Genomic DNA, 144,179 nt, shown 5'->3' with positions numbered 1-144,179 from the left:
TCCATTATGAATTTTATTTGTGATATGAAAAGTATTTGTGCACAAATATGCTTTATGATGTATAAACATTAGCTTTGAGCTAACTCTACTAGCATAGAAGAACCGCTAATAACATAAATCAAGTGGACGTCCAGTCTGTGGGCCAAACTGCTGGAGTTGCATTGTGGGTAATGCAGGCCACCGCTTCTGACGAGGAAGACAAACTGCGTGCAATGATTAGATCGTTCTTAGATTTTGACTTTTTAAGAAATGTTTTAACCTGTTAAAGCAGCAGCTCGGCCCTTCAATGGTTCTTCTCTGCTGGTCCAAACTGGTTTAGGACCAGTAGTCCACTCACGTCTGTTTGCTGCCTCGTTGATGTGAATGAAACCAGGAGGCGAGGAGGCCCCCAGCCAGAACCGAAAGGTCAGGGAGGGGTCGCCGCTGTCCTCAGCGCAGAGATGGGAAGCCATAACTCATGTGACAGGAAGTGGTCTCGTTGTGTACATGTGTGTGTACGTGTGTGTGTACACAACTACACAATCTATCTATAGACGTTTATGACTGATGAGCTGAAGTGGCTCTTTAAAACTCCCATGAATCCTCACTGCTGCAGAAACACACCTCCTCCACTACCACCTCCTCCACTACCACCTCCTTCATCGGTCCTCCTCCACCTCCTCCACTACCACCTCCTTCATCGGTCCTCCTCCACCTCCTCCACTACCACCTCCTTCATCGGTCCTCCTCCTTCACCTCCTCCACTACCACCTCCTTCATTGGTCCTCCTCCTCCACCTCCACCACTACCACCCCCTTCATCGGTCCTCCTCCTCCACTACCACCTCCTTCATCGGTGCTCCACCTCCTCCTCCTCCACTACCACCTCCTTCATTGGTCCTCCACCTCCACCACTACCACCCCCTTCATTGGTCCTCCACCTCCTCCACCACTACCACCCCCTTCATTGGTCCTCCACCTCCTCCACCAGTACCACCCCCTTCATTGGTCCTCCTCCACCACTACCACCTCCTTCATTGGTCCTCCTCCACCTCCTCCACTATCACCTCCTTTATCGGTCCTCCTCCACCTCCACCACTACCACCTCCTTCATCGGTCCTCCTCCACCTCCTCCACTATCACCTCCTTCATCGGTCCTCCTCCACCTCCTCCACTATCACCTCCTTTATCGGTCCTCCTCCACCTCCACCAGTACCACCCCCTTCATTGGTCCTCCTCCACCACTACCACCTCCTTCATTGGTCCTCCTCCACCACTACCACCTCCTTCATCGGTCCTCCTCCACCTCCTCCACTATCACCTCCTTTATCAGTCCTCTTCCACCTCCACCAGTACCACCCCCTTCATTGGTCCTCCACCTCCTCCACCACTACCACCCCCTTCATTGGTCCTCCACCTCCTCCTCCTCCACTATAGTGGGTGGTATACCACCTCCTTCATTGGTCCTCCTCCTCCACCTCCTCCTCCTCCTCCTCCACTACCACATCCTTCATCCGTCCTCCTCCTCCTCCTCCACCTTCTCCTTCATTAAGCCCCCCATTACTCCTCCATGACTATTCCTTTTTTACACCTCCTTCACTAAATGAATCCTCGATGTTTCTCCACTGTAGCCGCTGCAAAGTGAAATACACTCCTCTTCCTCCTCCTTCTCCCCATCTTTCTCCTTCACTCCTCCTTTACTCCACCATCTCAACACTGCAGACTTATGCACCATAATGAGATGAGCTCTTGCTCCTCCATCACCTCCTGCTGCAGACGTAGACCAAAGAGGAGGATTTATCTTCTCCGTCCCTTTTGTGGTTTCCTTGAATGATTCGTGAGGTTTGAAGCTTCAACACTTTTTTGATGACGAATAAAATAAGATAAAAGAAATCAACACAAACACAGAATCTGCATGTTACCACAGCGTGTGTGTGTGTGTGTGTGTGTGAGAGAGAGAGGGAGTGTGTGTGTGTGAGTGTGTGTGTGTGTGTGTGAGGGAGTGTGTGTGTGTGAGTGTGTGTGTGTGTGTGTGTGTGTGTGAGGGAGTGTGTGTCCCTGTGACCTTCCAGGGAGTAAACAGTGTTTCAGAGGGATGGACTCGGGCTGTTGCTTTCTCCTCCTGTGGCGTCGGCCGTCAAAGTGACAACCTGTTATTGGGGGAGGGGGGGGGGGGGGGTTGTGGGGGATGTGGGGGTCGGGAGGGGGGAGAGAGAGAGGGGAGAGGGGGGGGGGGGGGGCTCATCCTCCATCACACGCCAACGCTGTAAATAAAGAGCTGGTGGAGACGCAGCTTTTAGGGGAAGTCTTTATAGAATCAACAGTGTTTGGGGACAGTAAATACACACTAATGTGTCCCGCGTGGAGACACACGTTCCCAGCTGCTGGCTCCAAGGTCCCGGCCGACCAGCAGGACTCGCTCACTCCCCACACGCGCTGCACTGGTCCCAGTTGGTGGCTCCCAGTCCCACCTCACCAGCGGCACCAGGTTTTTGTACAGAAAACATGCAACAGCCGACTAAGATCAAGATCCAGCGTGGGTCCACACAGTCAGCCTGCTTCTTTAGCAGCTGCAGGAGGAAGGCTCCATCCTCCTCCTCCTCCTCCTCCTCCTCCTCCTCCATCCTCATCCTCCTCCTCCTCACAATGTTTGAGGGTCAAATGTCACATTTCATCATATTTCTTCATATTTCTGCCCTCTAGTGGACAGAATCCTGCTGACGTTGCTGCATGCCAGGTGTAGGACACACACACACACACACACACGCACACACACACACACACACACACACACACACACACACACACACACACACACACACACACACACTGGGTCCGGTTCCTGTCAGCTGCTCCTCAGCTCCTTGGGAGAAAGTGGCCCCCGAGGGCCCACGGAGCTGAAGGTCGCCTCCGTCCTGCAGCTTTCTGCTCGGTAACCATGACGACCACCGGTCAGGATGACCTTGCACCTCCAATACTCCACCCTACCCGCCCCTCGTCCTCTGCACACCTTCTCTACCCCTACTCCACCGCTACCTCCACTCCTTCTCCTCCACTACTACTCCTCTTCCTCCTCCTTGCGCTCCACTCCTCCCTCTCTACTCCTCCTCATCTCCTCCCGCCTCAAACACTTCCTCCACCACGCCTCAGCTACTCCTTCTCCTCCTGGCTGTGTACACCTCCTCCTCCTCCTCCGCGTGTCCTTTTGGACTCCAGCTGAGACGAGTTAGTTTGCCGGGTGAAGACGTTCTTTGATCAGATGAAGAAGCTTTTGGATTCTTGTCGTCTCCACCTTGTTCTTACAGAACTCCTCCATCCATCTCCTCTTCTCCTCCTCAACCACGTTCTACGTCACTTCCCCTCCACCTTTCTTCCCGTCCTGTCCACAATTCCTCCCCCACTCCACCTCCTTCTCCTCGTCTGCCCTCCCCGGAGAAGGTGGAAGCACCTCCCTCTGCCTTCTTTATTTACTCCACCCTGTTTGCCTCCTTTTCCTCCCGCTCCTCACATCCTCCATCTCGCCTCCTCCCGTTTGTTGATGTGTAAGAAGCGACACGGATCACTTCCTGTCAGACACTCAAGCATTCAATGGAGTCGTGTGTGCGTGTGTGTGTGTGTGTGCACGAGACAAACACACACGTGTCTTGATCCCGGCTTAACAGTGTAAATTACCGCGTTGACAAGTTGTTGTGCGCACACGTTAAAAAGAGGAGGAAACGAGACAAACCACAGCCCATTGACTGTCAATGGCAGCACGTCCACCAAGAGACACTGAGACACTTGGAGAGGGAGACACTGGGACATTCTTTTTTGATTACTGTGAATAAGGCTTTTATTCTATATGTCAATTCATTCACTAAATGAACATCACGTTGTGTTGAAGAAGACTTGAAACTAGAGACTGAGACCATAAAGTCATGTTTACAATGTTTACTGAGGGAATAAATCAAGAGAGAAGTAGAGTCATTTCCTCATAGACGTCTATGGGAGCAGAGGAGTCGCCCCCTGCTGGTCACTACAGAGAAGTAGAGTCATTTCCTCATAGACGTCTATGGGAGCAGAGGAGTCGCCCCCTGCTGGTCACTACAGAGAAGTAGAATCATTTCCTCATAGACGTCTATGGGAGCAGAGGAGTCGCCCCCTGCTGGTCACTACAGAGAAGTAGAGTCATTTCCTCATAGACGTCTATGGGAGCAGAGGAGTCGCCCCCTGCTGGTCACTACAGAGAAGTAGAGTCATTTCCTCATAGACGTCTATGGGAGCAGAGGAGTCGCCCCCTGCTGGTCACTGCACAGATTGCAGCTTTTAAGACGCGACACATCGGCTTCACGTTTCATAATAAACTATTGACAATCTTTGTTTCCGTGGAGGTTTAATAACTCACATCCCTACGGATGACGTATCGTCTAAAACACCAAAAATGTAAAGTGACAAAAAATAGCAACAGCATTTAAAGTTTGTGTTGAGCTCCGTCATGTGTGTGTGTGTGTGTGTGTGTGTGTGTGTGTGTGTTTGTCTCTGAGCATGAGCAGGCAGAATCTCCCACTAAGCTGCTTGTCAGAGCAGCGCTGGCCATCGTCTCCCCCAGGGGGGAAGGCAGTGAGGGGGGGAGGCTGTCAACTCCTCCGACTGACAGCACACACACACTTTAACTGGGGGGCCGGTTAAGGGCTGTGTGTTTGTTTGTCTTCCTTCTTCTCGGGGCCTCTGCAAATCTGATAATTACTGACCTGACAATGAATGACCCCCCCGGGCCCCCCCCCCCCCAAAAAATGACACCCAGACCACCTCCCCCACATCGGAGCGCCCCCCACAGGCTCAGCAGCCAAAGCAAAGATGCCTCCTTTACTTTTACATATTCAAGATGTCCACACACACACACACACACACACACACACACACACACACACACGCACATACACACTACCTCCGGATTCTTCAGATGTCTCACATCGCAGAGGAAGGAAAACGTCTGTGTGTGTCAGTGTGAGAGTCACTATGCAGGTGCTTTGCCCCTTGCGTGCCCTTGTCACACACACGCATGGGGGAGGTTGGGGGGTGAGAGGGGGGGGAGGTGGGGGTGAGGGGGAGGGGCTTGTGCAGGATAACGGGTGTCGACTGAGAACAAGCAGCTGTTGCAGCTTCTGGAGGAAATCAGCTCACCTGCTTTTGGCTCATTGGTGTTGTCGTTCCCACTGCGGAGGGTTTTGGCTTTTCAACAACTGCTGCGTCACGTGGAGCATTCAAGCGCAGTGGGAAATTCCAATGTCGCGGCCTTTTGCAGGCCTGGATGGATATAACACACGTGTTATTATGGTTGTTATAATTATTATTATTATTATGTGGGATTTTTTTTGTTCTATTTTCATGATCCTTTTGCACTGTGGTACTTCTGCTATTTGTCATTCATAAAGACATCAGTGCCTTTGGTTTTAAGTAGAAAGGTGTGTGGTTCAGACTCAGGCAGCCTTTACTGCCCCCCCCTCCTGGGGGCAGTAAAGGTGATTAAAAGCTTCTGTGTATTAACGATTGTGTATAAATGTTGTGTAGTTCTGTGCAGAAGATGGAAACAAACCAAACGGCTGGTGGCCTTTTCTTTCTGCGCTGACCCTTCAGAGTGTGAGACCCTCCGGACGCGCACGCTCACGCCCAGCAAAGCGCTTTCATTTGGAAAAATTGAAAACATGAGTGAAATGGATGTGTGTGGTTCTGGCGGCCCGCGGTCGGCCTCAGAGGAGGAACCGAAGGCCGCGACACGTCGACAAATTGACTCACTCACCTGCAGCTTTGAAACTCGACACCGTTGACGGTTCACCGGCGTTTTCTGGAGAGGGAAAGGAAAGAGGAGGCCTCATCGTCTCCTCCAACGACAGACAGGGAGACAGTGTGTGTGTGTCTGTGTGTGTCTGACACGTGCTGCTTTAGCTACAGGAGGGCTGCAAGTGGAAACTATACAAAAGTGAAGACGAGGCTATTCATCAAACATCTCACATCAAACAGAGAGAGAGAGACAGAGAGAGAGAGAGAGAGAGGTTTCTTCAAACAGCAAACAGGAGAAGGAGAGAAGATGGATTTTCTTGTTGAAATTAGTGCTAAACCAGCTTCTACATTAAAATGCTGCTTCAAAGTTAGAATAAGAACATTTCAATATAATGCACTTTTAAATCATCTATTTGAATGGTAATACATCTGCAGTTATTTGTGCGTCAGTATTGAACACAATATTCATCACATTATTACTTCATAGTAAATGTATGTAAAATAAACTGAATTGATTTTGATGGAACCAACAAATGAAAAGTCAGGAGGACATTTTTCTTTTCGGTGGTTATAAATCCTGTTGAAAGCAGATCTGACCTGAAGTCACTCTGACTCAGCAGCTTCTTCTGCTCGGTCACACTGGCCTCTGGTGGCCGAGCTCAGGAGCTGTGCGATGTTCGTCACTGCGCCTCCATGTGCACCTTTAGGATTGTTGGTACAACAAACTGGTACAACGTTTTGTGAGTTTTCAAACAGAAAATTCCACATAAAATAAAACTATCATAGATCGTGAATGATAGTGACGTTGGCGTCACCTGGTAGGTGTTAAGTGTGAGTCTGCAAAGGCTATAAATTGTGTAAATATGAATGCGACAGCACTTTGGGGCAAAAAATATGATTTACATATTTGTATTTATTTAATACGAATTGAACAGGCTATTATACAATGGTTTAAATATTGTTTTACGTTTGCTTTGGTGACAACATTTTATATTTTATGAATAGATTAATAAATATTGTCTTATTTTATGTGTTGTATCTTCAATCCGTGTTGTTATGACAGCGTGAACACACGTGTCCTCTTTGTTTACTTTTTTACTCTGCGTCACGTTGCAGTGCCTTGTGGGTAATTCCCTAATTCATTATCCAACGCGCACCCGCAGGTATTACGCGCTCACCCTCACGGGAGCGCGCCTCGGGCTGCGTGAGCGCGGACTGGGATTGGCCCTTGTGTCTCGTCCCCCATTGGCTGTCGCCGCCTCGCGCCCGCGCAGCGCGCCTTCCCATTGGCCGCCGGATCGACGCCTCTGTCGCCCGCCCGGAACCAGCGGTGGTGAAGGTGAACCCGGCCCGTCTCTCTCCGTCAGCCCGTCGCGTGAGCGCCTCCTTCCCCGCGCTGCTCTCGCTCCGTTGCCGGCCCGCCTCGCCCTCGTCCGCCATGTCCGTGTTCGGCGACGTCCCGCTGGCTCCTCCGGTCGCGGTCTTCAAGCTGAGTGCTGATTTCCGGGAGGACGGCCACCCGCAGAAGGTGAATCTGGGAGTTGGAGGTAAATGAGAGACGGAACCTAGCGGCTAATGCTACGGCTAAGTTAGCTCGCCGGAACGCGAGAAGACCCTGAGCCGTGCCGCACCGGGCTGTGCTGTTTTAAATGTAGCTACCTAGCTTCCCATTTAGCGCGACGATGCTATCGTGCTACCAAACATTAGCGACTCGTTCACATGACCTTCGCTGCTAGCTAGCAGGGTTAGCACTGCGCTGACGGCTGATGCTACACATGTGACACCGGGAGAGATGTAAGTTGCTTTTGAGAGAAGCAGAACCTCGTCTCGTGACTCTTTCGCGGTTTACCCCCAAAAAACGCTGAGCAAGTGCTTAACAATGTGAAATAAACAGCCGGTGGTTTAGCTGAGGTCGCTTCTTCCGCCGTCTGCGATGTGTCCTTGAACGCATCCTTTCCCACTTCATGTATTTAATAGCAACTGTGTTGTTGTTGTTGTCTGACAGATCTCCACGTTGTTTACCTGTTGATGATGTGCTCTGTGCACATTCCCGCAGAACACAATGCAAATAATACCAATAAAAAAAGCCAATCAGGGCTTATTGAATATATCAAAGTTGTGCATCTGTCTTCTCATTTGGTAAAAGTTTTGCTGTCCGACTTAAAGAGATTTATTAGTGATAATTTGTCACTGACGTACTTGAACACCTGCATCTTTTCTCTCTTGGACAACAGACCATACAAACAAGCCTTTTCGATGTCGAGTTATCAGTGGCAGTTTGTAGTTGTTCAGCATGATGTTCATCTAGTAAATTATGGTCAATTCAGTGTAAAACGGAGCATAAAGCAGGTGATGCTTTTTAGGGCGGGGCTTACTGTGATTGACAGGTCTGCCGTCTCCGTCACTCCTCAACGTTCCAAATACGAAGTCTGCTGCAATGAAGCGTATCTGTAACTTAAGGCCCGATTGTGATCGTATAAAAACACTCTCATATCTCCTGCTTTTATAAACCTTTTTAAACGTATTCAGGGTCTGAAAACACGTCTGTTTGGAGCCGATGAGCCGTGATTCACGAGGTGACATTTAAAGCGTAGCTGCTCTTTGAAATGTCAAATCCACTCAACAACAAGCTGCCCGTGTGACCTTTTCAGAGTGCTTCTTCAGCTCTGGTTAGAAGCCCGATATCTGATCCAGCTCTGCAGGGGGGGGCACGAGTTCTTCAGGGGTCAAATGTGTGCGACACACACGTAGAGAAGTTTATAGGGGCATCAGTCACTCATCTCATCAACACACAAGGGGAAAAAGAGCAGATATGACTTACCGACCCTGATTCTGATCACCTTTTCTTTGGCGCAGATATGAAGGACCATTTGTTCGATTAGTGCAGCTGGTCTACAATGATCCAGACTGTTTGGCCACCGTCACACAAATAATTTCACCTGCTCCGAAGTCAGTAAACCATAAAGATGTAAATGTGTCAGATTAGTTTGACGGCGGCGTCCCGTTGGGCCGGGGTGACCTTCAGGAGAAGTTCTTCTCCTCACAGCCGCTGAACTTCTCCGCTCCGTGTCGCTCCAGCTTACCGCACCGATGACTGCCAGCCGTGGGTGCTGCCGGTGGTGAAGAAGGTGGAGCGGCTCATCGTGGAGGACGCCGGCCTGAACCACGAGTACCTGCCCATCCTCGGCCTGCCCGAGTTCCGCTCCGCCTCCTCCAAGGTCGCCCTGGGAGACGGCAGCGCCGCCATCAAGGACGGCAGGGTGAGAGGCACACAGTAATAATATTAATAATAATAATAATAATATTCGTATTATTATTAATAGTGATATTAGTATCATTATTAATAATGATATTATTATTAATAATAGTGATATTATTATTAAGTTAAAAAAGCATCTCAAAGGTCCCTGCACCATTTTGGAAGTTTGCTTCTTTATCTTTTTGATCAGATAAAGTTAATAAATCTTTTCATCCGACGAGTATTTGTTCTTAATCTTATGTTGGGATTTATTTCTTCTATTTTAGCATTTTTTGATATTCTTTTTTTGTACTAATATATCTTATATTGTTTGTAAATGTTTTTTTCTGACGTCCTCGCGTATCGTATATTAAGATTAAATCATGGTTTGTGTTATTTGATGCATTTGGTATTCAGTTAGTTAAGTTAAGATGTTCCTGATGACTCGGCTTTCCGTTCCTGGTTTCTCTCTCCTCCCTCGTCCCGTCTCAGGTGGGGGGCGTCCAGGCCCTCGGTGGGACGGGCGCGCTGAGGATCGGGGCGGAGTTCCTGCGCCGTTGGTACAACGGCGTCAACAACACGGCCACGCCCGTCTACGTGTCAGCGCCCACCTGGGGTTAGTAGACGAGGGGTCGCCGTGGAAACGCAGCCCGGAGGTCTGACTCTGATCGTAATAATGTTCTTCTTCTTCTTCTTCTCAGAGAACCACAACAGCGTGTTCGCCGACGCCGGCTTCAAGGACATCCGTCCGTACCACTACTGGGATGCTGCTAAGAGGGGGCTGGACCTCGCCGGGCTGCTGGATGACCTGGAGGTGAGGAGGAGGAGGAGGAGGAGGAGGACGACGACGTCTCCTATGAGCCCGACAGTTCGTACGTGTTTTGTGTCGTGATTTCATGGACGTCATTTGACCCTTTTGTTAAAAACAGAAAGCTCCGGAACATTCCGTCTTCGTCCTCCACGCCTGCGCTCACAACCCCACCGGCACCGACCCCACCCGGGAGGAGTGGAAGCAGATCTCAGAGATTATGAAGGTGAGAGGAGGAGGAGGAGGAGGAGGAAGCGTATAGATTTATAAATCTCTGCTTCATTCTTATCGACCTCCTGAACCCCGAAACCAGCCGGCAGGTTTTACAGGATGTAGTTTTATTTATTTCTATAACCGATCGGCTGCCACTGCTGTGAAAAACCTCGGAGCTCCTCACAGCATCCGTGAAGTCATGTGACCCAAACTGAGATTTTAGCTTCATTCCTGCTTCGTATAAAACCTCTAGATCTTTATTCTGAGTTAAAGACGACCTAGAAAGCTGCACGCAGGATTTAAAGATGCTGTTTGTGTCTTTGTTCCATGCGAATGATTTAAAACCCGCAGGTTCCAAAGTTTGCGGAATGTAATTTTCCTTTAAATGAAATATAAGGAGATGTTCTGAATGTAGACGTTCTTCTTGCTCGTCTTTCCACATGTTTCGAGTTTTCTCTCCTTGTTGATGATGATTGATCGTGAAAAACGAGGCCAAAAGACACAAAAGCTGAAGGCGACCAGGAGCAGCTGGAGCTTCAGGGGGACGTCGTCTTTCTTCTCATTTCTTCATCTCCTTTCTGTCCTTTCTGCAGAGGAGGAGCTTGTTTGTGTTCTTTGACTCCGCCTACCAGGGTTTCGCCTCTGGCGACCTGGATAAAGATGCCTGGGCCATCCGCTACTTCGTGTCAGAGGGCTTCGAGCTCTTCATAGCTCAGTCCTTCTCCAAAAACTTTGGCCTTTACAGTGAGTGCACAGGAATGAATAATACAAACTATACACACGGAGGCGTTCATAAAACTGCTCTTACTTCCGCTTCCAGACGAGCGGGTCGGCAACCTGACGGTGGTCGCCCGGGACAGCGAGAACCTTTCCCGCACCCTGTCCCAGATGGAGAAGATCGTCAGGACCACTTGGTCCAACCCGCCGTCCCAGGGAGCGCGAATCGTCAGCAAGACGCTGAACTGCCCCGAGCTGTTTGCTGAATGGTACGTTCCAAATGCGCGGGGTCCCCCAGGCAGCCTCCGAGGGGCGCAAAGGGGAACTAAAAAGAATCACTTCATTGGTTTAAAAGGTCTTCTGAGGCGGGAGAAGTAGTCGAAATAACTCAGCAAATCATTCACGTAATTGAGCCTTTGAACGCATCAAACTCTTTGCTTAGAAAATTGAAGCTTTAAAATGTGGATATTTCCCGAATGTCACCACGCACGCGTCCCATAGGAAGAGTAACGTGAAGACCATGGCGGACCGCGTCCTGCTGATGAGGGACCAGCTGAAGGCCAAGCTGCAGGCTCTGGGGACCCCGGGGACCTGGGACCACATCACCCAGCAGATCGGCATGTTCAGCTTCACCGGGCTGAACCGTGAGTGTGACCACGCACACACACACACACACACACGCACAAGGAGTTGGCGTTGCCAGTTTGCCAGTGGCAACCATTAAAAAAATGTTTTTAAACAATTCTAGCTTACTTTTAAAAATTAGGCTTTTTTGCTATTTAGTCCCGCCCCTTTTCACTAAGCGTTCCTACATTATAAATATGTTTGAGTTAATAAATGTGGTCCTGTGTGCATGTGTAGATACGAACGTGCGCACAGGACGCCGCAGTGAGTCACTAATGAGCCGGATGATTAGATCATCATGACCTGTGTGCTCCGTGTCGCTGCAGCCAAACAGGTGGAGTACATGATAGCGGAGAAGCACGTGTACCTGATGGCGAGCGGCCGCATCAACATGTGCGGCTTGACCACCTCCAACATCGACTACATCGCCCAGTCCATCCACGACGCCGTCACCAAGGTGCAGTGAGGCCCGCCTCCGTCTACGCAAAGCCCCCCACCCCCCCCCCCCACCTCCACCGGCCTCCTGTGCGCCTGCAGGAAGTACCCTCACGTCTGTGCCCCCCCCCTCTCCACCCGACCTCCCGACTGGCTGCGTCAGCGGATTTCAGTCCAACCGATGAGGCGGTTTGTTTGTTCTGAAGGTGCGACGGTTTGAGGAAGACACAAACGCACAAATGTAAAAAGGTTTTATTTTGCGTCTGAATCATTTCAGGTCCCACAATGTCGTTCGTAGGACTACAAGGGGACTCGTCGTGCTACTGAGCAAGTTGCTATAACGGCTGCGTTGATGTGACTACATGTTGCCGTGGTTACAGGTGACAGCCAGAAACTAAACGGGTAAAAAAAAAAAAGAAGAAAATATTCGTCAGAATTCAATGGAATATGTGTTTATTTATTAATCAAATCGTAACGCCGGAGTGTAAATGAGGCCGTTGGGAGTCTGTCATGTGACCGCGTTAGAGGGTCTCGTGCCAGATGTTGCTTTCTTTGTCCGCCCTGTGCAGCCTCCCCCCCCCCGACCCCCCGCAGTGCCCTTATTGTGTCACAGGAAGCGTCCGTGCAGTCGGGTTGTCGGTCACATGACCACCCGCCCATCACATGTTTGTAAAGGCACACAGCAGGATTCATCCTGGAATAAATTATAACCACCAACCGTGTGTGTGTGTTTTCTGTCTTGTTTTATTTTTATCTTAAACTTTCACTTCTGTGAGTAAAAGCAGTGAACGAGTCTTGAGTTGTTTCCACCAGTCGGATGTAACAACATCTGAAACATTAAAGCTACAAACGAATCTCCAGCCGACCGAAGAAACCCTCCGATCTCCTCGGCAGCATCACCCGCCGCCACGTGTCCGACCCCCCGGAGGACGATGCTCACTGGCTGCAGTCGGCCGCTTCGATGCAGCAAAGTGACTCAGCAGGTTTGATGTGTACTCCACAAGACCCGCCTCCCCCCCCCCGACATCAACCAATGAGGAGGAGAGAATCCTCCCCCATCGCTGTTCAAACTGGCAGCAAAACACAAATTAAGTGGTTTATTGTACAAAATGTGACTTAATATTTCACTTTCAGAACTCTGTCTTTGCTCTCATCGTCTCCACCTGTCCTCCACCTCCTGCTCCTCCTCTTCATACTGCATCTCCTCCACCTCCTGCTCCTCCTCTTCATACTGCATCTCCTCTGTGCTGCAGAGCAACAAATCTGATTCTGCTCCCCAAGTCAGTCAGAACTCCGTCCCATCGACAGTTACTATTCGATAAAGCCTCATATTCATATTTCATAACAGCTTGAAAGTGATTAATAACTCTTAGCTTGTGTCTCCTGTAGGTCGATCTTGAGCTTATACATTATATTTATGGTCGTGTGTGTGTGTGTGTGTGTATAATTAGTTTTAGGACAACGTGATCAGTCGTGCGGGTGCGACAGCATCGACAGCAACGAGACACGTTGTTGGAATCCAGCCGTTTTATTTACACCTGTGCTCCTCAGTCGGAAGAAAAACAAAGACTCATTTCCTTTGAATCCACGAAAGTTGCAGCAGAAACCAGAGGAGTTAAATGTCGGTGGAGAAACGTTTCAAAGCTTCTCTGAAGCATGCTGGAGAAGCTTAATCTGCATTCAAAATGTCAACCCGATAAATTCACATTCAAATCATGCAGCCGGGAGGCAAAGGGAGCTTCTGCTCTTCAAATTGTACCAATTGTTTTTCGCCATTTTGTTTTCAGAAATCCCATTTTCTTCGTGTGGAAAATAAGTTGAACCGAAGTCTTGGAAGGTGCCGATCCTCATCAACATGGTGGGCGTATTCAGCCCGGACGTCCTGTGCTGCTGCGCAACACTTCTCCCCCAGAAGGAGAAGACGAGCTTCACGGATCATTGAAATGGACGAAAAAGAACTCGGCTGCTTATTTAAAGAGACTCATGAAGCCGAACGCAGATCAAAGGCTCAATGCAGGTTTCTGTGATGCTCTGAGTCCCTACCAGGTGTGTAATATATATATATATATACACAGGGTTAATTATCAGCTGTGACGATATCAAGCTTTTTTTTAAATCTAACATTTAAATACAAAAACTGATCCACTAATGTTTAAAATATTGACTTTGGTTCATGAGACGAGCAGAAAGAAAGCAGAGAACATCTGGACCCCATCTGGGTCGGTCCAAAGCGTCCTGGATGATCTTGGGTTAGTTTGTATGACGTTGGCGTGTTAATACACTTCAATCAGGATCCCTGTTACCTCAGCAGGTAACAACACGCACCTTTTCAAATTAAAAGCCTGAACTCGAAGCAGCAGGTCCACGTCTGCTCTGTGCACATCCGGAGCAAAATATGTACAAAAAAAACATCTTTGGTGTCTTCAGTCGTTTATCCATTCACTCCATTGGAGCAGTGATCACATGAAGAGGGTATAAAATCTATCGTCTGTACATAGAAATCATTCTGATTCAAACGAGCAGCAGCATGAGGAACCTGTGACCCGATGATGTCTTCAAATATATATTTATATCTAGAAAATAGCGTCTCGCGTCCGTGGGGTCCGTTCTACCTCCAGCAGTGGGGGGGGTTGAGGGGTTGAGGGGGCGTCAGATAAAACTCTGATATCTGAGGGTCTTTACTCAAAGAAGCAACGCTAGGTTTTCACCAGCGGCTCTTCTGAGATGTCCTCCGGCGTCTTCTCTCCCTCGCGGGACTTTTTCCTCTTCTTGTGGCCTGAGGAGGAAACGCAGCGAGGCACGATACTCATTACTATTCATTCGTCCGTGTCTATGAGTCATTTACGGTGTTATTTATTCAATGAAAAGGTCTTTTTTCTTCTGTTGCGCTCTGTGGGAAGCTATTTTTGGCGAAAGTAAAACTTGTCCTGGTGACTATGTGTAATAATAAACACTGTTGTGTTTACCTCGTATTCGTTTGCCTTCATGCTCCATAAGCTGATTTTAATAGCGAACTAAAGCAGGAAGGAAGGAAGGAACGACGTCCATAAACTAGAAGCTGTGGTTTGCATCAGGACACCTGATGAGAATACAAAGTGGCCCAAATCACTAATGTATGTTTGAGTGGGAGGCGACTCTGCAGAGGAAGCCAGTGACTGTGGGTGTTTGCATGTTAATCAAAGCAGAGCGGGGTGTGCGTGTGTGTGTGTGTCTGTGTGTGTGTGTGTGTGTGTGTGCGTGTGTGTGTGTGTGTGTGTGAGAGACTGACTGAGTTTGAGCAGGAGTTTCTTGCCCAGCGTTTCCTCCGATCCGCTCAGCGACAAGCTGCTGATGAAAAGAGACGAGTCGGTTTCTATGGGAACGGAGGCCGTGTCTGAGAGAGAGAGGGAGAGGGGGGGGCGAGAGAGACAAACAACTTTGGTCCTGTTTTTCTTTTCTTTTGACAAAGTCAAACTAAAGTCGACGGCCGCTCAGGAAAGTTGTTTTAATTCCACCGTTGTGGAACCATTTGTCAGGTTTGGATATTATCGCCCGTGTTGTCACGTCATTAGCGTCTGAGCGTAGCTGCTGGGGGGGGGGGAGGGGGGGGAAATACCGGTGTGGGCGTCGCTCGCCACTCGGTCCTCCCTGATGTACGGGACCTCGAGTTCCTCCATCCTGAGGAACACCGAGTCGCTGGGACTCTTCTGCCCATCAGACTTGCTGCCTGCAGCAGAAAAACACACTTATAGTCACACATCATGGCTTTTCCTGACATGTTTTATAAAGAGTCACTGTCTCAAAGCTGCATTCTGTGCGGTGACCAGCAGGGGGCGACTCCTCTGCTCCCATAGACGTCTATGAGGAAATTACTCTACTTCTCTGTAGTGACCAGCAGGGGGCGACTCCTCTGCTCCCATAGACGTCTATGAGGAAATGACTCTACTTCTCTGTAGTGACCAGCAGGGGGCGACTCCTCTGCTCCCATAGACGTCTATGAGGAAATGACTCTACTTCTCTGTAGTGACCAGCAGGGGGCGACTCCTCTGCTCCCATAGACGTCTATGAGGAAATGACTCTACTTCTCTGTAGTGACCAGCAGGGGGCGACTCCTCTGCTCCCATAGACGTCTATGAGGAAATGACTCTACTTCTCTCTGGATTTATTCCCTCAGTAAACGTTGTAAACATGAGTTCATGGTCTCAGTCCCGTCTTCAACACAGCGTGATGTTCTAACAGACACTACAAGAAGGACGAGGAACTCATTCTGATGTCATTTCCTGTCGGCGGAGGACACGTACGGACTATTCGGTTCCTCTCGTTCAGCAGCGAGGTGCTGTGCGGGACGCTGGACTGCTGGCCACGGGTCCGGGCCGAGCTGGGCCGGCCGCTCTCTCTGGGTGGGGGCATGAGGGTGGTGGTGGTGGTGGTGGTTTGGTCGGGGGACGTTGGCGCGGCGCCATGCTCTGCCCGCCGGGGATCGGGGGCGGGGGGGCCGCCGCCTGCCAGACAGGCGTCGGCGTCGGGCGTCTGAGGGGAGCTGTCCATGCGGGTGGCCGTCACTGCGTTCTGGTAGTGGCCCCGGGTGATCTGACCGGCAGGAGCAGAGGATTGTGGGTAGTACGAAGGGTGAAACAACAACGCAACAAAGGCAACGCAGCAAAACAAAAGTCAACAACATGACGCAGAAAAGGCGGCCGGCGTCGAACCCCCCCCGGGGTCACCTTGATGACCTGCAGGTGCGTGAGCTGTCTGACGGAGTAGTCCGGCAGGTAGACGCCGCCCCCTCCGTTCGGCTGGCCCGCGCTGCCCCCGCACAGCGCCGGCTCGGAGCGGTCCAGGCCGCTGCAGCGGGACGGCGACCTGTGGACTGCGGGCGGGAGGAGAAGACAGCTGAGACGTCCACGAAGCGTCTCCACGGGGACCAACGAGACGGCATCAGGTGACGCTTCAGGGGGGCGGGCTCAGCTGAGAGCCTCCATGAAGCGTGTGTTTCACTGTGTGTGTGTGTTACATTGTTTACTTGCAGAGCCTAAAGACAAGCACGTGTGTGTGTGTGTGTGTGTGCGTGTGTGTGTGTGTACCTGCTGGCATGATTGAAGGAACCCCATAATAAGAAAAGGCTCCGTTCTCAAACTTCAGCGCCTCCTTCCCGAACTCCACCTCCACCCGACCCTGGACCAGCAGAAAACACCGCGTGAGCTCAGCAGCCATTGGTCGCTTCCTAGTTGCAGTGTTTAAAGCGGGTACCTGCAGGACCAGGACGAAGTAGTCCACCGGCTTGTTGTGCTGGAACAGGAAGTGCTGCGGCGCTCGCTTGTTCTTCTCGTCGAACTCGAGCTCCTGAACCACGCTCGGGTGCTTGATGAGCCTCAACAAGATCTTCTCGGAGATGTGAGCTGGCTTGAAGGGCTCCACCTCTGATGGAGGGAGGAGAGGAGATGTTTCTCATGGCCCGACCTGCAGGGTCACCGCCGACCCGCAAACCGGAGCTCAGGGGAACAACCTCCGCAACCTTCTCACCCGTGGACAGGAAGCGGTGCGTCGCCAGGAGCAGCTGAGGGGAGACGTTCACGCTCATCTCGTTCTCCGACAGCTTGAAGATGGAGAAGTCCTGCTGCTTCCTCCCGTGGTGAGAGACGCGGCGCTTTGTGCGATTGTCGGCTGACGGGGGACACAAACGCACACAGAGAAGTGAAATCACAGGAATACGGCACGCGCACTTTTTTTTGCAGTGTGAGCGCGCGCGCGGGAACGCACTGTAGAGGTCGGTCTCGTCCAGGATCTCCGACTTGATGATCTCCTCGATGACGTCCTCCAGCGTGACGATGCCCATCACCTCGTAGAAGGGGTCGCCCTCGCCCTCGTTGTTCACGCGCTGCACGACGGCGAGGTGGGACTTCCCTGGAAGTCACAACCACACCACAACAGTTCTTCACGTGGAGTCGAGAGGTGTCACAAACTCTTTAAATCCTACAACAAAAAAGATGAAACCGTCTTCCAGCCCGTGCGGGATTCGAATGGCTCGAACGCGACTTCGATGGATCTTCTTTCGCTTTCGGCCATCGGAGGTTTTTTTAAAAGATGACCTGAACAGTGAAACCCCAGCAGCACGAGGGGGCTTCATGTTCTAGGCGACTTGCTGGACCAAATACCTGAAGATCTCTACTTTATTTGGAGAAAACGTGATGCTGCAGAGGCAAAAAAGAACTGTTTTCTATTTCTTCTCCAACCGTCTTCATTATTCTGAGACAACAACAATATACATGAGGATGAACAGAACGTCCAATGACAAAGTCCATATCTAGATGTTTGTTCCCTTTGTCAGTCAGAAATACTTTGAAGGTATTTCAGAATCGACGGTGACAAATCACCAGACACGTGTTTCCTCTGCAAAGCTGCTTGTTGTCGTTTTTTAGAGTCACGTGTCGGATCAGATTCCTCCACCGAGAGGAGCTCTGCAGTGGGCGGAGCTGAGTGGAGCTGAGTGGGCGGGTGTGGGTGTAGCGGCCAAAAACGCACACTGTGTTCTCTGCATGCATAAACACAATCCATCACATGACCCCCCTCCTCCTCCTCCTCCCCTCCCTCCCCCACGGGTCTGCAGTGCTGCTGCGCTTCACCTCCAGGAGGAGGAGGAGGAGGATGGAGAGAAATCTTCTGGGCGTTTCCCGCAGTGATTAATAAGCGCGCCTGTGGAGAAATGCACGTGCGCACAGTAAACACACAGCGGATGCTTGTTTTGGAGCTCCTCCTAAACTGATTGGCTCCGAATCAACTCCCTCACTGAGATTCCCTCTCCGCTTCTGCACCGCCTGCCAAACACCACACACACACACACACACACACACACACACACACACACACACACAGACCTGGCAGAGCTGCATTCAGCTAAATAGGTCAGCCTTACACGCAAACTGGTGTGAAGGAGGCAGAGCGGAGAGCGTTGGCAGCTAACGTGCTACATGCTACATCTGCAGATTGAGGAATCCTCGCACCTCGATTCCTTCACGCCAGTCACACGCTACACACAAAGCTTACTGTCCGCATGCGCAAGTCACGGATCAAAACCCTGACTCGCACAAAGCGGCGTTAAATAGTCTTCACTCACATGAGTTATCGCGTTATCGTGATTTTTATTGGCAATCGACCTCTATTTCAACTTTCCTCGCGCCGGCAGAATGAGAGCTGATTGGCTGCGATGTGGACGGTTAAAAAAGCGACGTGACTGGAGGGGACGGGTGGCAGGGAGACGTCTCTGTGAGGACAGGGAGACACCAGAGGAGCTGGACGCCATCAGCAGAAGACCTTGTGCAATGAAGACGATAATAAGCACTTATTAAACTTATTCCACCCGGGACGCTCACAGCATATCTACGTTAGTGACAGCTATGTTACAGATGTCTATGCTATTTATTTCTATGTTATCCTTAACTGGCAGTTCTATTTAACTTAACACTAGAAGCTGTGCAGCTGTGTGTGTGTGTGTGTGTGTGTGCGTGCGTGTGTGCGTCCCACCTGCAGCCTCCACTGCTGCAGGAGACCCATTGAAATGAATGAGGAAACGTTGCCTTCTGCCGCAGTGGCTGAAAGCAACGTTGCAAAGAGAGAGAGAGAGAGAGAGAGAGAGAGAGAGAGAGAGAGAGAGACAGAGAGACCCTCCCGTCTGTAGACTATCTGAGCCGGACCCCTCTGTGGCACAGTGACAGGATGCATTTTGTGTAGAATGTGACACTAACACACACACACACACACACACACACACACGTGTGGCCGTTAAGGTCAGAAGACCTTTAGAATTGCATTTCTGCGTTGAAATTGGTTCCTCAAAGAACATGACGAATAATCCAGATGTTCCCTCCACATTCTAATCACGAATGTCTCCCGCATACGGACGGGACCAGGTCAAGGTGTCCTCTCCGCGTTTACCTCCTTCCCTTCATGTCCTCACCCAGCAGAAAGAGCTGACTGTGCGTGGAGGCCGGGACAACCAGCGAGGCCCGTGATTGGTCGGCGAGCACCACGCCCACTTAGTACCGCCCATGAGGAGGATGCAGCTGATGAGCCTCTGCTGCAGCAAACTGGGCTCAGCTCACCAGATGTTGTTGTATGATAAAGGGGGGGTTAGAATATATAATGTAAATATACAAGGAGTGAAGGTGATGTGATGCTCCAGTGTCTCATAAACTCCTCCTTCATATTTCATATTGTGCCTTCGAACTTCACCTGAAGTTTCTCCATCCTGCCGTGAGCATGCGCCCAGACGGGAGGCGTGAGAGTGGAACCAGTAAAATCCCGTGGTGGTCTTTTCCTCCCCAGTGGACCGCGTGACCTCTGTGTACCTTCAATCTCACATCGCGCTTCGCTGATGTGAAAACAAACAGCGTTGAGATAGAAATCACTGAGATGTTGCATGTCAACAGTGTGCAGAGGACTGAGGATCTTATTTGATAGCTTGTTTTTAACTTCCTGTGGCTGTTTGAACCGTTGAGGTTACTAATATTCTTATTATTTTATTCATGTCACCAGTGAATATATAATATGCATTAGTTTGCCTGAACAACGTCTCATTTATAGTTTTGTATGAACTTCTGAGAATGCGCTTTATTTGACCTCATTGACGTCACACACTGAACCCAAGACGCGCGCGCGCGCGCACACACACGCACACACACACGCGCGCACACGCACCTTTCTTGAACTCCTCCAGCATGGCGTCCAGCTTGGTGTCGTTGAAGACGAAGTGCAGCGGGTGTTTGTAGAACTGGGTGATGGTCTTCAGCGGGCTGCAGTCGTCCGGGTCCACGAACGCGAGGTCCTTGACGAACAGGATGTCCACGATGTTGGACCGCTCGTTCTCAAACACCGGGATCCGGGTGTAGCCGCTCTGCATCATGTCCGACATGGTGTTGAAGTCCAGGACCACGTCCGAGGCCAGCATGAAGCAGTCGGCGAGCGGCGTCAGCACGTCCTCCACGGTCTTACTGCGCAGCTCCAGCGCTCCCTGGATGATGTTGAGCTCCTCTTTGACCAGGTCGTGGTACGGGTCGGAGACGCGCAGCATCTCCAGCAGCTTCTCCCGGGTGTAGAAGCTGGAGATCTCCTGGTTGAGGATGAGGTCCAGCAGCTTGCTGATGGGGTAGGAGACGGGGAAGGAGAGCACCATCAGCAGCCGCGTCACCCAGATGGTTTTGGAGGCGATGGCCAGGCCGTGGCGCGACGCCACCGAGTGCGGGAGGATCTCCCCGATGAAGAAGATGGCGAAGGCGCAGATGACCGTGGAGACCCAGGTCATGCCCAGGATCTGGCACATCCACACGGCGAGCGAGGCGTTGATGATCGCGGTCCCCAGCAGCAGCGTGCACAGGACGTAGTTGCCGTGCCGACGCACCGACTCGATTTTCCGCGCGTAGTTCTGCTCCTTGACGGTGCCGCTGTTCTGGAGGACCTGCAGCTCCACCGGGTCCAGCGCCAGCAGGCTCAGGTTCAGCCCGCTGAAGAGCGCGGACAGCCCGAGCAGCAGGACGGAGACCAGCACCTGCAGCCAGAGTTCCGGGGGAGCCGAGCGCTCCTCCACGGCCACCCAGAAGTCCCTCGTCCGGTAGTGTTCCCATTTGGATCCGTCAAACGCGCACATGGAGTAGTATTTGATCTTCTCCCCCCTGCGCAGGTCCTTGGCCAGCAGCTCCACCAGCACCGAGTTCTGACTGGACGCGGACTTGAAAGAACCCAGCACCTCGATGTCGGACGTCCTGGCGTTCTTGTCCATGCACATGTTCCGCTTCGGGTGAACTTGTCCCTCTCGCCCGGGGGTCGGCTCTTCGATGAAGGCGATCCAGGGCGCGGCGTTGTTGGCGCGAGTCGCCGCGGTGCGGTTGAGCCGCTGCGGGGAGGTGGAGTAATAAACCCGCAGGATGAAGCGGGTCCCCTCGGTGGCTTTCAGCACCCCGTCCGCCACGGACAGCTCCGCCCCGGTCTCCTCCGGGCGAAAGCCGAGCAGGCCGAGCGCCGGGGCGGGCAGCAGCGAGAGGGCGGACAGGGAGAGCAGCAGCAGGCGGGACGGAGAGAGCGGAGCTCCGGCGCGGGGCCGGGCGGCCGCATCCTCCGCAGCCATGATGCGGTGTGGGGGGGGGGCGGGGGGGCTCGTTCAGTCCAGAGCCGCGGGGTCACGTGGCGCTGCGTGGTTCCGGCCCATGTGGGGAGAGGGAGGGACCAGCGGGTCTCAGCTCCCTATCCGATGTTCTGAGGGAGGGGGGGGGGGGGGGGGGGGGGGCGCCGCCGCCGCCGCCGCGTCGTGACGTAACTTCCCAATAATAATCTGGAGTTTTCACTGACTTTCTTTATACTGTTAAATCAATGGTTTTATCAGATACGTCATGCATATGACGTAACGACGCGTTATCGGTTATTGGCGGTTTTATCTTCAGATTTAATCGAAAGTAGCGATTCAATAAAACAGATTGACGTCAGCGTTACTGAATTTAGCCCAGAAGCAACTTTATAGACATTTTAAATACTGATTACCTGCCTCCTCCACCTTCCTGTGTCCTGCTCCTCCTGCTTCACCCTGGCTGCATTCTGCCGTTTAAAAGACGCTGACTTTCGGTTCCGCGACGTCAACGTGCTTTTTAATATGAAATGTTTATCCTCTACTTTGTGCTACATCGTTATTTTAGAGGTTTACAAAGAAACGACACATTTGTTTTGGCCGATATTGTAAATCCTGTTGAAAACTGGTCTAAACGTGAACGTCTTTGAACCAATGTTCTTTTAAATGTCACACAGAAAAAACACAGAAAAAACAACACGCACAAGTTAGTTTACATTTCTTGATTCAAATCTGAATCTGTGGATAGATTTGGAACCTTTTTAGATTCTGTAACAAAACATGGCTCTGAGTCACTAGAATCTGGATTCCATCTCCCTCATCGGCACTTGATTCTTCTGCACATTATTTGTGTTCAAGGGAATCAATATTTTAACTGAAAGAAACCCGAAGGAGATCAGCAGGAAGTAGGTTTGCTCACAATGAACAACTTGAAAGATGTACAGCTCGTTCAAATTATACGACAGAAATCATTCAAATACTGAGAGTAGTACAGCAGGACCAGTGGAGGTATAACCTCCGTCAGGTATAACCTCCATCAGGTATAACCTCCGTCAGGTGTAACCTCCATCAGCTGTAACCTCCATCAGCTGTAACCTCCACCAGATGTAACCTCCATCAGATGTAATCTCCATCAGGTATAACCTCCATCAGGTATAACCTCCATCAGGTATAACCTCCATCAGGTATAACCTCCACCAGATGTAACCTCCATCAGATGTAATCTCCATCAGGTATAACCTCCATCAGGTATAACCTCCGTCAGGTGTAACCTCCATCAGCTGTAACCTCCACCAGATGTAACCTCCATCAGGTATAACCTCCGTCAGGTGTAACCTCCATCAGCTGTAACCTCCATCAGATGTAATCTCCATCAGGTATAACCTCCATCAGGTGTAACCTCCATCAGCTGTAACCTCCATCAGATGTAACTACCATCAGATGTAACCTCCACCAGATGTAACCTCCATCAGATGTAACCTCCATCAGATGTAATCTCCATCAGGTATAACCTCCATCAGGTGTAACCTCCATCAGCTGTAACCTCCATCAGATGTAACCTCCGTCAGGTGTAACCTCCATCAGCTATAACCTCCATCAGATGTAACTACCATCAGATGTAACCTCCACCAGATGTAACCTCCATCAGGTGTGACCTCCATCAGGTATAACCTCCGTCAGATGTAACCGCCATCAGATGTAACCTCCATCAGGTGTAACCTCCATCAGATGTAACCTCCATCAGGTGTGACCTCCACCAGGTATAACCTCCATCAGATGTAACCTCCATCAGATGTAACCACCATCAGATGTAACCTCCATCAGATGTAACCTCCATCAGGTGTAACCTCCATCAGATGTAACCTCCATCAGGTGTGACCTCCACCAGGTATAACCTCCATCAGATGTAACCTCCATCAGATGTAACCACCATCAGATGTAACCGCCATCAGATGTAACCGCCATCAGATGTAACCTCCATCAGGTGTGACCTCCACCAGGTATAACCTCCGTCAGATGTAACCTCCATCAGATGTAACCACCATCAGATGTAACCTCCATCAGGTGTAACCTCCATCCACAGAAACCTGTGAGGAGCAAAAGCACAAAGACTTTTTATCACTATTTATCACATGATGAAAGTATTAATAAAGTGACTAATAATAATAATGATGATAACAGCAGCAGGTGTGTTAGAAGCCTCATTTACAGACATCTGTGTGCTCCATCATCAGTTGTGTTCAAAGTAGCTACAGATTCATTTGCTTTACATTTTTAAGTGTTAAAAAGTTATGAAATAAATAATGAAAAATCCTGACATACTAGATAAAGAAAATACTGTTTACTTATTACATTATAAACAAGATTATATTAATATTATACAACTTATTGCAATTCTGGAGTAACATTTTCAGCTTATTACACAGTCATAATTTTCATACATTTATAATCATTTCTGCTTTTACATGCAGTAACTTACAATGTTTCGGGCCTCTTGTGCCCACGTTGCTTTACTAAGTGTGTTTCACAATAAAATGGCCAATAATATTTAATAAGCACAGCAACATTACGGCATGTTTACTTTGTCTCCAGTTGCATGCATTGTCCAAGCTAACATGCTAACTACCAAACTACCTGCGCTAAACAGATGAAGCCAGTTTTTATCCTTCACTGCTTCCTTCCTGCTGCATCTTCTCGTCCTCCATCTCTTTTAATTTCACGTCCAACCGCTCCTTCTCCGACTTCCTGTCCGGAGCTTTTATTCTGGGGCTTTGTTCTTTCAGGGGCAGGTCTCTGGGGGTCTGGTCCTCTAAAGCCTTGTTGCAGGTTCTGGTTCTCTGTCCTTCTCTTTAATGAGGTCCAGCTGGGTCAGTTTGTCCAGCTGGTCCTCCTTCCTCCGGTCTGGTTTCTGGTCCAGAGCATCGTACTCAGCTTCAGGCCTCATTGCGTTAAAGAGGCATTTTATACCTCAGGACCCTTAAAATATCACATTTTCCACTATTCCTGACGCCAAAACTGGTTCTTTGAAAAAAGAGCTAATTTTGTTTCTAAATTCAAAATAAAGCAACAACACTTTGGGACACAATAAAAAATGACTTTTCTTCTGATAAACTATGACTTGACTCATATTGGCTGAAGAACATTTGGCGGTGATATATTTATTATTCATGTTGGGAGACTTTTGAAGCCTTAAAACAAGTTGCAGATGCAGTTATCTTTATTTTTAAAAGCTATGGTTTGTTCACCGCGGATGCAGCTGATCGGTCGACCACGTGGTGGCAGCAGAGTGACGTAACACAGGTGGAGCATGTCGTGAATTAAAGTGACTCTTTACTCAATGCGAGAGGAACTGACTTCTTCATGATCTTCCTCCATGCGTTTTTCTCTGATAATTCTTAAATATTGATCACTTTGAATCTCTTAGTGTCTCTTTGGTGTTGCCGTGTGTCTCTTGGTGAGTTGTTGTGTGTCTCCTGGTGAGTTGTTGAGGTATTTCATGTATGTTGTCTTGTGTCCATGTACGAGTTCTTTCTTTCTGTTTTGGGGTTTCCTTGGAGTTGTTCTCCATCTCTTCTGTAGCTGTTGGACAACGTGTCTCTTTGTCTCCTCGTGCAGGTCTTTTTTTTAATCTCTTTTGTTGTTTTGTGTCTCTTTGTGTTCCTGTGTCGTCACTTAAGTCTCTTCCTCGTTGGTTCCGTGACACTGGCACCCTCCGGACACCTGGCCCTCGTGCGCAGGTAGCCGAGTGACCCCCCCCCCCGGGGTGCAGGGCGCGTGCTCGTGGGCGACGACCCTTCCTGCTGGTGGGCGGAGCTTGTGATCCTCTGCGGACGGTTTCAAAGTCCCTCGGAAATCCCAAAATTCAAGTCAATATTTACAAAGCGGTTTAGTGATTAACTGCCCTCTTGTGCTGCAGCTGCCCCGAGTCCCAGCAGGCACGCGCACACGGTCTCTCGGTCCGCTCCACGATGCTGTGCGTCCCCGTCCGGAGAGGTCTGGGTCCCCTGTGCAGAGCGGGTCCCCTGTCGGCATGGACGCGGCCCCAGAGCCGCTCAGCGGCCCGCGGGCCGGACCTCAGCGGCATCTACCCCCCCATCGCCACCCCCTTCACCCCCGGGGAGGACGTGGACTACCGCAAGCTGGAGGAGAACCTGCGCAAGTACGCCGAGATCCCGTTCCGAGGTCAGGACGCAGCGCTCGGGGGGGGTACATGATTTGTAGGACGGGGTTCTTGTGAGGAGACCCGTTTAGGGTTCAAAAGGGTCCTTGGGCGTCTTCGGTTAAACTTTGGGATGTTTGGGGTCACTTTGGGAACACGTGACCCGGTTACAGTTAACGGTTGTCACCAGGGACCAGAGTGAGAGGACAAAGTTCAGCATGAGGAAAAAACGCAAAACCACCTGCTGTCTGTCGCCCTCTGCTGGTTTTCTATTGCTATACATTATATATGTATATATATATTATATCAATAAAACATCAGATATAGTTTAGTGTTTTCTATTGTATGTTTTTCACATGTTTTATGTATAATTTTCTTATTTGTCTACATTTCTTGATTATACATTTATTGCCATAATTGATTATTTATTTTAATTTTTTTCTTACTATGTTCATGCACCTATACATTGAAGCACGTTAACGCCTCTTAAAAGTACAAATAGTCTGAATATCTGCTGCTGCCATGGTTACTGAACAGTGTATAACTATAGCAAATAACTTCATGTATCTCAGTGTTGTGTCATCTGCAGTAATCCAAATAATACTAGACGTTTTCCGTTTTAGTATATCGTTTTTAAAGTACCGCTGAAGTAGAAAACAGTCATTTCGATGAGTATCTGCAGTTTGGCGGAAGGATTTCACGAAACAAAATGCAAAGCCTGAAGCTCTGGAGGCCAAAGCCGATCAGGGCTCATCGATGAATGAACGGATGAATACATGAGTGCTCCTGCAGGCCTGGTGGTGCAGGGCTCCAACGGGGAGTACCCCTACCTCACCGAGGAGGAGCGGGTGGAGGTGGTGGAGACGGTGAGGCGGTCGCTGCCAACCGACAAACTGCTGATGGCCGGATCGGGCTGTGAATGTAGGTCTGTGTGTGTGTCTGTGTGTGTGTATGTGTGTGTGTACTCTCATCTAATGCAGTGCGTTAACTAGAATCAAAATCACCTTTTACTGTCACAGAACGTTGCACAAAACAAAGAATTTGCTCTGTTCTGATGTTCGTACACAGAAATAACAGCCAGGGACAAGGACTACATTTCTATATATATATTTGTGAGAAAAAATATATATATATATATATATATTTTCACAAATATATATATAATATATATATATATATAATATATATAATTTGTGAAAAAAAAATTATATATTTTGTTTTTTTTCACAAATATACATATATATATATATATATATTTTTTTCTTCATATATATACATCATATATATATTTGTGAAAAAAAATAAAATAAAATAAAATAATTTTTTGAATATATTATTCGTGATAGAATACCCTAACACAACTCCAGATGTAAACCGATGGATCGACGTTATGAAAGTTGTGTCTGTAAAGATGTCGACTGTAAAAAGCAGCTTTTAAAAAAACTAAACACATTCAAGTCCCCGCGATAAATGTAATTTCTTTTTAAAGTGGCTTCGAGCCGCCTGTCACGTCAATGTGACATTTCCGTTTTTTCACAGCTGACACGCTGTCGAAACAATCGCCAAGTTTGATCGGACTTCAAATGATCGTAATAAAGGCGAAGACGTTCTGTGCAGATTAAAGTTCTAACGCCGTTCCCTCCGATCAGCCACCAGAGCCACGCTGCGCCTCACGGAGAAGATGGCGGCGGCCGGCGCCGACGTGGCTCTGGTGGTGACGCCCTGCTTCTACAAGGGCAAGATGGACGGAGCCGCTCTGACCCAGCACTTCACCAAGGTGAGCGGGGGGGAGGGGTGGGGGTGGGGGGAGGGGGGGTTTAAAGCCCCGGTCTCCCGGGTCAGTCGGTCCGTATCGCGGTGTGACCCTGGCGCTCTGCTCTCCCGGCAGGTGGCGGACGGCAGCCCGGTGCCGGTGGTTCTGTACAGCGTGCCGGCCAACACGGGCCTGGAGCTGCCGCTGGACGCCGTGGTGCGTCTCGCCCAGCACCCCAACATCCTGGGGATCAAGGACAGCGGGGGGGACGTAAGCCACGTGATACGACTCAACCAGCATTTACCTCCAGTTGTCTGGTTCCCTGAACGCTGCAGGCTTCATCTGAGAGAAAGAAACCAATCAGCCGATCAATCAATGCGGAGTTGGTTGTGTGTGTGTGTGTGTGTGTGTGTGTGTGTGTGTGTGTGTGTGTGTGTGTGTGTGTGTGGTCGAGGGTCGCAGCAGAAGAAGAGGAGCCTGAAGTCGTTCCTCCCGCCGTGTGTGGGAAGCGTCTGCGAGAAGCCGCGCGGATGGATTCGCGGTTTGGGAGAGCGGCGGTGTTCGTCCGCTCGCCGGGAGAGCGAGCGGCGTGGGCGTAGTTCAAGCACACGGCGGCCCCGCTGCATTGTGGGCGTGAGGAGGACGCGCGCGGGAAAACAGGGGGTCAAGGGTCAATCTGAGGAACGCAGACGAAAGTTGCAGAAAGATTATTCGGCGGCGCGCAGGTTTCCCACGCGGAGCGTCTCTCTCTGGCACGACGCTCGATGGGAGAAACGCTCGGCTGGGATTTAATGTCCTGCTGTTTTGGACCAGAAGCATTAATTCTAAAACGCTGATTAATCCAAAGATTATTATTTTATCCCTTGTTGTTCTTTGCTCTTTAATAGTCTCAGGAAAAAAACTGTGAAATATCTCCAAAAGTCTGATGACGTCCTCAGATCATCGGTCCCTCCGTGCACGTTAGCTACGTAGCTACGTAGCTGCGATGCTACGCCAACAACCTACGGACCTCCGTGGTCACTATAACAACCAGCGTAAAGGCCCAAATCCCAGCAGGTGTTCAGAAGGCTCCATGGCCTTCAACATCTATGCCGACCTGTTACACAGGTTCCTCACGTGGGAGCAGGAGCCAAAGAGGAGTAGAATAGAAACATGTGTAGACAACAACATCTCATGCGTAAGATGATTAGAACGAGTAGTAAACCGAATCATTATGGAATAAATTACAAGGAAGAATAGTAAGCGCAGCAGTAGATGTAAGAGAATAACAAATGAAGGCATCAATCAGCCGCTGGTTCCTCGGTTCCTCGGTTCCTCTCAGCTCTGCTCCTGAAAACAAACGGAGAACAAGCAGGAAGTAGAGGCGGATCCTCGTGTCCCTCTGTCCCGCTGCTCGTTCATCCCTGAATAGACGGCTGAGACGCCTCAGGGGCGGAGACGAGGTTTGTCAGCTGGCGGGTCACGGGTTCGAATCCCGCTTGAGTCGTTCGTCATCTGCCAATCACGGGGTTTCAGAAGGCCACTCGGCTCATATCTGCAGCTTTTAATGTTCTCACCGCCACGTTGACAAATCACTCAAAGTTCCACCTCGTCTCCCGAGATCTGACTCCTCCCTCCCACGCCGAGGCACACGCACATCTTGTGTGTGGTTTTTTTTTTTGTGTTTTTTGGCGCGAGCCCGAGGTGTGAATGCGTCCGCCGCGCACAGCGAGCGGAATCAAACCGTCGGTTGCGACCCGGCAGAGCGACACACCCCCCCCTTCGAAGGAAATAATAACGGCGCCTTAATTGTTTAGCAGTGAGCAATTAGAGCCCCCGAGGAGCGAAATATGACACGAGCGGCGAGATAACGAAGCTAATCGACATAAAAAAAACTCACAGTGTTGATTAAGCTGCTTCAGGAATTAGAAGATATGGAACAATTAAAACTTTAAACTATTAAATGCTTTATTGCGAGCTCTTGTGTATATATGTGGTGTGTGTGGTGTTTGTATAAATACATATAAATGTGTTTTTATATGTATAATATATATATATATATATATATACATACATATATGTATATATTATATACAATGTATAATATATATATATATATATATTTTATATATATATATTCTATATAATATATATGTATATATAAAATATATATGAATCTTATATATAAAATATATATATATATATATATATATATATTTTATATATATATTCTATATAATATATATGTATATATTTTATATATATGAATCTTATATATAAAATATATATATATATATTATATATATATATTATATATATATAATATATATTTTATATTTTTCATATATATAATATATATATATTTTAAGCTGAAGCTTTCAGGAGACCAGCAGGAGCTCCTGTAACCCGATTGACTGACTGATCAATTACAGCCCTGCGTGTTTGAAATGACTGAAACGGGGAAGCTGATTGACACCCCGGGGGGGTAAAAATAGCCCCTCGGCGCTGCCGTTGGGGGGTGAAGTGGAGGCTGCGGGGGTTTTCCCTGCGGAGCGTCGAGTCTCGCGCTCCTTTTGAACACTTCGGCTGTGTTTGGATCGTGACGCTTCGGATCCGAAGCGACAAAAGAGACGTAAAAGAGACAAAACCGAATCGATTATTCATGAGCGTTCCCTCCTCGTCCACCTCCTCTTTTTGAAGATGGTTTCTCTCTCTTCTCACTTGGGACTTGTCTCTCATTATTCTCTTGTCTTTTCTTCTCCTGTTGGGGATTTTGAACGCCGTCCTCCCCCCGCGTCCTCCCCCCGTCCTCCCCCCTTGTTAAGAGTCGCCGCTCGGCTCGTTTTGAGCGGTTTGTGCATCCTGTGAGACGTTTGATTTGTCTTCGTCTCTGGTGACAGCGTCTCCAGGGACTAAAAAAAGCCGAAACATCTGCAGCAGTTATTAGTGACAGCGGGGAGGAGTGACGAGGATGAAACCTGGCTGATGTCTCCCCCCCGTCTCTCTCCGTGTCTTTGTGTCCTCGCTCCTCAGATCTCCCGGATCGGCCTGATCGTGCACAGAACCTCCTCGCAGGACTTCCAGGTGTTGGCGGGCTCAGCAGGGTTCCTCATGGCCGCCTACAGTGTCGGTAAGAAGCCCCGAGGCGGGAACATGTTCCTCACAGGGAGAGGTGGAGAAACTTTGTATCTCTTTCATATCAGTCCCCCGTTTAGAGGAGCAAAGAAAACGTCCACATGGTTCACGAATATCTGGTAATCCTCTCTGCATTGATTCCACCCGTTAGTGCTCGTTATTTTACCGCCAAAATCAATTAGCGACGGCGTGAAAATGACTTGACAGAATGAATTAATTAAGAAGAAGAATTAGTTAAGTACATGAAGTCACGTTAGGTCATCGGCCGTGGAAGCGGCAGCAGGTTTAGGACCATCACTCACTGCGTGAACATCATGCTTAATGAAGAAGACTTGAAACTAGAGACTCAGACCGTAAACAATGTTTGGTTTTAGATGCTGAGGATTTAAGAAGATCCCGTTTGTTATGTCACCATTGTGTGTATGTGTGTGTGTACATATATATATATATATAGATATATTATGGTATCCACGGGAGACACCCCCCCCCCCCCTTCACACTGCGGTTCCCTTTCATCCTTTCGGGGAAACGAGCAATTTTCCTTTTAAAGTTCCAAACAGAAAAACGCTCATCGTCCTCTCGGCAGAAGCTGATGGAGCGAAGCCTCCCTCCGTATGTCCGCCACGTAGCGTGTAGCGTGTAGCGTGCGCCCGGATCAGGCGGCGCGTCAGGGGAACGGCATCAGCGCGATGCTCAGGGACCTAATGAGTTGTGTTCTCCTCCACGGCGGCGTGTCGGGATTCGCGCTCGCCATCCATCGTGCTGGATTCGTGCAGGACTGTCACGTGATCAGCCGGAATGTGTAACTGGGCAGATTCCAGGCCGCTCTGACCTATTGACCTCCCCTTCCCGAGACATTTTGAATCCGGTTGTCTCTCAGTCCGTCCCTGTCTTCGCCCGAGCTGTCGGCGGCGCTTTGACACAAAACGTGGTTCTGACCGAAGACCCGCCCATCAGCGGCCGCCGGCTCGTCTGTCCACAACAACAACAACAACAACCACCACTCGAAGGCCGCAGACGGAGGCTGGCTCGCCGCCTCGCCGCCTCGCTCCTCCGCCGGGCGGCGAGGCGTCACAGCAGAAGGCCACGATGTCTCGCTGCCTGTCTGTGTCCATCTCTGTAAGTGAATAAAATAAACGGCATCACACGGAGAGAGAGAGAGAGAGAGAGAGCGGCCCGTCGGCTTCATGTCTCGCTTCATGTCTACATGCACACTTCTGAGTGACGGACGGCTTCATTTAGGAGGAAAGTCGGTCCAGGCCGTTTTCCTTTCCTCGTCTCGGGGCTCGACCTCCTCGGGCGGCTCGAGTGCTTCTTGTGCTTCGCCGTGATGCATGCTAATGGTGCGTGATTGGTGAATGGCGCTTTTTAATATTCTAAACGCACCAAGCGCTGAGCTGAGTGATTGCCCACAGCGCGCCGTCAAGTCGCCGCGGGTGAATCTGGACCGGTAGAAAAAACGGACTTTGCAACCCGGAAACCGTGTGAGATGAATTCAGTCATTGTGTTACAATAACTAGGGAGGAACGGGACGAAGAAGTCCACGTCGATGTATTGTTTCACACTGTGTCTCAACCAGCAGGGGGCGACTCCTCTGCTCCCATAGACGTCTATGAGGAAATGACTCTACTTCTCTGTAGTGACCAGCAGGGGGCGACTCCTCTGCTCCCATAGACGTCTATGAGGAAATGACTCTACTTCTCTGTAGTGACCAGCAGGGGGCGACTCCTCTGCTCCCATAGACGTCTATGAGGAAATGACTCTACTTCTCTGTAGTGACCAGCAGGGGGCGACTCCTCTGCTCCCATAGACGTCTATGAGGAAATGACTCTACTTCTCTGTAGTGACCAGCAGGGGGCGACTCCTCTGCTCCCATAGACGTCTATGAGGAAATGACTCTACTTCTCTGTAGTGACCAGCAGGGGGCGACTCCTCTGCTCCCATAGACGTCTATGAGGAAATGACTCTACTTCTCTGTAGTGACCAGCAGGGGGCGACTCCTCTGCTCCCATAGACGTCTATGAGGAAATGAATCTACTTCTCTGTAGTGACCAGCAGGGGGCGACTCCTCTGCTCCCATAGACGTCTATGAGGAAATGACTCTACTTCTCTGTAGTGACCAGCAGGGGGCGACTCCTCTGCTCCCATAGACGTCTATGAGGAAATGACTCTACTTCTCTGTAGTGACCAGCAGGGGGCGACTCCTCTGCTCCCATAGACGTCTATGAGGAAATGACTCTTCTTCTCTCTTGATTTATTCCCTCAGTAAACATTGTAAACACGACTTTATGGTCTCAGTCTCTAGTTTCACATCTTCTTCAATACAGCATGATGTTCATTCAGTGACTTATGGTCCAACAGACAGAGGGCGGGGTTTACTTTGATTGACAGGTCCAAGGCGTTTCTACGTAACTCCTCCGCATTTTAAACATGTTAACTTCTGTTCCTTAAAAAAAAATGGCGGTATTCCAAGATGGCGGCTGCAAAATTGGCTTCAAAATGAACCATCCTACAAACGCTACGAATGCTACAAACCAACAGGTGGCGTCACCATGACAACAGCCACAAAAAAAAAAAAAGTCATTGTTTTACGATTGAATTTCTGCACAACTGCTCACGTTCCAATGAGCCTCAGCTCCATTACAGCCGCCTGGGTCTGTTGTCATTAAAGACCCGTTCTATCAGAACCAGAGAACGGGTTCTCATTCTTTAACAGAACCTGGTCTTCTGTCGCCCCCCCCCAGGCGCGGTCGGCGGCGTGTGCGCGCTGGCCAACGTGCTGGGCCGCGAGCTGTGCGAGCTGGCGAGCCTTTGTGCGTCCGGCCGCTGGGAGGAAGCCAGACGCCTGCAGCAGCGCCTCATCGAGCCCAACGCCGCCGTGAGTAGTCGTCCCGGTCCGCCCGGCAACAAGGGCAGCTTCCCTAAAGCGAAGGTCAAAGAGCACGGCGGCTCTTTGACCTTCGTCAATAAAATGCCTGCGACAATATGAGGAATAATCCAAACTCCACATTTAAATGATTATAGAACATGCTGGTAAAAGTTGCGTGAACTCTGAGTTCACCTCCACAGAACATTATGAGGCAGCAAATGAGCCGAAGGCCGAACAAAATGAAATGAGTTCACAGAGCGAGATGTGTGTGTATATAAATATATATAATATATGTATACACAATTATACGCTTCAGGCCACAGATTTGTATGTCAAGGTTTTTTCTAAATGTGGTTGCTATACGGCATCAATCTACCTCGCAACTCCCCCCCCCCCCCCCCCCCCCATCATGAAGATCTGCTTCCTCCTGTGGAGCGACACGTGATCCGGATGCAGATATCGATCGCCAATAAACCAAACGTATTGATAAAGCTTTGAAAAACCAGGCATCAGTTATTTGATTCTTGGGGGTGTGTGGGGGAGGGCACTGATTGGAGCTCTCTGTTGCTAGGTGACCAGGAAGCTGGGGGTTCCCGCCCTCAAGCAGGCGATGGAGTGGTTCGGTTTCCACGGCGGCGCCTGCCGATCGCCCCTCCAGCCGCTCAGCGAGGCCGAGGCTCAGCAGCTGAGGCGGGACTTCTCCTCCGACGGCTGGCTGTGAGGGCGCCCAGCAGGGGTGGGGGGGGGGGGGGGGGGGGGGCGGGCCGCGGGGGGCTGTGTGTGTGTCCTCAGCTCTACAGACCCCCACTGTGAAGTGACACAGTGGGGGTCCACGGCGAAAAAAGAGTAAAAATACTCAAAATCAAATCAAGTAGCTTCATATATTTATAAATATATATATATATATATATATATATATATATATATATATACAAACAAAATGTAATCGAAGAGGAAGAAGATTTATTATGTCACATTTTTTTAAATGATGTCTTTATTGATTCACCATCACGTTGCCCCTCCAGCAGTAAATACAATACAAATATAAACATTCAGCATATTGAAGAAATTAAATTGAAGAAATCTTTGTCTGTTTCAACAATAAAATTCCAGTTTCATTTTAATTTAAATGTAAATCTTTTTGAAAATGTTTCCGCTGATTTGTCGGTCGTAAACTCAGACGCTTGTTTCCGATCAGCCGCGTGCTTCAGCGTGCGGCGCCCTTGAAGGTCACTTTTTGTGCAGGAACGAACTGTCGGCGCTCTCTCAGATGTGGAAAAAGTTAAAAGCCACAATTAGAGGTAATTAAAGCTGAGTGTAGCCGGTAGCCATGGCGATGACGGCCTCCGGATCCTTCTCTTTTTTCCCCTCTGCGGTTCACGTGCTTTTGTCTGAACACTCCACGGGGCTCCAGGGGCCGACTTCTCTTCCCAGAGACCTTCTGTGTCAAATCTGCATCAAAAGTTTTCAACTTTTCAGAAAATGATCAAATAGTATCAGCAGATAGCGTCTTGTCGCGTCTTTGATCACATCAGTGGGGGATTTGTTTCTGTGAAAAGCTCCACATTCATTTCTAAATGAATTCACAGCCAAAAACATTCAGAGACAAAAGTATTTTTCAAAGCCGACCCAAAACGTTAGCGATGGATCCGTGAGTCCAAAGGAAACCTTCACCTTAAAACATAAAAGAAATATAAATATAATTAAAGTTGATTAGTTCCAACTCGACCTTTTACAGGATGAAAGAACGTATTTCATTTCATGAGCTTTGGACATTTTTTGATGGGTGAGAGAAAGACATTCCTCTCCGAGTTCATCTGAATTCATCTATTTGGAAACGTTGTTGCGATGTGAAAAGCTTGTGTCGTCGCCGCGTCTCTCCAAGGATTTCTGACACCATGAGGGGAATTCTTCCCATTCACGCCTTTCTAAAGGCGGCGCGCCGCTTAAATCTTTTGACACCCCGACAGACAAAAAGCTCAAAGCTTGGCGTGATTGTTTTGGAATCGCTGTGGTGAAACTGCTGAACGGCGTCCATTCAGAGAGGCAAATAACCTTTGACCTTCCCTCAATCTTCCTCCTTGACGCCTCTTCTCTTTCTGCTCGCGGTGATTCGTTGAAACTTCTTCTTCGCTACTTTTTCAACTTTCATCAGCGACCACACGGGGGCGCTGCGCCGCGTCGCCGGGCCTCCCTTTGATCTCCATGGGGGGGGGGGGGGGCAAGGGGCGAGCGAGTGGCGAGTCAGCAGAAGCTGCGGTCATCATCCCTCCACACCTGACAGTGTGTCACCTCCCCCCCCCCTCCTCCCCCCATCACTCCCTCCCTCATCCCATCCTGCAGGCGCCGTGGTGACCTCCCTGTTTAGTGTAGCATGTGACGCCCCCCCCTCTTAGTCTCTCCTGTTCTGGCAGCCACCCAGATTAGACCCGAGCTTTAAACGACTCCCATACCCCCTCCCCCCTCCTCCCTCCTCACCTGTGGTGACTCACTCCGTCTCTCTCTAAATATACAGACGTCTAAATGTGCCCGTGGCGAGTGGAGCGCCTCGGGGGGGGGGGAGAAGCATTTATTCAGTCAAATGTGGACGACGCAAATCCTGGAAAAGCAAGTCATGTGATCAGAGGGAGGTGGTTTTGCATCCCGCCGGCTCGGGGACGTTAGAGGGACATTAGAGGGACATTAGAGGTATTCAGGCCAGAGAGGACGGGTTGGAAATAGAAAAGCCAGAGGGCGGATTGAGGAGCGATGATGTGGTGCATAAAAGGTGGAATTAAGAAAATCACAAAATAAAAGTGTTTCTGGGGAGTTCAACATGCCGACTTTAGAGGAGTAGAGGCTTCACTTCACCGCGGGGGGCCGGGGGGGGGGGGGTCGTCCAATCAGGGAGCTGCAGGGAGCAGCGGGTTCCTGATAAATGGCCACTCAAGCTGACATTCATGGACCTGAAATGAAGCTGAACTGAGATATTTCTGAGGAGCCGTAGTTGCAGTGGAGCACAAGCTGCTGTAAATGCTTTGATTCCATCATTCGTATAGTTCATGCTGCTGCTGTAACACGGTTCATACTAACAGGAAGTTAGTGAGCCAATGCTGCAAAAAGTTCCTGTTCAAACAAGAAGTGTTCTGGTCCTCCTCAGAAGCTCCACTTCATCCAGCAGAACGCACAGGTATCCCCCCCCCCCACCACCTGTAAAGTCTGGAGGCGGGACGAGAAGCAGAATGTAAACATCTAAAGGACGAATGACGGCCTGAGAGCTTTCATCCGGACCCTGGTTCCTCCTGCTGAGCCGCAGACAAAAGGGACCAAAGCAGAAAGAAGGTCTCCGCCGAGATGTCCTCCACCTTTCCTTAACATCACTGAGATGTCCTCCACCCCTCCTTTTCTTAACATCACTGAGATGTCCTCCTCTCCTCCTCTCCTTATCATCACTGAGATGTCCTCCTCTCCTTAACCTCACTGAGATGTCCTCCTCTCCTTAACATCACTGAGATGTCCTCCACCCCTCCTTTCCTTAACATCACTGAGATGTCCTCCTCTCCTCCTCTCCTTAACATCACTGAGATGTCCTCCTCTCCTTAACCTCACTGAGATGTCCTCCTCTCCTCTCCTTAACCTCACTGAGATGTCCTCCTCCTCTCCTTAACATCACTGAGATGTCCTCCTCTCTTCCTTTCCTTAACGTCTCCACTGAGATGTCCTCCACCCCTCCTTTCCTTAACATCACTGAGATGTCCTCCTCTCCTCCTCTCCTTAACATCACTGAGATGTCCTCCACCCCTCCTTTCCTTAACATCACTGAGATGTCCTCCTCTCCTCCTTTCCTTAACATCACTGAGATGTCCTCCACCCCTCCTTTCCTTAACATCACTGAGATGTCCTCCTCTCCTACTTTCCTTAATATCACTGAGATGTTCTCCTCTCTTCCTTTCCTTAACGTCTCCACTGAGATGTCCTCCACCCCTCCTTTCCTTAACATCACTGAGATGTCCTCCTCTCCTCCTCTCCTTAACATCACTGAGATGTCCTCCTCTCCTCCTTTCCTTAACATCACTGAGATGTCCTCCACCCCTCCTTTCCTTAACATCACTGAGATGTCCTCCTCTCCTCCTCTCCTTAACATCACTGAGATGTCCTCCTCTCCTCCTTTCCTTAACATCACTGAGATGTCCTCCACCCCTCCTTTCCTTAACATCACTGAGATGTCCTCCTCTCCTACTTTCCTTAATATCACTGAGATGTTCTCCTCTCTTCCTTTCCTTAACGTCTCCACTGAGATGTCCTCCACCCCTCCTTTCCTTAACATCACTGAGATGTCCTCCTCTCCTCCTCTCCTTAACATCACTGAGATGTCCTCCTCTCCTCCTTTCCTTAACATCACTGAGATGTCCTCCACCCCTCCTTTCCTCAACATCACTGAGATGTCCTCCTCTCCTCCTTTCCATAACATCACTGAGATGTCCTCCACCCCCCCCTCTCCTTCCCTGTGAGCACAGCAGATGGAGGAGACGGATGCTGAGCAGTGTGGACATTTCTTCCTTGTCAGGAGTCAACATGTTGAATATGTAGATTGTGTCTTCACATCCTTCCTCCCTTCGGGTCTGTGAGCTCGGGTGTGATTCCTTCTCCTCGGCGTTAACACTCCGTCCCTCTCGCCCTCCTTCAATCTGCTCGCAAGCTCTTTCTTTTCTTCCTCCTCTTCTTCTTCTTCTGCGCCTGCAGCGACGTGGCGGCACGTTGGAGTGTTTTAAAACGTAACCATGAATGCGTGTTGAATTCTGCATGTGCTTTCATTACTCGCCCGGAGGGAGAAATGGAACAAAGACTCGGCTGCATCGTCTCCAGAGCCGAAAGGGCCACGATTCTCAGGCTTTTTAATCCCGTTATTATTATCGCTCAAAATCGCTTATTCCCACAACTTCTCACCAGGTGAGAACGATCCGTCGCTCTCCAAGTTTCACACGTCGATAATGTGCACATTGTGATTGACGGGGAGATTATTTTAACCACCTCATTAAATAATCAGATTAAACTGCAGCGGAGACCGCGTTACACAAACATGTTATATCACAGAGATTTAATAAGAAGAGCAGAAGCTGCTGAAATTTGTATTTAGTATAAACCTCTCATGACCCTCCCCCAACACACTCACCCATGCATGCATTTTTACCACCACACACACACGCACACACATGCGCACACGCACACCAAGCTCCCAAATGTGCAGTTGTGAGCGCCGGGAATCCAAAGCAATTAAAAGCAGGCAGAATTTATGCTGGATGTGTGCTTCTTTTTTCATCTTTTCATATCTCCGTGTTTTATGTTGGGTTTTTTTTTCCCATGATGCTGCTGGTTTGGTACTCCGTGCACATGCATGTGCGGTGCCTCCCCCCTCCCCTCCCCCCTTATGAGTATGCTGCGTGCACTTCCTCTCCAAACATGGCCAAAGCTTTTGGGAGCTCGGCCGATGAGATAAGAGACAAAGCGCTCTCTGTTTGAGCGGCGCGCGAAGAGAAGAAACACCGGAGTTCCGTCCCGGTGGAATCAGACGGGAAGGAGCCCGGAGGGGGGGCACTGGGGGGGGGGGTCACTCCCATACGAGCCAGCAGCTCGTATGGGAGTGATGGGCGAGGAAGGAATTCCTGTTTCACCGAAGGAACAAAAGAAAAACACACAGCTGCTACTTCTTCCTCTGGTGCTGTAGGTGAAGACCATCTGCAGAGCATATTTAAATACTTCGCCATGGCAACAGGCTCCATGATTAGGGGCAAACAGGCAAAAAAAAAAAGCCTGCTGCAGCACTTGGGATTGAGATGATACAAATTAAGGCAACTGTGGACGGTTGCCAAGGAGATGCAATAGGCGGAGGGGTTAAAGTCCAACCTAAACACACCTTACAGCTATTTTAGTGACAGCGGATCAGATGGGGGAGGGGGCGGGGGAGGAGGGGGGGGGGGGGTCTGACAGCCGAGCTACACAAATAATCACCAGACTGCCGAGAAGTGTGATCAGAGTTCAGAATCCCTCTAAACGCGCGCGTGTGTGTGTGTGTGTGTTGCTCTCATTGCTGTGTGGCCTGAGTGTTTCGTGCGTTTCAGCAGCCTCACACACCTCCGCTAAACGCACAAAAGAAGCAGAACGAGCTGGTGGGTTTCATGCGTTTCTTTATTGTTCCTCTGTGGATTCTTTTAAAAGCTCAAATACCTTCTTTTTTTTTTTTTTTTTTTTTTGTAACATCATCATCAGAAATAACAAAAGGGACATCAATGGCTTTGTGACGACAACAGGCCTCCGGGTTTCAGTGTTCGGGCGCTTAAAGGTGCAGAAACGGGGCTGCGGACCCCCGTGACCCAACACGCGACGTGAGCGGTCCCACGTCATCTGCGTTTCCTCTAGGCCGACATCTCAGGAGACAAACAGCCAGAAAGTTCCAATGTTTGACTGTATCCTGTGATTGACAGGTCTACCACAGACGTATACGCCGTCCGTCTGTCACTCATCTGCATTCCAAACGTGGTCACTTCTGTTTACCCACAACCCTCCACTCAAAGCGAACACAAAAAGGCTGTTTGATTAAGGCTCCATGCTAAAATCCTACAGATCCCACAATGCAACTCAAACCATTCCCTGTGACCACAGTAGCGCGTGCCGTGAGGTTTAAAAAAAAAATGACATCACTATGACATCATCAGGATTATCATCCTCCACAGCTCCAAATTCCTATCGTTCTTTTATTCTTTGCAGCCATTTCAAAATAAAACTGCGACAACTAGATGATGTGGGACCCGAAACCTTTCAGTTTCTTCTCCGTCTGCTGTTGGGCAAAAATAAGTAATAATTCCTGAATTCATTTGATCATTTTATAAGCTTTAAAGTACACGTAGTGACATCCAGTGTGTTCATTTTCTGTTCAACTATTCGTCTTTTTGCGTGTTTTCCACCTAAAGAGAAGTCGCTTTAAAAAAAAGAATAAAAAAAACATAAGTGACATTTAAGAAAAGAGGTCAAAATATTTAAAGCACAGTAGAAGAAGCTTTTTGTTCAGGCACTTGTTTAACTCCCTCTCTCTTTGTTTTTTTTATTCCAATCTTGATTTGCACACAACAATTACTGAGACGTAGAATGCTCTTTCCTTATCGTCTCATCACAGTGGGATTATGGTTTTCCCCGTTGTGTGTGTGTGTGTGTGTTTGTGTTTAAGTCGTGCAAGAGGTGAACACGGTGGAACAAATGGGAATAATGACACTGATAACATCTGTCCTCACATGTGAGTAGAATAAGAAAAGCAATGTCATTTTACATTTAACGTGAGTTTGTAAAAGCACAGCGTTGCGGTGAACAAACAGTCATACAGACATAATAACACATTTAGAAAGGCATCAAAACCCTTCTGATTGTTGGGAATCACCCCTTCAGTTCTATTTTTAGATATTCATATTTTATTCTTTTCCAAATAGGTTTGGAACCTACAACCTACTCGTAACATATTTGTTTAAAGTTAACGTAAAACTTAAATGTTTCCGATGTTTCTATTTCATAGGCCCAAGAGGTGTTTAGCTTAGCTTAGCTTAGCACAAAGCCTGGAAAGACACTGCTAGCCAACCGTAGCTCTGGCTAATGTTATAAAAACCTTCTGCTTTCCCAGCTTTCTTTTTGTTTTTACCGTTTGCTTAAAGGAATATTCGCTCAGAGTAAGAGGGGAACGAGTGATGCGACTGAGGCCATCGCAGGAGCTTAGCTTAGCACGAAGGCCGGAAGCAGGTGGTTTCTCCTGGTCACAGGAGCCTATTTTCATACATTCTTCACAATATAAACCGCTGGTTTGTCATCTCTGTGATGTTTCCTCTCTAGCCACTAACATCCATCCATCCATTGTCAAACCGCTTATCCTGCACACAGGGTCGCGGGGGGGCTGGAGTCCATCCCAGCCAACTTCGGGCGATATACGGGGTACATCCTGGATTGGTCGCCAGCCAATCGCAGGGCAACACAGAGACACACAACCAATCACACTCACATTCACACAACTACGGGCAATTTAAAGTCCCCAATTAACCTGATCCCCGAGCATGTCTTTGGACTGTGGGAGGAAGCCGGAGAACCCGGAGAGAACCCACGCAGACACGGGGAGAACATGCAGACTCCACACAGAAAGGCCACTGGGCGGAATCGAACCCAGGACCTTCTTGCTGTGAGGCGACAGTGCTAACCACCACGCCACCGTGCCGCCCTTTAGCCACTAACAACCATCTGCAAATTGGGTGGTAAACATGATTTTGTTTTGAAGGCCTGCGCAAAACAGGCCTTCACAATAAAAGCCTATCATTAGTTTTGCTGCTCCCTGCAGTATTACGTTTTTTATCTTTTTTATTGGAGAAAAGACAGTAACTAAGTGCTGTTACTTCTGTGATCCTTTCGTTTTCTTTTTAAATTCTCCACAATAAAAGAGGAAACGTAGAGTGTAACAGAAGTCGTGTTTCCGCGTCTCTTCCTGCTCTGCTAACAGCCTTCAGTTCGTTTTTTGTGGGTTCAAAGGTGGCGTCGCGGAGGCGAGTGTAACCACGGCCTCCTTTGAGCGGACTTCTTATCTCAGCACTTCATTCGTTACGCCGTTGATCTCTGATTATACCCGACCTCTCCCATCAGGAAGTTTTATTTTCCCTCTTCTCCACCCGGCGTTTGCTAAAGTGTCTCAATGTTGAGCTTGAAAGTGGAGGAATTAAACCGACGGCATCAGTGAATTCTGCTCTAGAGCCTCAACCACAGCGTGAAACCACCAGGAGCGTCGCCCCCCCCGACGACGGCCCGGTTCCTTCTGCTACCTGTTCGGGTTGAGGCGGTGCAGTGTGACTTTTAAAGGGTTTTTCGGTGAGATGAACACGAGATTATAGAGACGAACAATCACGCACTGTGCGGCTCGTTGGACGCCCCCCCCCCCCCAACAATCAGCTGTTTCCCGCCGTCTCTGTTTCTTCTCCCAGAGCCAATTAAAAGGTGTGAGATGCCTCCGTCGGTTCCGTTCTCGGCGTAGCTGTCAAGGTTTTCAGCGGGGGAGACGTCGCCTCCCTCCTCCCCCTCCTCCCCCCCCAGGAACCACATCCTAAATATACCGCACTTTACAATAATCACATAACAGACAATTAACTAAATTTCCAATTCAACCCCCCCCACCACCAACCGACAGCACGACACACAGACACACACACAACTACACACACACACACGACTACACACACACACGGTGTACACACACAGTCCACACACACGGACCGCGTGCGTTTTAAAGTCGTTAGTTGGTGGTTTTAACGACACAAAGCTCTCAAAGCGGCGCCTTTAACGCTCGTTCTTCTGGTGTAAATCAGCTCCTGCTTCTCGGCGGCCGGAGATCAGAAGCAGCGCGTCAGGAAGTAGACGCGTCTTTGTGAATCGCATTTGCGGGACGGAGGAAATAATTCGCTTAATTGTATCATCACCTGCACCGAGTGTCTTTTAATCTTTGCAGTAAATGTAACTGTCGCGTCTCTGATATTCACTGAGAGATGATTTCTCTTAAAAACGCATGCTCCCCTTATGCATACAGCACATAATACCTGCATTAATCTTACTGTTGAGGCTGCAGGCTGTGCAAAACAGAAGGAGGGGCTCATAGCCGTCATATATTACGTATTATATCTAATGTACTTTGCATGATGGTATTAGGCCACTTCATTTAACCTGCCCAGGGACTGCATACGATAATTATCTATTATCTATTACTACTGACACACATTTACATTTAGGTAGAAAACTGAAATGTTGATTAATGTGCACTCTGGTGAATTAATAAAAAGAAGCCCTGCTTTCTGAGGCCTGTTTTGCATTTATAAAGTAAAGCTTGTTTTGAGGTTTTAAAACGATTATCAAGTTAAAAATAGACAAGTTTACTCCCAAACCGAAGGCTGTTGACCAGGTAGAGAACAAACCCTCCAGAGTGCGTCATGTGACGAGGATCGACCAATCACAGCCGGCCTGATAGCTGACTCGGGTCTACCTGGAGCTCTCCCATCGTCGACACCAATCTCTTTATAAATAACGGTAACATGGGGGTCCTTGGGGGGGGCTCTGTGTGTGGCGGGGTCCGCCTCACATGGCCAGGGCTCGGGCCTTGGCGGCGGCGGCCTGCGCTCTCTGCACGGCGCCCGCGCTGCTCTCCCTCCTCCTCAGCTGGTTGGTCTCGAACAGGCCCTCGTGGCCCCCGGCGCCGGGGCCCCCGTCCAGCGGCGTCAGGACTCCTGTGAGCGGGACGAGTCGGGTCAGACGCTTCATCAGAGCACGCGGCAAAGACATCAGAGGTCGCGGAGATCAGAACGTTCCCAGCATGCCGTTCGGCCGCCACAGGTGAATGTTGGTCTTTGAAATCTCAATTTATTTAATATTTGTAACTTTTATAACTCTAAGATATTTTTCAAGGGGAGTTCGGGTCTCGTATTGTTTGATTAATAAGTTTCTGGGAGCACGTTTTCAATCCGTCCTCTTCAGCTTCACTCACTTGAGAAATAAGAACATTAGTGGCTGCAATCAAGTGTGCACTAATGTGTTTTTGTCCTCTATACCTACAGAAAAAGAGGGCAGAGAGGGATTTTCTGAAGAGGCATTAATTATTCCTTCACATTTCAGAGAGGCTTTTGTTTCGCCGATGAATCCGTCTGGTTCTCTTTGCACGCCACCAAACGAAACTAAACTTTTTCCCAAATGCAAACACCAGCCAGTGAACTCCCTCCCCATCCTTTGTTAATTATCTTCCCTTTCTTTAAATAAATATACGGTAATAACTAAGCTCCTCGGAGCGTCTTTGTGTTTCAGCACCTTGATCTCGTACCTGACTTCTTCCTTCCTTTAACGGGTTCGTGTCACGTGGTCCTGAACGCGTGTTAATCATCAACAAAAAGCTCCATAAAAAGCATTTTAGGAACGAGGCTAAAGAACCCGTTCTGATTCAGGGACCTGCTGGAATCTCATTGTTTCATCTATGCTTTTTACAGTTGTCATGGTTACACAAATAAAGAGGTGGTAATTACCACGCGGTGAGCTCCTGGTCCAGACAATTAACACATTTCACTCTTTAATATGATCAAAAGGTATTTATAACAATAAGTATCAGAAAGAGAACTGTAACCAGACTGAGGTATAAAGTGACACAAACTTCACTTCTAATTTCATTAAAGAGGAACTCTAACGCACTGAGCAAAACTAACTAACTAACCATTCATTTAAAGGGCTCTTAAAGGCCTTTAAACAACCTGTTGATTACCTGCATGACACACGTTTGACTTATAAATACGGCTGTCAATAGATTAAAAAAACAACTAATTAATCGCACATTTTGAAATTCATTAATCTCAATTAATGGCGATTAATGAATGTTGTTGTTGTTACAATGTTGTTTATAATGAATGTTTTTTCATCTTAACAGTAATGAGTAATCACTTTAGAAAGTGTGTATTTTAGACACTGTTGTTTAATTGTTAATGCTATTTTAAAAACAAACAAACAACAAACACATGTGATCATCTTGGAGGCAGAATTCCACAACTAGCGACTCTTCCTGTTGTCCTCGTGCACTTTGCTCTCAACTGTCCATCGTTTAACGGCTGTGTTTGAAACGCCAACAATCTCCCCACATTCAGCAGGACGTTTTCAAAACCGATAGATATTCTATCTATTAAATGATGCATTCATGCACTTTAATTAAAATAAGTGACACCTTTACAAGCAGAAAAATCACTTTGTATGCTGCTCCAGATTAAAGTTTTATCTTAATTCTTAATAAATATCCTGATTAATTACTGGTTGTATTATGGAACATTAAGCTTAAGCAATCCAAAGCAACTAAAGTTCTCAGAAGTAAAGTACAAGTACAGCAGTAAGTACTTTCTTCAGGTCCTTTTAAAGCGTCTCACCGTATCCGTCCACACATCCGCTGCGGAACTCGCCTTCGAACCTCATCCCGTCGAAGCGAGTGAAGACGCCGGCGCCCTGAAATTTACCCTGAACGAATTCTCCTTCATACCTGGAGCACGAACACAAACGAACACACTTGTAAACACTTACAAGGAGAAGAAAAGAGGTTAAGTAGTGAAGCACTTCATTTAAGATCGTTTAAGAATGAAAGAAAAGAGCTGTTGTTTTTCGTGCCGCGTTGCTTCACTTCGTAATGTTCAGTTCAGCGGCTTTAACTCACTTTACCAACAAAGAACACGAACGGTTCTTCAACAAAAAGCTCTTTTTATCTCTGCACAGTCTCATCACAGAATACCGCGGTGACATCACAACATGACTTCATACCATGAGATCACATCACACCATGACATCACATTATTACTTCATAACATGACATCACACTCCTGCTGTGGAAGATAACATTACATCACAGCATGACATCACACATAACGTCATAACATAACATAACATAACATGGCATGACATCAAACAGAACAACCTTCCCGAAGCTTCTTTATTCGATTTTACTAAACCTGTTCACTACATTTTTCACTTGTAGACTCACGGAGATGAAACGAGACGCGAGTGGAACCAAACCAATGAAATGATTCAAACAAATGAATCCGAGTGGCACTCGGAGTGAAGCGCAGGAAAACCATCAGCGACATTCACCTTCACCTGAGTTTATCTTTTATTTCACCTCCCTCCCAGATAAGAATGGGACTTTTGAATCGGCGCCCCGAGCCACCGGCAGCTCAACAAGACCTTCTATGCCGCCTTCAAAAAAATCCTTCACCCGCCACTCGTAGTGAGAAGAAGCCGCGAACCTCTTAGAGCGCCTTTCAGGTCCAAGGACCGGAACCGTCTCTGAAGGCGGATCTTCACTCGGCTCCTTTTGTGTTCCAGAACGGGCGAGCGGAGAATGAAGCGAGGCCTCTCGCTGCTTCCATACACTGAAGAGCTGAACGCTATGTTTGGGGTCACGGGTCACATCTTTTTGATCAACTTTTTTTGAAAACCAAATGAAGCAAAGTAGCAGCTACAAGAGAGAACTTCTTCAGAAATAATCATCGCCTTCAAAAGGTTGAGATGATTGACCCATTTAAAGATGTTTCCTTGGGCTTTGGCCCAATATTGCTCTTTATTACAAGCTTTCAGATCTTTCAAAGCAATTCAGCATCCGAAGGTCAAAGGTCACATGAGCTGGCAGTGTGGGCACCGACCTGGAGCCGTCGGCGAAGACCAGCGCGCCGCAGCCGCTGAAGAGGCCGTTCTCAAACTGCCCCGTGTAGCACGTCCCGTCGCTGAAGGTCAGCTGACCCAGGCCGTGACGCAGCCCTGCGGACACACACGCATGTTTATCACGTCACGTGTGTGAGTGCATGTAAGATACAAGTCTGACCCGGAAGCATCTTTGATGCATGTCAACAGACATGACAACGATGACAAAAATCTGACGCTCATCATTGAAAGCAAATATTTAAAGTTACATAGTGGTTCAATTAAATAATAATAATATGCCCCAAATGCATTTGTGATTACAAAGAAGGACCCCCCCCCCCCCTTTCCACACGTCGCTGTGATGTGTTTTAGACTGTCAAACATTAACAGGTGTAGGTGAGGTTTGATTGTTATTGTGTAACCTTGTACATTTTAACTGTCTTTATATCTTTATGGTTACGCAAGCAGCAGCTCATATTCTTCCCCTGTGTGCTTTATTAAATCCACAACAAGCAGTTATGAAGTAGACACAAATGTGCACTTCTGCTCCATTCGGCCTTCTGTGGTTCCCTTTATCTCAGGAACCTGTGTTCCGTTTGCGCCGCGTCTCGGGTACGGCGCATATTTTGGTACATAAATGTTTCCTGATTCCTGATTCCTTTGAATTTTTCTTGAATTTTTCTTGAATTTTTCTTGAATATTTTTATGAATATTTTCGTGAATATTGTTTGATTATTTTTTGTGAATATTTTCGTGAATATTTTTTGATTATTTTATTGAATATTTTTTTAATACTTTTTTTTCTCACCAACCATCATCCCACTGGTTCCCTATGAAGATCACTCCTTTTGTTTTCCTGGCAATATTGTAGAACGCAAGATATGTGGCAAACGCAGGATTCCCTCCCCCTTATCACATATTATAATCTTTGTAATCAATCATTCCTTTGAATATTTCTTGAATATTTTCATGAATATTTTCGTGAATATTTTTTGATTATTTTTTGTGAATATTTCTTGTGAATATTTTTTGGTTATTTTTTTGAATATTTTTTCAATCCTTTTTTTTTCACCAAAGATCATCCAACTGGTTCCCTATGAAGATTACTCCTTTTGTTTTCCTGGCAATATTGTAGAACACAAGATATGTGGAAAACACAGGATTCCCTCCCCCTTATCACATATAATAATCTTTGTAATCAATCATTCCTTTGAATATTTCTTGAATATTTTCATGAATATTTTTGTGAATATTTTTTGATTATGTTTTGGTTATTTTTTTGAATATTTTTTCAATACTTTTTTTTTCACCAAAGATCATCCCACTGGTTCCCTATGAAGATCACTCCTTTTGTTTTCCTGGAAATATTGTAGAACGCAAGATATGTGGCAAACACAGGTTTCCCTCCCCCTTATCACATATAATAATCTTTGTAATCAATCATTCCTTTGAATATTTCTTGAATATTTTCATGAATATTTTCGTGAATATTTTTGTGAACATTTTCGTGAATATTTTTTGATTATTTTATTGAATATATTTTTTAAACTTTTTTTTCTCACCAACCATCATCCCACTGCTTCCCTATGAAGATCACTCCTTTGGTTTTCCTGGCAATATTGTAGAACGCAAGATATGTGGCAAACACAGGATTCCCTCCCCCTTATCACATATAATAATCTTTGTAATCAATCATTCCTTTGAATATTTCTTGAATGTTTTCATAAATATTTTCGTGAATATTTTTTGATTATTTTCTGTGAATATTTTTGTGAATATTTGTTGATATTTTTTTCTAAATATTTTTTTAATATTTCTTTTCTCACCAACCGTCATCCCACTGGATCCCTATGAAGATCACTCCTTTTGTTTTCCTGGCAATATTGTAGAACGCAAGATATGTGGCCAACCCAGGATTCTCTCCCCCTTATCACATATAATAATCTTTGTAATCAATCATTCCTTTGAATACTTCTTGAATATTTTCATGAATATTTTCGTGAATATTTTTTGATTATTTTTCGTGAATATTTTTTGATTATTTTATTGAATATTTTTTTAATACTTTTTTTTCTCACCAACCATCATCCCACTGGTTCCCTATGAAGATCACTCCTTTTGTTTTCCTGGCAATATTGTAGAATGCAAGATATGTGGCAAACACAGGATTCCCTCCCCCTTATCACAAATAATAATCTTTGTAATCAATCGTTCCTTTGAATATTTCTTGTATATTTTCATAAATATTTTCGTAAATATTTTTAGATTATTTTTTGTAAATATTTTCGTGAATATTTTTTGATTACTTTTTTTTTCTCACCAACCATCATCCCACTGGTTCCCTATGAAGATCGCTCCTTTTGTTTTCCTGGCAATATTGTAGAACGCAAGATATGTTGCAAACACAGGTTTCCCTCCCCCTTATCACATATAATAATCTTTGTAATCAATCATTCCTTTGAATACTTCTTGAATATTTTCATGAATATTTTCGTGAATATTTTTTGTGAATATTTTCGTGAATATTTTTTGATTATTTTATTGAATATTTTTTTTAAACTTTTTTTTCTCACCAACCATCACCCCACTGCTTCCCTATGAAGATCACTCCTTTTGTTTTCCTGGCAATATTGTAGAACGCAAGATATGTGGCAAACACAGGTTTCCCTCCCCCTTATCACATATAATAATCTTTGTAATCAATCATTCCTTTGAATACTTCTTGAATATTTTCATGAATATTTTCGTGAATATTTTTTGTGAATATCTTCGTGAATATTTTTTGATTATTTTATTGAATATTTTTTTAAAACTTTTTTTTCTCACCAACCATCATCCCACTGCTTCCCTATGAAGATCACTCCTTTTGTTTTCCTGGCAATATTGTAGAACGCAAGATATGTGGCAAAGACAGGTTTCCCTCCCCCTTATCACATATAATAATCTTTGTAATCAATCATTCCTTTGAGTATTTCTTGAATATTTTCATGAATATTTTCGTGAATATTTTTTGATTATTTTTTGTGAATATTTTTTGGTTATTTTTTCAATATTTTTTTTTCACCAAAGATCATCCCACTGCTTCCCTATGAAGATTACTCCTTTTGTTTTCCTGGCAATATTGTAGAACGCAAGATATGTGGCAAACACAGGATTCCCTCCCCCTTACCACATATAACAATCTTTGTAATCAATCATTCCTTTGAATACTTCTTGAATATTTTCGTGAATATTTTTTGTGAATATTTTCGTGAATATTTTTTGATTATTTTATTGAATATTTTTTTTAAACTTTTTTTTCTCACCAACCATCATCCCAGTGCTTCCCTATGAAGATCACTCCTTTTTTTTCCTGGCAATATTGTAGAACGCAAGATATGTGGCAAACACAGATTTCCCTCCCCCTTATCACATATAATAATCTTTGTAATCAATCATTCCTCTGAATATTTCTTGATTATTTTCATGAATATTTTCGTGAATATTTTTTGTGAATATTTTTTGGTTATTTTTCTGAATATTTTTTCAATACTTTTTTTTTCACCAAAGATCATCACACTGGTTCCCTATGAAGATCACTCCTTTTGTTTTCCTGGCAATATTGTAGAACGCAAGATATGTGGCAAACACAGGATTCCCTCCCCCTTATCACATATAATAATCTTTGTAATCAACCATTCCTTTGAATACTTCTTGAATATTTTCATGAATATTTTCGTGAATATTTTTTGATTATTTTTTGTGAATATTTTTTGGTTATTTTTTTGAATATTTTTTCAATACTTTTTTTTTCACCAAAGATCATCCCACTGGTTCCCTATGAACATCACTCCTTTTGTTTTCCTGGCAATATTGTAGAACGCAAGATATGTGGCAAACACAGGATTCCCTCCCCCTTATCACATATAATAATCTTTGTAATCAATCATTCATTTGAATACTTCTTGAATGTTTTCCTGAATATTTTCGTGAATATTTTTTGTGAATATTTTCGTGAATATTTTTTGTGAATATTTTCGTGAATATTTTTTGATTATTTTTTGTGAATATTTTTTGATTATTTTATTGAATATTTTTTTTAAACTTTTTTTTCTCACCAACCATCATCCCACTGCTTCCCTATGAAGATCACTCCTTTTGTTTTCCTGGCAATATTGTAGAACGCAAGATATGTGGCAAACACAGGTTTCCCTCCCCCTTATCACATATAATAATCTTTGTAATCAATCATTCCTTTGAATACTTCTTGAATATTTTCATGAATATTTTCGTGAATATTTTTGTGAACATTTTCGTGAATATTTTTTGATTATTTTATTGAATATATTTTTTAAACTTTTTTTTCTCACCAACCATCATCCCACTGCTTCCCTATGAAGATCACTCCTTTGGTTTTCCTGGCAATATTGTAGAACGCAAGATATGTGGCAAACACAGGATTCCCTCCCCCTTATCACATATAATAATCTTTGTAATCAATCATTCCTTTGAATATTTCTTGAATGTTTTCATAAATATTTTCGTGAATATTTTTTGATTATTTTCTGTGAATATTTTTGTGAATATTTGTTGATATTTTTTTCTAAATATTTTTTTAATATTTCTTTTCTCACCAACCGTCATCCCACTGGATCCCTATGAAGATCACTCCTTTTGTTTTCCTGGCAATATTGTAGAACGCAAGATATGTGGCCAACCCAGGATTCTCTCCCCCTTATCACATATAATAATCTTTGTAATCAATCATTCCTTTGAATACTTCTTGAATATTTTCATGAATATTTTCGTGAATATTTTTTGATTATTTTTCGTGAATATTTTTTGATTATTTTATTGAATATTTTTTTAATACTTTTTTTTCTCACCAACCATCATCCCACTGGTTCCCTATGAAGATCACTCCTTTTGTTTTCCTGGCAATATTGTAGAATGCAAGATATGTGGCAAACACAGGATTCCCTCCCCCTTATCACAAATAATAATCTTTGTAATCAATCGTTCCTTTGAATATTTCTTGTATATTTTCATAAATATTTTCGTAAATATTTTTAGATTATTTTCATGAATATTTTCGTGAATATTTTTTGATTATTTTTTGTGAATATTTTTTGGTTATTTCTTTGAATATTTTTTCAATATTTTTTTTTCACCAAAGATCATCCCACTGCTTCCCTATGAAGATTACTCCTTTTGTTTTCCTGGCAATATTGTAGAACGCAAGATATGTGGCAAACACAGGATTCCCTCCCCCTTACCACATATAACAATCTTTGTAATCAATCATTCCTTTGAATACTTCTTGAATATTTTCGTGAATATTTTTTGTGAATATTTTCGTGAATATTTTTTGATTATTTTATTGAATATTTTTTTTAAACTTTTTTTTCTCACCAACCATCATCCCAGTGCTTCCCTATGAAGATCACTCCTTTTGTTTTCCTGGCAATATTGTAGAACGCAAGATATGTGGCAAACACAGATTTCCCTCCCCCTTATCACATATAATAATCTTTGTAATCAATCATTCCTCTGAATATTTCTTGATTATTTTCATGAATATTTTCGTGAATATTTTTTGTGAATATTTTTTGGTTATTTTTCTGAATATTTTTTCAATACTTTTTTTTTCACCAAAGATCATCACACTGGTTCCCTATGAAGATCACTCCTTTTGTTTTCCTGGCAATATTGTAGAACGCAAGATATGTGGCAAACACAGGATTCCCTCCCCCTTATCACATATAATAATCTTTGTAATCAACCATTCCTTTGAATACTTCTTGAATATTTTCATGAATATTTTCGTGAATATTTTTTGATTATTTTTTGTGAATATTTTTTGGTTATTTTTTTGAATATTTTTTCAATACTTTTTTTTTCACCAAAGATCATCCCACTGGTTCCCTATGAACATCACTCCTTTTGTTTTCCTGGCAATATTGTAGAACGCAAGATATGTGGCAAACACAGGATTCCCTCCCCCTTATCACATATAATAATCTTTGTAATCAATCATTCATTTGAATACTTCTTGAATGTTTTCCTGAATATTTTCGTGAATATTTTTTGTGAATATTTTCGTGAATATTTTTTGTGAATATTTTCGTGAATATTTTTTGATTATTTTTTGTGAATATTTTTTGATTATTTTATTGAATATTTTTTTTAAACTTTTTTTTCTCACCAACCATCATCCCACTGCTTCCCTATGAAGATCACTCCTTTTGTTTTCCTGGCAATATTGTAGAACGCAAGATATGTGGCAAACACAGGTTTCCCTCCCCCTTATCACATATAATAATCTTTGTAATCAATCATTCCTTTGAATACTTCTTGAATATTTTCATGAATATTTTCGTGAATATTTTTGTGAACATTTTCGTGAATATTTTTTGATTATTTTATTGAATATATTTTTTAAACTTTTTTTTCTCACCAACCATCATCCCACTGCTTCCCTATGAAGATCACTCCTTTTGTTTTCCTGGCAATATTGTAGAACGCAAGATATGTGGCAAACACAGGTTTCCCTCCCCCTTATCACATATAATAATCTTTGTAATCAATCATTCCTTTGAATACTTCTTGAATATTTTCATGAATATTTTCGTGAATATTTTTTGATTATTTTTCGTGAATATTTTTTGATTATTTTATTGAATATTTTTTTAATACTTTTTTTTCTCACCAACCATCATCCCACTGGTTCCCTATGAAGATCACTCCTTTTGTTTTCCTGGCAATATTGTAGAATGCAAGATATGTGGCAAACACAGGATTCCCTCCCCCTTATCACAAATAATAATCTTTGTAATCAATCGTTCCTTTGAATATTTCTTGTATATTTTCATAAATATTTTCGTAAATATTTTTAGATTATTTTTTGTAAATATTTTCGTGAATATTTTTTGATTACTTTTTTTTTCTCACCAACCATCATCCCACTGGTTCCCTATGAAGATCGCTCCTTTTGTTTTCCTGGCAATATTGTAGAACGCAAGATATGTTGCAAACACAGGTTTCCCTCCCCCTTATCACATATAATAATCTTTGTAATCAATCATTCCTTTGAATACTTCTTGAATATTTTCATGAATATTTTCGTGAATATTTTTTGTGAATATTTTCGTGAATATTTTCGTGAATATTTTTTGATTATTTTATTGAATATTTTTTTTAAACTTTTTTTTCTCACCAACCATCACCCCACTGCTTCCCTATGAAGATCACTCCTTTTGTTTTCCTGGCAATATTGTAGAACGCAAGATATGTGGCAAACACAGGTTTCCCTCCCCCTTATCACATATAATAATCTTTGTAATCAATCATTCCTTTGAATACTTCTTGAATATTTTCATGAATATTTTCGTGAATATTTTTTGTGAATATCTTCGTGAATATTTTTTGATTATTTTATTGAATATTTTTTTAAAACTTTTTTTTCTCACCAACCATCATCCCACTGCTTCCCTATGAAGATCACTCCTTTTGTTTTCCTGGCAATATTGTAGAACGCAAGATATGTGGCAAAGACAGGTTTCCCTCCCCCTTATCACATATAATAATCTTTGTAATCAATCATTCCTTTGAGTATTTCTTGAATATTTTCATGAATATTTTCGTGAATATTCTTTGATTATTTTTTGTGAATATTTTTTGGTTATTTTTTTGAATATTTTTTCAATATTTTTTTTTCACCAAAGATCATCCCACTGCTTCCCTATGAAGATTACTCCTTTTGTTTTCCTGGCAATATTGTAGAACGCAAGATATGTGGCAAACACAGGATTCCCTCCCCCTTACCACATATAACAATCTTTGTAATCAATCATTCCTTTGAATACTTCTTGAATATTTTCGTGAATATTTTTTGTGAATATTTTCGTGAATATTTTTTGATTATTTTATTGAATATTTTTTTTAAACTTTTTTTTCTCACCAACCATCATCCCAGTGCTTCCCTATGAAGATCACTCCTTTTGTTTTCCTGGCAATATTGTAGAACGCAAGATATGTGGCAAACACAGATTTCCCTCCCCCTTATCACATATAATAATCTTTGTAATCAATCATTCCTCTGAATATTTCTTGATTATTTTCATGAATATTTTCGTGAATATTTTTTGTGAATATTTTTTGGTTATTTTTCTGAATATTTTTTCAATACTTTTTTTTTCACCAAAGATCATCCCACTGGTTCCCTATGAAATCACTCCTTTTGTTTTCCTGGCAATATTGTAGAACGCAAGATATGTGGCAAACACAGGATTCCCTCCCCCTTATCACATATAATAATCTTTGTAATCAACCATTCCTTTGAATACTTCTTGAATATTTTCATGAATATTTTCGTGAATATTTTTTGATTATTTTTTGTGAATATTTTTTGGTTATTTTTTTGAATATTTTTTCAATACTTTTTTTTTCACCAAAGATCATCCCACTGGTTCCCTATGAACATCACTCCTTTTGTTTTCCTGGCAATATTGTAGAACGCAAGATATGTGGCAAACACAGGATTCCCTCCCCCTTATCACATATAATAATCTTTGTAATCAATCATTCATTTGAATACTTCTTGAATGTTTTCCTGAATATTTTCGTGAATATTTTTTGTGAATATTTTCGTGAATATTTTTTGTGAATATTTTCGTGAATATTTTTTGATTATTTTATTGAATATTTTTTTAATACTTTTTTTTTACCAAAGATCATCCCACTGGTTCCCTATGAACATCACTCCTTTTGTTTTCCTGGCAATATTGTAGAACGCAAGATATGTTGCAAACACAGGTTTCCCTCCCCCTTATCACATATAATAATCTTTGTAATCAATCATTCCTTTGAATACTTCTTGAATATTTTCATGAATATTTTCGTGAATATTTTTTGTGAATATTTTCGTGAATATTTTTTGATTATTTTATTGAATATTTTTTTTAAACTTTTTTTTCTCACCAACCATCACCCCACTGCTTCCCTATGAAGATCACTCCTTTTGTTTTCCTGGCAATATTGTAGAACGCAAGATATGTGGCAAACACAGGTTTCCCTCCCCCTTATCACATATAATAATCTTTGTAATCAATCATTCCTTTGAATACTTCTTGAATATTTTCATGAATATTTTCGTGAATATTTTTTGTGAATATTTTCGTGAATTTTTTTTGATTATTTTATTGAATATTTTTTTTAAACTTTTTTTTCTCACCAACCATCACCCCACTGCTTCCCTATGAAGATCACTCCTTTTGTTTTCCTGGCAATATTGTAGAACGCAAGATATGTGGCAAACACAGGTTTCCCTCCCCCTTATCACATATAATAATCTTTGTAATCAATCATTCCTTTGAATACTTCTTGAATATTTTCATGAATATTTTCGTGAATATTTTTTGTGAATATTTTCGTGAATTTTTTTTGATTATTTTATTGAATATTTTTTTTAAACTTTTTTTTCTCACCAACCATCACCCCAATGCTTCCCTATGAAGATCACTCCTTTTGTTTTCCTGGCAATATTGTAGAACGCAAGATATGTGGCAAACACAGGTTTCCCTCCCCCTTATCACATATAATAATCTTTGTAATCAATCATTCCTTTGAATACTTCTTGAATATTTTCATGAATATTTTCGTGAATATTTTTTGATTATTTTTTGTGAATATTTTTTGGTTATTTTTTTGGTTATTTTTTGGAATATTTTTTCAATACTTTTTTTTTCACCAAAGATCATCCCACTGGTTCCCTATGAACATCACTCCTTTTGTTTTCCTGGCAATATTGTAGAACGCAAGATATGTGGCAAACACAGGTTTCCCTCCCCCTTATCACATATAATAATCTTTGTAATCAATCATTCATTTGAATACTTCTTGAATGTTTTCATGAATATTTTCGTGAATATTTTTTGATTATTTTTTGTGAATATTTTTTGATAATTTTTTTGAATATTTTTTCAATACTTTTTTTTTCACCAAAGATCATCCCACTGGTTCCCTATGAAGATCACTCCTTTTGTTTTCCTGGCAATATTGTAGAACGCAAGATATGTGGCAAACACAGGTTTCCCTCGCCACTATTCACATATAATAATCTTTGTAATCAATCATTCCTTTGAATACTTCTTGAATATTTTCATGAATATTTTCGTAAATATTTTTTGTGAATATTTTCGTGAATATTTTTTGATTATTTAATCAATATTTTTTTTAAACTTTTTTTTCTCACCACCCATCAACCCACTGGTTCCCTATGAACATCACTCCTTTTGTTTTCCTGGCAATATTGTAGAACGCAAGATATGTGGCAAACACAGGATTCCCTCCCCCTTATCACATATAATAATCTTTGTAATCAATCATTCCTCTGAATATTTCTTGATTATTTTCATGAATATTTTCGTGAATATTTTTTGATTCTTTTTTGTGAATATTTTTTCAATACTTTTTTTTTCACCAAAGATCATCCCACTGGTTCCCTATGAAGATCACTCCTTTTGTTTTCCTGGCAATATTGTAGAACGCAAGATATGTGGCAAACACAGGATTCCCTCCCCCTTATCACATATAATAATCTTTGTAATCAATCATTCCTTTGAATACTTCTTGAATATTTTCATGAATATTTTCGTGAATATTTTTTGATTATTTTTTGTGAATATTTTTTTGTTATTTTTTTGAATATTTTTTCAATACTTTTTTTTTCACCAAAGATCATCCCACTGGTTCCCTATGAACATCACTCCTTTTGTTTTCCTGGCAATATTGTAGAACGCAAGATATGTGGCAAACACAGGTTTCCCTCCCCCTTATCACATATAATAATCTTTGTAATCAATCATTCCTTTGAATACTTCTTGAATGTTTTCCTGAATATTTTCGTGAATATTTTTGGTGAATATTTTCGTGAATATTGTTTGTGAATATTTTCGTGAATATTTTTTGATTATTTTATTGAATATTTTTTTAATACTTTTTTTTTACCAAAGATCATCCCACTGGTTCCCTATGAACATCACTCCTTTTGTTTTCCTGGCAATATTGTAGAACGCAAGATATGTGGCAAACACAGGTTTCCCTCCCCATTATCACATATAATAATCTTTGTAATCAATCATTCCTTTGAATACTTCTTGAATATTTTCATGAATATTTTCGTGAATATTTTTTGTGAATATTTTCGTGAATATTTTTTGATTATTTTATTGAATATTTTTTTTAAACTTTTTTTTCTCACCAACCATCACCCCACTGCTTCCCTATGAAGATCACTCCTTTTGTTTTCCTGGCAATATTGTAGAACGCAAGATATGTGGCAAACACAGGTTTCCCTCCCCCTTATCACATATAATAATCTTTGTAATCAATCATTCCTTTGAATACTTCTTGAATATTTTCATGAATATTTTCGTGAATATTTTTTGTGAATATTTTCGTGAATTTTTTTTGATTATTTTATTGAATATTTTTTTTAAACTTTTTTTTCTCACCAACCATCACCCCACTGCTTCCCTATGAAGATCACTCCTTTTGTTTTCCTGGCAATATTGTAGATCGCAAGATATGTGGCAAACACAGGATTCCCTCCCCCTTATCACATATAATAATCTTTGTAATCAATCATTCCTTTGAATACTTCTTGAATATTTTCATGAATATTTTCGTGAATATTTTTTGATTATTTTTTGTGAATATTTTTTGGTAATTTTTTTGGTTATTTTTTTGAATATTTTTTGAATACTTTTTTTTTCACCAAAGATCATCCCACTGGTTCCCTATGAACATCACTCCTTTTGTTTTCCTGGCAATATTGTAGAACGCAAGATATGTGGCAAACACAGGTTTCCCTCCCCCTTATCACATATAATAATCTTTGTAATCAATCATTCCTTTGAATACTTCTTGAATATTTTCATGAATATTTTCGTGAATATTTTTTGTGAATATTTTCGTGAATTTTTTTTGATTATTTTATTGAATATTTTTTTTAAACTTTTTTTTCTCACCAACCATCACCCCACTGCTTCCCTATGAAGATCACTTCTTTTGTTTTCCTGGCAATATTGTAGAACGCAAGATATGTGGCAAACACAGGTTTCCCTCCCCCTTATCACATATAATAATCTTTGTAATCAATCATTCCTTTGAATACTTCTTGAATGTTTTCCTGAATATTTTCGTGAATATTTTTTGTGAATATTTTCGTGAATATTGTTTGTGAATATTTTCGTGAATATTTTTTGATTATTTTATTGAATATTTTTTTAATACTTTTTTTTTTACCAAAGATCATCCCACTGGTTCCCTATGAACATCACTCCTTTTGTTTTCCTGGCAATATTGTAGAACGCAAGATATGTGGCAAACACAGGTTTCCCTCCCCATTATCACATATAATAATCTTTGTAATCAATCATTCCTTTGAATACTTCTTGAATATTTTCATGAATATTTTCGTGAATATTTTTTGTGAATATTTTCGTGAATTTTTTTTGATTATTTTATTGAATATTTTTTTTAAACTTTTTTTTCTCACCAACCATCACCCCACTGCTTCCCTATGAAGATCACTCCTTTTGTTTTCCTGGCAATATTGTAGATCGCAAGATATGTGGCAAACACAGGATTCCCTCCCCCTTATCACATATAATAATCTTTGTAATCAATCATTCCTTTGAATACTTCTTGAATATTTTCATGAATATTTTCGTGAATATTTTTTGATTATTTTTTGTGAATATTTTTTGGTAATTTTTTTGGTAATTTTTTTGGTTATTTTTTTGAATATTTTTTGAATACTTTTTTTTTCACCAAAGATCATCCCACTGGTTCCCTATGAACATCACTCCTTTTGTTTTCCTGGCAATATTGTAGATCGCAAGATATGTGGCAAACACAGGATTCCCTCCCCCTTATCACATATAATAATCTTTGTAATCAATCATTCATTTGAATACTTCTTGAATGTTTTCATGAATATTTTCGTGAATATTTTTTGATTATTTTTTGTGAATATTTTTTGATTATTTTTTTGAATATTTTTTCAATACTTTTTTTTTCACCAAAGATTATCCCACTGGTTCCCTATGAAGATCACTCCTTTTGTTTTCCTGGCAATATTGTAGAACGCAAGATATGTGGCAAACACAGGTTTCCCTCCCCCTTATCACATATAATAATCTTTGTAATCAATCATTCCTTTGAATACTTCTTGAATATTTTCATTAATATTTTCGTGAATATTTTTTGTGAATATTTTCGTGAATTTTTTTTGATTATTTTATTGAATATTCTTTTTAAACTTTTTTTTCTCACCAACCATCACCCCACTGCTTCCCTATGAAGATCACTCCTTTTGTTTTCCTGGCAATATTGTAGAACGCAAGATATGTGGCAAACACAGGTTTCCCTCCCCCTTATCACATATAATAATCTTTGTAATCAATCATTCCTTTGAATACTTCTTGAATATTTTCATGAATATTTTTTGTGAATATTTTCGTGAATTTTTTTTGATTATTTTATTGAATAATTTTTTTTAACTTTTTTTTCTCACCAACCATCACCCCACTGCTTCCCTATGAAGATCACTCCTTTTGTTTTCCTGGCAATATTGTAGATCGCAAGATATGTGGCAAACACAGGATTCCCTCCCCCTTATCACATATAATAATCTTTGTAATCAATCATTCCTTTGAATACTTCTTGAATATTTTCATGAATATTTTCGTGAATATTTTTTGATTATTTTTTGTGAATATTTTTTGGTTATTTTTTTGGTTATTTTTTTGAATATTTTTTGAATACTTTTTTTTTCACCAAAGATCATCCCACTGGTTCCCTATGAACATCACTCCTTTTGTTTTCCTGGCAATATTGTAGAACGCAAGATATGTGGCAAACACAGGTTTCCCTCCCCCTTATCACATATAATAATCTTTGTAATCAATCATTCATTTGAATACTTCTTGAATGTTTTCATGAATATTTTCGTGAATATTTTTTGATTATTTTTTGTGAATATTTTTTGATTATTTTTTTGAATATTTTTTCAATACTTTTTTTTTCACCAAAGATCATCCCACTGGTTCCCTATGAAGATCACTCCTTTTGTTTTCCTGGCAATATTGTAGAACGCAAGATATGTGGCAAACACAGGTTTCCCTCGCCACTATTCACATATAATAATCTTTGTAATCAATCATTCCTTTGAATACTTCTTGAATATTTTCATGAATATTTTCGTAAATATTTTTTGTGAATATTTTCGTGAATATTTTTTGATTATTTTATTGAATATTTTTTTTAAACTTTTTTTTCTCACCACCCATCAACCCACTGGTTCCCTATGAACATCACTCCTTTTGTTTTCCTGGCAATATTGTAGAACGCAAGATATGTGGCAAACACAGGATTCCCTCCCCCTTATCACATATAATAATCTTTGTAATCAATCATTCCTCTGAATATTTCTTGATTATTTTCATGAATATTTTCGTGAATATTTTTTGATTATTTTTTGTGAATATTTTTTCAATACTTTTTTTTTCACCAAAGATCATCCCACTGGTTCCCTATGAAGATCACTCCTTTTGTTTTCCTGGCAATATTGTAGAACGCAAGATATGTGGCAAACACAGGATTCCCTCCCCCTTATCACATATAATAATCTTTGTAATCAATCATTCCTTTGAATACTTCTTGAATATTTTCATGAATATTTTCGTGAATATTTTTTGATTATTTTTTGTGAATAGTTTTTTGTTATTTTTTGTGAATATTTTTTCAATACTTTTTTTTTCACCAAAGATCATCCCACTGGTTCCCTATGAAGATCACTCCTTTTGTTTTCCTGGCAATATTGTAGAACGCAAGATATGTGGCAAACACAGGATTCCCTCCCCCTTATCACATATAATAATCTTTGTAATCAATCATTCCTTTGAATACTTCTTGAATATTTTCATGAATATTTTCGTGAATATTTTTTGATTATTTTTTGTGAATAGTTTTTTGTTATTTTTTTGAATATTTTTTCAATACTTTTTTTTTCACCAAAGATCATCCCACTGGTTCCCTATGAACATCACTCCTTTTGTTTTCCTGGCAATATTGTAGAACGCAAGATATGTGGCAAACACAGGATTCCCTCCCCCTTATCACATATAATAATCTTTGTAATCAATCATTCCTTTGAATACTTCTTGAATATTTTCATGAATATTTTCGTGAATATTTTTTGATTATTTTTTGTGAATATTTTTTTGTTATTTTTTTGAATATTTTTTCAATACTTTTTTTTTCACCAAAGATCATCCCACTGGTTCCCTATGAACATCACTCCTTTTGTTTTCCTGGCAATATTGTAGAACGCAAGATATGTGGCAAACACAGGTTTCCCTCCCCCTTATCACATATAATAATCTTTGTAATCAATCATTCCTTTGAATACTTCTTGAATGTTTTCCTGAATATTTTCGTGAATATTTTTTGTGAATATTTTCGTGAATATTGTTTGTGAATATTTTCGTGAATATTTTTTGATTATTTTATTGAATATTTTTTTAATACTTTTTTTTTTACCAAAGATCATCCCACTGGTTCCCTATGAACATCACTCCTTTTGTTTTCCTGGCAATATTGTAGAACGCAAGATATGTGGCAAACACAGGTTTCCCTCCCCATTATCACATATAATAATCTTTGTAATCAATCATTCCTTTGAATACTTCTTGAATATTTTCATGAATATTTTCGTGAATATTTTTTGTGAATATTTTCGTGAATATTTTTTGATTATTTTATTGAATATTTTTTTTAAACTTTTTTTTCTCACCAACCATCACCCCACTGCTTCCCTATGAAGATCACTCCTTTTGTTTTCCTGGCAATATTGTAGAACGCAAGATATGTGGCAAACACAGGTTTCCCTCCCCCTTATCACATATAATAATCTTTGTAATCAATCATTCCTTTGAATACTTCTTGAATATTTTCATGAATATTTTCGTGAATATTTTTTGATTATTTTTTGTGAATATTTTTTTGAATATTTTTTCAATACTTTTTTTTTCACCAAAGATCATCCCACTGGTTCCCTATGAACATCACTCCTTTTGTTTTCCTGGCAATATTGTAGAACGCAAGATATGTGGCAAACACAGGTTTCCCTCCCCCTTATCACATATAATAATCTTTGTAATCAATCATTCCTTTGAATACTTCTTGAATGTTTTCCTGAATATTTTCGTGAATATTTTTTGTGAATATTTTCGTGAATATTGTTTGTGAATATTTTCGTGAATATTTTTTGATTATTTTATTGAATATTTTTTTAATACTTTTTTTTTTACCAAAGATCATCCCACTGGTTCCCTATGAACATCACTCCTTTTGTTTTCCTGGCAATATTGTAGAACGCAAGATATGTGGCAAACACAGGTTTCCCTCCCCATTATCACATATAATAATCTTTGTAATCAATCATTCCTTTGAATACTTCTTGAATATTTTCATGAATATTTTCGTGAATATTTTTTGTGAATATTTTCGTGAATATTTTTTGATTATTTTATTGAATATTTTTTTTAAACTTTTTTTTCTCACCAACCATCACCCCACTGCTTCCCTATGAAGATCACTCCTTTTGTTTTCCTGGCAATATTGTAGAACGCAAGATATGTGGCAAACACAGGTTTCCCTCCCCCTTATCACATATAATAATCTTTGTAATCAATCATTCCTTTGAATACTTCTTGAATATTTTCATGAATATTTTCGTGAATATTTTTTGTGAATATTTTCGTGAATTTTTTTTGATTATTTTATTGAATATTTTTTTTAAACTTTTTTTTCTCACCAACCATCACCCCACTGCTTCCCTATGAAGATCACTCCTTTTGTTTTCCTGGCAATATTGTAGATCGCAAGATATGTGGCAAACACAGGATTCCCTCCCCCTTATCACATATAATAATCTTTGTAATCAATCATTCCTTTGAATACTTCTTGAATATTTTCATGAATATTTTCGTGAATATTTTTTGATTATTTTTTGTGAATATTTTTTGGTAATTTTTTTGGTTATTTTTTTGAATATTTTTTCAATACTTTTTTTTTCACCAAAGATCATCCCACTGGTTCCCTATGAAGATCACTCCTTTTGTTTTCCTGGCAATATTGTAGAACGCAAGATATGTGGCAAACACAGGTTTCCCTCCCCCTTATCACATATAATAATCTTTGTAATCAATCATTCCTTTGAATACTTCTTGAATATTTTCATGAATATTTTCGTGAATATTTTTTGTGAATATTTTCGTGAATTTTTTTTGATTATTTTATTGAATATTCTTTTTAAACTTTTTTTTCTCACCAACCATCACCCCACTGCTTCCCTATGAAGATCACTCCTTTTGTTTTCCTGGCAATATTGTAGAACGCAAGATATGTGGCAAACACAGGTTTCCCTCCCCCTTATCACATATAATAATCTTTGTAATCAATCATTCCTTTGAATACTTCTTGAATATTTTCATGAATATTTTCGTGAATATTTTTTGTGAATATTTTCGTGAATTTTTTTTGATTATTTTATTGAATAATTTTTTTAAACTTTTTTTTCTCACCAACCATCACCCCAATGCTTCCCTATGAAGATCACTCCTTTTGTTTTCCTGGCAATATTGTAGATCGCAAGATATGTGGCAAACACAGGATTCCCTCCCCCTTATCACATATAATAATCTTTGTAATCAATCATTCCTTTGAATACTTCTTGAATATTTTCATGAATATTTTCGTGAATATTTTTTGATTATTTTTTGTGAATATTTTTTGGTTATTTTTTTGGTTATTTTTTTGAATATTTTTTGAATACTTTTTTTTTCACCAAAGATCATCCCACTGGTTCCCTATGAACATCACTCCTTTTGTTTTCCTGGCAATATTGTAGAACGCAAGATATGTGGCAAACACAGGTTTCCCTCGCCACTATTCACATATAATAATCTTTGTAATCAATCATTCCTTTGAATACTTCTTGAATATTTTCATGAATATTTTCGTAAATATTTTTTGTGAATATTTTCGTGAATATTTTTTGATTATTTTATTGAATATTTTTTTTAAACTTTTTTTTCTCACCACCCATCAACCCACTGGTTCCCTATGAACATCACTCCTTTTGTTTTCCTGGCAATATTGTAGAACGCAAGATATGTGGCAAACACAGGATTCCCTCCCCCTTATCACATATAATAATCTTTGTAATCAATCATTCCTCTGAATATTTCTTGATTATTTTCATGAATATTTTCGTGAATATTTTTTGATTATTTTTTGTGAATATTTTTTCAATACTTTTTTTTTCACCAAAGATCATCCCACTGGTTCCCTATGAAGATCACTCCTTTTGTTTTCCTGGCAATATTGTAGAACGCAAGATATGTGGCAAACACAGGATTCCCTCCCCCTTATCACATATAATAATCTTTGTAATCAATCATTCCTTTGAATACTTCTTGAATATTTTCATGAATATTTTCGTGAATATTTTTTGATTATTTTTTGTGAATAGTTTTTTGTTATTTTTTTGAATATTTTTTCAATACTTTTTTTTTCACCAAAGATCATCCCACTGGTTCCCTATGAACATCACTCCTTTTGTTTTCCTGGCAATATTGTAGAACGCAAGATATGTGGCAAACACAGGATTCCCTCCCCCTTATCACATATAATAATCTTTGTAATCAATCATTCCTTTGAATACTTCTTGAATATTTTCATGAATATTTTCGTGAATATTTTTTGATTATTTTTTGTGAATATTTTTTTGTTATTTTTTTGAATATTTTTTCAATACTTTTTTTTTCACCAAAGATCATCCCACTGGTTCCCTATGAACATCACTCCTTTTGTTTTCCTGGCAATATTGTAGAACGCAAGATATGTGGCAAACACAGGTTTCCCTCCCCCTTATCACATATAATAATCTTTGTAATCAATCATTCATTTGAATACTTCTTGAATGTTTTCCTGAATATTTTCGTGAATATTCTTTGTGAATATTTTCGTGAATATTGTTTGTGAATATTTTCGTGAATATTTTTTGATTATTTTATTGAATATTTTTTTAAACTTTTTTTTCTCACCAACCATCACCCCACTGCTTCCCTATGAAGATCACTCCTTTTGTTTTCCTGGCAATATTGTAGATCGCAAGATATGTGGCAAACACAGGATTCCCTCCCCCTTATCACATATAATAATCTTTGTAATCAATCATTCCTTTGAATACTTCTTGAATATTTTCATGAATATTTTCGTGAATATTTTTTGATTATTTTTTGTGAATATTTTTTGGTTATTTTTTTGAATATTTTTTCAATACTTTTTTTTTCACCAAAGATCATCCCACTGGTTCCCTATGAAGATCGCTCCTTTTGTTTTCCTGGCAATATTGTAGAACGCAAGATATGTGGCAAACACAGGTTTCCCTCCCCCTTATCACATATAATAATCTTTGTAATCAATCATTCCTTTGAATACTTCTTGAATATTTTCATGAATATTTTCGTGAATATTTTTTGTGAATATTTTCGTGAATATTTTTTGTGAATATTTTCGTGAATATTTTTTGATTATTTTATTGAATATTTTTTTAAAACTTTTTTTTCTCACCAACCATCATCCCACTGCTTCCCTATGAAGATCACTCCTTTTGTTTTCCTGGCAATATTGTAGAACGCAAGATATGTGGCAAACGCAGGTTTCCCTCCCCCTTATCACATATAATAATCTTTGTAATCAATCATTCCTTTGAGTATTTCTTGAATATTTTCATGAATATTTTTGTGAATATTTTTTGATTATTTTTTGTGAATATTTTTTGGTTATTTTTTTCAATATTTTTTCAATATTTTTTTTTCACCAAAGATCATCCCACTGGTTCCCTATGAAGATTACTCCTTTTGTTTTCCTGGCAATATTGTAGAACGCAAGATATGTGGCAAACACAGATTTCCCTCCCCCTTATAACATATAATAATCTTTGTAATCAATCATTCCTTTGAATACTTCTTGAATATTTTCATGAATATTTTCGTGAATATTTTTTGATTATTTTTTGTGAATATTTTTTTGTTATTTTTTTGAATATTTTTTCAATACTTTTTTTTTCACCAAAGATCATCCCACTGGTTCCCTATGAACATCACTCCTTTTGTTTTCCTGGCAATATTGTAGAACGCAAGATATGTGGCAAACACAGGTTTCCCTCCCCATTATCACATATAATAATCTTTGTAATCAATCATTCCTTTGAATACTTCTTGAATATTTTCATGAATATTTTCGTGAATATTTTTTGTGAATATTTTCGTGAATTTTTTTTGATTATTTTATTGAATATTTTTTTTAAACTTTTTTTTCTCACCAACCATCACCCCACTGCTTCCCTATGAAGATCACTCCTTTTGTTTTCCTGGCAATATTGTAGATCGCAAGATATGTGGCAAACACAGGATTCCCTCCCCCTTATCACATATAATAATCTTTGTAATCAATCATTCCTTTGAATACTTCTTGAATATTTTCATGAATATTTTCGTGAATATTTTTTGATTATTTTTTGTGAATATTTTTTGGTTATTTTTTTGAATATTTTTTCAATACTTTTTTTTTCACCAAAGATCATCCCACTGGTTCCCTATGAAGATCGCTCCTTTTGTTTTCCTGGCAATATTGTAGAACGCAAGATATGTGGAAAACACAGGATTCCCTCCCCCTTTTCACATAGAATAATCTTTGTAATCAATCATTCCTTCAATATTTCTTGAATATCTTCATGAATATTTTCGTGAATATTTTTTGATTATTTTTTGTGAATATTTTTTGGTTATTTTTTTGAATATTTTTTCTAAATATTTTTTTTTCACCAAAGATCATCCCACTGGTTCCCTATGAAGATCGCTCCTTTTGTTTTCCTGGCAATATTGTAGAACGCAAGATATGTGGCAAACACAGGTTTCCCTCCCCCTTATCACATATAATAATCTTTGTAATCAATCATTCCTTTGAATACTTCTTGAATATTTTCATGAATATTTTCGTGAATATTTTCATGAATATTTTCGTGAATATTTTTTGTGAATATTTTCGTGAATATTTTTTGTGAATATTTTCGTGAATATTTTTTGATTATTTTATTGAATATTTTTTTTAAACTTTTTTTTCTCACCAACCATCATCCATTGGTTCCCTATGAAGATCGCTCCTTTTGTTTTCCTGGCAATATTGTAGATCGCAAGATATGTGGCAAACACAGGATTCCCTCCCCCTTATCACATATAATAATCTTTGTAATCAATCATTCCTTTGAATACTTCTTGAATATTTTCATGAATATTTTCGTGAATATTTTTTGATTATTTTTTGTGAATATTTTTTGATTATTTTTTTGAATATTTTTTCAATACTTTTTTTTTCACCAAAGATCATCCCACTGGTTCCCTATGAACATCACTCCTTTTGTTTTCCTGGCAATATTGTAGAACGCAAGATATGTGGCAAACACAGGTTTCCCTCCCCCTTATCACATATAATAATCTTTGTAATCAATCATTCCTTTGAATACTTCTTGAATATTTTCGTGAATATTTTTTGTGAATATTTTCGTGAATATTTTTTGATTATTTTATTGAATATTTTTTTTTAACTTTTTTTTCTCACCAACCATCACCCCACTGCTTCCCTATGAAGATCACTCCTTTTGTTTTCCTGGCAATATTGTAGAACGCAAGATATGTGGCAAACACAGGTTTCCCTCCCCCTTATCACATATAATAATCTTTGTAATCAATCATTCCTTTGAATACTTCTTGAATATTTTCATGAATATTTTCGTGAATTTTTTCGTGAATATTTTTTGTGAATATTTTCGTGAATTTTTTTTGATTATTTTATTGAATATTTTTTTTAAACTTTTTTTTCTCACCAACCATCACCCCACTGCTTCCCTATGAAGATCACTCCTTTTGTTTTCCTGGCAATATTGTAGAACGCAAGATATGTGGCAAACACAGGATTCCCTCCCCCTTATAACATATAATAATCTTTGTAATCAATCATTCCTTTGAATACTTCTTTAATATTTTCATGAATATTTTTTGTGAATATTTTCGTGAATATTTTTTGATTATTTTATTGAATATTTTTTTTAAACTTTTTTTTCTCACCAACCATCATCCCAGTGCTTCCCTATGAAGATCACTCCTTTTGTTTTCCTGGCAATATTGTAGAACGCAAGATATGTGGCAAACACAGATTTCCCTCCCCCTTATCACATATAATAATATTTGTAATCAATCATTCCTTTGAATACTTCTTGAATATTTTCATGAATATTTTCGTGAATATTTTTGTGAATATTTTCGTGAATATTTTTTGATTATTTTATTGAATATTTTTTTTAAACTTTTTTTTCTCACCAACCATCACCCCACTGCTTCCCTATGAAGATCACTCCTTTGGTTTTCCTGGCAATATTGTAGAACGCAAGATATGTGGCAAACACAGGATTCCCTCCCCCTTATAACATATAATAATCTTTGTAATCAATCATTCCTTTGAATACTTCTTGAATATTTTCATGAATATTTTCGTGAATATTTTTTGATTATTTTTTGTGAATATTTTTTGGTTATTTTTTTGAATATTTTTTCAATACTTTTTTTTTCACCAAAGATCATCCCACTGGTTCCCTATGAACATCACTCCTTTTGTTTTCCTGGCAATATTGTAGAACGCAAGATATGTGGCAAACACAGGTTTCCCTCCCCCTTATCACATATAATAATCTTTGTAATCAATCATTCATTTGATTACTTCTTGAATGTTTTCATGAATATTTTCGTGAATATTTTTTGATTATTTTTTGTGAATATTTTTTGATTATTTTTTTGAATATTTTTTCAATACTTTTTTTTTTTTACCAACCATCACCCCACTGCTTCCCTATGAAGATCACTCCTTTTGTTTTCCTGGCAATATTGTAGAACGCAAGATATGTGGCAAACACAGGTTTCCCTCCCCCTTATCACATATAATAATCTTTGTAATCAATCATTCCTTTGAATACTTCTTGAATATTTTCATGAATATTTTCGTGAATATTTTTTGATTATTTTTTGTGAATATTTTTTGGTTATTTTTTTGAATATTTTTTCAATACTTTTTTTTTTTTACCAACCATCACCCCACTGCTTCCCTATGAAGATCACTCCTTTTGTTTTCCTGGCAATATTGTAGAACGCAAGATATGTGGCAAACACAGGTTTCCCTCCCCCTTATCACATATAATAATCTTTGTAATCAATCATTCCTTTGAATACTTCTTGAATATTTTCATGAATATTTTCGTGAATATTTTTTGTGAATATTTTCGTGAATTTTTTTTGATTATTTTATTGAATATTTTTTTTAAACTTTTTTTTCTCACCAACCATCACCCCACTGCTTCCCTGTGAAGATCACTCCTTTTGTTTTCCTGGCAATATTGTAGAACGCAAGATATGTGGCAAACACAGGATTCCCTCCCCCTTATCACATATAATAATCTTTGTAATCAATCATTCCTTTGAATACTTCTTGAATATTTTCATGAATATTTTTTGTGAATATTTTTGTGAATATTTTTTGATTATTTTATTGAATATTTTTTTTAAACTTTTTTTTCTCACCAACCATCACCCCACTGCTTCCCTATGAAGATCACTCCTTTTGTTTTCCTGGCAATATTGTAGAACGCAAGATATGTGGCAAACACAGGATTCCCTCCCCCTTATCACATATAATAATCTTTGTAATCAATCATTCCTTTGAATACTTCTTGAATATTTTCATGAATATTTTCGTGAATATTTTCGTGAATATTTTCGTGAATATTTTTTGTGAATATTTTCGTGAATATTTTTTGATTATTTTATTGAATATTTTTTTTTTACTTTTTTTTCTCACCAACCATCACCCCACTGCTTCCCTATGAAGATCACTCCTTTTGTTTTCCTGGCAATATTGTAGAACGCAAGATATGTGGCAAACACAGGTTTCCCTCCCCCTTATCACATATAATAATCTTTGTAATCAATCATTCCTTTGAATACTTCTTGAATATTTTCATGAATATTTTCATGAATATTTTCGTGAATATTTTTTGTGAATATTTTCGTGAATATTTTTTGATTATTTTATTGAATATTTTTTTTAAACTTTTTTTTCTCACCAACCATCACCCCACTGCTTCCCTATGAAGATCACTCCTTTTGTTTTCCTGGCAATATTGTAGAACGCAAGATATGTGGCAAACACAGGTTTCCCTCCCCCTTATCACATATAATAATCTTTGTAATCAATCATTCCTTTGAATACTTCTTGAATACTTCTTGAATATTTTCATGAATATTTTCGTGAATATTTTTTGTGAATATTTTCGTGATTTTTTTTTGATTATTTTATTGAATATTTTTTTTAAACTTTTTTTTCTCACCAACCATCACCCCACTGCTTCCCTGTGAAGATCACTCCTTTTGTTTTCCTGGCAATATTGTAGAACGCAAGATATGTGGCAAACACAGGATTCCTTCCCCTTATCACATATAATAATCTTTGTAATCAATCATTCCTTTGAATACTTCTTGAATATTTTCATGAATATTTTCGTGAATATTTTTTGTTAGATCACTCCTTTTGTTTTCCTGGCAATATTGTAGAACGCAAGATATGTGGCAAACACAGGTTTCCCTCCCCCTTATCACATATAATAATCTTTGTAATCAATCATTCCTTTGAATACTTCTTGAATATTTTCATGAATATTTTCGTGAATATTTTTGTGAATATTTTCGTGAATATTTTTTGATTATTTTATTGAATATTTTTTTTAAACTTTTTTTTCTCACCAACCATCACCCCACTGCTTCCCTATGAAGATCACTCCTTTGGTTTTCCTGGCAATATTGTAGAACGCAAGATATGTGGCAAACACAGGATTCCCTCCCCCTTATAACATATAATAATCTTTGTAATCAATCATTCCTTTGAATACTTCTTGAATATTTTCATGAATATTTTCGTGAATATTTTTTGATTATTTTTTGTGAATATTTTTTGGTTATTTTTTTAAATATTTTTTCAATACTTTTTTTTCTCACCAACCATCACCCCACTGCTTCCCTATGAAGATCACTCCTTTTGTTTTCCTGGCAATATTGTAGAACGCAAGATATGTGGCAAACACAGGATTCCCTCCCCCTTATCACATATAATAATCTTTGTAATCAATCATTCCTTTGAATACTTCTTGAATATTTTCATGAATATTTTCGTGAATATTTTTTGATTATTTTTTGTGAATATTTTTTGGTTATTTTTTTGAATATTTTTTCAATACTTTTTTTTTCACCAAAGATCATCCCACTGGTTCCCTATGAACATCACTCCTTTTGTTTTCCTGGCAATATTGTAGAACGCAAGATATGTGGCAAACACAGGTTTCCCTCCCCCTTATCACATATAATAATCTTTGTAATCAATCATTCATTTGATTACTTCTTGAATGTTTTCATGAATATTTTCGTGAATATTTTTTGATTATTTTTTGTGAATATTTTTTGATTATTTTTTTGAATATTTTTTCAATACTTTTTTTTTTTTACCAAAGATCATCCCACTGGTTCCCTATGAAGATCACTCCTTTTGTTTTCCTGGCAATATTGTAGAACGCAAGATATGTGGCAAACACAGGTTTCCCTCCCCCTTATCACATATAATAATCTTTGTAATCAATCATTCCTTTGAATACTTCTTGAATATTTTCATGAATATTTTCGTAAATATTTTTTGTGAATATTTTCGTGAATATTTTTTGATTATTTTATTGAATATTTTTTTTAACTTTTTTTTCTCACCAACCATCAACCCACTGGTTCCCTATGAACATCACTCCTTCTGTTTTCCTGGCAATATTGTAGAACGCAAGATATGTGGCAAACACAGGATTCCCTCCCCTTTATCACATATAATAATCTTTGTAATCAATCATTCCTCTGAATATTTCTTGATTATTTTCATGAATATTTTCGTGAATATTTTTTGATTATTTTTTGTGAATATTTTTTCAATACTTTTTTTTTCACCAAAGATCATCCCACTGGTTCCCTATGAAGATCACTCCTTTTGTTTTCCTGGCAATATTGTAGAACGCAAGATATGTGGCAAACACAGGATTCCCTCCCCCTTATCACATATAATAATCTTTGTAATCAATCATTCCTTTGAATACTTCTTGAATATTTTCATGAATATTTTCGTGAATATTTTCGTGAATATTTTTTGTGAATATTTTCGTGAATATTTTTTGATTATTTTATTGAATATTTTTTTTTAACTTTTTTTTCTCACCAACCATCACCCCACTGCTTCCCTATGAAGATCACTCCTTTTGTTTTCCTGGCAATATTGTAGAACGCAAGATATGTGGCAAACACAGGTTTCCCTCCCCCTTATCACATATAATAATCTTTGTAATCAATCATTCCTTTGAATACTTCTTGAATATTTTCATGAATATTTTTTGTGAATATTTTCGTGAATATTTTTTGATTATTTTATTGAATATTTTTTTTAAACTTTTTTTTCTCACCAACCATCACCCCACTGCTTCCCTATGAAGATCACTCCTTTTGTTTTCCTGGCAATATTGTAGAACGCAAGATATGTGGCAAACACAGGTTTCCCTCCCCCTTATCACATATAATAATCTTTGTAATCAATCATTCCTTTGAATACTTCTTGAATATTTTCATGAATATTTTCGTGAATTTTTTCGTGAATATTTTTTGTGAATATTTTCGTGAATTTTTTTTGATTATTTTATTGAATATTTTTTTTAAACTTTTTTTTCTCACCAACCATCACCCCACTGCTTCCCTATGAAGATCACTCCTTTTGTTTTCCTGGCAATATTGTAGAACGCAAGATATGTGGCAAACACAGGATTCCCTCCCCCTTATCACATATAATAATCTTTGTAATCAATCATTCCTTTGAATACTTCTTGAATATTTTCATGAATATTTTTTGTGAATATTTTCGTGAATATTTTTTGATTATTTTATTGAATATTTTTTTTTAACTTTTTTTTCTCACCAACCATCACCCCACTGCTTCCCTATGAAGATCACTCCTTTTGTTTTCCTGGCAATATTGTAGAACGCAAGATATGTGGCAAACACAGGATTCCCTCCCCCTTATCACATATAATAATCTTTGTAATCAATCATTCCTTTGAATACTTCTTGAATATTTTCATGAATATTTTCGTGAATATTTTTTGATTATTTTTTGTGAATATTTTTTGGTTATTTTTTTGAATATTTTTTCAATACTTTTTTTTTCACCAAAGATCATCCCACTGGTTCCCTATGAAGATCACTCCTTTTGTTTTCCTGGCAATATTGTAGAACGCAAGATATGTGGCAAACACAGGTTTCCCTCCCCCTTATCACATATAATAATCTTTGTAATCAATCATTCCTTTGAATACTTCTTGAATATTTTCATGAATATTTTCGTGAATATTTTTTGTGAATATTTTCGTGAATATTTTTTGATTATTTTATTGAATATTTTCGTGAATATTTTTTGGTTATTTTTTTGAATATTTTTTCAATACTTTTTTTTTCACCAAAGATCATCCCACTGGTTCCCTATGAAGATCACTCCTTTTGTTTTCCTGGCAATATTGTAGAACGCAAGATATGTGGCAAACACAGGTTTCCCTCCCCCTTATCACATATAATAATCTTTGTAATCAATCATTCCTTTGAATACTTCTTGAATATTTTCATGAATATGTTCGTGAATATTTTTTGTGAATATTTTCGGGAATATTTTTTGACTATTTTATTGAATATTTTTTTTTAACTTTTTTTCTCACCAACCATCATCCCACTGGTTCCCTATGAACATCACTCCTTTTGTTTTCCTGGCAATATTGTAGAACGCAAGATATGTGGCAAACACAGGATTCCCTCCCCCTTATCACATATAATAATCTTTGTAATCAATCAATATTTTTTGTGAATATTTTCGTGAATATTTTTTGATTATTTTTTGTGAATATTTTTTGGTTATTTTTTTGAATATTTTTTCAATACTTTTTTTTCACCAAAGATCATCCCACTGGTTCCCTATGAAGATCACTCCTTTTGTTTTCCTGGCAATATTGTAGAACGCAAGATATGTGGCAAACACAGGTTTCCCTCCCCCTTATCACATATAATAATCTTTGTAATCAATCATTCCTTTGAATACTTCTTGAATATTTTCATGAATATTTTCGTGAATATTTTTTGATTATTTTTTGTGAATATTTTTTGGTTATTTTTTTGAATATTTTTTCAATACTTTTTTTTTCACCAAAGATCATCCCACTGGTTCCCTATGAAGATCACTCCTTTTGTTTTCCTGGCAATATTGTAGAACGCAAGATATGTGGCAAACACAGGTTTCCCTCCCCCTTATCACATATAATAATCTTTGTAATCAATCATTCCTTTGAATACTTCTTGAATATTTTCATGAATATTTTCGTGAATATTTTTTGATTATTTTTTGTGAATATTTTTTGGTTATTTTTTTGAATATTTTTTCAATACTTTTTTTTTCACCAAAGATCATCCCACTGGTTCCCTATGAAGATCAATCCTTTTGTTTTCCTGGCAATATTGTAGAACGCAAGATATGTGGCAAACACAGGTTTCCCTCCCCCTTATCACATATAATAATCTTTGTAATCAATCATTCATTTGAATACTTCTTGAATGATTTCCTGAATATTTTCGTGAATATTTTTTGTGATTATTTTCGTGAATATTTTTATTATTTTTCTGAATATTTTTTTAATACTTTTTTTTTCACCAAAGATCATCCCACTGGTTCCCTATGAAGATCACTCCTTTTGTTTTCCTGGCAATATTGTAGAACGCAAGATATGTGGCAAACACAGGTTTCCCTCCCCCTTATCACATATAATAATCTTTGTAATCAATCATTCCTTTGAATACTTCTTGAATATTTTCATGAATATTTTCATGAATATTTTCGTGAATATTTTTTGTGAATATTTTCGTGAATATTTTTTGATTATTTTATTGAATATTTTTTTTAAACTTTTTTTTCTCACCAACCATCACCCCACTGCTTCCCTATGAAGATCACTCCTTTTGTTTTCCTGGCAATATTGTAGAACGCAAGATATGTGGCAAACACAGGTTTCCCTCCCCCTTATCACATATAATAATCTTTGTAATCAATCATTCCTTTGAATACTTCTTGAATATTTTCATGAATATTTTCGTGAATATTTTTTGTGAATATTTTCGTGAATTTTTTTTGATTATTTTATTGAATATTTTTTTTAAACTTTTTTTTCTCACCAACCATCACCCCACTGCTTCCCTGTGAAGATCACTCCTTTTGTTTTCCTGGCAATATTGTAGAACGCAAGATATGTGGCAAACACAGGATTCCTTCCCCTTATCACATATAATAATCTTTGTAATCAATCATTCCTTTGAATACTTCTTGAATATTTTCATGAATATTTTCGTGAATATTTTTTGTTAGATCACTCCTTTTGTTTTCCTGGCAATATTGTAGAACGCAAGATATGTGGCAAACACAGGTTTCCCTCCCCCTTATCACATATAATAATCTTTGTAATCAATCATTCCTTTGAATACTTCTTGAATATTTTCATGAATATTTTCGTGAATATTTTTTGTGAATATTTTCGTGAATATTTTCTTGAATATTTTTTGAATATTTTTTGTGAATATTTTCGTGAATTTTTTTTGATTATTTTATTGAATATTTTTTTTAAACTTTTTTTTCTCACCAACCATCACCCCACTGCTTCCCTATGAAGATCATAGTAATAATCTTTGTAATCAATCATTCCTTTGAATACTTCTTGAATATTTTCGTGAATATTTTCGTGAATATTTTTTGTGAATATTTTCGTGAATTTTTTTTGATTATTTTATTGAATATTTTTTTTAAACTTTTTTTTCTCACCAACCATCACCCCACTGCTTCCCTGTGAAGATCACTCCTTTTGTTTTCCTGGCAATATTGTAGAACGCAAGATATGTGGCAAACACAGGATTCCCTCCCCCTTATCACATATAATAATCTATGTAATCAATCATTCCTTTGAATACTTCTTGAATATTTTCATGAATATTTTCGTGAATATTTTTTGATTATTTTTTGTGAATATTTTTTGGTTATTTTTTTGAATATTTTTTCAATACTTTTTTTTTCACCAAAGATCATCCCACTGGTTCCCTATGAAGATCACTCCTTTTGTTTTCCTGGCAATATTGTAGAACGCAAGATATGTGGCAAACACAGGTTTCCCTCCCCCTTATCACATATAATAATCTTTGTAATCAATCATTCCTTTGAATACTTCTTGAATATTTTCGTGAATATTTTCGTGAATATTTTTTGTGAATATTTTCGTGAATTTTTTTTGATTATTTTATTGAATATTTTTTTTAAACTTTTTTTTCTCACCAACCATCACCCCACTGCTTCCCTGTGAAGATCACTCCTTTTGTTTTCCTGGCAATATTGTAGAACGCAAGATATGTGGCAAACACAGGATTCCCTCCCCCTTATCACATATAATAATCTTTGTAATCAATCATTCCTTTGAATACTTCTTGAATATTTTCATGAATATTTTCGTGAATATTTTTTGATTATTTTTTGTGAATATTTTTTGGTTATTTTTTTGAATATTTTTTCAATACTTTTTTTTTCACCAAAGATCACCCCACTGCTTCCCTGTGAAGATCACTCCTTTTGTTTTCCTGGCAATATTGTAGAACGCAAGATATGTGGCAAACACAGGATTCCTTCCCCTTATCACATATAATAATCTTTGTAATCAATCATTCCTTTGAATACTTCTTGAATATTTTCATGAATATTTTCGTGAATATTTTTTGTTAGATCACTCCTTTTGTTTTCCTGGCAATATTGTAGAACGCAAGATATGTGGCAAACACAGGTTTCCCTCCCCCTTATCACATATAATAATCTTTGTAATCAATCATTCCTTTGAATACTTCTTGAATATTTTCATGAATATTTTCGTGAATATTTTTTGTGAATATTTTCGTGAATATTTTCGTGAATATTTTCGTGAATATTTTTTAGTTATTTTTTTGAATATTTTTTCAATACTTTTTTTATTAGTTTGAATATTTTTTCAAAACTTTTTTTTTCACCAAAGATCATCCCACTGGTTCCCTATGAAGATCACTTCTTTTGTTTTCCTGGCAATATTGTAGAACGCAAGATATGTGGCAAACACAGGTTTCCCTCCCCCTTATCACATATAATAATCTTTGTAATCAATCATTCCTTTGAATACTTCTTGAATATTTTCATGAATATTTTCGTGAATATTTTTTGTGAATATTTTTTGATTATTTTATTGAATATTTTTTTTAAACTTTTTTTTCTCACCAACCATCACCCCACTGCTTCCCTGTGAAGATCACTCCTTTTGTTTTCCTGGCAATATTGTAGAACGCAAGATATGTGGCAAACACAGGTTTCCCTCCCCCTTATCACATATAATAATCTTTGTAATCAATCATTCCTTTGAATACTTCTTGAATATTTTCATGAATATTTTCGTGAATACTTTTTTGTTTATTTTTTGTGAATATTTTTTGGTTATTTTTTTGAATATTTTTTCAATACTTTTTTTTCACCAAAGATCATCCCACTGGTTCCCTATGAAGATCACTCCTTTTGTTTTCCTGGCAATATTGTAGAACGCAAGATATGTGGCAAACACAGGTTTCCCTCCCCCTTATCACATATAATAATCTTTGTAATCAATCAATATTTTTTGTGAATATTTTCATGAATATTTTCGTGAATATTTTTTGTGAATATTTTCGTGAATTTTTTTTGATTATTTTATTGAATATTTTTTTTAAACTTTTTTTTCTCACCAACCATCACCCCACTGCTTCCCTGTGAAGATCACTCCTTTTGTTTTCCTGGCAATATTGTAGAACGCAAGATATGTGGCAAACACAGGATTCCCTCCCCCTTATCACATATAATAATCTTTGTAATCAATCATTCCTTTGAATACTTCTTGAATATTTTCATGAATATTTTCGTGAATATTTTTTGATTATTTTTTGTGAATATTTTTTGGTTATTTTTTTGAATATTTTTTCAATACTTTTTTTTTCACCAAAGATCATCCCACTGGTTCCCTATGAAGATCACTCCTTTTGTTTTCCTGGCAATATTGTAGAACGCAAGATATGTGGCAAACACAGGTTTCCCTCCCCCTTATCACATATAATAATCTTTGTAATCAATCATTCCTTTGAATACTTCTTGAATATTTTCGTGAATATTTTCGTGAATATTTTTTGTGAATATTTTCGTGAATTTTTTTTGATTATTTTATTGAATATTTTTTTTAAACTTTTTTTTCTCACCAACCATCACCCCACTGCTTCCCTGTGAAGATCACTCCTTTTGTTTTCCTGGCAATATTGTAGAACGCAAGATATGTGGCAAACACAGGATTCCCTCCCCCTTATCACATATAATAATCTTTGTAATCAATCATTCCTTTGAATACTTCTTGAATATTTTCATGAATATTTTCGTGAATATTTTTTGATTATTTTTTGTGAATATTTTTTGGTTATTTTTTTGAATATTTTTTCAATACTTTTTTTTTCACCAAAGATCATCCCACTGGTTCCCTATGAAGATCACTCCTTTTGTTTTCCTGGCAATATTGTAGAACGCAAGATATGTGGCAAACACAGGTTTCCCTCCCCCTTATCACATATAATAATCTTTGTAATCAATCAATATTTTTTGTGAATATTTTCGTGAATATTTTTTGAATATTTTTTGTGAATATTTTCGCTAATTTTTTTTGATTATTTTATTGAATATTTTTTTTAAACTTTTTTTTCTCACCAACCATCACCCCACTGCTTCCCTATGAAGATCACTCCTTTTGTTTTCCTGGCAATATTGTAGATCGCAAGATATGTGGCAAACACAGGTTTCCCTCCCCCTTATCACATATAATAATCTTTGTAATCAATCATTCCTTTGAATACTTCTTGAATATTTTCATGAATATTTTTTGTGAATATTTTCGTGAATATTTTTTGATTATTTTATTGAATATTTTTTTTAAACTTTTTTTTCTCACCAACCATCACCCCACTGCTTCCCTGTGAAGATCACTCCTTTTGTTTTCCTGGCAATATTGTAGAACGCAAGATATGTGGCAAACACAGGATTCCCTCCCCCTTATCACATATAATAATCTTTGTAATCAATCATTCCTTTGAATACTTCTTGAATATTTTCATGAATATTTTCGTGAATATTTTTTGATTATTTTTTGTGAATATTTTTTGGTTATTTCTTTGAATATTTTTTCAATACTTTTTTTTTCACCAAAGATCATCCCACTGGTTCCCTATGAAGATCACTCCTTTTGTTTTCCTGGCAATATTGTAGAACGCAAGATATGTGGCAAACACAGGTTTCCCTCCCCCTTATCACATATAATAATCTTTGTAATCAATCAATATTTTTTGTGAATATTTTCGTGAATATTTTTTGAATATTTTTTGTGAATATTTTCGTGAATTTTTTTTGATTATTTTATTGAATATTTTTTTTAAACTTTTTTTTCTCACCAACCATCACCCCACTGCTTCCCTATGAAGATCACTCCTTTTGTTTTCCTGGCAATATTGTAGAACGCAAGATATGTGGCAAACACAGGTTTCCCTCCCCCTTATCACATATAATAATCTTTGTAATCAATCATTCCTTTGAATACTTCTTGAATATTTTCATGAATATTTTTTGTGAATATTTTCGTGAATATTTTTTGATTATTTTATTGAATATTTTTTTTAAACTTTTTTTTCTCACCAACCATCACCCCACTGCTTCCCTATGAAGATCACTCCTTTTGTTTTCCTGGCAATATTGTAGAACGCAAGATATGTGGCAAACACAGGATTCCCTCCCCCTTATCACATATAATAATCTTTGTAATCAATCATTCCTTTGAATACTTCTTGAATATTTTCATGAATATTTTCGTGAATATTTTTTGTGAATATTTTCGTGAATATTTTTTGATTATTTTATTGAATATTTTTTTTAAACTTTTTTTTCTCACCAACCATCACCCCACTGCTTCCCTGTGAAGATCACTCCTTTTGTTTTCCTGGCAATATTGTAGAACGCAAGATATGTGGCAAACACAGGATTCCCTCCCCCTTATCACATATAATAATCTTTGTAATCAATCATTCCTTTGAATACTTCTTGAATATTTTCATGAATATTTTCGTGAATATTTTTTGATTATTTTTTGTGAATATTTTTTGGTTATTTTTTTGAATATTTTTTCAATACTTTTTTTTTCACCAAAGATCATCCCACTGGTTCCCTATGAAGATCACTCCTTTTGTTTTCCTGGCAATATTGTAGAACGCAAGATATGTGGCAAACACAGGTTTCCCTCCCCCTTATCACATATAATAATCTTTGTAATCAATCATTCCTTTGAATACTTCTTGAATATTTTCGTGAATATTTTCGTGAATATTTTTTGTGAATATTTTCGTGAATTTTTTTTGATTATTTTATTGAATATTTTTTTTAAACTTTTTTTTCTCACCAACCATCACCCCACTGCTTCCCTGTGAAGATCACTCCTTTTGTTTTCCTGGCAATATTGTAGAACGCAAGATATGTGGCAAACACAGGATTCCCTCCCCCTTATCACATATAATAATCTTTGTAATCAATCATTCCTTTGAATACTTCTTGAATATTTTCATGAATATTTTCGTGAATATTTTTTGATTATTTTTTGTGAATATTTTTTGGTTATTTTTTTGAATATTTTTTCAATACTTTTTTTTTCACCAAAGATCATCCCACTGGTTCCCTATGAAGATCACTCCTTTTGTTTTCCTGGCAATATTGTAGAACGCAAGATATGTGGCAAACACAGGTTTCCCTCCCCCTTATCACATATAATAATCTTTGTAATCAATCAATATTTTTTGTGAATATTTTCGTGAATATTTTTTGTGAATATTTTCGTGAATTTTTTTTGATTATTTTATTGAATATTTTTTTTAAACTTTTTTTTCTCACCAACCATCACCCCACTGCTTCCCTATGAAGATCACTCCTTTTGTTTTCCTGGCAATATTGTAGATCGCAAGATATGTGGCAAACACAGGTTTCCCTCCCCCTTATCACATATAATAATCTTTGTAATCAATCATTCCTTTGAATACTTCTTGAATATTTTCATGAATATTTTTTGTGAATATTTTCGTGAATATTTTTTGATTATTTTATTGAATATTTTTTTTAAACTTTTTTTTCTCACCAACCATCACCCCACTGCTTCCCTGTGAAGATCACTCCTTTTGTTTTCCTGGCAATATTGTAGAACGCAAGATATGTGGCAAACACAGGATTCCCTCCCCCTTATCACATATAATAATCTTTGTAATCAATCATTCCTTTGAATACTTCTTGAATATTTTCATGAATATTTTCGTGAATATTTTTTGATTATTTTTTGTGAATATTTTTTGGTTATTTTTTTGAATATTTTTTCAATACTTTTTTTTTCACCAAAGATCATCCCACTGGTTCCCTATGAAGATCACTCCTTTTGTTTTCCTGGCAATATTGTAGAACGCAAGATATGTGGCAAACACAGGTTTCCCTCCCCCTTATCACATATAATAATCTTTGTAATCAATCATTCCTTTGAATACTTCTTGAATATTTTCGTGAATATTTTCGTGAATATTTTTTGTGAATATTTTCGTGAATTTTTTTTGATTATTTTATTGAATATTTTTTTTAAACTTTTTTTTCTCACCAACCATCACCCCACTGCTTCCCTGTGAAGATCACTCCTTTTGTTTTCCTGGCAATATTGTAGAACGCAAGATATGTGGCAAACACAGGATTCCCTCCCCCTTATCACATATAATAATCTTTGTAATCAATCATTCCTTTGAATACTTCTTGAATATTTTCATGAATATTTTCGTGAATATTTTTTGATTATTTTTTGTGAATATTTTTTGGTTATTTTTTTGAATATTTTTTCAATACTTTTTTTTTCACCAAAGATCATCCCACTGGTTCCCTATGAAGATCACTCCTTTTGTTTTCCTGGCAATATTGTAGAACGCAAGATATGTGGCAAACACAGGTTTCCCTCCCCCTTATCACATATAATAATCTTTGTAATCAATCATTCCTTTGAATACTTCTTGAATATTTTCGTGAATATTTTCGTGAATATTTTTTGTGAATATTTTCGTGAATTTTTTTTGATTATTTTATTGAATATTTTTTTTAAACTTTTTTTTCTCACCAACCATCACCCCACTGCTTCCCTGTGAAGATCACTCCTTTTGTTTTCCTGGCAATATTGTAGAACGCAAGATATGTGGCAAACACAGGATTCCCTCCCCCTTATCACATATAATAATCTTTGTAATCAATCATTCCTTTGAATACTTCTTGAATATTTTCATGAATATTTTCGTGAATATTTTTTGATTATTTTTTGTGAATATTTTTTGGTTATTTTTTTGAATATTTTTTCAATACTTTTTTTTTCACCAAAGATCATCCCACTGGTTCCCTATGAAGATCACTCCTTTTGTTTTCCTGGCAATATTGTAGAACGCAAGATATGTGGCAAACACAGGTTTCCCTCCCCCTTATCACATATAATAATCTTTGTAATCAATCAATATTTTTTGTGAATATTTTCGTGAATATTTTTTGAATATTTTTTGTGAATATTTTCGCTAATTTTTTTTGATTATTTTATTGAATATTTTTTTTAAACTTTTTTTTCTCACCAACCATCACCCCACTGCTTCCCTATGAAGATCACTCCTTTTGTTTTCCTGGCAATATTGTAGATCGCAAGATATGTGGCAAACACAGGTTTCCCTCCCCCTTATCACATATAATAATCTTTGTAATCAATCATTCCTTTGAATACTTCTTGAATATTTTCATGAATATTTTTTGTGAATATTTTCGTGAATATTTTTTGATTATTTTATTGAATATTTTTTTTAAACTTTTTTTTCTCACCAACCATCACCCCACTGCTTCCCTGTGAAGATCACTCCTTTTGTTTTCCTGGCAATATTGTAGAACGCAAGATATGTGGCAAACACAGGATTCCCTCCCCCTTATCACATATAATAATCTTTGTAATCAATCATTCCTTTGAATACTTCTTGAATATTTTCATGAATATTTTCGTGAATATTTTTTGATTATTTTTTGTGAATATTTTTTGGTTATTTCTTTGAATATTTTTTCAATACTTTTTTTTTCACCAAAGATCATCCCACTGGTTCCCTATGAAGATCACTCCTTTTGTTTTCCTGGCAATATTGTAGAACGCAAGATATGTGGCAAACACAGGTTTCCCTCCCCCTTATCACATATAATAATCTTTGTAATCAATCAATATTTTTTGTGAATATTTTCGTGAATATTTTTTGAATATTTTTTGTGAATATTTTCGTGAATTTTTTTTGATTATTTTATTGAATATTTTTTTTAAACTTTTTTTTCTCACCAACCATCACCCCACTGCTTCCCTATGAAGATCACTCCTTTTGTTTTCCTGGCAATATTGTAGAACGCAAGATATGTGGCAAACACAGGTTTCCCTCCCCCTTATCACATATAATAATCTTTGTAATCAATCATTCCTTTGAATACTTCTTGAATATTTTCATGAATATTTTTTGTGAATATTTTCGTGAATATTTTTTGATTATTTTATTGAATATTTTTTTTAAACTTTTTTTTCTCACCAACCATCACCCCACTGCTTCCCTATGAAGATCACTCCTTTTGTTTTCCTGGCAATATTGTAGAACGCAAGATATGTGGCAAACACAGGATTCCCTCCCCCTTATCACATATAATAATCTTTGTAATCAATCATTCCTTTGAATACTTCTTGAATATTTTCATGAATATTTTCGTGAATATTTTTTGTGAATATTTTCGTGAATATTTTTTGATTATTTTATTGAATATTTTTTTTAAACTTTTTTTTCTCACCAACCATCACCCCACTTCTTCCCTATGAAGATCACTCCTTTTGTTTTCCTGGCAATATTGTAGAACGCAAGATATGTGGCAAACACAGGATTCCCTCCCCCTTATCACATATAATAATCTTTGTAATCAATCATTCCTTTGAATACTTCTTAAATATTTTCATGAATATTTTCGTGAATATTTTCGTGAATATTTTTTGTGAATATTTTCGTGAATATTTTTTGATTATTTTATTGAATATTTTTTTTAAACTTTTTTTTCTCACCAACCATCACCCCAATGCTTCCCTATGAAGATCACTCCTTTTGTTTTCCTGGCAATATTGTAGAACGCAAGATATGTAGCAAACACAGGTTTCCCTCCCCCTTATCAAATATAATAATCTTTGTAATCAATCATTCCTTTGAATACTTCTTAAATATTTTCATGAATATTTTCGTGAATATTTTCGTGAATATTTTTTGTGAATATTTTCGTGAATATTTTTTGATTATTTTATTGAATATTTTTTTTAAACTTTTTTTTCTCACCAAAGATCATCCCACTGGTTCCCTATGAAGATCACTCCTTTTGTTTTCCTGGCAATATTGTAGAACGCAAGATATGTGGCAAACACAGGTTTCCCTCCCCCTTATCACATATAATAATCTTTGTAATCAATCATTCCTTTGAATACTTCTTGAATATTTTCATGAATATTTTCGTGAATATTTTTTGTGAATATTTTCGTGAATATTTTTTGATTATTTTTTGTGAATATTTTTTGGTTATTTTTTTGGTTATTTTTTCAATACTTTTTTTTTTCACCAAAGATCATCCCACTGGTTCCCTATGAAGATCACTCCTTTTGTTTTCCTGGCAATATTGTAGAACGCAAGATATGTGGCAAACACAGGATTCCCTCCCCCTTATCACATATAATAATCTTTGTAATCAATCATTCCTTTGAATACTTCTTGAATATTTTCATGAATATTTTCGTGAATATTTTTTGTGAATATTTTCGTGAATATTTTCGTGAATATTTTCGTGAATATTTTTTGGTTATTTTTTTGAATATTTTTTCAATACTTTTTTTTTCACCAAAGATCATCCCACTGGTTCCCTATGAAGATCACTCCTTTTGTTTTCCTGGCAATATTGTAGAACGCAAGATATGTGGCAAACACAGGTTTCCCTCCCCCTTATCACATATAATAATCTTTGTAATCAATCATTCCTTTGAATACTTCTTGAATATTTTCATGAATATTTTCGTGAATATTTTTTGTGAATATTTTCGTGAATATTTTTTGATTATTTTTTGTGAATATTTTTTGGTTATTTTTTTGGTTATTTTTTCAATACTTTTTTTTTTCACCAAAGATCATCCCACTGGTTCCCTATGAAGATCACTCCTTTTGTTTTCCTGGCAATATTGTAGAACGCAAGATATGTGGCAAACACAGGATTCCCTCCCCCTTATCACATATAATAATCTTTGTAATCAATCATTCCTTTGAATACTTCTTGAATATTTTCATGAATATTTTCGTGAATATTTTTTGATTATTTTTTGTGAATATTTTTTGGTTATTTTTTTGAATATTTTTTCAATACTTTTTTTTTCACCAAAGATCATCCCACTGGTTCCCTATGAAGATCACTCCTTTTGTTTTCCTGGCAATATTGTAGAACGCAAGATATGTGGCAAACACAGGTTTCCCTCCCCCTTATCACATATAATAATCTTTGTAATCAATCATTCATTTGAATACTTCTTGAATGTTTTCCTGAATATTTTCGTGAATATTTTTTGTGAATATTTTTTGTGAATATTTTTTGGTTATTTTTTTGGTTATTTTTTCAATACTTTTTTTTTTCACCAAAGATCATCCCACTGGTTCCCTATGAACATCACTCCTTTTGTTTTCCTGGCAATATTGTAGAACGCAAGATATGTGGCAAACACAGGTTTCCCTCCCCCTTATCACATATAATAATCTTTGTAATCAATCATTCATTTGAATACTTCTTGAATGTTTTCCTGAATATTTTCGTGAATATTTTTTGTGAATATTTTCGTGAATATTTTTATTATTTTTCTGAATATTTTCTTAATACTTTTTTTTTCACCAAAGATCATCCCACTGGTTCCCTATGAAGATCACTCCTTTTGTTTTCCTGGCAATATTGTAGAACGCAAGATATGTGGCAAACACAGGATTCCCTCCCCCTTATCACATATAATAATCTTTGTAATCAATCATTCCTTTGAATACTTCTTGAATATTTTCATGAATATTTTCGTGAATATTTTTTGTGAATATTTTCGTGAATATTTTTTGATTATTTTATTGAATATTTTTTTTAAACTTTTTTTTCTCACCAACCATCACCCCACTGCTTCCCTATGAAGATCACTCCTTTTGTTTTCCTGGCAATATTGTAGAACGCAAGATATGTGGCAAACACAGGTTTCCCTCCCCCTTATCACATATAATAATCTTTGTAATCAATCATTCCTTTGAATACTTCTTGAATATTTTCATGAATATTTTCGTGAATATTTTTTGTGAATATTTTCGTGAATTTTTTTTGATTATTTTATTGAATATTTTTTTTAAACTTTTTTTTCTCACCAACCATCACCCCACTGCTTCCCTGTGAAGATCACTCCTTTTGTTTTCCTGGCAATATTGTAGAACGCAAGATATGTGGCAAACACAGGTTTCCCTCCCCCTTATCACATATAATAATCTTTGTAATCAATCATTCCTTTGAATACTTCTTGAATATTTTCATGAATATTTTCGTGAATATTTTTTGATTATTTTTTGTGAATATTTTTTGGTTATTTTTTTGAATATTTTTTCAATACTTTTTTTTCACCAAAGATCATCCCACTGGTTCCCTATGAAGATCACTCCTTTTGTTTTCCTGGCAATATTGTAGAACGCAAGATATGTGGCAAACACAGGTTTCTCTCCCCCTTATCACATATAATAATCTTTGTAATCAATCAATATTTTTTGTGAATATTTTCGTGAATATTTTTTGAATATTTTTTGTGAATATTTTCGTGAATTTTTTTTGATTATTTTATTGAATATTTTTTTTAAACTTTTTTTTCTCACCAACCATCACCCCACTGCTTCCCTATGAAGATCACTCCTTTTGTTTTCCTGGCAATATTGTAGAACGCAAGATATGTGGCAAACACAGGTTTCCCTCCCCCTTATCACATATAATAATCTTTGTAATCAATCATTCCTTTGAATACTTCTTAAATATTTTCATGAATATTTTCGTGAATATTTTCGTGAATATTTTCGTGAATATTTTTTGTGAATATTTTCGTGAATATTTTTTGATTATTTTATTGAATATTTTTTTTAAACTTTTTTTTCTCACCAACCATCACCCCACTGCTTCCCTATGAAGATCACTCCTTTTGTTTTCCTGGCAATATTGTAGATCGCAAGATATGTGGCAAACACAGGTTTCCCTCCCCCTTATCACATATAATAATCTTTGTAATCAATCATTCCTTTGAATACTTCTTGAATATTTTCATGAATATTTTCATGAATATTTTCGTGAATATTTTCATGAATATTTTCGTGAATATTTTTTGTGAATATTTTCGTGAATATTTTTTGATTATTTTATTGAATATTTTGTTTAAACTTTTTTTTCTCACCAACCATCACCCCACTGCTTCCCTATGAAGATCACTCCTTTTGTTTTCCTGGCAATATTGTAGAACGCAAGATATGTGGCAAACACAGGATTCCCTCCCCCTTATCACATATAATAATCTTTGTAATCAATCATTCCTTTGAATACTTCTTAAATATTTTCATGAATATTTTCGTGAATATTTTCGTGAATATTTTCATGAATATTTTCGTGAATATTTTTTGTGAATATTTTCGTGAATATTTTTTGATTATTTTATTGAATATTTTGTTTAAACTTTTTTTTCTCACCAACCATCACCCCACTGCTTCCCTATGAAGATCACTCCTTTTGTTTTCCTGGCAATATTGTAGATCGCAAGATATGTGGCAAACACAGGTTTCCCTCCCCCTTATCACATATAATAATCTTTGTAATCAATCATTCCTTTGAATACTTCTTGAATATTTTCATGAATATTTTTTGTGAATATTTTCGTGAATATTTTTTGATTATTTTATTGAATATTTTGTTTAAACTTTTTTTTCTCACCAACCATCACCCCACTGCTTCCCTATGAAGATCACTCCTTTTGTTTTCCTGGCAATATTGTAGATCGCAAGATATGTGGCAAACACAGGTTTCCCTCCCCCTTATCACATATAATAATCTTTGTAATCAATCATTCCTTTGAATACTTCTTGAATATTTTCATGAATATTTTTTGTGAATATTTTCGTGAATATTTTTTGATTATTTTATTGAATATTTTTTTTTAACTTTTTTTTCTCACCAACCATCACCCCACTGCTTCCCTATGAAGATCACTCCTTTTGTTTTCCTGGCAATATTGTAGAACGCAAGATATGTGGCAAACACAGGATTCCCTCCCCCTTATCACATATAATAATCTTTGTAATCAATCATTCCTTTGAATACTTCTTAAATATTTTCATGAATATTTTCGTGAATATTTTCGTGAATATTTTTTGTGAATATTTTCGTGAATATTTTTTGATTATTTTATTGAATATTTTTTTTAAACTTTTTTTTCTCACCAACCATCACCCCAATGCTTCCCTATGAAGATCACTCCTTTTGTTTTCCTGGCAATATTGTAGAACGCAAGATATGTAGCAAACACAGGTTTCCCTCCCCCTTATCAAATATAATAATCTTTGTAATCAATCATTCCTTTGAATACTTCTTGAATATTTTCATGAATATTTTCATGAATATTTTCGTGAATATTTTTTGTGAATATTTTCGTGAATATTTTTTGATTATTTTATTGAATATTTTTTTTAAACTTTTTTTTCTCACCAACCATCACCCCACTTCTTCCCTATGAAGATCACTCCTTTTGTTTTCCTGGCAATATTGTAGAACGCAAGATATGTGGCAAACACAGGATTCCCTCCCCCTTATCACATATAATAATCTTTGTAATCAATCATTCCTTTGAATACTTCTTGAATATTTTCATGAATATTTTCGTGAATATTTTTTATTATTATTTTATTTTTATTATTTTTCTGAATATTTTTTTAATACTTTTTTTTTCACCAAAGATCATCCCACTGGTTCCCTATGAAGATCACTCCTTTTGTTTTCCTGGCAATATTGTAGAACGCAAGATATGTGGCAAACACAGGTTTCCCTCCCCCTTATCACATATAATAATCTTTGTAATCAATCATTCATTTGAATACTTCTTGAATGTTTTCCTGAATATTTTCGTGAATATTTTTTGTGAATATTTTTTGTGAATATTTTTTGGTTATTTTTTTGGTTATTTTTTCAATACTTTTTTTTTTCACCAAAGATCATCCCACTGGTTCCCTATGAACATCACTCCTTTTGTTTTCCTGGCAATATTGTAGAACGCAAGATATGTGGCAAACACAGGTTTCCCTCCCCCTTATCACATATAATAATCTTTGTAATCAATCATTCATTTGAATACTTCTTGAATGTTTTCCTGAATATTTTCGTGAATATTTTTTGTGAATATTTTCGTGAATATTTTTATTATTTTTCTGAATATTTTCTTAATACTTTTTTTTTTCACCAAAGATCATCCCACTGGTTCCCTATGAAGATCACTCCTTTTGTTTTCCTGGCAATATTGTAGAACGCAAGATATGTGGCAAACACAGGATTCCCTCCCCCTTATCACATATAATAATCTTTGTAATCAATCATTCCTTTGAATACTTCTTGAATTTTTTCATGAACATTTTCGTGAATATTTTTTGATTATTTTTTGTGAATATTTTTTGGTTATTTTTTTGAATATTTTTTCAATACTTTTTTTTTCACCAAAGATCATCCCACTGGTTCCCTATGAAGATCACTCCTTTTGTTTTCCTGGCAATATTGTAGAACGCAAGATATGTGGCAAACACAGGATTCCCTCCCCCTTATCACATATAATAATCTTTGTAATCAATCATTCCTTTGAATACTTCTTGAATATTTTCATGAATATTTTCGTGAATATTTTTTATTATTATTTTATTTTTATTATTTTTCTGAATATTTTTTTAATACTTTTTTTTTCACCAAAGATCATCCCACTGGTTCCCTATGAAGATCACTCCTTTTGTTTTCCTGGCAATATTGTAGAACGCAAGATATGTGGCAAACACAGGTTTCCCTCCCCCTTATCACATATAATAATCTTTGTAATCAATCATTCATTTGAATACTTCTTGAATGTTTTCCTGAATATTTTCGTGAATATTTTTTGTGAATATTTTTTGTGAATATTTTTTGGTTATTTTTTTGGTTATTTTTTCAATACTTTTTTTTTTCACCAAAGATCATCCCACTGGTTCCCTATGAACATCACTCCTTTTGTTTTCCTGGCAATATTGTAGAACGCAAGATATGTGGCAAACACAGGTTTCCCTCCCCCTTATCACATATAATAATCTTTGTAATCAATCATTCATTTGAATACTTCTTGAATGTTTTCCTGAATATTTTCGTGAATATTTTTTGTGAATATTTTCGTGAATATTTTTATTATTTTTCTGAATATTTTCTTAATACTTTTTTTTTTCACCAAAGATCATCCCACTGGTTCCCTATGAAGATCACTCCTTTTGTTTTCCTGGCAATATTGTAGAACGCAAGATATGTGGCAAACACAGGATTCCCTCCCCCTTATCACATATAATAATCTTTGTAATCAATCATTCCTTTGAATACTTCTTGAATTTTTTCATGAACATTTTCGTGAATATTTTTTGATTATTTTTTGTGAATATTTTTTGGTTATTTTTTTGAATATTTTTTCAATACTTTTTTTTTCACCAAAGATCATCCCACTGGTTCCCTATGAAGATCACTCCTTTTGTTTTCCTGGCAATATTGTAGAACGCAAGATATGTGGCAAACACAGGATTCCCTCCCCCTTATCACATATAATAATCTTTGTAATCAATCATTCCTTTGAATACTTCTTGAATATTTTCATGAATATTTTCGTGAATATTTTTTGTGAATATTTTCGTGAATTTTTTTTGATTATTTTATTGAATATTTTTTTTAAACTTTTTTTTCTCACCAACCATCACCCCACTGCTTCCCTATGAAGATCACTCCTTTTGTTTTCTTGGCAATATTGTAGAACGCAAGATATGTGGCAAACACAGGATTCCCTCCCCCTTATCACATATAATAATCTTTGTAATCAATCAATATTTTTTGTGAATATTTTCGTGAATATTTTTTGAATATTTTTTGTGAATATTTTCGTGAATTTTTTTTGATTATTTTATTGAATATTTTTTTTAAACTTTTTTTTCTCACCAACCATCACCCCACTGCTTCCCTATGAAGATCACTCCTTTTGTTTTCCTGGCAATATTGTAGAACGCAAGATATGTGGCAAACACAGGTTTCCCTCCCCCTTATCACATATAATAATCTTTGTAATCAATCATTCCTTTGAATACTTCTTGAATATTTTCATGAATATTTTCGTGAATATTTTCGTGAATATTTTTTGTGAATATTTTCGTGAATTTTTTTTGATTATTTTATTGAATATTTTTTTTAAACTTTTTTTTCTCACCAACCATCACCCCACTGCTTCCCTATGAAGATCACTCCTTTTGTTTTCTTGGCAATATTGTAGAACGCAAGATATGTGGCAAACACAGGTTTCCCTCCCCCTTATCACATATAATAATCTTTGTAATCAATCATTCCTTTGAATACTTCTTGAATGTTTTCCTGAATATTTTCGTGAATATTTTTTGTGAATATTTTCTGGTTATTTTTATTATTTTTCTGAATATTTTTTTAATACTTTTTTTTTCACCAAAGATCATCCCACTGGTTCCCTATGAAGATCACTCCTTTTGTTTTCCTGGCAATATTGTAGAACGCAAGATATGTGGCAAACACAGGTTTCCCTCCCCCTTATCACATATAATAATCTTTGTAATCAATCATTCCTTTGAATACTTCTTGAATATTTTCATGAATATTTTCGTGAATATTTTTTGTGAATATTTTCGTGAATATTTTCGTGAATATGTTCGTGAATATTTTCGTGAATATTTTTTGATTATTTTATTGAATATTTCTTTTAAACTTTTTTTTCTCACCAACCATCATCCCACTGCTTCCCTATGAAGATCGCTCCTTTTGTTTTCCTGGCAATATTGTAGAACGCAAGATATGTGGCAAACACAGGTTTCCCTCCCCCTTATCACATATAATAATCTTTGTAATCAATCATTCCTTTGATTACTTCTTGAATATTTTCATGAATATTTTCGTGAATATTTTTTGATTATTTTTTGTGAATATTTTTTGGTTATTTTTTTGAATATTTTTTTTAAACTTTTTTTTCTCACCAACCATCATCCCACTGGTTCCCTATGAACATCACTCCTTTTGTTTTCCTGGCAATATTGTAGAACGCAAGATATGTGGCAAACACAGGATTCCCTCCCCCTTATCACATATAATAATCTTTGTAATCAATCATTCCTTTGAATACTTCTTGAATATTTTCATGAATATTTTCGTGAATATTTTTTGATTATTTTTTGTGAATATTTTTTGGTTATTTTTTTGAATATTTTTTCAATACTTTTTTTTTCACCAAAGATCATCCCACTGGTTCCCTATGAACATCACTCCTTTTGTTTTCCTGGTAATATTGTAGAACGCAAGATATGTGGCAAACACAGGATTCCCTCCCCCTTATCACATATAATAATCTTTGTAATCAATCATTCCTTTGAATACTTCTTGAATATTTTCATGAATATTTTCGTGAATATTTTTTGATTATTTTTTGTGAATATTTTTTGGTTATTTTTTTGAATATTTTTTCAATACTTTTTTTTTCACCAAAGATCATCCCACTGGTTCCCTATGAACATCACTCCTTTTGTTTTCCTGGCAATATTGTAGAACGCAAGATATGTGGCAAACACAGGTTTCCCTCCCCCTTATCACATATAATAATCTTTGTAATCAATCATTCATTTGAATACTTCTTGAATGTTTTCCTGAATATTTTCGTGAATATTTTTTGTGAATATTTTCGTGAATATTTTTATTATTTTTCTGAATATTTTTTTAATACTTTTTTTTTCACCAAAGATCATCCCACTGGTTCCCTATGAAGATCACTCCTTTTGTTTTCCTGGCAATATTGTAGAACGCAAGATATGTGGCAAACACAGGTTTCCCTCCCCCTTATCACATATAATAATCTTTGTAATCAATCATTCATTTGAACATTTCTTGAATATTGTCATGAATATTTTCGTGAATATTTTTTGATTATTTTTTGTGAATATTTTTTGGTTATTTTTTTGGTTATTTTTACAATACTTTTTTTTCACCAAATATCATCCCACTGGTTCCCTATGAAGATCACTCCTTTTGTTTTCCTGGCAATATTGTAGAACGCAAGATATGTGGCAAACACAGGATTCCCTCCCCCTTATCACATATACTAATCTTTGTAATCAATCATTCCTTTGAATATTTCTTGAATATTTTCATGAATATTTTCGTAAATTTTTTTTGAATACTTTTTTTTTCACCAAACATCATCCCACTGGTTCCCTATGAAGATCACTCCTTTTGTTTTCCTTGAAATATTGTAGAACGCAAGATATGTGGCAAACACAGGTTTCCCTCCCCCTTATCACATAATAATAATCTTTGTAATCAATCATTCCTTTGAATATTTCTTGATTATTTTTTGTGAATATTTTCGTGAATATTTTTTGATAATTCTTTTGAATATTTTTTGAATACTTTTTGATTATTTTTTGTGAATATTTTTTGGTTATTTTTTTAAATATTTTTTTAATACTTTTTTCTCACCAACCATCATCCCACTGCTTCCCTATGAAGATCACTCCTTTTGTTTTCCTGGCAATAGTGTAGAACGCAAGATATGTGGCAAACACAGGATTCCCTCCCCCTTATCACATATAATAATCTTTGTAATCAATCATTCCTTTGAATGTTTTCATGAATATTTTCATGAATATTTTTTGATTATTTTTTTGAATATTTTTTCAATACTTTTTTTTCACCAAAGATCATCCCACTGGTTCCCTATGAAGATCACTCCTTTTGTTTTCCTGGCAATATTGTAGAGCGCAAGATATGTGCAAAACACAGGTTTCCTTCCCCACTTATCACATATAATAATTTTTGTAATCAATCATTCCTTTGAATATTTCTTGAATATTTTCATGAATATTTTCGTGACTGATTTCCTGGAACGGTGGGGGGGGGGGGGGGGGCGGTCGGGGGATTTCTCCTCTACATAGCAGCAGGCCCGGGGGGGTTTAGGACAATAACTGGATGTGTGGCCCAGTTGGACGCGAGCGGCGGAGGTTCCCCGGGTGCCTCGGGCAGCTGTAAGCGAGGAACAGGATTTACCGCGAGCTCGCCAAGCGGCGTGCAGCCGGCGAGGAGAGAGGAGGATCCCTTGGTGGTGGCGGAGGTGGGGGGGGATCCCTCGCAGGCAGATTGGGATTTCCAGGAGGGGAGGCGGGCTGCGTGGCAGGGGGGAGGTGGGGGGGGGGGGGGGGGGGGAGTCCTGCTGAGAGCTAACGGCAGTAAATTAGGCCACCCGTCCGTCAGGGCTGCTCGCCGTGCCGCTCGCTGCCTAATCGCAGCGGGGTTTCTCACGGGACCATCGGGAGGAGGTCTGCAGAAACTAAGTCGAGTGCTCTGCTCGGACCTCCCCCCGAAGCATCCCTATGTGCAGATGTGTGCGTTTGTGAGTGTGTCTGCACAAGCTGGACTCAAGTACATACGGGAGGCCTGGAGACCTCAAGCCCTACAGCCACTGAAATAACGACGAACAGCGACTTCCTTCAGGCGGAAGAAGATCATCGGGGTACGAACGGTCCTTTTGAGCAGAAAGAAGTCAAGTGGAATAAGTGGAACAAGTGAAATGCGCTTCACAAACTTACTGAATGGGGGGGGGGGGGGGGGCAGTCAGTTTGCTCCCTTCAGACTCTTAATCTGTCGCTCGGCTGCTTGGCTCCGCCTCTCCTCGCGGGCTCCGGCTAATTACGGTTTTAGCTGAATTTGTCCGGCTTTTATGTCAATCAATAGCGGTAATGCATCGACGTTAACTGACTGCAGTGGGGTGGGGGGGGGGGGGAGGGGGGGGCAGTACAGTAGTAAATGGCTTCTGCGTGTACGCGGCCTGCTTCCTGTAACCCGACCCCCCCGGTACGACCCGTCTTCAACCGGCACTCGGCTCAATTATTCATGAGCGGCCGAGGCCCGACACATGTTTGTGTGCTAACAGTGCCTTTGTGCACGCACAGTCACACACACACACACACACACATGTGTTACCGAGCAAAGTCATCATTTTATCCCCACAGGGTTAAAATTCAACTGAAAAGGGCAATAAAATACACCCCAAAGAGATTTTTATCACAGTTTGTAAGTGAAACTCTTCAAGAAGGGAAGAGTCGTTGAAATGTTATCAGATGAAAAAAAGTCCAACTAAAGTTTCTCATGATGCAAGCTGAATTATAAGTTTACACAAACAACAACCACAGTAAATAAACATTGTTGAAGAAACGGCACCACTTCCTGCTTTCTGTTCTGGGGCGTTGAATCACGTCTCACTTCCCTTTTTCGCTGAAGACAAAGGTGATAATGAGGTAATAAAGATTAAAAATAGCATGTTCGGGACATTGTACCAGGCTGAAGCTCGGCTTTCGATCATAAAGCTGGATGTTCCTCAGCAGACGGAACCGTATCTGATAGAACCGAGTAGTGCAGTTAAGTGTCTTATATTACATATATGTGTTGCTGCTTATAGCTGCATGCACATATTCAGAATGCTTCACATCATTACAAAGCATTTTATAATAACAATTATCAGTCAAGTATTACAACACTTTCTATTTGCTGATCACTCGCTGATGTTTCCTTTTTGCATAATATTCCCTATAGTTATTATCGTATTTTGTCTGATAATTCACTATGATCACTGATCGCAGACATGAAGATCAAAAAACTGCAGCTAAAATCTCTCAATTTAGTTTTAAATCTTTTTTTTTTCTTAAATTTGAGTGTGTGTGAAATGGAAACCAAGTTCTCCTCAAGACGTTAGAAACATCCTCATCGTAACATCTACAACTCAGATGAATATTTACGCTATTACTTAAAATATGTAACTTAAATCTGCTCCAAATCAGGAGCTCATTGCAGAACCGGTTGGGCGGTGTTCTGCTCAGTGTGTGTGTGTGTGTGTGTGTGTGTGTGTGCGTGTGCGTGTGCGTGTGTGACCTCGCCCTGCAGGCTGTTTAACTGCACATACTGGTTTGGGTGGTGGGACGTCGCGCCTCGGCAGGCGAAAGGGGAAAAGGAAACCTCTGCACGTTCTATCTGGCCGTCCGATTAGCGTTCATGGTAAATGTGGTCCGCTTTGTCCCGCCCCCCTCGAGGGCGATTCTGGCCAATCGTAGCGTAGCTTGGCCCGCTCCGTCTCTGCTTCATAGACTCCCATTAAATCCTTTCAGCTCTGCTCAGTGATTATACTTACTTACACAAATCTAACACAAGCGCTGCGTTTGTGCAGGCGCTTTAAGTGCATTATTTTACGTAATCGCGTTGTTGCGACATGCGAACGCGCGCGGAGGAGGGCGGGGGCGAGCGGGCCGCACTTGCCTTCTTTCCATTCGCCGTGGTACTCCTCGCCGTTGGAGTAGCTGAAGGAACCTCGTGTCAGGGTCATGGGTCCAGCTGCCTGCACGCAACAACGACAAAAACACACCATCAACACACAAACACACAGCCGAGGCTCCGCCTTTTTTGAACCCGCCAACGGGTTAACGGATCGCCGCTGCAGTCGCCGAAGTCACAATACAGTTTGTGACGGAAGGCGAGTGGACACCCGGATTAGATCCCAAATCCTTGGTTCCTCCGCGGTTCTCGTTCCAGGTGTTCCACTCGATTTGGGATCTGATCCCATTCAGTCGCCGGAGCCTCAGTGGGGTTTGACCGGAGACACGGGAGTGGACGTGTGGTCCCGTCCCTCGCTGGTCTCTCTGACTCTACATGGACCATCAGTCACTAAATGAACATCACGCTGTGTTGAAGAAGACCCGAAACTAGAGGCCGAGACCATAAACTCATGTTTACAATGTTTACTGAGGGAATAAATCCAGAGAGAAGTAGAGTCATTTCCTCATAGACGTCTATGGGAGCAGAGGAGTCGCCCCCTGCTGGTCACTACAGAGAAGTAGAGTCATTTCCTCATAGACGTCTATGGGAGCAGAGGAGTCGCCCCCTGCTGGTCACTACAGAGAAGTAGAGTCATTTCCTCATAGACGTCTATGGGAGCAGAGGAGTCGCCCCCTGCTGGTCACTACAGAGAAGTAGAGTCATTTCCTCATAGACGTCTATGGGAGCAGAGGAGTCGCCCCCTGCTGGTCACTACAGAGAAGTAGAGTCATTTCCTCATAGACGTCTATGGGAGCAGAGGAGTCGCCCCCTGCTGGTCACTACAGAGAAGTAGAGTCATTTCCTCATAGACGTCTATGGGAGCAGAGGAGTCGCCCCCTGCTGGTCACTGCAGAGAAGTAGCGTCATTTCCTCATAGACGTCTATGGGAGCAGAGGAGTCGCCCCCTGCTGGTCACTACAGAGAAGTAGAGTCATTTCCTCATAGACGTCTATGGGAGCAGAGGAGTCGCCCCCTGCTGGTCACTACAGAGAAGTAGAGTCATTTCCTCATAGACGTCTATGGGAGCAGAGGAGTCGCCCCCTGCTGGTCACTACAGAGAAGTAGAGTCATTTCCTCATAGACGTCTATGGGAGCAGAGGAGTCGCCCCCTGCTGGTCACTGCCCAGAATGCAGTGGGGTTGATCTGGCTAGCAGGTGAAAAGAAATAGTCTGAAAATGCATCTGGATGGTTCACGTTTGTGGTTTCGTTTTTAGACTACAAGGTACATTCTAGACGGCGTGTGAAGTGGTCCGTGGAGAGGAAGCCTGGACCGAAGCTGTTCCGTCCGATTTCCGTCTGGAAAAATGTAAACAGAAAGGGATGAAAAACAGATCTAGTGGGTCTCATGAACGCTCGCACGCCGGAAGATTAACACGGAGGGAAGAAATGTTTGGACGGAACATCGATTTCAAGGATCCAAACTTGTAGGACTCCATTATTTCTATTTACTGAACACAAATAAATATGGATCCATGTCAACTGTGAATTAAGACACTTCCTCAAACCAGGACAGCTGTTGCGATGCAGACGGTTTATTTCTAAACGCCAGTGGATCAGCTCATAAAAACGGGTAGAGTAGTAGTAGAGTATAGTTGAACATTGTTTTGGGGATCGCCCCCCCCCCCGGCCCCCCATGTGATATTGTGCCCCATTAGTGATCCAGCTGTGAGAGCAGTACAGATGTGTTTTTGTTCATTCCAGGCTTCTTATTTCTCTGATCTTTACATGTTTCCAGTTTTTACCCCAAATCCATAGTCGCCCCCCCCCTCCCCCCCCCCCCCCCCGTATCCCCCCCACCCCCGCACTGTGCTGTGCTTTTCTTAAAGGGCCACCCTCCCTCCCTATTGTCCCCCGACAGCAGCATCACAGAAACATGTAGACTTCACAACGCGAGAGGAAAACATCTAAAGCCCGTTCATTAGGTTGAATACCCCCCCCCCCTCCCCCTGCGCCCTCCTGCCCCCCCAAATAAATACCACCACACGCGCTCATATGAGACGGGAGGCGGAGTGTGTTTCCCTCCATCCAATGTTGCCACAGTAACGGCACCTAATCCCTTTCATCCTGCCGGCATGAGGCTGCAGCGCGCACACACACACGCGCGCACGCGCACACGCACACACGCGCACAGTGAGCTCGCCCTGCGGAAGAGGAAATAAACGCGTTACCTGTGTTTTTATTAAAGAGCAACTCCTTCCTCTCTACATCACTGACAGCGCGCGGAGGCTTTGCGCTCCGGCTGCCCGGCGGAGCGTCCTCCGCGTCCCCGCAAGGCGCCGCGCTCCGGTTGGCCGCCGCTCCTGCCACCTCGACTCAAGGCGCCCTCCCATTGGCTGCTCGTTGGACCCCCCCCCCCCCGTCCAGCCCTCCGCGGGAGACATCTTTGTCGAGGGCACCGGGTTCAACGACTTAATTAGCCGGAGTGCTCACTCCGGTAAAAGCGTTCGCCCTTGTTGGGTTTTTATTTATTTCTTTATTTGTTGCGTCTCTGCAGGATTATAAAAACGGCCGCCAGGTCGTTTATGTTTCAATTTGGTAATTAGACCCGTTTGAGGATTTCTTTACGGAACTTGATTTATTGTTCTCCCTGTGCGGGTTTGTTAAACGAGGAGATGAAGAAGAGGATCATTCATTCAGTAAAAAAAATAAAATAAATAAAAATCAAGGTGACCCAAATGAAGTAAGAATCCGCCCTGATTGAGTTTCTCTCCGGGGAAACAGGTGAGCGACACCGACTCATTTGGATCATTATTGAGCTTGAACCACATTACACGTGAATTCCTTTTCATCAATAATGAATCACACGCAGGGTTTGGATATGATACATGAGGGCGGGGTTCACATTCACAGCCAATGGCCAATGACCTTATTGGTCAGGTACCTCGTTTAGGATCAACGAGTTGATCAAGTTGCACCAAAACATGTGAAACAAATGGACTGTTGTGTACGTTGGAAAACATCAACAGGGGTCTGAATTCTGCTTTGGTTGGTTGATTGATTAACAGATTAATTTCCCCATCGACTTAAATGGGACCATTTACACCTTTGCTCCTTTAAACTGGCCAAAGTTGAGTTTTGAAAGACTTTATAGCAGCCTGCTGTATTTACTCTATTTACCCTTAAACAGTCCCATCACACAGAACATCAGATGCTTTGTCTGTTGCAAACCGAACACATATATTCATTTTCTTTCGGATACACTTCTAAAGGCTGCTTCCATCATTTGAAGAGCAGCTGCTGAGATGGTTTCTCCATCCAAACAGTGTCGCGGCGGAAGCTGCTGACGCTGCACCTTAAAGGTAAAAACGTCAAAAGAAATAAGGTGACAGATTCACATCGCATTTCCTTTGCTCGCGGCTCCATCATGAGTTCATCTAACGTGGTTTATTATCTGGAGATGATAAACTCACCGAGTACCAACACGCATGATGGGAAATAGTTCATTAATTCACCTTAATCTCAGCAGAGCAGCGTAATCCGGTGCAGGTTACACCGCAGAAATCCCGTAATTGGTGAAATGAGAGTGTTGGTGCGCGCGCGGGGGGGGCGACGATCACCGGTTGATTGACGCGCGTGTTTAGGCTCTAAAGAGTGGAAAACGCGCAGGAGGACCCGAAGGGCCGCTAATCCGCTGCGACATACGCGCACATTCAAACAATGCGGCGCGCTCGCCCTTTGCCTCACGTAACGACCGCACGCAGCGCACGTGCTGCAGCCTTACACACAACTGCGCGCGCGTCCAACGAGCGGCCAATGACAGCACGTGCCCGCGCGCAGATGCTGGGGGAGGAGGAGGAGGAGGAGGAGGAGGAGGAGGAAGGAAGGGTGGGGGGGGCGCGCTTTCTGGTGGGTGGGACGAAACGGAGCGCAGTAGAAAAACGGGATGCTGCAGCCCCGTCCCCCTCACATCGCGCTCCACCCGGCCCCAGAGTAAAGACCCTCCGGTGACGTGCGCGCAGGGGAGCACCCAGCAGTATGTGCGCGCCCGCGGGAGGGGCCGACAGAAAATGGCGAGTCTGTGCAGAAGGCAGCAATGCACGGTAGAGAGGCGCGGCTTTCGGCAGGAACTTGACTCCTGGAGGCACAAACTCATTCACTGTGTAGGTAAGCTCGCTGTGCGCGCGCGCGCGGCTCCTGCGTGCCCGTGTGTTTGTTTGTGTGTTTGTTTGTGGAGCGGAGCGCCGCGGCTGTAATGTAAAGGGCTCTGTGTGAGGCTGTCATGTGTGTGTGTGTGTGTGTGTGTGTGTGTGTGTGTGTGTGTGTGGCCCGACGCCGCCTGCCTTCCAACCGGACACCTCCTCAAACACCACCTAAGAAAGACGGGATAAGTTTCCGGGCTCGTGCCCGGCGCGCTGACAGGTGCTTCCACCTGTGCGCGTTGTGTTTGCGGCTGTTGTTTATTACTTTGCGTATTTGTGTTAATACGCCTTATTCTGTTTATTTATTGTAAGCAGCGCGTGTCACATGTGCAGATGGAGCAGCACCTCGGCCAATCAGCGTCCCCGCTATAGGCCGGCGCGTGCCCGCCCGCCCGCGCGCGCCGCCGATTTTAGTATTTTATTTTTTGCTGCTGCTGGTGGGGCAGTGCGCGCTCCCGGTCTCCAAACATGACCCCCTCCCCCTCCTCCTCCACTTCCGTAGGCAATCGGCTCTTGGGAGCGCGCATTGCTGCATTGGGGGAAACGTCAGTGGGAATAATTGCGTGTTTTAGGGGCGTTCAGGGGGGGTTTAGGGGGCCGTGGGCACACATTCCTGCTAAGCTTCGGCCTCTCAAACCGGGAGTGGTACTTGTTGGAGTGGATGCGCTGGGAAAGTCTGCCCGCCGCGGTTTGCTTCTCATTTTGTGTTTATGCGTTTCGGGGTCTTTAACAATAAAGAATAATAATAATAATAATAATCTCTTTGGCTCGAATGGGACAATTGGACTCCGTCTCTGTCTCGTTGCAAACACTCATTTCTGCAGTTCTTCACCTCCGCCCCCGCTTTTGTCTTATTAGTTCATTTCGGCTTTTATTTTAGATTTTCTCATCCATATGTCCTCCTCCTCCCCCCCTCTGCTCCCCCAGTCCTCCCTTTCTGCTGTGTTTCATTAGCTGGCTTTAATCCGGTTACATCCACCTGTCCCGATGTTATGGTGAGATTATCACCCACCCTTCGCCTCTGAGCCCCCAACCTCTCCGCGTTCCTGTCATCTGGCTTTTATCGCTGGTGCTATGAAAAGGTGTAAAAGCACCAGCAGCATCAGCACCAGCGGTGGTGGGGGGGGGATCCGCACTCCTGTGTCCAGACGTTGCGCGTCGAACCGTCCCAACGACCCACAGGGCCTCGTGGTCGCAGTGGGCGAACCTCCTGGTGAGGCGCTGCAGCGAGAAACGAAGCGGTCGAGTGACCTCTGACCTCCCGCGTGGATTCACATTCGCGGTAAACAAAAGGCTGCACTTGGAGTTGAGCTCCTGTCTGACTAGTGCTGAGGGGGGGGTCGTAATGGGGTCCTGTAATAAACTCCGGACGGATGATATTCGGATACCTGGTTGAAATAATAAGTCGGTGTAAGCGCACTGACGTGGATGGAGATGCGATGAATCTACATGTTGCTGTAACATCGCAGTGATAATGAACTCACAGTGGGACGTTACAGATGCTGCAGCTCCGTGTGTGTGTGTGTGTGTGTGTGTGTGTGTGTGTGTGCGCTCATCATTGGTTTGCAATGCGTGACGAGTTTTAGGCGGCAGCAGTTATCAGCAGCTGTTTATTTGTTTGAGGCCTAATCGGCTCCGAAGAGCCGCAACAAACGGCGGAACGTCACGAGACGGCGTTCGTCTTCTGACCACGGCAGCGATTCGTCTCCCCCCAAAGTGCTGCCGCTTCCTGTGAGTGCGTCGCTGCTCATTTTGACACTGATTTCGGTTGATTTGGGGCTGTTTTTCTACACATTGTGTCCTGCTAATTATGTGAAATGACAGATATCATTATGGCAGAAAACCCCAAATAATTTACTACAATTACAAATCAGGAACCGTGAAAAAGGGGGATGTGATCGAAAAGATCCCTTTTTTTTTGTTGATTGCCACAAAGTCTGGAGGCCAAAGGAATTGTTATTGTGCGGCTCTGTTCCTCTGGAGGACGCCGCCAACGCTCCACAGCAATAATTAAAAGCCTCCGATCCCCGCGGAGCGACGCAAGCTGTCAAACTCCAAAAAAGACCCGTCGCTTCGTCAAGAAACAAACAATCGGATTCTTGCGCAAAGAAAACGCACACCGGCAATTAAACGAAACGGCGCCGGCCGGCGTTTGTTTCCGTCGAGACGTCCGGTCTGCTGAGGCAGGCGGACGTCTCGCCCCCCCCCCCCCCCCCGTGCCGATGAAGTGCGGCCCCACGCGCCACGGAAAGGTTAACGTTGTTAATCGGTGGCACTTGAAGCCCGGCTGCCGATTCCTCCGGCACGTATTCCGGTTTGGGGAGGATGGGCGATCTGACGGCTGAAGAGAGACAGACGGAGGGGGGGAGACGGAGGGGGGGGGGAGACGAGTGTGAGAGCTTCTCTGAGCAGCGAGAACCGAGTGGAGATGCGAGGTGGCTCCTCGAGGGGCCGATGAATCCAGACCCTCCAAAAGAGGAGGAGGACGGACGTTTTTCTGCTCGTGGTCATTTTGACCGTTGCGGGTTGTTGTTGGTTGTTATGGTGACAGCCATCGGGGGGGGGGGGGGGGGGGGGCGTGAAGTGGCGTCGCCACTCGCCGGAGAGAGGGAGCGAGCGGCTGTCGTTGGGTCACAGTGCCCCCCCCCAGTCTATGGGCCGCCAGTTTGAAGGCTTTAGTTCCCCCCTTTAAGGTCTGTTTGACTCTAAATGACCATAAACTCCTGTTTACAATGTTTACTGAGGGAAGTCATTTCCCCGTAGACGTCTACGGGAGCAGAGGAGTCGCCCCCCCCCCCCCCCCCCTGCTGGCGCGGCGGGGGAGCGAGGCGGCGGTAATGGCCGAGCGCTAACTTGCTAATTCCACCCGACTTGGATGGAGCACCAGTTACAGGAAGCCGACGAGGGTCCTGGGTTTAATTCGCACTTCCTTTGTGTAGGCGCCATATTCGCCCCGATGAGATGCGTTTATTGCCTCACTGCTGATGACGTCATAGCCCACGTTCTCCAGTCGCGCTTCATCGGTCTGCAGATCAATGCAGTTTCTGTGAAGTAAAACGAAGTTGCTGTCCACGAAGATTCATCACGCGTCGTTCGTATCGCGGCCCAAAGCGCAGACGGCGACAGTGGCGGCGATGACAGAGACCAGGGCGCCGTGCTTTGTTTGCTTGTGATTGGGCGAAAGAGGAGCTGGTCCCCTGCAGGAGGCCGGGTGGGACGAAGGCGGCACGTGTCTCCTCTTCTTCCTCCCTTTCCAAAGTCGCCACATTAACCAATCGTTGGGCTTTTTAGGGGAGAGAAACGTCTCCGCGTCTCCGTCCAGCTCGTCCCTCGATTACCGGCTGCCCTCAAAGTCAAATCCTCCTCTTAGCAAGTCGACAAAATCCCCCCCTCCCTCCCCTCCCCTCCCCTCCCACCCCTCCCCCCTCTGAGCGCACGGCTGTTATTTCAGTGACGGACAGATGGACGCCCCCGGAGATCTTCCTGCCACTTTCTCATCTCGCTAATTCTTTCATGGGCTCGTTGGAAGAGAAAAAACCTCGTGGCAGCGAGAGTGGCAGCGATCCACCGCCTGACTGGACCGAGTGCCAAGACACACACACACACACACACACACACACACACACACACACACACACACATGCCAACCAGGAGCCCCGTGGGAGGAGGGCTGCTCTCTTTGGGGTAGAGGTTCTTGGGGGGGGGGTACACCACTGGCACCGAGTGAATGTTGACAGAAGGTGTGTGTCTGTGTGTGTGTGTGTGTGTGTCTGTGTGTGTGTGTGTGTGTCTGTGTGTGAGAATCTTTTTATTTTTCCGCTGTGCTCTTTTCCAGCAACGTTCTGCCTCACGCTGAAAACAACAACAACAACAACAACACACCTTTTATCTAAACCGCCCTTCCTCCCTCAGTAAAACGTCCCCGTTGTTCGTCCCCGGGGATCGTTTACCCGACGGCCATCGGAGGCTTTCAATTACCGCGGCGCGTTGGCGCGTCTTCAAGACAAACGCCACATGAAAAGACAAACGAAGACGAGGGATTCGTTTCATCATTCGGGGGGATTCGGGGAGGAAGTGGCTGCATCCGGTTCCTGCGGGTCGACCGTTGGAGTCTCGCGTGGCCGTTATCGGGCTCATGGAACCGATCATCCTTTACGACGCACACGTGGTGCGGAGGCCTTCCTCCTTATCCTGCAGGGGGAAAAAAATAAAAAATCAATCGTGATTATAAATGGAAACAAAAGGATTTCCCAGAATTTATTTATTCCGCTAATGCGAAAAGAGTTCAGCTGATGAGAAATAAACGGGAGACGGAGGCTCCAGCTGGACGCTTTATCAGCTCCAACACCTGCCGATAAGCATGTATATTATATATATATTATCTTATTTTATACTTATACTTTATATGACGTCCTCCTAAAACACGCATTTAATGTTCTGTGCATCGTTTTTTATGTTACTGATGTTTGTTCTGCTCTGATTTGTGATTTGATTCTTTAAAAAATAATCTATATTTATTCTATTTCCAGAATAAACAAAAATATACAAAATATTTGCAAGTCTGATCAGCCTGCAGAATATAACGGGCAATAATAATGAATGCCTGTGCTCCTTTGAGTGTCATTTAAGTCCTTTTATTTTTGTATTCTAAAGCATTTGAATTGCCTTCCCTCTCTCCCTCCTCCCTCCCTCCCTCCCTCCTCCCCCTCTCTGTCTCACCCAAGACCAAAGTCCTCGGCTTCCTTAAACTAAACTTTGCCTCCAAGCGAAATAGATGTAAGCGTTCCGTGGTTTGTGTGCGCGTTCCCGTTGTTACGTGAGCTTTCTGACCTCCTTGCTACGATTATTTGTACGCTGACACCATGCGGGCTCACGCACAATACACGGGATTGTGTTGTGAGTACACACACACACAGACACACACAGACACACACAGAGTGCGAGAGGTGTCAAGGCTTTAGAGCAGCAGGATTGTTTACCTGGTCCCACCTTTAGTGAATTCCTTCTTATTCTTCCATAACGGCGGCTTTTGTGTTGAAGGTCACATGTGCGCAACGTGCTTCTCAGAGTATTTGATCAATGGCACCGAGGAGCCTGTGTGTGTGTCTGTGTGTGTCTGTGTGCGTTTACTTGTGTCGACTTAAATGTGGTAAAACACTTGCATCGCAGGGACTGTTATAATTACATCTATTATTTAGACTTTGTTTGATGTGAGTAACATTTGCTTTTGTGTGTGTGTGTGTGTGTGTGTGCGCGCGTGTCTATTACTGAGGTTGTGGGGACATGGATCTGTTCACACACCTACATTGTGGGGACCTGCCGCATGTCCTGGGACGGTCCCACATGTAAATGATAACGTTTTACAGGGAAGACTCGGTTTCAGGTTTTGGGGGGAGTTTAACGGTTATGGTTCTGAAAAGGGAATAAATGGAAGTCAATGTCATATCCTCCAAAAGTGATGGAAACACAACTGTGTGTGTGCGCTCTTCTGTCTGTTGTAAGTCGTCTAAGTCGTCGGTGGTCAAAGAGCCGTGGTGTTGACCGGGGAGAGACCGCAAGAGGAACCGGCTAAACGAGGTGATGATGGAGCTGAACGGGCAGCTAAGCAGCGCTGAGCCGCTCGCCGTTAAAGGGACATGCGGCCATTTAAGAAACAATCTGCGAGCAGCGACGAGTTATAGGCCACTGTTTGGTTAATCGTTTGATTAAGAAGCTAAACATACATTTGTTTTATATCTTCATGTACTTTAATACTCTCGTATATTTGGGATTTTGCTCATTTTGTGGGCCGGATGAGTAATCTTTGAAATAAGAAATAATCCTGGTTGGTTTGAATGGATATAAAAAGTGAATGTGTGTAGAAATAGAACATGTAGTCTGTGTGTGTGTGTTTGTGTGTCTGCTTTGGGTGTAATCTGGGTGTGTTTGTTTAAAGAGCCGCCCGGCCGCTACGCTCGTGCTGCCTTCAGGTGCACTCGGGGGGAAATGCATTTGCTGAAAGAGGGAGACCGGTGGGCGGGTTGGAACAATAGAGGGAGGAGCCTTTAGGGAGGTGCGTTGCTCTCACACAAACCGGGAGGTCATGTGACCGATGGGGTTTGCACAACAAATGTGTCGGAAACAAAAGGCGATTTATTTGCAATTCAAAAGCGTGGACGCGACTTCATGAGGCGCAGCGGGAGGAGCAGCAGGAGGCGCAGCAGGAGGCGCAGGTTGCTGTGGTTTATATCGTCTCCCAAAATATAAAGAGTGGTAGCCTGAGTGCATAAGGTCCACTCGTATGTGTGCAGTAATAATGATGATAATTCAACACTTTCTTTCAAAATAAAAGCTTTTTTGTTCGGATATTTGTCCTCTGCTGAAGCTTCCCTCTGACGGACTGATGCTTTAGTTTGTTCTGATTACAGTGTTTGGATTTGAGAGAATTATGGACGTTAAAAGCCCATTTTCTTTTTTTTTTTTCACGCCCACAAAATTGACAAATATACTTTCCTGTTGATTCGTCGCCAACAAGATGCATCTGTGATAAATATGCCGACGGCTCGGCCAGGTTCTGAGAGTCATTTAAATAAACACATTTCAATATTTCACTTAGTTTTTAACACACGTAAACCTTCCGGGTTCGCACGCATCTGCTTCCCTCAAGAGAAACGTCACGTTTCTGCAGAAGCTTCTTGTTCTTAAGGGCCGGCTTTTGCGATTTTCCCGATAACAAACAAGGGCAGCAAGAAACCCGAAATCGACCCCTAAAAATGAAAGCGGCATCAGAGCTGACGGTTTGGTGACCTCGGTCAGAAATAAACGGCGGCTTGAGGCCATGAAGCCTTTTTGAAATTCGTAAAAACAAACAGTAATTAAAGATAAACGGACATGTTTGTTTCTCCCCTTGCTGGCGTTTCGTTGGCGCTGTTGACGCAGCGGAGAGCAGCTGCAGGTCACGTTCACGTCGCTCTCTTAACAGGTTGAGGCGTCTCCGTCTATTTGTCCCTCGGTGTCTTTGGACGTCCTCACAGCAACGAGCGGCGAGAAGCGCCGCCAAGCTCCTCGCTAACCCTCCACCAGAAGGAAAAGCGGCGTTTATTAACGCGGTTATCTGGTGGCGGTGGTGAGATGGCGCCCGGTGGACTTGATGGAGACTTTTCTCCTCCTCCCCCTCCCCTCCCCTCCCCTCATCTCCCCCCCTGCACACACACGAGACGCCTCTTCAGCCCACTTTACCTCCCACCTGAGCGGACCTGCTCCTCCTGCGTCCAGCCGCGGTTATTCATCCGCCCGCAGACACGGCGGCTCGCCGCGCGTGGGAGAGCGCGGCCGCAGCAGCTCGCCGCTCCTCGTGTGCGAGGCGAGACTGCGTGCGTGGTCTCCATCGCGCCGCCAGCAGGAAGCGGCGAGGGAGAGAGACAGACAGAAAGAGGGAGGGAGGGAGAGAGAGAGCGAGAGAGTCGGGCAGGATGAGCAGAGATGACAGGGCCGGAGGGGGGGGGGGGTCACCCTCAGTTTCAGGATTCAAGCCCACCACACACACACACACACACACACACATAAAAGTGAAGGTCAAGCCGTCGCCGTGGCGATAAATGTCACTTGTATTGTATCTTATGGGAATCAAAACGAAACGCTGATCGTTCTCTCTTTTTTTCTGTGTTGCTTCTTTGTCTTTTTTTTCTCAAGTTACTCTCATCTTCTTTCTTCAAAGAGGCACTTTTGTTCGGTAACCAGTGAATTATGACACACACACACACACACACACACACACGCCGCTGAAGTGGCGACCAGACGTTTCCGCCTCTGACTTAATTGAAGCGTAGGCAGGTTGGAGGTTTTTTTTCCCCTCCACGTTTTTCTCTCTGTGTTCGTTTCCAACCCTTTTTCCTTTCAAGCGCTATTGATTCTCACACGTATGTTGAGATGTCGCGCCGCTTTGGTCGGATCATGTGACCGGACAGATTTGTGTGGGACCCCCTGATCGAGTGGCCACATGTGGCCACACATTCCATTATTTAGTAAAGCCTGAAAAGAAATCTTTGAAAAAAGACACGACAAAAGGAATCAAAGTGCTTTTTCGTCGCGTTCGATATCCGAACCGGGACGGATCGTGATCCATGTGGAGCAAATGGTTTTAAAGTTATCGCTTTTCAATGCTCCAAAATAAAAGCTTCACACTGTGTCCCTGGCTGTGAATCGTTTTACATGCTTTTCCTCCCAAAAGCTGCATGAAACACACTTTTCTGTGGTTAATCAACACCACAGGCTCATGAAATTGGGAGATTTCAGCAGCCGGTGTTCTGACAACGAGACGCCTGTGTGGCTCCGCAAGCAGCCGAGACGCCTGGTAATGGATGTGAGGGTCCAAACCAGCAGGGCGAATTCCTGGGAAATATCAGCGCAGAAGGGAATTGTGGTAAAAGTGTGTGTGTGTGTGTTTTGGGGGTGGGCGGTGAAGAGGGTGGGGTTGATCTCGGCTGGAGGTCGGTCAGAGGAGTCGGTGAGTTTGTCCAACACGACGCTCTTCTCAGCGGCACCATCAGAGCCGAGAGTCAGAAGCTCTCAATCCGTGGAAGCTGAACCACGAACTGCGACTCCCAGGGAGCATTGCGGTGAGAAGGCGCCCCAATCGCTGTTTTATTTGCGACAGATCGAAAATGATATTTTCACTGAATCTGTTCATGTTTAGTTTGCAAGGAGTTGTTTTGAAAAACTGTCAAATACAATTTCAGGGAGACTAGTCGGATCAAGGGTCCAAAAAAAGAAAATTAATTTAATTATTTCTGATCTAAATCAGATAAAAAGCAGCAAATCCCATTTGAGAAGCTGACGCTCAAGATCTTTGTTAAATCCACACGTTGAAATGCATTTAAGTTTTACGTTTTATTTCTGCTTGTCTGGAAGAAATCTGAAAACTCCTCAAAGGATTCTAGCGTCTGTCCTCGTGGTGACGGAGTCGTGGTGACGATGTCATGGTGATGTTGGTGGGATGATGGAGTCGTGGTGACGGTGTGGTAGTGATGGAGTCGTGGTGACGGGGTCGTGGTGACGATGTCGTAGTGATGGAGTCGTGGTGACGGGGTCGTGGTGACGGTGTGGTAGTGACGGAGTCGTGGTGACGGGGTCGTGGTGACGGGGTCGTGGTGACTGTGTGGTAGTGATGGAGTCGTGGTGACGGGGTCGTGGTGACTGTGTGGTAGTGATGGAGTCGTGGTGACTGTGTGGTGGTGATGGAGTCGTGGTGAATGGGTCGTGGTGACGGTGTGGTAGTGATGGAGTCGTGGTGACGGAGTCGTGGTGACGGTGTGGTAGTGATGGAGTCGTGGTGACGGGTTCGTGGTGACGGTGTGGTAGTGATGGAGTCGTGGTGACTAGGTCGCGTGATGTTGGTGGGGTGACGGGGTCGTGCTGATGGAGTTGTGCTGATGGAGTTATGGTGACGGAGTCGTGGTGACGGGGTCGTGGTGATGGAGTTATGGTGACGGGGTCGTGCTGATGGAGTTGTGCTGATGGAGTTATGGTGACGGAGTCGTGGTGACGGGGTCGTGGTGATGGAGTTATGGTGACGGGGTCGTGCTGATGGAGTTGTGCTGATGGAGTTATGGTGACGGAGTCGTGGTGACGGGGTCGTGGTGATGGAGTTATGGTGATGGAGTTATGGTGATGGAGTTATGGTGACGGGTCGTGCTGATGGAGTCGTGCTGATGGAGTTATGGTGACGGAGTCGTGGTGACGGGGTCGTGGTGATGGAGTTATGGTGACGGGTCGTGCTGATGGAGTCGTGCTGATGGAGTTGTGCTGATGGAGTTATGGTGACGGGTCGTGCTGATGGAGTCGTGCTGATGGTGGTGTCCTCCTGGTGGGGACTTGTAGCTCTGAGCGGTTCTTCTTCTCTCCCTTTAACAGCTGCATCAGATGCGTTATCTCTGTCTCAAGCTAATTGCGATTTGGACGTTGGCTCTGCGGTGACAATGGACGCACTGTGAGGAGCCGCCGCTCCGGTCAATCGGTGGACGAGATCGGATCCACAAGGACGAGCTCATGTGAGGCGAATAAAAGAGAATATTTGTAAAAGAGAAAACATCTGGGACGTCTGTGGACAGGAGATGTGATTATGTCACGGTCACGCAGCTCCGGTAAACACGTAAATCTCTATTTCAAATCGTCGAGTGTCGCTGAAATGTTTTTTGTCCCGGTAACGTTTGATCAATTGGTTGAATATGTTTTTCAAGACGCTGCTGCAATACGATCTTTAACAGGATTTCAAACGTTTCATAGTCCAAACCACAGCAACTAATTACACTTTTGCACAAAAGCCATTTTCCTCTTTTCCAGGCTTCATGCTAAGCTAAGCTAACCACCTGTGTGAGGAATGAACCAAACGTAAAACTCATGTCCGTTGTTTATTTCTGCCGTTGAGTCAGGCGCCTTCTGTTTGGATCTAAAACGGGAAGTATTTTAGAGATGTTGCTCAAATGCTGCTTTCACCAGGGTCAACGCTGGGGTCAACGCCGGGGTCAACGCCGGGGTCAACGCCGGGGTCAACGCCGGGCGGGATTTGGGAGCCGAGGCGTGTCGCCGCCTATCAGCGGCTCTTTGGACCGGGAGACAAATTGAGAAGGTGGTTGTTTAGGGAGCAGTTCAAGGATAGATAGAGCTGTAAAACACTTCCTGTGTGTGCGTGTGCGTGTGTATGTGTGTGCGTGTGCGTGTGTGTGTGTGCGTGTGCAGGCGGCGTCGTGCCAGAGAACATTCCTCCATATTAGTGATTATATCATCAAATATTAATGCAGGGAGACTCCTCTGCTGCTGTGCAAACATGAAACTCTCGAGCTGCTCGCACGCACGCACGCACACACACACTCGCACACAACCGAGCGCCACCACACCCTTTGATGTTCAGAAAGGGAAATATTCCTGAGTGGTTGCGGCTCGGCGTGTGAGGAGGAGGGCCGATGACATCATGATGAGGTCACACATCCCGACCTGCACGGATTTGGTCAAACATGGAATCGTCTTGTTTTGAGCGCGCTCGAAGTTAAGAGCCGAGAGGACACGCCCACAAGCAGGGCTGACACGCCCACAACCGGTTGTCAGGGTAACGTCTTGTGAAGAGTTAAAGTCCACTGTGCGTGTGGCAAGACACACCCACACACACACACACACACACACACAACTCTCCTTGTTGTTGTGGCCGTGTGTGTGTGTGTGTGTGTGTGTGTGTGTGTGTGTGTGTGTTATCGCTGCCTCGGGGTCCAGTTGGGAAACTCATTCTTCTGATTTTCCAACAAATCGTGTTTCAAATTTTGCCGGACGAGTTGCTCATGAAATCTGATCAAAATGTAGATATAAAACAAATAGATTGAAAGTGTCGTTATTACAGATGTTGTGACAACGAGCCGCTTTTAGAGTTTTCACCAGAGGAAATAACTGTTGTTGTTGTTGTTGTATTTTGTAAAAATCTCTTCACCTCCCGCTGAACTGTGGAAATAATCTGCAGTTCACATGCGTGTGGAGATTGGAGTTGTGTGTGTGTGTGTGAGTGTGTGTGTCGGCCATTATGTATGTGTGCACGTGTGTGTGTGTCACATGGTTGCCTCCTGCAGCACTTAAGCCTCTGAGCCCAAATGGATTCAGATCTGCTCTCAACATGAGACGTTCCTGTAATGTGTGTGTGTGTGTGTGTGTGTGTGTGTGTGTGTGTGTGTGTGTGTGTGTGTGTGTCTGCAGTGCAGGTGCACGGTGATCTTCCGTTCCTCTTCCTCCCTCGTTTTTCTCTCCCTTCTTGTAAACATCTTCATGACGTTTTTCGTCCGCAAAACTCATCTTTGTTTCTTTCGTGTTCCCCGTTTGAAACGATAACGATAGATTTTCAAAGTACTTTTACTTTTACTCTCGTGTGCTCGTCGTACTTTGACCGACGCCAATAAAAACCTGCTTCATTGTTTTCCAAACCGATACAAACGATCTTTGCCCCGTCTAAAGACAAGAGAAGGAACCCGTTGGACTTCTTGTCCCGTGTTGCTGAAGTTTCATCTCCGACTGAAAGCTCCTCAATTCAACGAATGTTTCTGAGCAATAAAGTTTTTCTTTGAAGAGCAAAGTAAACGTCTCCTCTACGGCGTCACATCACGTGGACGCACAGCACACGAAGCCCAAACCTTTAACACCAACTGAAGGCATTTTAAGGAGGCCACAGATCTTCATTGAAGCTGCCAGATGTTTGCTCCTCGTTGCCGTAGAAGCTGCAGATGTGACCAGCAGACGTCTCTTTGTGTCTTTTTTTTTTTTTTTTAGGGGATTTTCTCTCGTTTGTTGCGTTCCGTCGCTGGCGTGAATCCGCTCTTTGTGCCTCAAACCGCGAGCAGCACGACTCCATGTGAAGATCAGATGATAAGCATAATGCCACACACGTGTGTTATTACAGCGCACACACACACACACACACACACACACTCGCAAGTCCAAAAATATGTTTTTGTCCCATCGGCCCTGAGCCTCCTGACCTCGTTAACTCACCCAGATCCGTCTGTCTGACGCCTGCTGAGACATCTCAAACCGTGTGTGTGTGTCTCCGGTTTGTTGCGTGTCCTGCGTGTGCTGCTCCCCCGTCACGCGTGTGTCCTCCCGGTTTGGATAAAGATGCTCAGCTCAGCACAGAGACGATCTGTTGTCTCCTCCATGAAGGGAAACGCTGGTCGGAGTTGTTATTTTAGTGGCTTTTATATCGTTTTGATACGTTTCCAAAGGTTGATCTTCACACCCGGGTTGAGATGGTCTCGCATGCCGAGCTGGAAAGTTCCTACTCGGTGGTTGAATGTAACGATGAAGGCTTCCAGAGACATTTTTACGTTACGCATCTTTTTAAAGGCTTTTTTTCCTCATTAATCTTCACAGGAGTAATAATAGTGATAAAAGTGAATAATATTTAAATAAATAATAATAATGATGATGCAGGAGGCAGAAAAGGGTCCAGATGGGACTGGATGTGTACATGTGCACAACACATACATGAACATGGAGAAAGTCCATCGGTGCGTCCTGTAGGGGTCACGGGGGGGTTCAGCTTCGTGTAGCGTTGTTGGAGGCCTCTCACTGACTTTTTAAAATCTCATGAGGAATTTACCCACGTGCCCCGGCAGGGCGAGAGAGAGAGAGAGAGAAAGAAGTGGGCGGAGTCCTCCGCCAAACTAAACCTCTAAACGGTCAGCGAGAAAACGATGTGAAAGTAAAGAATGTCAGCGGCTAAATGAATCAGTAATTAAGAGAGGAGGGGGAGGGAATAGAAACTGTCCTTCAAACAAAAGAGGCGGGACCACCCGGGTCACAGCTGTCACCCGGCAGGCAGCTGTTTGTGTCGCTTTTTTAAGACGCCGAATCGCTCGGTGGCTTCGCTGTTTGTCGTCTGAGGGATAAACAGAAATAAGATGATACTGATGTATTTTATCAGTTTGAGTTTCAGAGAACAGCGAGCACGCGACGTAATGACGACGACTCATGAAGCGTCCTTGTGCGGACGTGGTGGCAGCTGGAACATTTCCCCGGTTGGAGGTGCCGACCTTAAATCAATATAAGAAAAATGTAAAATAAAAAAATAAAAAGAGGCCTTTGTTACATACTTATTTTATTTCCTCACATCTGTACTCGAGTAACGGGGCTCCACATCTGTACTCGAGTAACGGGGCTCCACATCTGTACTCGAGTAACGGGGCTGCACATCTGTACTCGAGTAACGGGGCTCCACATCTGTACTCGAGTAACGGGGCTGCACATCTGTACTCGAGTAACGGGGCTTCACATCTGTACTCGAGTAACGGGGCTTCACATCTGTACTCGAGCAACGAGGCTCCGCATCTGTAGTCGAGTAAGGAGGCTGCACATCTGTAGTCGAGTAAGGAGGCTGCACATCTGTAGTCGAGTAAGGAGGCTGCGCATCTGTAGTCGAGTAACGAGGCTGCGCATCTGTAGTCGAGTAACGAGGCTGCGCATCTGTAGTCGAGTAACGAGGCTGCGCATCTGTAGTCGAGTAACGAGGCTGCGCATCTGTAGTCGAGTAAGGGGGCTGCACATCTGTAGTCGAGTAAGGGGGCTGCACATCTGTCTGCTAAAAGAAACCCATTTGCGCTGCGCGGAGGAGAACCTGGAACCTCTTTAATCGCTGCCATTAAAAGCTTTAAACCCCTCCACCCATCAGTGCGTTAGGTGGACCAGTCCTGCCTGCACAAATTGGATCTTCTGCCGTCCAGTAGCTCAGCTGTTGGCTCAGCATGACGTCAGTGTGTGTGTGTGTGTGTGTGTGTGTGTGTGTGTGTCCCTCCAGTCAGAGCGAGTTTTAATTCAAGTGAAATGTAGGTCAAGTGGGGACCAGATGAGATTGTTTAGCGCTGTAATGCTGCCGGATGCTTCAGCTGCTGATTCAAAACAAACGTGTGTGTGTGTGTGTGTGTGTGTGTGTGTGTGTGTGTGTGTGTGTGTGTGTGTGTAGAATCCTTCAGAGTGAAAACGTAATAATAAGCATCATTAATGAATTGGTAATTAAAGTTAATTAACCTGGTTGATAGTTACTTTGCAGCTAACAAACAATTAAATGATCATTAATAGTCTTTAGTAATTATTATTGATCCTGTAATTAGTCATTAGTTTGTGTCGTATTAAATTAAGACTATCTTCGACAAAATCGATTCTTACTCCATTCACATTTTTTAAAACAATTCTGTCAACTCAGTTTGACAGTTTGCTGAAAAAACACGAAACGCGACAATCTGGTCTGTAAGAAAAGTGTTAAAATATCAGATTAATATTGTTAATGATCAGCAATCATAATCATTTTATTTATTTTTAATCTCAAAACAAACTGGATATTCTCTTGTGAATCTGTGATTAATGAAAAGATAAAAAATGGAATTAAGTAACAAACAGATTAAACAGTTTCTTTATGTTTACAAGTGGAAGCTGTTTTCACACAGAAGACTTTTTGTTTACTGTCAGCTGAAGGTTTTCTTCTGCCAGAAAAAAAAATACTTTTGATGGAAAAAAAAGTGTGAAATAATTCATAGCTTTTTATTTATGTTTGTTGCACAACACATCCTGCAAAATGAATTCATTTATTATATTATTACTTGTGCCCAGAACATTGCTGATTTCCATCTGGGGGGTAAAAATAAATCACTTAAACGGATTCAACGAGATTAGACGTTTTTTAGCACTTTAGACGCGTTAAACGTTACTGGATTCAGTCTGTCTGTGACGTCATCAGTTCGCAGCGGCCGCCGCGCGAAACTCTGGACAACAGAACACAGTGTGGAGGAGACGACTGCGAGCGAGACTGTTTGCTCGCTGTTTGTAGAATATGTAGAAAACAAATAAAAAACCACGGAAACACGAGGAATCTTTCCGGCCGTCTACTAAGGCGCCGTGGGATTAAACAACGGCGACAGTCAGGACCTCTAGCAGCGTCACCGCTGCAGCAGCAGCAGGTAACTCAGCTCTGCAGACGCCTCAGGCCTCCAGCACCAAACTCAACATCACAGCAACAAGTTTATCTGTAAAGACATGAGACCCTACGATGTGGTGGAACATCCGGGGTTCTGTGAATTGATCCAAACATTGTGTAATTATTGTGTAATGTTTACATTGAAAATGGCACTTGATTCAAATAAAACGTTAATACATTTGCCACTAATTGTTGTTTGCTTGTTTATAATATCCATAATTAATTTAAACCTGATTTCCTTACAAGAAACAACAGGGATCTCAGAAACTTTGCCTGCACTGTCCAGTAAAGTTACTGAATCGATTTCAAGTCACTGAATCGAATCGTTCTAAATGAACCCAGATCGTCCATGAATCGAATCGTTGTTAGAATTCATCGTTACGCCCCTACCGGCGTGCGCTCGCTGTGATGCATCTGCAGGGAACCTGCACGTTTACCACAGATGTGTTCAAAAGTTCCTTTAAACCCCGGCATCGAAAAAAAGGGCCGGACTTGGAGGCCTTCTCCTCAAATCCAAAATGTAGAACCTCATCCGAGTAGAGAGACCCTGAAAACAGAGCAGAGCTCCGGCAATAACGTTTGTAACCGGCGCTCGTCGTGCGCCGATCCAAAGCCGGCAGACGCCGCGCGTTGTTTTTTGTTTGTCGCCGTGGGGGCGGGGCTTTGCTCTCAGGCTTCGGGGGAACATCTGAGCCCGTCGTCTTCCTGCCGCTGCCTCTCAGAGGCCATTATCTCCTAAAGGAGGCGGAAGGCGAATTCGTGGCCGTTTGTTTGGACGGTCGGCTGAAAAAGGGGAAGAAAAACAACAAAAAAAACGCTGGCTGCTGAACGCCAAGAGGTCGTCCTCGCGTCGCTCTCTGCAACCGGAAAGATCGCTGCCCTTGAGCGATGGAATCCTGAGTGCTTGTTGGTGAGGCGAGGCCTCGCGCGCCGTAAACCGCTTAAAACCTCTCAGCTTCTTCTTTTCTCCGTCCTCTTCTTCACGCTTTCTTTCTCCCCCCCCGCTGTGAACAGTGTGTCCCTCCGACCGAAAGGAGCGTTACCGGGTCGATGCGCGAGGCGGAAGGTGCTCGCCTCCCGTCCAACACATCCGCCTGCGGCCCGTCTTTGTTTCATCGCTCGTCTCATTGTTTCACCGCGACCTCGTCGCGCAATAAAAGTCGACGTTTTTATTTTCTGGAGACATCGACCACGTTGACGTGCAACGGACGTCTCTTCCTCATGGGGACAGAAGGAAGAACTGGATTCTGGAGTTTTGTCAGTTAGTTGATCAAACTATTAAGAAGAAATTCATTTTCAGCGTCAAAATGTTTAATATTTATCAACTGCTCACATTTAAAACAAGAAATGAAAGCGTGTCGCTTTGGGCTCCGCCAATGCAATAAAATGATCATTTATTCATCAAAAGTTTATTTCAGTTTCGAAGACTTCGATTCAAACGATTGTCACAACTCGTCCTTATAAATGATTAATGAACTAATTCTTTTACATCCTGTGGTTTTATCACATGAGAAATTACCGTTACCCTCCATCTTCAGATCAGGACAAACATAGTGACATTTTTGTATCCGATATTCCACAAACTCGCTCAAACTCTTTCTTAGAGATTCTAAGAAAGATTCTAAGCCAAGATTTTGGCGGTGAAAGGTTAAAGGTCAAAGCTCCTTGCGACCTGACATCCGCCCCGTCCTTGTGAACCCGATGCCACAGGAACGCCTGGAGCGAGACGCCACGTCGCCGCGTGCAGTTAATCACAGTCCTATTATGAGACGTTCACTACACGGTTTAAGGCATTTGCTCAGTTTCAGCCGCTTCATTTAGTCGACGGACGAAACACTCGAATGAACCGCAGCAAGCGAAGGCACCGCTTTGTGTTCCCGTTGTTTACCACTTTAGCTGCCAAGTTAATTGGCAGAAAATTCAGATACTACACCCATTTACCCCCCCCCCCCCCCCCACCCCAACGCCACAATCCCTCCTTTTAATTGTTTTCAATTTGTTTCCCGTTAACACTTCCAACGCCCCCCACTCACACCCCACTCACAGCCCACCTCCCTCTCTTCTTACTCCTCACGGCGAGCGGAAAACAAGGGGGGGGGGGAGTGGGGGGGGGGAGGCAAATGAAAGCAGAAGATGAAGCGAGTGGCTCTAAAATCTGCAGCGGAAGAGCAGAATCCATAACGAGGCTCTGCAGAAAGGTAATACTGTGAAATGATGCCAGTTGTCGTCAGCAGTAGCGGAGCACGGGGGGTGAGGGGGGGGAGGGCGGGGGGGAGGGGGGGTCATCCTCCTTCCTGCTCTCCGCAGCATAATGAAATAATTGGATAATTAGATGAGTAATTGCACTAATTCTTATTTCTCTTTCCTCTCGCTGTGACATCTGCTCGGCTGCAGAGATGAGCCAAAGTCCGTGTCTCTGCCCTGGTGCATCATGGGGGAAACACGCACCCCAAAGTTGCATGCTGGGGGTGGGGAGGGGGGGTTCATGCATTAACCAAGCAGGAAGCTACAAACACACGTAAAGCTTATTTAAGTGTTTGAGGGTGGAGGACGGAGACGGTGAAGCTTTCCTTCGCCTTCCTTCGGTCGGCCTCCTGCAGCCTCGACGTCAGATCCTCCATCTGCAAGAGGCGGCGAGGTCGAACTGACCTTCCCTCGCCCACCCGCCCGCACGCCCGCCCGTCGGTCGGAGTTTCGAAAGAAGCGAGTGAATAAAGAAAGCAAACGTTCGGTCAGCAAGACGACGGCTCCTTCGGCCTCATTGGTAACGTGGACAGGTGCGTCACGTCTTGGCGTCATTGTGTCACGTGACCCCGTCGTGCCATGTGACGTCCTCGTGTCCCCCGGCCGTGTCCCCTGCTGTCACCGGAGCGGATTATGGGCGTGCGCTCCGTGAAGGTCACAATCAGGTCAACGTTCTTCAAAGAAAGACAAAAAGCATTCAAATCAAGGAGCATACTGCTAATGCTACTCGTAGCGTTGAGGGAGTGAACATCCAACCGCCTGGAGGCCGCTTCGTGCTCGGTGGAACAAAACTCGTCTCAAACTTTCACTCTGCCGGGTTTCAACACATCAAGACGTCTCCGCCATTGTTGTCGTGCACTCTGACCCCCGACCTTTGTCACATGACAGGAGTGGTGCATTCCTCCCTCACACTTATTTCACATTTAAGGATTCGTGTTTTAAAAAATAAAAACTGCCGGCAAGGACATTTTACTGACAGTATTATTGAGTGACAGGTAATAATCCATCACCTGCAATGTAGCTGTTGAGGCGGTCAGAGGTCTGAAGTGTCAATCACAGCGCCGTGTGTTTTTCACCCTGGGGGGGCAGCCGTCAAGTTAAAAGCATTTATAAAAAAAAAATAAACCAAAGCTTTAATCTGACATCTCGAGTCCTTTTTCACTTTTGCTCTCACGTTGTCGTGTGAGGAGAAAAAAAAAGTGCATCCACGGTTGCTAAGCGACAGGGAGCACCGGCGCCGGGGTTACGGGTGCAAAGTACCTAAATAGACCAGGAAAGGAGGTGGAGTGCTGCCTGGATGTGAGCTCCCGCCTCCCTGTGGTCTCCCTCCCCCCGAAGCTCCTCATTAGGTATCGATTCGATCGGGGCGTCTCCCCCCCCCCCCCCGTCGCTGCGTCCACCCAGGTGGACGAATCCAGCGTCCGCCGCTCGTTTACGGTCTCTGTCGCCATAGCTACTAGGACAGAGCGTACAGACGTAACTGTCAAACAACATGGGGGGACGGGGAGGAGCTGAGAGATTTCTCCCAGATTGGGAGGGAGGGAGGGAGGGGGGAGGGGGGGCGGCCCCCAAAATGTATTAACTCAATGTTAATTGAGTTTAACCTTTACAAAAATCCTCCTCCTGGTTGAAAATATGAAATTAGAGCAAAGAGTATTAATATCCTCCCCGTCAGTACCTGTTCTCCCAGTTAAACCTCCACCGTCTCCTCTTGTGTTTCTACTGGGAGACAAGCGGAGGAGTTCAAGAGAGCAACGTGATGGCGGCCTGAACCCGTCCAACGACGAAGTGACTCGTGAGCAGGATTCAATCCTCCCGTGTGCACGATCACGCCTCCAGATTAGAGACGCGCCGCTCGTTTCCAATGATTCTATTCTAGAAAACATCTGCATTCCACATCTGCCGCGCCGTCACCCACTTCAGAGAGTCGCCGCACGTTTGTACGTATGAACCAACGAGGGATGAATCATTTGAGCTCTGAATGTGAGGAATGTTTTTAGTTCATGTGTGTGTCTGTGTGACACAATGGAGCTTTGGGCAGAACAGTATGTGTGTGTGTACCACATATATTGTGGTATGTGTGTATCTTTGCATTACACACTGACAGTGTGTGTGTGTGTGTGTGTGTGTGGACGCTTCGGGCCCCTCTGTGTTCACCAGCTGACCTACATCGGTTGTCGTTGTCCCATCGAGCCAATCACGTCCCCAAATCTGGCTTCTGTACCGTCGCACACTCACTCTCATCCGTCCAATCGGCGGCCTCTGCCCGGGGCGGGGGGGGGGGTCCTGCACTGTACGCTGCGGATGCGTTCGTGTCAAGTGGAGAGTTCAGCTTTGGGATGTTTTTTAAATGTTTGTAAGTTTCCGCCGGCCAGTGTGTGTGTGTGTGTGTGTGTGTCTTTCATACCATCAACACATGACAAATTAGGGGATAACACAACAATTGTTGTAACACAAACACACTAAAGGACACACACACACACACTTATAAGCAATGTGACTTAACTGCATTTCTACGAGTCCAAACCCCGAATCAGGAATGTGATCAAAGATCTGACGAGACTTTTAGTCTGAAACTGAAACAATTAGCTAAGCCCCGCCCCTGGAAGGCAGACCGGCCAATCACAGCCCCCACACTTATTTTTTTTCCCCTTTCCCCAAACATTGTGTATTTGTAGTACGAATCAGCTGTTTCACTCGGTGTTCGTTCTCCGGTTCCTCGCAGGAGCCCCAAATGATCCAAATGATGTCACATGGGGCGCTTTTGATTGGCCGAGTTGGTCACGTGACCCTCAATCCGATCAGGGATTTGGCCATCAAGTGCAGTGTTGTGTATGCAACATGTGGAGGTCAAAGGTCATTGTTGGCTCCATGATTTTAGCACTCGGGCGGTGGCCAATCGAGCCGGTTCATTTCCGTGTGGCTCCACTAGAACCGTGTGTGTGTGTGTGTGAGATCCGTAACACACACACACACACACAGGGACGGCTGTCTTTGTCTCCGTGTCTGCCTCCGTTCCTATTTAATTGAGGGGGGGTGGACGTGGGGGGTTGGGCGAGGTGGGAGGAAGGTCAGGTTGAAAATTGCAATATGTATGTATGTGTCTCTGCGCGCGGTTGCCAAGCAACAGCAGGACGAGTATTTACAGCTAATAGAAAAGTGAGTGACATTAGCTTGGTATCTTAAAGGTAAAACGCTAATTCTTCTTTGAAGGCTGAGAAGAAAGGCGAGGCTGTGTGTGTGTGTGTGTGTGTGTGTGTGTGTGTGTGTGTGTGTGTGTGTGCATAGTCACTAATGACTGCTTCCACCCCCTGCCTCTATAGGCGCTTGTATGTATGTGTGTGTGTGTGTGTGTGTCTGTGTGTGTGCAGAACGCACTCACAAAGCCTCCTCCTCCTTATAGAGGTTTCAGTGTGTTTCTGTTTGTGTGTGTGCAGCAAAAAGCTTCTGCTTTGTTTGTTGTGTGTGTGTGTGTGTGTGTGTGTGTGTGCGATGATGCTCTTAACATCATTGTCTACATGTGTCTTTGTCCGACTTCATTGCTTCATTTTCTTCATTATTGTGAGATGCGAATGCAAAAAAATAGTTGGTATTTATTGACGTCCTTTAATTCCACATATTTCCAGCTTGCAAACAGCTTTGAGCTTGTGTGTGTTTGTTTTGTCCTTGATGCTCCTCAGCGTTCTGGAGATGAAGCAGCGCCTGAAGAACCCGTTAGCGGTGCTGAGGTGTGTCGTTGTTCTGACGTCTCGTCTCTTCTCGCTCCGCAGGCTTTGAGAGCATCTTGGAAGGCTTGTTTGGGCCGGGACTAGTCAACGACGTCGCCCTTTTCCAAGGTAAACAAACAAACAAACAAACAAAGCCACTTCAAGTTTATATTATTCACATATTTATAATATCTGTTGTTACTCAAACACGATCCTCTGTGAAGTCAGTCAATGAAACTTCAAACTAAAAGTCAATAATTATTCAATTTTTAAAGAAAAGTGTTTTTATTAGTTCATTATTTCGTTGACGAAGAAGAAAATGAATTTGTTGTTGCTTTGTGACGCAGGTAAAAGTACATGTGTGCACGTGTTCATCTCGTGTTAAATTCATTTAGAGCGTAACGCGGTTGGAGAAATGGACGCAGTCACGTCGGTTTCCTCCATCAACGTCCGTCAGCTCATCAAACGGGTCAAACGTCACCAGTTATTTACCGACTCAGGCCAACGTAACCTGCTGAGGGGGCTCATGGTTTATTCACGTTGTAACCATGACGACGTCTCCGTGTCCATCTGCCGATCCGCCTCACAGACTCTGCAGCTCGGGAATACATAACGACCCGATTCACGCGACGACCACGTGTCATTTACGCCGAAGCAGGAAGTGCTGCGGGAACCTTTGTGTGGTGGCCGTTGGTCACAGCGCGACCTCCACCCGCGGGCCTCCAGCAGAACCCCGTCGGGTCGCCCCCGTCGGGTCGCCCCGCGGGGGCGGCGGCGGCTGCGTCCTTCGGGGGTCGGCGGTCGCAGCCCGAGGAAACCGCTCGTTAGGCCGAACGCAGGCCGTGAACAGGAAGTGGGCGTCGTCATGGTGACATCACCTGCCGGTTTGTGGCCAAACGTTTCGCAGATTTCGTAGTCGCTGTCTTTGCTCTTCTGCATCCGATGAGCTTGAGTTACCGCCTTTGTAACGCGGAGGAGTGATGGAGACCTGTCCGTCAACTCGAGGCCCCGCCCTCGCTGGTTAACAGTCAACACGTCATTGGCTGCGTAGCCGTGTTTGGACTCGTTGAAGGTTCCTCTCTATGTTACTCCAGCAGAGGACGGGAGAAGCTTTTCATTGCAGACAGGTTTCCGATTGAAGGGAAATAAAAACGTCTTCAGGACCCAAGAAAAACCAGAATAGACCTTTAGGTTGAACCTTTCGTTCAGCTCCCCGTCGAAACATGTTCCAAATATAACGTTGTCTTAAGCTGGTATTGATTCTATACGGTGTCTGAAAACGCTCCACGTACAGCAACTCTTAAACAACTCAAGTGTTATTTTACCTCAACTCGGCAAGTAAAGACGTGAAACACCGTACGCCGTATTTCACAGTATTTAATTAGCTGTGTGTGTGTGTGTGTGTGTATGTGTGTGTGTGTGTATTACTCACCAAAACTCCAAAACTAAGAGAGGCGACACGATTAAATACAAACGTGTTGAGAATAAAGCGAGTAAAGATCAAGATTACATCTCTCCCTCTCTCTCTCTCTCTCTCTCCCTCTTCCTCCCTCTCTCTCTCTCTCTCTCTCTCTCTCTCTCCCTCTCTCGCCTCCTATGGAGAAAGGAGGTCAACATGGTGTCCTGGAGTCATGTGACCCCTCCCCCACCAACTTAAGGCATTTTTAGAATATTTCTGGCTTGTGTACGTCATTTTTCACTCATGCATTTGACTTCCACATACAATAGAGACACACACACACACACACACACACACACACACACACACACACACGCACACACATTATTATTGGGAGCTGCAGACGGTGAAACCTGTCTAACTCAACATCACTAGATTCCATTACGTTACATAGAATCTAAACATTTTATTTCTATTTTGCCGCGGAGCTTTTATCGCCTTGTTAGTGTTTCCTACATTTCCCAGAGTTCCTTGTGGCGCTCCAGTCAGCTCTCATCAAGCATGTAAATGGTCATGTGACCGTGTTTGCTTCATGTCTCCCCGTGTTGGTCGTCCAGTACTCGTTGTTATCCGTTCTGCCGTCGAGGGAATTAGTTTTTTCTAAAAGGTTGTTTTATTAATTATTATCTAAATGTTGCACAGATGTTTATTGCTCTCTAGTCAGAACTCGTACCACACACACACACACACACACACACACACACACACACCTCTTGATCAAAGGTTAAAATAAAAACGCAGAGAAGATAGCGGCGTATTTATGGTTGCTGCTCAAAGTGTTTCTGCAGAAATGTTGCTTACAGAAAGACGGATTTCTGATGATTTCGTGGAAAACTGTTGTTTTATCTCCCTGCTGAGCGAGCGACACTAAATACTTAAAGGTTAAGTATTTACACGGTGTTTTGTTATGATTTAATACACAGTGAGTGTTTGTTCCTTTTGGTTGTTCACATGCAGACACATTGACGTGAGCGTATTAATCCAGTAGTACATGAACAGTGTGATGAGGAGAGCTAGTTAACCTTAGCTAACTAGCTACCTCTATTCAATCTGTATTCAGTGTTTTCACGTATTCACACCAACATTGGAGTTGATCTTCGAGGAATCGCTTTCCTTTCTTTTTGTCTCTCGGTGTCACACCGGTTCAGGTTTTGATAATTGGTGTCCAGAAGGAAAATAAATGCCTGGAAATGACGTTGGCTGCTGAGCAGGAGCCCCGAAGATTAATGTAAAAAGGTGTCCCACGGACGCAGAAGCTCACCTGAGCAGAGGGACTCCAGCTAATCGTCCCTTTTCCCGGGGGACGGCAGCCGTCGGTAGGGTTGTCACGATACCAACGTTGTGACTTCGATACTATACCTGCCAAAATATTACGGTACCCGATACTTACGATACGATGCCACAAATACGAAACTGGAATATTTATCTATGATAGTAATACATAAAAAACTGTAAGTTTTCCTTTTTAACCTGGCATCTGTTTGACTGTCTGTGGGATAAACAATGCTTCATTTACTTATAGAGTTTGATATTCTCACATTCATATTTTCTTAACAAAAAATAAAAAGAGATCCGCCCTCAGGCTCCACCAGCATGTAGCCTATAGCATCAAGTGTGTATTATTTGGTACAATTTTGTGTGCATTCTGACCTCATGATCATAAAGGCCCACATGAGTGAAATTGTAGGTTATTTTGCCGTATAAATTTCTGCTGGACTATTCAGGAACTTATTTGCGGTCTTGCTTTGTCTTGTGTTACTTGATGCTTCACTGTTAGGAAAGTTGTTGTCAAGCTAGCTAACAAAGCTACAGGGCTGCCAACTCTCACGGTTTCCCCGTGTGACACGCGTGTTTGCATGTTTTCACACGCACTCACGCCACACATCCAATTTATTACGCTAAAATCCCGCACCCGACAACATCTCATTCCGTACCGATCACAATAGCATTAGAAAGAAGCCGACGCGAGAGCACTTAATGCTAGCATCAATGTCCGAGCGTGTCATTGCAAGCTTGCTAACGAGATGTCTAGCGGCTAAACTAGCAAGTGCAACACAAGACAAAGCGGACATCCTCTTATACCCGGACGTTTCCTCTTTTCGAGACCTAAATAATGCGCCCGGGTAGGACGTCTGGTCAACCGAGCTAAGCTAGGCTAAGGCTAATCGTGTTAGGCTGTATATGGGTGAGCAGTCTGCTACATGAGGGCGCGTCTCCCCTGATAACTTGAGAGTGAGAGCTGCGCAGTCAATGTGTGCAGGCAGCCTGCGCTCCAATTGCATGCTTGTTAAAGTACCGGTACTAAAAATATTCAAAACTGTATTGTTTTCAACGTAAGGGTACCGCGGTACCTTTCTAGTACCGGTACACCGTGCAACACTAGCCGTCGGTTTCATTCGGCGGTTTCAGTCGGCACGTTATCGCTGCGTTGTAAAACGTTTTAGCTTTGATTTGAATACGTTTTAGCCTTCGAACATCGCATTGCTAATCGTAGCTTAGCATCAACCAGCTACGACGAGGATTCCAACACATGTCCGGTTCTGCTCTGGAGACTCCAAACCGTTGCAGATGTTCTTGGTGTCTTGATCGAAAGGAGATGGACGTTTCCCCCGGCGCTAACATTAGCAGAACACTTTAGCTCATTATTAGCCAGCGTTAGCGCTTCTGTGCTACTGGCTGCCGGAGGTCTTCTGTAATTAAAGTGATTTTCATTGATTAGCATTAGCATTGGCGGTAGCAGCAGGGGGGCGGGGCTTAGCCAGGGCTCAGACGCCTGTAGCCGGCTGTGACGCGGCGACATGGGAGGTTCTGATCGGATGCAGGATATTGTGAGCGTATTGATCTGGTTCCTCTCTCTCTCTCTCTCTCTCTCTCTCTCTCTCTCTCTCTCTCTCTCTCTCTCTCTCTCTCTCCGGAGGTCCCTCGGCCTTCCTTTTCCTGCAACAACACTCGCTTCCTCCCTCGCGTCTCCGTCTCTCTGGCTTCAGACTGAACCGGGGATAAAGGAAGCGCAGCGTCATGGCAACCGGGTGTGAAACCCGACACCTCAGCGCCTCTGTGTGAACCTGCACTGAATCAGCCACTGGCTGTATTGATCGGATGGATATTGATAAGAGGAACCGCCGATGAGTGGCGATTGAAAAGTGTGCGTCTAAACGTACGGCTGCAATTTGGGATTATTTTCAATCGTCAATTAATCAATAATCAAAACACAAGCTGGTTGATTTTCTGTTAATTGATCTGTTGCTGCTCCTTGACAAATCATGTATTATTATAATTCATTGGAATCTTTGCACAGCAGGACAGTTGTTTGTGGTCAGACGGTCTCTGTAATGTTCTCCAGGAACATTGCGTCTCGTTATTGATGTTTCAGGCCCACGATGGTTCTGCAGCAGGACCACCAGGAGACCTCGTTGAAGGCCTTTGGTTCGTTGAATTGAACGTTCTTGTGGTTTGTTTCTGTCTCCCTCTCTGTCTCCAGACTGCGAGCGCGAGGAAGTGTCCGACTGGTCCTTCGATGACAACTGTCTCTTCTGCTGCGTGAGACGCGAGAAAGTGAAGGTAGGAGGCGGAGCCTCGTCGCGTGGCGTCAGCGCTGGTTTCCATCACATTTCATCTCACACGGACTCTTTCTGGATGTTCGATAATATGACTTGGACAGTTGGACGTGCTGTACTATGACTTCTTTTATTCCATTTGTCCCGCCATGCCAGACGTCTTTATACATGTCACTATTATTTGTATTTGTACTATATTCATTTTTATATTTATTGGTCAGCGTGTCCCTGTGAGCTGTTAATTAAATCTCTGGTGGTTCAACGGGAGTCTGATGACAAATAGAATAAATAAATGACCTCTTTTCTCTCTTCTGTTGTATTGTTTTAAAAAAACTTTCAGTTTTGAACCTTTTCCTTTTTATTTCATAATATTTTATGCGTTAAAATAGTGAATCTTTTTACCTTCAATATAGTGATGATTTCTTAATATACTATTCATGATGTTTTTATGGATTTCCTGTCAACATTCTAGCATTTATTTAGGATATTTCTTATAATAATATGACATTTATTTTCACACCTTTCCTGCCTTCCCTCAATCATTCATGTGCTAATTATGACGAAACCAATTAAATGTCTAATGGGGTGAAATGATAAAGCGATGGTAATTAATACGTTGTAGAACAGCGTAGCGGTTTCTCCCTGCGTCCAGATTTTATGCTAAGCTAAGCTATTTGACTCCCATCATACTCTCAGCAAGAAAGCTAATAAGCTTATTTCCCAATATGTCAAACTTCTCCTTTAAAGAAAATGAAGCCTCACAGATGTTTTAGCTTTTAAGCTTCTTCATGATTATTAATTAGTGTGCAGCGCATTCATCCCGGACTATAAATTAATTAATAATCAGTATCTACCAGAATTTATGGAGACTTTGAATAAAATATAGAGGAGATGTGCAAAATATAACGAAGCAAACAAGGAATTAGCACTTGGCATCGTGTGTGTGTGTGTGTGTGTGTGTGAGGGATGATTCCGCTTCCTGCCTCGTGCTTTGAGCAGGACGTTCCTTCCTTTGAGTGTTTTGGTTTGCGCCCCCACCGCCGAGCTTTCTGCTCCACCTCCTCCCCCACCTCCTCCTCCACCTCCTGCTGCTTGTTCTTTGCGTTGTTCCACCATTGTGGTCTTGACCCCAATTTAGCTGATGAAAGGAGAGTCAGAGTGATGGGGGGGGGGGGGGGGGGGGGGGGCAGGAGGAGGACATGGCTGTAAATTAGTGAGACTCCCACAGTGACCACAGTAGAATATAATACTGTATTAAATAGGTATGTTGGACTATTACACGCTTCTACGTCTCCTGTGGAAGACAAAGCAGCTCTTCACGGGGGGGGGGGTCCATGGTGGGACTACAGACAAACAGATTAAGACACAAGGAAACTAACAGGATTTGTATCGTCATAACATAATAAATAGCAATGACAAGATGTCGATGAAAGTGAAATTTAGCTTAAAACTGCTTTTCATGTGTGATTCCGTCACAGAGGTGAACAAAACAAACCCACCTCGCTTTGGTCTAATCACACGGAGGGAGTTTTACAAGTTACAACAAAAGACTCTCTTTCATTTTTGGGACGTGGCCGATGAAGCGAGCGAGGGAGGAAGTTGTGGGGGGGGAGGGAGGGGGTGCGGCGTCCTTCCCTAAGCGGTTGCTTGCTTTTCAACTTGACCCCGGTCCGACCTCAGGGGTCAGCCATCTGTCGCCTAAAAAACATCCTCGCCAACCCCCCCCCCCCCCCCCCATTTGTCCCCCCCGGGTCCCCCTTCCTGCCCCCCCCCCCCCCTCCACCCGCTGCTCACGCTAATAAAGACGACGCCCCCACCCGCCCCCACCTGACTGCACAACAACCACGTTATCTCCATCAGAGACGTGCAGCGGCCTTAATGGTGTTTCCCTCACATCTGTGAGGGCTTGAAGGCTGCCCCCCCCCCCCCCCCCCTCACCCCCCCGCCTGCTGTTTTTTGCCCTCTCCTGTCTGTGAAATGCCAGCGGAGCTTCAGTGGGGCAGGACTCATTGATTCATTGACGTGGAGCTGCAGGGGGGGGGGGGGGGGGGGTTGAAATGGGGAGAAACTTCCCACTTTCACGCCGCCGCCGGCCTCTGTAAACACGCGCCCTGTCTCTGCAGGAGGGCGGCGCGGAGAAGGGTGGAGGCGGCCCGGTGCTGACGGAGCGCTCTCGGATCAGCCGGCTGGAGAGACAGGCCCAAGACTTCCTCAATGCTGTGTTCCACAAGAAAGGTAACGCACACACACACACACAGACACACACACACCTCATCAGTCCTCCCGTTACTCCCTCCAGCCATTAATATCTGGAACATTTTAGAATTTCCAGAGGTGTGTTTGAAGTCACGTCAGGCAATTTGGTTGAAACTCGGGGGAAATCAGTGCGTATGAGGGAAATTCACAAAAATCTGAGATTCCCCATGAAGGGAATATGAAACCAGAGCAGCGTGTATATTTAAGACATTTACTGCGTCTCATTATCTTTTGAAGTGAAGTTTTTGAGAACATGTTCGGCCCCTGAAGGCGCTCTGATGGAGGGGGAGGGAGGGGGGAGGGTGGAGGAGCGATGGAGCGATGAAGTGACCGCGGCCGAATCGGACCGAATCCCGAGAGACGCCAAGTTCTTCAAAGTTTGTTACAACTGGAACAAAGGCATCTCTGCCCTCCAGGAGGACCCCAAAACCAGGAGGGTGTGGGCCGGGAAACTGGGGGGAGTCTGTGAGGGGGGGGGGACTCTTTGATGGGGGGGGGGCTCTTTGATGGGGGGGGGTCTTTGAGGGGGGGCGTTATGGAAACGCTGCGTTTTGCTTCATAGTGCTTGAATATGAGAACAAGAAACCTGGACGATTTCTTTGCCCACAATCGGCTCGATTGAGAATGGGGACAATGGGACACAGACACACACAGAAACACACACAGAGACACACACAAACACAACAAACAACGCGCATGAAGGTGCAGCTCAGGTCCTCTTTGTCATTCTAGTTCTTAAGCAGAGAGAAATCAAAGGAAATGTTGCTAGAAAACAATCCGGCGTCTGGCCTTGTTCCTTGAGACGAGACCTTTGCACAAACCCGCTACACAAGGGCCGCACACACACGCACACACACACACACACACACACACACGATTCCGCCTCGAACTTCACGGACCGAGTGAACAGGTTACAGTTTTTTTTTAATGTCGTGTCAGCGGCGTGAACTAAATCATTTCCGGGATTAATCCCGGATGCTCATATGTATATAAATATGTATATCAATATATGTAACCAGTTATTTTACTAATACCTTTACATCATTGCTTCTGGAGTGCACAGTGCGATTTAAAAAAAGCATTTAAAATCAAACGTAAGTGTTCCGAAAGGAGTCGAGGAAGACTGCAGATGTGAAGGAACAACAACAGGAGCATGCTGGGAAGCAGATGTGCGAGGCAGGTCTGGGCATCATGTACCTGCCATACGCTGATGTTATGGCGCGGTGACCGAAGTGCTGTATACACAGCATACATACATATATACAGTATACATACATATATATATATATATATATATATAGCTTTCAGGATTAGATCCTTGGGCTGATGTATTGTTTGGAGGGTTTAGGACTCGTCCTGCACGATGAACGTGTCCAAATAGCTGCTGGTTGTGAGGAGATGAGTGCACGTGACGGATCTGGGACAATGTCAGATTAATGCATTCATCATTTTCCCTCTGCGTTAATGGAGAGTGGTGGATGACGCTGCTTGTTTTGGTAATTGGAACTTTGGTGTTGAAGCCTGCGTCGTCTCACGGTGCTTGTTGCACGAATGGAAAAAGGACAAACGATTAATGATCCAATCTGAAATTGAAGAAGGGACGAGTTCCCGTCCATAAGTGCTGCACGGCATCATACCAAATGATCCAACGCAGAAGTAAAAGTACTTTACGGCTAATGTCTAAGTCTAAAAATAAAAATATATACGTGAGAGGTGCATACAATGTCCTTTATTAGTTATTCACCTCTCAGTTATAATTTCAATCTTTATAGACATCAGGTAATTAAGATGAAACTTCCCTGGGCCGTTTCTGCGAATGAGTCATTCTGTACCAACACAAAGCGCCTCGATGCTCGTAGATGGACAGTGGAGACGAATGTGAGCCGATAGAAGCACTCGTGAATAATTACTGCGTCATGAAGGTTGGTAATTCACGTTGGGGACACTCCATATGTTCCATGGACACTGGATGAAGAATCATCCACATTCGGCAGTCAAAGCGAGGGAGGAAACAGCCGAGCATGCTGGGAACCTTCGGGGGAGACGGCGAGAGTCTTAATCCGCACTCAGATATCACGCCGCTTTCCCCCGCCGGCAGTGGGCGGGATTACGTGCTGCTTCCGAGTGATTATTTCAGGGCGATATCAGGATTACATTTCCAGGATGACATAATCTGCTGACGGACCGAGATGATTCTTGCGTTTGACCCTCTGACCCCTCCCCCCATCTTCTCCCCGTTTCTCCAGACCTCCCAAGTTTCTCAGAACCTCACATTCCTCTAGTGGCTCGTGAGATCATGCAGCGAATGATCCGCCAGTTCGCTGCAGAATATACCTCAAAAACTACTCAGGACGCCTCGCCGCCGCCCAACGGCGCCATGAAGGACCAAAGCCTGCCGAGAGCGGCGTCTCTGGCCGCGCCCCCGTTCCCCACGCCGAGCTCGCCCAGGTCGTCGGCCTCCTCCTCCCCCCCACTGTCCCCGACCCCGGGGCCCAGCCTAAGCCCCGCCTCCGCCGCCAAGAGCATCAGCGGCGCGAGAGCCAGTAACGGTGAAGGAGGCGGGGGGGGTGCGGTCGCCGCCTCCGCACAGAACCCCGTCCTCAGCAAGCTGCTCATGAACGACCCGGACGGCCCGCTGGACCTCTCGCTGAAGAAGGGCGAGGCCGAGGCGGACCCCAGTCAGCAGGGTGAGAGCAACCGCACACACACACACACACACACACACACACACACACACACACGCCTTCAGGAGAGAATCCTGTTGACTTCCATTCATTTGTTGGAGTGTAACCCAAAGAAAACAAACCCAACCTGAAAAGTGCAACAGCTGAGCTAACCTGCTCAAGTCCCCACAAGGCCATGAAGACAAATACAAACACACACACACACACGCCTTCAGGTTTGTGTTGCTCAGGAGAAAATCCTGTTGACTTCCATTCATTTGTTGGAGTGTAACCCAAAGAAAACAAACCCAACCTGACAAGTGCAACAGCTGAGCTAACCTGCTCAAGTCCCCACAATGCCATTAAGACAAACACACACACACACACACACACACACACAAGGAAGCGTTTCAACCACATTTTGTATCATTTTTTCACATTGTTTTGTCCATTTGCAAAATCCAGCAGTAAATATTTGCCTTTAATATACGCGTGTATATATTTAATTACGCTCTATTGAACAAATGTCCCTTAAATCAATGTTCTGTTCCTCTCATGAAGGCGATTGTTTTAACTCGTGATGGACAGACAGCTGCTCAGACGTTCCACGCGTTCCCTTTCTACGCGTCAGCAGCAGTCGGCTCATGATCAGATCACTGATGAGCAGGGATCTTTTCGGGGATTGAGCCTTTGACCCTCTGGCTTGTGGCCCTGAGCTCTCTGTTTGATCAAACTGACCCAGCGGGGGGGCCGCTCATCTCCTCCGAACACGCCTTCCTAATGCCAGCTTACTGTAAGCCTCCGTGATTTTGACATCAAATAAAAAAAGAGAGATGTGAGCACGATGACGTCGCCTAAGCTCGTACATGCGGCCACTTTACGCTAACAAGCGGCTGATTACAAGCAACACATCTGAGCTCGGAGGAATTGTTGTGTTTGGTTGCTGGTTGTAAACGTAGTTTCACATGCGTGTTATCGATGTTCATACGTGCTCCCGTTTCTGTCCCCTCTGGCCTTTACACGACTTTTCCATTCCGATATACAGTATCTATATGCACACGTACATATATAGGGTTGAGCGGGTTGGAGGGGGTCAGAAGGTCATCTGCACTTTGTTTAAAGCGGAGCAACGACGTTCATATTCCATCCTGGTCCTTTCTGACCGGGTGAGACGTTTCACCAGGGACGAACTCGCTGACGACGTCACGACGACGCGTCTCTCCTCCGTGCGGCGATCTGACAAGCGTATTCTCATATAAACAGCACGTTGCCACGTTCCCCAGCCGTCCTCTGTCCACGTCTGTCCACGGGACACATGCATCCTTCACTGGTTTTCTCACATCAACGCACGCGTTCCAGCTCTTTGATGCTCCTCCACTAATTAATGTGGTATTAAAATGAATTATGTGTTTATTATCGTATCAGTTATTCTGTCTCCTTTGTCGTGGATACATTTCCTCGTTTACTCTGTAGAGGAAGAAGAGAATAATAGAGTTACTAAACACTGCTCCTTTAAGTCAAGTTTCCATCACAAATACAAGGACAATTTACCAGAAAATCGGCAAATATTAGACGATTTGAGCATTTTGCTGTTTGCAATTTGTAAAATTGCAATTTGTAAAATATCTAAAATGTTTAAAATGTATTTTTTGTCTTTGTTTCTTTTAGTTTTTTTAGATTCCACCAGCAGGAATGTTTAAGTCTATATAGACTCTATATTATAGAGTCACAGATACAGTTTTTGTCTCTGCTTTAATCTACAATCACCAAAAGGCACAAATCATCCTTAAAATGAAAAGTAAAGCTCTACGACGTGACTCAAACTCCGACCCGAGTACCGTGTCTGACATCTTTCTGCCGTTCCTCAGACGGCGTCCTGGACCTCTCCACCAAGAAGAACCACAGCGCGGCGAAGCTCAAGACCTTCTCCCCCGAGCCGGGGGTCAAAAGGTAAGCCGACGGCGTCGGCCGGACCCTTTGTCTCCAGATGACGGGCGAATCTGATTCCGATCCGGATCGGATTCAAGGTGCAGCCGGCCCGAGAAAGGTCGACCGCGGGATAAAACTAGCTTCCCTTCAACAACGGGGGAAGCGCGTGCTTTTGTTTTGGATGCACAGCCCCCCCCCCCCTCCCAGCGGGGGGTCCCCCTCTTCCGTTTGCACTCTTTTATCTTCACACCGCACCCTCAGAACCTCAGAACCCCCCCACAACGACTAACAGAGCGCTCCATTAGGAGCCTCTCGTTAACCCTACGTGGTCCTCAGCGAGCCCACTGTGGTAATCGGACCCCCCCCGGTGTTACGGGCCTACGGGAGTATCGCCCGTCCCTCTGTTGCTATGGTTACTGAGCAGCGCGGAGTTGGAGGCACTTTGCTCGCAGGTCTGAGTTTTTTTCCAGCGGAGGTGAAGACTGAAATGTGAGAAGCCGGTAGACGAGAGCTTCTAAATGTAGACACCCCTCGAGTATTAGTGTGTTCAGATGTGACGTCGTCTTTATCTTAAGGTAGCCAGAGAGAGTTTCATCGGTTAGTCTTGTTTCAGGTCATCAAGGTAAAAGACTGTCAAGCTCAAGTATTCTCAAGTATTATAACTGTGAAATATGATAAAAGTGAGATGTCCTTTTGACGGATTTAACCGTGTTGTTTGACTTCCTTTCTTCCTCTGTTCAGACGTTCTATCAAAATGGAACACGCCCCGCCAGAGGAGGACGAAGACGCTCTGCTGCAGAGAAGCCCTCGGGGTAGACTGAGGGAGAACTACGTCAACTCCACCTCCCACAAGCCGCCGCTGGCCCGCTCGCTGCGCATCAAGGAGGAGCTCCTCAGCCAGAAGCACCGCCTCCTGGGCGAGCCGACGGCCCTTTCATTGGCCGGCCTGGAGTCGGCCGGCCTGCTCGACCACGTGCAGTCCTACGCCTTGCTCGGCCAGAAGGGCTCTTCCTCTTTCTGGGGAAGCAAGGCCCACCTGGAGAGCCTGATGAAGCTGAAGCAGGCCAGTGGCGCTCTGAGCGGCGCCCTCAGTGACCTCAAAGACCTGCCTACGTTCCTGGAGAACCACCACAACCACCACGGAGCCTTTTCCTTCAAAAGTTCCCTCCACCATCACCACAACAATCAGGTGTCCAAGGCCCAACACCACCACAACGACGGCAAGCGGGACCAGGGTCACTCCCCTCCGGTGGATCTGAAGATCCCCCAGGTCCGGGGCATGGACCTATCCTGGGACGCCTCCGAGCTGTACGGCTACGGCGCCGCGGGGGTCGGAGGCGGCGGCGGCGGCGGCCACGGGGAGAACATCTTAAGCCGGAAGCTGAGAGCCATCCTGCCCAAGCAGAACCGCCGCGGCGGGAGCCTCGGCAGCCTGCTGGACGGGGCGGCCGACTACTGGGGCTCCGACCTGGACCACTCCGGCTCCGGCCCGGCGTACTCCACCTCGGACGCGGAGGGCGACCCCAACTCCAAGCAGCCGAGGAAGAAGAGGGGCCGCTACCGGCAGTACAACACCGACATCCTGGAGGAGGCCATCACGGTGGTGATGAGCGGCAAGATGAGCGTGTCCAAGGCGCAGAACATGTACGGGATCCCGCACAGCACCCTGGAGTACAAGGTCAAGGAGCGCCTGGGAACCCTGAAGAACCCCCCAAAGAAGAAGCTCAAGCTGATGATGAAGACGGAGGCGGGAGGCGCTGATTTCCTCGCGGAATCAGAGAACGCGGCCACCGCGACGCCGCGGGACGACGGCCTGCCGGCGGCCGCCGCCACCGCCGCCGACAGCGACCTCCAGGGCGGCGTGAAGGAGGAGGTCGACGACCATTTCCAGCCCATCGACTAAACGACTTGCACACGCAGACCTCAGACGGGTGACTTGAGAGGCGGACGGGGATTTATTCGTGCCAACGGGTGGAGCACAAACGCAGGCAGGACGCGAGGCGGCTAAAGACGTTCGTTAAATGACCATTTATGACATTTTGCATAAGCATGCTGATAACCCCGAGCCCCAAAACCCCCAATACACCCCCACCCTCTAACCCTAACCCCCTCCCTCCTTTCTTAACTTGACACGCTGCTTATAGATGCAGTTTGGGCTCTGGACCGCTCGAATTTGGGGAGACGAACGAGGGGGGAAGATTGAAAATTAACTCCTTCAAAGAACCCTGACAAATGAATCCTTTAACTGCTCCCCGTCCGTCAGCGAGTACGAGCTGAGAATTTGAACTGCAGGGTTTAAACCCACCATTGGTACCTCCCACCCCGGGGTTCTGAATCAAAAGCCACTCCCTTATTGCCAGGTAGCCGTGACGCTTTAACCACAAACCTTTTCTCTCCTCAAGACATTGTGTTGTCCCCCTGCCGTCCTCTTTGAATGGGGAGAGACACGCGAGTCATTCAGGGATGCATGTTTGTGAGTTTCTACCGAGTTCTGTCCTTCGTTCCTTCTTGTCGCTTCATCTTTTGTCGCTTGGTTTGCTTTCTTTTGCACTACACTTTGGTTCTGGCGCTCGCAGACCAGGTTACCTCGGCATCGTTGCCCTCGCATCATGCACTTATTATGGTCTGTCTCTGAAGGGGGGGGGGGGGGTCGGAGGTGCACGCCGCCTCTGCGTGCGCCGATCCACGATCAGATCCACGAGGACTCTGAAACCCTCCTTTTCGTTTTTTTTTTGCCAGGAGAGTGCGGGATTGATCTGATTGTGGGTCGGCTGCGTCCGCAGGGGCGGAACGCCGCGGATCCTGGGAAGCCGAAGTCGCCTTCGGGTCGCTCAAAGCGAGCTCACCCCCCCCCCCCCCCCCCCCCCCCCCTCCTTCGTGGAGGTCTTAACCGGATGAAGGCCTTTTAGGATCAGAATGTGACACTCTGCTGCTATCCGGTTTGTTATCCAGCTCCTGAACGAGGCTTCGGCTCGCCTTCGCTCACGACCTTCAGCCAACTACACTTTGCTCGTGTCCTTTTTCGTTTTTTTTCCTTCTTTACTAAGCGGCTTCGCTGAAAGAAACGATTCGCCCTCAAACCTCAAAGACAGTTTTAATGGCAGTTAATTACAGCAATGTGCATTTATAGAGGGGTGTTTGTTTTGGGGGTGGGGGGGCAATATGCAGTGGGGAGGGGTAGTTGATAGAAGTGAGGGAAAAGCAGATTTAATATATTATAAATTATTATGACCGTTGATTTTCAAAGCCAATCCGTGATTCTGGATGATTTTCGTTTCTCCTCATTTTTAACTCAGGGTTACTGAGGCGGATGATTTCAAATGGTGGTCATTTCCTGTTGGACCTACAGTAGACAGGCAGGAGGACAAGACACGCCTCTCACTCACCTAGTAGGCGGGGCCACGCAGGTGAATACGGCAGCGCCTGCTCGCCGATCAGGACGAAAAAGGACAGAACCTTCGACGCTGTCCAACTTCTACAACGGCACTTTTTCAAAAGTAAGCAAAAACCCGAGAGGATTGTGACGGACAGTTATGCATGTAGCGTAGCTCCTCGCTGGGGGGGGTCGGCGGGCCGGAGGAAGAAATAAAGCTTTAGTGTGTGAAGGCTGCAGCTCGGACCCAAACCAGTCTTTTGTTTTCCTCTCGATTACCTCCAAGATGAAGAAACAAACAACCGGAAAAACAAAAAACAAAAAAAAAGGAGAAAAGAAACGACACTTTGAACCAGTTGAGTTTCGTGTAGTGTGTCGTCTCGGTGTTTTAAACAAACCACCCCCCCCCCCCCCTTTCACCTCGCCACGACGCACCGGGGACGGATAAGCCATGGTCCCGTTCCACCGGGGGGGGGAGGGCGAAACCCTCTTTGGTCCCCGGTGGAAAAAGAAAAAAAGAAAAAGCTCTTTTTGGTTTTATTTTCCTGCAGGAAAAGACGGAAAGAAGTCAAAAGCTTTCGGCCGTCATGGTTTGTGCTCCGTGGTAATTGTTGCTCGTAAACCGCCGGGTGCTCGACCAGTTCAGACGGAGCGACCACCACCACCACCACCACCACCATGATGATGATTCAGTCCTTTTTTAAATGCTTTGTACGTTCTTATTTATTTGATTCATCTTTTTTTTCATAGATCATTCTCTTTTCTTTTCTTTTTTTAAATGGCATGCACCACTTCCTCGGCTTGATCTCGTTATTAATCTCGTCGAGACGATTTGAACACAATCGCGTTCTAAATTACAAATGACTCACAATCTAATTAGCATTAGAATATTTGACTTGATTTCCCTTTTCTGTGGTTATTGGTTATCCACGTTAAGCTCAGCAGCTCCCTTGGCTTGATTGGCGGGTGTGCACAGCCAATGGGAAGACCCCACCCGCCCCCATCTACATGTCCCGGGGGGTCATCACGCATGAAATGCGTCCAACACTTTGACAATGCCGAGCATTTGAAGTGTCTAAAAGGTGGCGGCGACGTGAGCACAGTAGCTGCTCACTTTGACCCAAGAACCTCCACAAAAAACCCAACTACAACCGAGTGTGTGTGTGCGTGTGTGTGTGTGTGTGTGTGTGTGTGTGTGTGTGTAGGAACAGCACAATTGGCACTTAATGCACAGGTCTGCATGGATGAACTCCAACAGCACTTCAGACAGAATTCCCCTGAGAGGGGCGATTCCTCCACGGCCAAACTGTTTAACTCCAACCGCCCGGAGACGCCTGGCCTCAAGTCCCTCCCTGCTGAGGTGCATGTCATTTCAAAGGTTATTTATTTCATTTTGCATTGTTTATGGTCATGTGGTTGACGGCTCCCCCTGTCCGAAAAAGTCCTCCTTCTTGCAAACTGATTCTCCCAAAAAAAAAAAAAACAACAACATTATATACTCAAGAAAACAGTATAAATATCTATTTATGTACATATATATGAACAAGTACTCTGGTGATGAATGTAGTGACGTGAGATGAACACTGAGGTCATCTGCAAAAGGATGAGCTGTCGGTTCATTTCCGAACGTCTCAGGACGCCGGGGGGGGGGGGGGGGGGGCGGCCATGTTTGTCAGTCGGAAAATGGCGGCGGCGACTTAACTACCTGTATTAGATGTGATGAGTAAAGACTCGGGCCAGCAGAGGCCGGGCGTTATACCTCAAACCTCAGAACAAGGTCTCTTTCTGTGCCTGGGAGACGGTGCTCTGGGGGACGCAGTGTCCTCCGCTGCGTCTTTTACTCCGTTACTTCTTTCTTTTTCTTTCTTTTTCGACGCTTCGAGCGTCTTGACTGACCGATATTTGCCCCCACCCCCCCCCACTGCCTCCGTTCGTGTGTTTTAAAACCCTGCAGGCGCTACGTCAGGTCAGCTCCACCCGGGTAATAACAACTCCAGGTGTTTGATTTCTCACCCTCGGATGAATCAGAGACGCAGAGGGGAGATTGAGGGACAGGTGGACGAGTTGACCTTCCTTTATGTGCTTTCTTGTAAAAGAAAAAATATATATATATATATACATCCCAAATCTTTTGCATTCCAAAAAAACCCCACCACTCACACAGGAAAATGTACCTTTATATAAAAATGAAAAAAAGCTATTTACTTATGAAAATATGGGTATTTATTTTACTGTTCTTGCATCTTCAGGTAAACCAATCGATGTTTTCTTATTTTTATTTTTAGTTTGGTTTTGATTTAATGTTTTCTTGAGTGAAAGACGTGAAAAACGTAAAAGAAAAAAAAAAGAGAAAATGTCGAACAACAACAACTGCTGTAACCTCACCGAGCAGGAAAGAAAGACCCAGACGGTTTGTGACGCCATGCTCCTCTCTGCTGGGGGGGTCCTCGCTCTCCCTTTCTCTCACGCTGCACATCTGGCTGTCATTTATACCTCAGGTCCGACCACTTCAGAGCAGCTGATTGTACCGAGAAACGCACACGCACACACGCACACACAAGGAAGATTCAGGATTTTTAGTACGGCTTCTTGCCCGATTTTTAGACGTAACCGTCGGAAGCAGTTTTTGAAATAATCGTAGTTTCTTGTCGTTCGTACTGTGATCCTAATGGTGTATTTTCCCTTGGTTATATATATATATATATATATATATATATATATAAAATGTATAAAAGAAAAGCAGAAGCCAGGTTTTCTGCGAATACTTTGCCAGAACGCACACGTTAGAGACACGAGGCCCCCACAGCAGCGCCCCCCTCCCCCGTCATCAGGTAGCCACACTTTGTGTGGGCGCCGTTTATGTATAATTACCAAGCCGGGGGTCTTTTAGAAGCAGGTGGGAGGGTTTCGGTCCACCGCCTGAGGAACATCATCGCCGGCAAAGCCTCTGTGAAAATCTCTTTGTTTTGTTTGTTGCTTTCCAACCCCCCCCCCCTCCTCCCCCCGCCCTCTTTCTCGTTAGCATAAACCCGCCGGCCGCGACGCCGTGCGCATTCCTGTAGCCGCTGAGAGGCCCGCAAAGTGTGAGAGGAAAGTGACCGTAAAGATGTGAGGCAGAAATGTCTGTGTGAGCCCCGTTATCCCGTTAGCCCCGTTAGCCCCGTTAGCTATGCTCTGAGCTGCCATGTTGAGAGCTGTCGTGAGGCAATCAAAATGATCCCTGTAATCTCCATTTTGCACCTTTTAAAAAAAAAAAATCGCATCAAACTGGGTTTATATCGATCTGCTTGGTCCTGCTGCCGCACTGCATGCTGGTCCGGCGAGGTTAGATTTAGTTTATTTCACCGACAAATTCAGGAAGGCGAGTGCGTTTTTAAAAAGGTAAAAATCAGCAGGTCTCCTGACAGTCGACGTTAACCTCGCCTGTCATGAACTCCATCATGATGTTGTTGTTGTTGCGTTTGTCGAAGCCGCCGCTGACGCGTCTGAGTGAGTCGTGCGTCGGGCTTTGTCGGTAAATGTCACAGCGCCCCGCGGAGCCGCCGCTCAGCGACAGGCCGCTTTGTGGAAAGCTCTTTTTTTTTGAGCGTCGCACCTCCACCGCGTCCAGTGAGCGCGTCCAGAAGGACTTCTGAGGGACATTCTGTCCCATCAGCGTTCGCTATGTACAGTATATTGCAGCGTGTTCCGGGTCGATCACATTTTGAACACTTTAATTGACGTCGATTTAAAAACTCCCGTCCCGGCTCATTAATGTGAAACACGAGCCGAGGCTTAAGTTCGACCCGCCGCCGGGATTAAGCGCTTATACGTTTGTTGTTCTTTAATCAGCGGCATCAGGAGTGCCTTGTTGAAAGGCTGAAGGTCACAACAACCACCAACCATGGAGCGATACTGAGATTTCACTTTGCAAACACGGGTACTTTTATGACTGTGAATTGAGAAGAAAAGGGTGGATGTGAAACCCCCAAAGAGGATTATCAGGTCAGCGCGCTGTGTTGCCATGACGATCTCGCAGCATCGCCCCCCCCCGGGGACCAGCTGGTCTCAAAAGGAAAACACAACCCTGCAAATGCATTCGGGTGGAAGTCGGGCGAACCTCGGAACGTTGATTATTCGGGCTTGATCAAGACGATTAAAGCGAAACATTTCAAGGCCGTGTAAACTTTCGAGGTCAGGATTATTTCCTCAAAGGGCGCCGCCGGGTGATTGTCCACTCAGCCGAGTGTCCTCTGATTGCTCGCCGACCGCAGCAATCTGCGCGCCTCGTCCAACCGCTCCGATGTGGCGGATCTTGATTGGCCTGTCACTCATGTGTGGGAAGTTTCTGGTAAAATAGCGCTACTTTTCGCCGAGTCGGGGCGACGCAACGGTGATTTTATTGTCACTTTCATTGATGGAGTCACACCCCCCTCCGCCCCCCCGCGCCCCCCCCTGCACCTAACTGCTGTCCTCTGGAGGCCTCTTGGGATGGTAAACTCCCAGAAGGCCGCTCTTCTTTTCTCTCTTTTCACAGAGGCTTTGCCGCGCTGCTCTGGTCGGGATTTCCTGGAATCGTCTCAGAGTTTCAGGTTCACGGGCTTAAAACGACTGATGGGGGGGGGATCCGGTGCGTAGCTTCTCTTTCGCTGAGGGCGTTGGCGCCCATCGAGGGTCCAGACCTCCGGTGCAGAAGGTTAAATTCACCTCAAAGTCTCACAAAAAGCCAGAACACCGCTTCAAAACCGGGGTCTTGGAAAAGCCTTTTGTTTCATTTGTATTCAAGTTGTTTTTCAGCCAAATACTTTTTTCAGTGCTTTATAAAAAATAAAAAAAACAGCAAGGATTGTAAATAGGACTTAACTCTTAGCAGGGGAGGCTCGCTGGAGCTCGACTCATCGGACTCGCGGGACTCGGGACTCGTCGCCATTTCCCCCCCCCCGCCCGAACGCCGTAAATGAAGGAACGGGGGGAGAAAGGGGAGGAGCCAGCGCTTTGTTCCTTTCCGGGAGCTCGTTCCCGGAAAGCGTTTGTTCTCTTTTCCGTCTTTGATAATGTTTGTTTTTCCATCTCCGTGTGCAAAAAAAAAAGGAAAAAAAAAAAAAATGTAAAAGAAGAAAAACGTACAACACAGAATACCTCAGAAAAGATAACAATGTAACCACGACAACCTCCACACATCGTCAGATCCTGACCACCAACCCCCGCCTCCCGGGAACTTTCATCTCCCTC

General features: G+C 42.6%; 5 protein-coding genes across 10 annotated transcripts; 3 read left to right on the top strand and 2 right to left on the bottom strand.

Moving 5' to 3' along the window:
• Positions 1 to 6,623: 6,623 nt before the first annotated feature.
• On the top strand, positions 6,624 to 12,490 carry LOC120813083 (aspartate aminotransferase, cytoplasmic). The gene is made up of 9 exons (XM_040169201.2): positions 6,624 to 7,285; positions 8,817 to 8,998; positions 9,469 to 9,592; positions 9,678 to 9,790; positions 9,906 to 10,010; positions 10,591 to 10,741; positions 10,818 to 10,983; positions 11,216 to 11,358; positions 11,665 to 12,490. The coding sequence occupies exons 1-9, from the start codon at positions 7,177 to 7,179 to the stop codon at positions 11,802 to 11,804; spliced, it is 1,233 nt and encodes a 410-aa protein (XP_040025135.2). The 5' UTR covers positions 6,624 to 7,176; the 3' UTR covers positions 11,805 to 12,490.
• Positions 12,491 to 13,285: 795 nt separating this feature from the next.
• LOC120813081 (metal transporter CNNM1) lies at positions 13,286 to 21,915 on the bottom strand. Of its 2 annotated transcripts, XM_078079804.1 has the most exons (10): positions 20,447 to 21,910; positions 17,513 to 17,656; positions 17,276 to 17,416; positions 17,003 to 17,172; positions 16,837 to 16,927; positions 16,477 to 16,622; positions 16,054 to 16,342; positions 15,369 to 15,479; positions 15,042 to 15,146; positions 13,286 to 14,549 (listed from the first exon to the last, which is right to left on the bottom strand). In XM_078079804.1, exons 1-10 carry the CDS (start codon positions 21,867 to 21,869, stop codon positions 14,470 to 14,472), a joined length of 2,700 nt encoding a protein of 899 aa, XP_077935930.1. In that variant the 5' UTR covers positions 21,870 to 21,910; the 3' UTR covers positions 13,286 to 14,469. The 2 variants fall into 2 exon arrangements, 1 of the variants encoding a protein (XP_077935930.1); XR_013450540.1 differs by lacking the exon at positions 16,477 to 16,622 and having other exon boundaries at positions 20,447 to 21,915.
• A 3,275-nt stretch (positions 21,916 to 25,190) lies between these two features.
• On the top strand, positions 25,191 to 34,894 carry hoga1 (4-hydroxy-2-oxoglutarate aldolase 1). Of its 2 annotated transcripts, XM_078079803.1 has the most exons (9): positions 25,191 to 25,317; positions 25,541 to 25,666; positions 25,780 to 26,045; positions 26,815 to 26,943; positions 27,672 to 27,799; positions 27,911 to 28,045; positions 30,788 to 30,884; positions 33,634 to 33,767; positions 34,330 to 34,894. In XM_078079803.1, exons 3-9 carry the CDS (start codon positions 25,832 to 25,834, stop codon positions 34,477 to 34,479), a joined length of 987 nt encoding a protein of 328 aa, XP_077935929.1. In that variant the 5' UTR covers positions 25,191 to 25,317; positions 25,541 to 25,666; positions 25,780 to 25,831; the 3' UTR covers positions 34,480 to 34,894. The 2 variants fall into 2 exon arrangements, with proteins under 2 accessions (XP_077935929.1, XP_077935928.1); XM_078079802.1 differs by lacking the exon at positions 25,191 to 25,317 and having other exon boundaries at positions 25,624 to 26,045.
• A 5,011-nt stretch (positions 34,895 to 39,905) lies between these two features.
• LOC120814013 (MORN repeat-containing protein 4) lies at positions 39,906 to 100,423 on the bottom strand. 2 transcript variants are annotated; one of them, XM_078079801.1, is made up of 5 exons: positions 100,332 to 100,423; positions 98,106 to 98,184; positions 46,961 to 47,075; positions 45,698 to 45,807; positions 39,906 to 44,029 (listed from the first exon to the last, which is right to left on the bottom strand). In XM_078079801.1, exons 2-5 carry the CDS (start codon positions 98,170 to 98,172, stop codon positions 43,881 to 43,883), a joined length of 441 nt encoding a protein of 146 aa, XP_077935927.1. In that variant the 5' UTR covers positions 98,173 to 98,184; positions 100,332 to 100,423; the 3' UTR covers positions 39,906 to 43,880. The 2 variants fall into 2 exon arrangements, with proteins under 2 accessions (XP_077935927.1, XP_077935926.1); XM_078079800.1 differs by lacking the exon at positions 100,332 to 100,423 and having other exon boundaries at positions 98,106 to 99,456.
• A 1,569-nt stretch (positions 100,424 to 101,992) lies between these two features.
• Positions 101,993 to 139,492, top strand: lcor (ligand dependent nuclear receptor corepressor). 3 transcript variants are annotated; one of them, XM_078079797.1, is made up of 7 exons: positions 101,993 to 102,267; positions 123,795 to 123,860; positions 128,672 to 128,751; positions 130,871 to 130,982; positions 133,250 to 133,690; positions 135,535 to 135,616; positions 136,337 to 139,492. In XM_078079797.1, the coding sequence occupies exons 1-7, from the start codon at positions 102,171 to 102,173 to the stop codon at positions 137,496 to 137,498; spliced, it is 2,040 nt and encodes a 679-aa protein (XP_077935923.1). In that variant the 5' UTR covers positions 101,993 to 102,170; the 3' UTR covers positions 137,499 to 139,492. The 3 variants fall into 3 exon arrangements, with proteins under 3 accessions (XP_077935923.1, XP_077935924.1, XP_077935925.1); XM_078079798.1 differs by having other exon boundaries at positions 102,026 to 102,263; XM_078079799.1 differs by lacking the exon at positions 101,993 to 102,267 and adding an exon at positions 112,789 to 112,908.
• Positions 139,493 to 144,179: the final 4,687 nt, after the last annotated feature.

Source organism: Gasterosteus aculeatus, chromosome 9 (assembly GCF_964276395.1).
Source record: "Gasterosteus aculeatus chromosome 9, fGasAcu3.hap1.1, whole genome shotgun sequence".
Lineage (NCBI taxonomy): Eukaryota > Metazoa > Chordata > Actinopteri > Perciformes > Gasterosteidae > Gasterosteus > Gasterosteus aculeatus.
Note: the sequence above shows the minus strand (reverse complement) of the source record. Positions and strands in the feature narration are given on the sequence as shown.

Coding starts and splice junctions, on each gene's coding strand:
- LOC120813083 (XM_040169201.2), top strand. CDS start 7,177: ATGTCCGTGTTCGGCGACGTCCCGCTGGCTCCTCCGGTCGCGGTCTTC. Junction 9,593..9,677: donor CGTGTCAGCGCCCACCTGGG/GTTAGTAGACGA, acceptor TCTTCTTCTCAG/AGAACCACAACAGCGTGTTC. Junction 10,011..10,590: donor AGATCTCAGAGATTATGAAG/GTGAGAGGAGGA, acceptor TCCTTTCTGCAG/AGGAGGAGCTTGTTTGTGTT.
- LOC120813081 (XM_078079804.1), bottom strand. CDS start 21,869: ATGGCTGCGGAGGATGCGGCCGCCCGGCCCCGCGCCGGAGCTCCGCTC. Junction 17,657..20,446: donor GCTGGAGGAGTTCAAGAAAG/GTGCGTGTGCGC, acceptor TGTGACTTCCAG/GGAAGTCCCACCTCGCCGTC. Junction 15,147..15,368: donor GGCGAGCGACGCCCACACCG/GTATTTCCCCCC, acceptor TCTCTCTCTCAG/ACACGGCCTCCGTTCCCATA.
- hoga1 (XM_078079803.1), top strand. CDS start 25,832: ATGCTGTGCGTCCCCGTCCGGAGAGGTCTGGGTCCCCTGTGCAGAGCG. Junction 26,046..26,814: donor CGCCGAGATCCCGTTCCGAG/GTCAGGACGCAG, acceptor GTGCTCCTGCAG/GCCTGGTGGTGCAGGGCTCC. Junction 30,885..33,633: donor CATGGCCGCCTACAGTGTCG/GTAAGAAGCCCC, acceptor GCCCCCCCCCAG/GCGCGGTCGGCGGCGTGTGC.
- LOC120814013 (XM_078079800.1), bottom strand. CDS start 98,214: ATGGTGTGTTTTTGTCGTTGTTGCGTGCAGGCAGCTGGACCCATGACC. Junction 47,076..98,105: donor CCACGGCGAATGGAAAGAAG/GCAAGTGCGGCC, acceptor GTGTGTCCGCAG/GGCTGCGTCACGGCCTGGGT. Junction 45,808..46,960: donor GTCTTCGCCGACGGCTCCAG/GTCGGTGCCCAC, acceptor TTCGTGCTCCAG/GTATGAAGGAGAATTCGTTC.
- lcor (XM_078079797.1), top strand. CDS start 102,171: ATGGCGAGTCTGTGCAGAAGGCAGCAATGCACGGTAGAGAGGCGCGGC. Junction 123,861..128,671: donor CGACGTCGCCCTTTTCCAAG/GTAAACAAACAA, acceptor CTCTGTCTCCAG/ACTGCGAGCGCGAGGAAGTG. Junction 128,752..130,870: donor TGAGACGCGAGAAAGTGAAG/GTAGGAGGCGGA, acceptor CTGTCTCTGCAG/GAGGGCGGCGCGGAGAAGGG.